The 134,290-nt window shown below is 38.5% G+C and overlaps 17 protein-coding genes and 1 long non-coding RNA gene across 22 annotated transcripts; 9 read left to right on the forward strand and 9 right to left on the reverse strand.

Annotated features, from left to right (window-relative positions):
* Positions 1-5,661: 5,661 nt before the first annotated feature.
* On the reverse strand, positions 5,662-26,491 carry LOC108978900 (protein drumstick). Of its 2 annotated transcripts, none has more exons than XM_018949414.1 (3): positions 25,956-26,491; positions 11,125-12,457; positions 5,662-7,911 (listed from the first exon to the last, which is right to left on the reverse strand). In XM_018949414.1, the coding sequence occupies exons 2-3, from the start codon at positions 11,343-11,345 to the stop codon at positions 7,887-7,889; spliced, it is 246 nt and encodes an 81-aa protein (XP_018804959.1). In that variant the 5' UTR covers positions 11,346-12,457; positions 25,956-26,491; the 3' UTR covers positions 5,662-7,886. The 2 variants fall into 2 exon arrangements, with proteins under 2 accessions (XP_018804959.1, XP_018804960.1); XM_018949415.1 differs by lacking the exon at positions 25,956-26,491 and adding an exon at positions 23,326-23,630.
* A 19,849-nt stretch (positions 26,492-46,340) lies between these two features.
* On the reverse strand, positions 46,341-47,909 carry LOC108978881 (intraflagellar transport protein 57 homolog). Its single transcript, XM_018949387.1, has 5 exons — positions 47,583-47,909; positions 47,410-47,514; positions 46,964-47,341; positions 46,628-46,907; positions 46,341-46,549 (listed from the first exon to the last, which is right to left on the reverse strand). The coding sequence occupies exons 1-5, from the start codon at positions 47,886-47,888 to the stop codon at positions 46,377-46,379; spliced, it is 1,242 nt and encodes a 413-aa protein (XP_018804932.1). The 5' UTR covers positions 47,889-47,909; the 3' UTR covers positions 46,341-46,376.
* Positions 47,910-48,549: 640 nt separating this feature from the next.
* On the reverse strand, positions 48,550-50,846 carry LOC108978876. The gene has a single exon (XM_018949383.1). It carries the CDS (start codon positions 50,655-50,657, stop codon positions 48,684-48,686), a length of 1,974 nt encoding a protein of 657 aa, XP_018804928.1. The 5' UTR covers positions 50,658-50,846; the 3' UTR covers positions 48,550-48,683.
* Positions 50,847-53,378: 2,532 nt separating this feature from the next.
* Positions 53,379-55,664, reverse strand: LOC108978877 (golgin subfamily A member 5). The gene is made up of 2 exons (XM_018949384.1): positions 55,581-55,664; positions 53,379-55,492 (listed from the first exon to the last, which is right to left on the reverse strand). The coding sequence occupies exon 2, from the start codon at positions 55,461-55,463 to the stop codon at positions 53,712-53,714; it is 1,752 nt and encodes a 583-aa protein (XP_018804929.1). The 5' UTR covers positions 55,464-55,492; positions 55,581-55,664; the 3' UTR covers positions 53,379-53,711.
* A 730-nt stretch (positions 55,665-56,394) lies between these two features.
* On the forward strand, positions 56,395-58,506 carry LOC108978895. The gene is made up of 2 exons (XM_018949409.1): positions 56,395-57,497; positions 57,565-58,506. The coding sequence occupies exons 1-2, from the start codon at positions 56,395-56,397 to the stop codon at positions 58,439-58,441; spliced, it is 1,980 nt and encodes a 659-aa protein (XP_018804954.1). The 3' UTR covers positions 58,442-58,506.
* On the reverse strand, positions 58,484-60,518 carry LOC108978896 (coiled-coil domain-containing protein 47). The gene is made up of 5 exons (XM_018949411.1): positions 59,980-60,518; positions 59,753-59,910; positions 59,402-59,685; positions 58,961-59,308; positions 58,484-58,891 (listed from the first exon to the last, which is right to left on the reverse strand). Exons 1-5 carry the CDS (start codon positions 60,396-60,398, stop codon positions 58,652-58,654), a joined length of 1,449 nt encoding a protein of 482 aa, XP_018804956.1. The 5' UTR covers positions 60,399-60,518; the 3' UTR covers positions 58,484-58,651.
* A 457-nt stretch (positions 60,519-60,975) lies between these two features.
* Positions 60,976-61,818, forward strand: LOC108978878 (rRNA-processing protein FCF1 homolog). Its single transcript, XM_018949385.1, has 2 exons — positions 60,976-61,054; positions 61,114-61,818. Exons 1-2 carry the CDS (start codon positions 61,052-61,054, stop codon positions 61,711-61,713), a joined length of 603 nt encoding a protein of 200 aa, XP_018804930.1. The 5' UTR covers positions 60,976-61,051; the 3' UTR covers positions 61,714-61,818.
* A 6,648-nt stretch (positions 61,819-68,466) lies between these two features.
* On the forward strand, positions 68,467-73,731 carry LOC108978898. Its single transcript, XR_001994144.1, has 3 exons — positions 68,467-70,143; positions 73,372-73,502; positions 73,600-73,731. It is a non-coding gene; the product is annotated as an uncharacterized LOC108978898 (long non-coding RNA).
* LOC108978897 (histone acetyltransferase KAT7) lies at positions 72,593-86,026 on the reverse strand. The gene is made up of 7 exons (XM_018949412.1): positions 86,006-86,026; positions 84,269-85,953; positions 83,831-84,203; positions 79,633-79,720; positions 73,575-73,732; positions 73,338-73,433; positions 72,593-73,166 (listed from the first exon to the last, which is right to left on the reverse strand). Exons 1-7 carry the CDS (start codon positions 86,024-86,026, stop codon positions 73,050-73,052), a joined length of 2,538 nt encoding a protein of 845 aa, XP_018804957.1. The 3' UTR covers positions 72,593-73,049.
* A 451-nt stretch (positions 86,027-86,477) lies between these two features.
* On the forward strand, positions 86,478-89,215 carry LOC108978892 (probable ATP-dependent RNA helicase DDX23). Of its 2 annotated transcripts, XM_018949403.1 has the most exons (3): positions 86,478-86,503; positions 86,560-88,358; positions 88,431-89,215. In XM_018949403.1, exons 2-3 carry the CDS (start codon positions 86,584-86,586, stop codon positions 89,092-89,094), a joined length of 2,439 nt encoding a protein of 812 aa, XP_018804948.1. In that variant the 5' UTR covers positions 86,478-86,503; positions 86,560-86,583; the 3' UTR covers positions 89,095-89,215. The 2 variants fall into 2 exon arrangements, with proteins under 2 accessions (XP_018804948.1, XP_018804947.1); XM_018949402.1 differs by having other exon boundaries at positions 86,488-88,358.
* LOC108978893 (cysteine-rich protein 2-binding protein) lies at positions 89,205-92,394 on the reverse strand. Its single transcript, XM_018949404.1, has 10 exons — positions 91,900-92,394; positions 91,688-91,839; positions 91,469-91,625; positions 91,003-91,401; positions 90,508-90,942; positions 90,202-90,448; positions 89,971-90,123; positions 89,770-89,905; positions 89,518-89,699; positions 89,205-89,451 (listed from the first exon to the last, which is right to left on the reverse strand). The coding sequence occupies exons 1-10, from the start codon at positions 92,280-92,282 to the stop codon at positions 89,275-89,277; spliced, it is 2,421 nt and encodes an 806-aa protein (XP_018804949.1). The 5' UTR covers positions 92,283-92,394; the 3' UTR covers positions 89,205-89,274.
* Positions 92,395-92,606: 212 nt separating this feature from the next.
* Positions 92,607-93,360, forward strand: LOC108978879 (cytidine deaminase-like). Its single transcript, XM_018949386.1, has 2 exons — positions 92,607-92,755; positions 92,818-93,360. Exons 1-2 carry the CDS (start codon positions 92,692-92,694, stop codon positions 93,228-93,230), a joined length of 477 nt encoding a protein of 158 aa, XP_018804931.1. The 5' UTR covers positions 92,607-92,691; the 3' UTR covers positions 93,231-93,360.
* A 566-nt stretch (positions 93,361-93,926) lies between these two features.
* LOC108978887 (cytidine deaminase-like) lies at positions 93,927-95,670 on the forward strand. The gene is made up of 2 exons (XM_018949395.1): positions 93,927-94,145; positions 94,275-95,670. Exons 1-2 carry the CDS (start codon positions 94,073-94,075, stop codon positions 94,697-94,699), a joined length of 498 nt encoding a protein of 165 aa, XP_018804940.1. The 5' UTR covers positions 93,927-94,072; the 3' UTR covers positions 94,700-95,670.
* A 101-nt stretch (positions 95,671-95,771) lies between these two features.
* On the reverse strand, positions 95,772-97,018 carry LOC108978886. The gene is made up of 2 exons (XM_018949394.1): positions 96,568-97,018; positions 95,772-96,506 (listed from the first exon to the last, which is right to left on the reverse strand). The coding sequence occupies exons 1-2, from the start codon at positions 96,778-96,780 to the stop codon at positions 95,853-95,855; spliced, it is 867 nt and encodes a 288-aa protein (XP_018804939.1). The 5' UTR covers positions 96,781-97,018; the 3' UTR covers positions 95,772-95,852.
* Positions 97,019-97,351: 333 nt separating this feature from the next.
* On the reverse strand, positions 97,352-100,758 carry LOC108978885 (sorting nexin-6). 3 transcript variants are annotated; one of them, XM_018949390.1, is made up of 8 exons: positions 100,596-100,742; positions 99,247-99,657; positions 99,070-99,191; positions 98,569-99,013; positions 98,301-98,483; positions 97,995-98,012; positions 97,610-97,719; positions 97,352-97,548 (listed from the first exon to the last, which is right to left on the reverse strand). In XM_018949390.1, exons 1-8 carry the CDS (start codon positions 100,740-100,742, stop codon positions 97,455-97,457), a joined length of 1,530 nt encoding a protein of 509 aa, XP_018804935.1. In that variant the 3' UTR covers positions 97,352-97,454. The 3 variants fall into 3 exon arrangements, with proteins under 3 accessions (XP_018804935.1, XP_018804938.1, XP_018804936.1); XM_018949393.1 differs by lacking the exon at positions 100,596-100,742 and adding an exon at positions 99,915-100,096 and having other exon boundaries at positions 97,455-97,548; XM_018949391.1 differs by lacking the exon at positions 97,995-98,012 and having other exon boundaries at positions 97,455-97,548; positions 100,596-100,758.
* A 641-nt stretch (positions 100,759-101,399) lies between these two features.
* On the forward strand, positions 101,400-104,721 carry LOC108978884 (V-type proton ATPase catalytic subunit A). The gene is made up of 5 exons (XM_018949389.1): positions 101,400-101,489; positions 102,117-102,204; positions 102,388-103,085; positions 103,146-104,123; positions 104,198-104,721. Exons 2-5 carry the CDS (start codon positions 102,129-102,131, stop codon positions 104,288-104,290), a joined length of 1,845 nt encoding a protein of 614 aa, XP_018804934.1. The 5' UTR covers positions 101,400-101,489; positions 102,117-102,128; the 3' UTR covers positions 104,291-104,721.
* Positions 104,722-105,594: 873 nt separating this feature from the next.
* Positions 105,595-112,915, forward strand: LOC108978875 (protein YIPF5). Its single transcript, XM_018949382.1, has 7 exons — positions 105,595-105,744; positions 105,884-105,987; positions 106,048-106,241; positions 106,299-106,333; positions 109,548-109,658; positions 110,165-110,349; positions 112,526-112,915. Exons 2-7 carry the CDS (start codon positions 105,890-105,892, stop codon positions 112,686-112,688), a joined length of 786 nt encoding a protein of 261 aa, XP_018804927.1. The 5' UTR covers positions 105,595-105,744; positions 105,884-105,889; the 3' UTR covers positions 112,689-112,915.
* Positions 112,916-116,682: 3,767 nt separating this feature from the next.
* Positions 116,683-119,127, forward strand: LOC108978873 (probable peroxisomal acyl-coenzyme A oxidase 1). Its single transcript, XM_018949379.1, has 2 exons — positions 116,683-117,847; positions 117,917-119,127. Exons 1-2 carry the CDS (start codon positions 116,880-116,882, stop codon positions 118,974-118,976), a joined length of 2,028 nt encoding a protein of 675 aa, XP_018804924.1. The 5' UTR covers positions 116,683-116,879; the 3' UTR covers positions 118,977-119,127.
* The last annotated feature ends 15,163 nt before the right edge of the window (positions 119,128-134,290 follow it).

The following is a 134,290-nucleotide window of genomic DNA, read 5'->3' on the forward strand; positions in this document are numbered from 1 at the left end:
TACGCTAATATCATCGTGGTTCCCTCCAAATATTGGGTAGTCGTCGTATTTCTAATCAAACTACATTGAGGAAATACGAAAAGACTTTTTCGACTACCCAATAATATAACCAAATAGATATGTTGCATGAGTACTTCTGAATTGTGTTCAAAATATGCTTTCTAATTCGAGGTTCAGCTTATAGCAGGTCAATTGAAAAGACAGGAACAATTTTTTTTGCCAAAATTCGTCTTTTTTACAAACATAGTTTCGACCCTACATCTCTTCGGTACCACTTTCGTAGTACGATTTGACCTTTGCTTCCAAATAAGCCTCAGTTTAGGCGATCGCCTCTTCAATGGACGAACATCCTTTCCCAGCTAGCATTCTTTTGAGATCTGAGAACAGGAAATAGTCGCTGGTGGCCAGGTGTGTAGAAAACAGAATATGCGGAACCACTTTGAAGCACTATTCATAAATTCTTGCCATCGTTTTCACCGACTTGTGTCAAGGTATCTTGTCTTGGTGAAACATTACTTTCTTTTTCTTGAAATGCAGTCGTTTTTCAACGATTTCGTTCTCCAAATGGTTCAATAATGTAATAGTCGCTATTTATGGTCCTTCCTTTTTCAAGGTAAAATAAAAATTATTCCATAGACATTGCCGGCCGACTATTGCGTATTTCCACACTTTGGGGCGGGTTCACGTATGCAGTCCAATCGGATGACTGTCAATTAGAATTTGGAGTACAATGATGGAGCCATGTTGCAACCATTGCGACATATCGAAGCAAAAAGTCAATTTACTACGCTTGAACATCTCCAAACCCTGCTTCGAATCATCAACTCACCCTTGCTTTTGGTCAAGAGTGAGCTCGCACGTCACTCAACTCATAAAGAGCTTTCTCATACCCAAAAACTCGTGAATGATATGACAGGGGCGGATCCACAAGGGGGACGGGTGTCATAACTCTCCGCAAAAGCTAAAACATATAGATTATTTCCACCATAATTGACAATCCGCAAAGAAAAGGACTTAAGGTTGCAATTACAAACTTATATAGGACCCAAACCATAAGTTGCTTATTCAAAAATGCTATATCTCAACAACTAATGGTACACGTATCTTTTATAGACAGGGAGTGACTAAAAACTAAAGAAACATTATGTTTTAATATCAAAACATTCCTAAAATTCTACGTCACCGTCACGACATACGCTCAGGACCTGTGTCGGATTGCACTTCCAAACAGCATCAAAAAAAGCTTATATCTGTCGCCTCTCAAAACGATTTGTTAAACTTCTCGCACAATTTTTGTTATGAAAATGCCTTTCAGAATATCAACAGCTGTCCATCAATGCGAGAAGAATCTCTGCTAAACATCAGATCACCCATAAGCTTGATTTTTTTTAGGTTAAAGTTTCCAAGCAGCGCCTCCTTAGACTTTATTTCCGAAAATCGTTTTCAGGTTTTCTGCTTCTGACACCACTGTGCAGTTTCAGTTATTGAAAACAATATCATTTCTTGGTTTGTTGTAATATTTTTGCTTACGGTTTACGGCAGCATTGTGGTGATGGTGTAAAATTATTGCAGTTATTCGAAGCTTATCGCAACTGCCATCTGCCAATCCACTTAGGCAGCGCCGATGCTGATATTTTAAGCCCCGGCCATGATGAGGTTGATGATGATGTTATTAATGATGATTGCCGCTTTGATGGCGTTGAGGTGAGTGTTTTACCTGCCAATATACATATGTACAACAGTTTGTTGCTGTTGGTGGTGTCACACTTAAATGACAAGGTACTGGGCGCGTCTGGCTGCCGTAAAAAAGTAGCCACCGTCACCGAGCGGTCAGCTGATTCACACCGCTTTCCATGCAGATTGCACAAAATTATGCAAAGCCGCAGCCACTTAACACTTTGCGCATGTATGTATATATGTATATATATATGTGTCTGTGTGTGTGTGGTTGAGTGCGCCAGCGTGTAAGCAAACATACGGACAAGTGTGTGAAGTACTTAATTGCAACTCGTTAAAATCACTTGCTTACCAACAAGTTGACGTTTATATCGCCGACCAAATGAAGTTACAACGCTGCGCTTAATACCGTTAATCGTAAATTCAACTCGTTGGCTAATGGTCGTTCGGCGTTGATGAGTGCGTAAATTAACCCAATTGGTTTTGAAATTCAAATGAATTGGCTGTGACAAATCGCCTCACAGCAACGCGAGTGATAACCGCAAGATCCGATGCGCGGCATTGCAACTGTGGTTTGTCACTGCTTTCGGCTACCGCGCGTTGAATCACACGCCCGCGTTAGTAGGGCACATTAATTTCAGTAAGTGCGCACTGGCAATGAAGTTGAAGCAGAAGCAGCAGCAGGTTTGGATCGTATATATATGTATGAGCCACAAGACGGCCAATAGTTTGGCTGCGAAGTCAATTGCACGACAACAGCATCCGCAACGGCATTGGCGCTGATGGCTTAGTCGCTGCTGTTACTGAGTCACAACACCACAGCGGGCGCAGCGGGAAGGCGAATTTGAATGAGAGCGACTGATTTGCAGCGCCTAATGTGCACGCACAGCCGGCAAGGGCAGGCCAGGAGTCCGGCTTACTTACTCAACGTGCGTCGTAGTGGGCGCCACTGGATGCCGCTGAATCAGCGGATATGCGGCTGCCCACTGCTGGCCACGCTTGCGCATATATTTTGAACTGTCGACTGTGTGTTTGCAAACAATTGCTCAAAATGTGTGTGTGTGTACACCTACAGGACTCACACTGTGCACCCACAGCCACCATATCCTTTTGGCCACAACAGTGGTGAGGCAGCGGCGACGGCAACGGCGACGGCGTCGACCAACACCAACTGCGCGCGAAAAGAGCATTTAATTTAATTCCTTCGGATGGTTGCGTACCGCGCTGTGTTGCCACTGACTCGCCACATGCCACAGTGGCAGTGTGCAGCACAAAAGCAACTGACACAAATCTCTGCCAGCCCCTTGCCAATACTCGGTAGAGAAATGTGTGCGACGCAATTCGTCTGCTCAGGAGGCGGCCCTACTGCCAGCATTACGTCTATGCTGAGGTTTGTTTCTGCTTCAGCTCGGTCTGTACGCCTTCACTTCACTGGAAAACCACACGTGCCAATTTAGCCCACATGCGGCAAGCGACCGATAATAGCAACAACAAATATTACAACAACACACGCATTTGTTTGTATGTAGTTAGGCACTGAGTTACACGCTAACAGTGATTTTCGCCTGCCTACCTGACTCTGCGCATCTTGAAATTCTTTGGCATATTAACCGCAGGAGGGAGGAAATCTGCTGCCGAGGCGTTGGCATGTGGAGCATGCGCGCACGTCGACAAAATACTGCGAACGCACGGGTGGCGCAGCAAGCACTTTCAACCAAGTATACACGCCGTCTTATACAGATAAATTGTCCAAGTGTGCGCTGGGTATTTGTGCGCATGCGCATCGCTTGTAGCGCAGCAGTACGCAAACGGTAGCCAAATTCATTCGTTTCGCATTTGGAAACTGCTTCATTACGTAGCCGCTGGCCTGGCCCACGATCACGTTCATTTACACACATACGAGTACATACTTACATATAGACATATTTTATATTTACCTGTGTAAAAAAGTAAACATATCCGTTTAGAAGGGTGTTTTCAAGCGCAAGTGACCATTGGCGTGATAGTCAATCCCTCACAATTCGCTCAGAAAAATGAGTGATATATTTAGAAATAATATAAACTTTGTCATTATCGGCTCAGCTCATATGCGAGCAATTAAAATGTTAAATGTATCAGAATGAAGACTTCGAAAATGGAAATGGAATAAGTCATGAATAGATTTTCCCTGAAAGCTTTCAATTTTCTAAATGCTCTAGGATGTCAATTGTGGAAAAGATCGATAAAATGAAGTTGTGTGCCTTATCGATAATATGGGGGTTCATACCATAGCCTAAAATGTGAGTGACTCAATAGTCAACGCACAGAAATCTCATAGACTGTATTTCCATCTGGGAATCAGTGGTATGTAGGTTAATTTAGGTTATTATATTAGATATACAGGCTGATTACTCGTGAGGTCATGATAATCCCACTTGAACAACTAGTGACGCTTATACAATGTCATGCCCAGAACTCCAAGGTATGGATCCAAAAGGCGGTCACCAATCGACAAATCATTTTCAGCCTGACACAAATTTATTACACAATGAAATGGTTGCTGAGCTCGTGCGAAGATCTTAGATCCAGCGCCCCAATGCATTAAGAAAGGGAAATCCTTGCTATCCCCAACCTGGTGAAAATTGGGTATAGATGCGTTTTGTTGCAAACTTATCAGCTTTACAATTTACGACGATTTCGCTTCGCCAAGCACGCAGACGAGTTTACTTTCTGTCGAAGTTGTTTGATGCAACTCCTAGTGAGGTCTGTATAACAGCGCCCCTGTGTTATCGAGCTCAAAACCTGTAGAACAGCTCTTGCTAAAAGAAGCCGCTTTTCAGTGAAGGACATCTAATGCTACGTTGATGGCGGCCACTACTGCTAGAAAGACACTACAGTGGTCTGGTCTTTGCCCAAGTCACTTATCTCATCTGTATATCAAGCAGTCAATTAGATTTTCTATTTCTTTGTTTTTTCAAGCACATACTTTTTCTGAAATCAGCAAACTCAGTTAAAATTCATCCTATACTTTTCTAGAAATCTTCAAACCTTCGTCGATTTTTTCCAACAGAGGAATGTACACTGAGTAGCTACACATAGTATTCTTCGCAAGTTCCGAAACCGAAATTTTCGCATTTTGTCTGTCGGCCGCAGCGTCTTGGTTTTTCTTCGTCATCTTTCAGTTCTGAAACAATTTCTTTCGTGTCTGAATCAATGGATCGAAATGTTCCCAGCTTTTTGTCTTCGTATAACCCTGCGACAATATATAATATCTTGTTTATGGGAACAAATCTTCTTTATCAGCAATGGAGCCATATGTGGAAGTTCATGCAAGTGAGTAAAGTTCTCAGAGCCCCATTCACTAGGGAGTGACCAGAAACGATTCTTTTACATATGGCTCAAGCAACTCACGACTTCCAGTCTTAGACCAAGTATCCTCTGGGTAGCCAAAGAACATCCGTTTGAAGGCGAGCTAAAGTAAGAACGCGAAACCTCCCATCCACAGGGTTGTGCGCTGGATTTGGGTTCTGACACGTAAAAAAGACCCTAAATGAAAAGATACATATATGTATGTATATCATTGAACACTAAATTGCCCACCTGAAAGACCTTTAAACAACTTCAATAAAATACACAGATTATTTTTTTAAATTTTATTTATTATTTATTATATGTAATTTATTAATTAATTATATTTAATTAAGGAATTCATTCAACTGATAGTTTGCAATTAATTATCAATTAATTAAAAAATATATATATAATTAATTTTTTTTATCATATGGAATTGGTAAGCCATCGTATTACGTAATACATTGTATAATAATATAGTATAAATAATGAAAATCAAATAAACATTTTAAAATTAAATGTACGCAAGACATGTACATACAATCTTATTGCAACATACCGAAAGCATTTGCGTTCACAATTCGTTCGTCTACAATTCTCACTGCGTTTAACAATTTCCCTTTCGCTTTTTCGCTTTTTCAAATAACTTAATTCTTGTATGTATGTGTTTATTGTGTGTGTGTATTAGTAAATAATTATTTCATGTCTATAATACTCGTAATTGCCACGAGATAAGTCTTAAATGTGGAGACAATTCAAGAGAATCGCGGGGCACAGGCGGCGCAGAGCGAGCGGCAAGTAGGAGACTGCATGCAAACGCTACAAAATGCTGACATATTTAATAGGCATCGCATCATTACCACTACATACATAATCGTTACTTGAATAGTGCACATTTCCTTCTCATTTATATCAAAAAGCTTAAGGCGATCGAAGCCGACAAAACTCAATATTTTTTTAAATTAGTTTGATTAAACTTTTTTTTTTTGTTTTTTTTTTTGTTTTTTGAAAATTAGAAAAATAATAAACAAGCGCTTAAATAATTAGAGGAAAGCTTATGGGCGTACGCAGAGAAGAGGGAGGTGAATTTGTTTAACAAGAAAATTAGAATTTTTATAACAAACAGAGGATAAAAAATATAATATAATATAATAATACAGCACAGGCACAGTGCACGCTTAGCAGGAGGAGCGCGCCAGTGGATGTTGTTGCAACACGATGCGTTGCTGCGGACGCGTGAGCATGCGCGCCAAGGCGAAAGCACTGGTTGGGTATTTGCGAGCGCGCGCTGCCGCTTGAAAACACAGCAGGCACTCCTGTTGAGGCGCTGGACAACGCTGATTTGCTGACATTGCACGTACGAAAGTATTTGCTGGGTATATGTGTGTGTGTGTGTGCTTGTATGTGAAGATGTGAAGTTGAAAAGTTTACTGCAAAGTTTGTTGCGCGCTTATGACTCATGCTTGGTGGCTTGTGACAAGCGAAGATTTCTACGCGTTGCGGCTGCTTCTTCGTTCGGCGCTGGATGTTGGGCGCGCTGCGTGGCGCTGAAGTTAAAAAACGCAAAAAGTCGTCGCTTAATTGCGCTTTCGCAACAGCGCCGCAGTTGAAGTCGATGTGGATGTTGTTGTTGGTTTTGTTGTTGTTATTAAGCGGAGTTAATTGTATCGAAGGCTGTTGTGGCACTGTTGGTATACGTCCGAGGCTCTTGGGTGGATCTATGTGGCATGCTGTTGTTGTACATATGTACTTACTTATCTACTGTTATTCCAGTTGGGTAATTAGCTGAAGCATTGGCTGCGCTTTGTTACGTACATGTACATACGTATAGGAGTTGTTTTTGGAGTTTTTGCGGGCTTTGCTGGCTTGCTTAGTACATGCGTCCGCAAGTATCCATGTGCATACTTCTGTAGCAAAACAAAAACAGCTTTACACATGTGTATGTATGTATATATTTATTCCTGTAATGCGGTGCATTTCATATTTTGTTGGAATATTGCGTAAGTGTTGTGAATGCTTGTATGTATGTGCGTACATGTTGGTGGAAACATCCGAAGCGTCCTTGCGTCTTGTGTGCCACACAGCGTGTACGCAATGAAGGAGCTCGAATGCTAATGAACTTAGTGCTTTTCATATACATTACAATGTATATATGTTTATATATACAGTTGTGGAAGTGCTTATATGCTGATGTATGTATGTGTATGTGTGCAATATTTTCCGTTTTTCCAAGTGCAGAATGCAATGAGTGCTATGAGTTTGTGCTTATGATAGAATGTGTGTGAAAAGAGTTGTTCCACCACTCACCAAACTGCCAGAGACTGTGGGCAATTAAGTTGATGCGCAAGCAACCGCTTATTTGTATGTATGTATGTATTTGAAGGCTTACTTTCTTTGAAAGTCCGTTTAGGGAAGCTTCACTTAAACTGCCGCCGTCAATAAAACCAATCACCAAAAGTTCAATTCAAACATTTCCAAGTCACCAAAGAGCCCATACACCACCGCGGAGGCCGAGGCTACGCGCCGCCACATGGAGGTCGGTTGCAGCGCCGCGCCATGAGCGTTTACAAGATTCACAGTCTGCTTTACTTTATTATTACATATTTAAATATTTTGCCAAATTATTGTTGCTGTTGTTTTTGTTTGTTTGCGTGCAAAGTGCAAGTGGTGGTGAGAGCGTACGTTTACATACGTGCATGGGTGCATACGTGCGTGTGTGCAACATTTGTGCTTGCTTTTTATAGCTGGGTTTTAGGTGATTTATATATGTAGGTATGTCATATTTATATTTTGTTTCATGTTTTTGCTTTTTCGCTTTAGCGTTTTTAATTTAAGTGCATGAGAGAAGAAGTGCTTAAGTTTGAGCTGGCGTTTGCTGTTTATCGCCATACACATTGACTACATCTACAAATAGAGTAAATAGAAAACAGAAACAAATATTGAAAATCTGTTACTTAGCAAATATTATTTTAGAATAATGTTACATAGCATTTCGCACTGTAAATAAGTAGTGGCGAGTAAGAGACAATCGAAACCAGATAACCGTTAACCGTAGAAAATTTATATGTTCATATATATAGAATATGTATGTATGTATGTGTGTGTGTGTACGTGTAAGCAAATTAATTTATATTCATAAGCAAAGAATCTTTATCTGCTCAAACCATAGATATAAGTTATATGGTCTCGATTGTGAAAAATACAAATAAACTTATATACAGACTAATTTTAATAACTATACATATGTACGTGTACCTCATTAAATAAGTAAATAAAAATATATGTATATATACAGCATATAGTGCCCGTAAGAAATAAGAAGCACTAATTAGAAAATGGAACTAAGTAACTAGACAAGAAAAAATGCAATAAGCAAAGTACTTCCATTTTTATACCATGAGCAGGATACATTAAGTTTGCAAGTTTGAAGAAATCTCGAAAACCAAAGTATATATGTATAACTGACCAGAGCGATGAATCGTGCCGGTTTAGACAAGCTCTACTCTCTGTTCATCTGTAACCAGCTCTCAATTTTTCAGATATTGAACTGAAATTTTGCACAAGCTCTTTTTCCTCAAGTAGCTGGTCATTCGTTGGAACAGTTGATATCATCCCAACATAGAATGTAGCTGCCATACAAACTGAACGTTCGAAATAAAGTGCTTGTATGGAAAACTTTTTCATTTGACGAGAGGTCTTCACGAAATTTGACATGAATTGTTAAGGGATCGTCTCAGTGTGAAATTTAAAAGAAAGAGAATTTTTCCTCATCCTCTCAAATTTTGAAATGGAAACACAAATTATGATGGTCGCTACAGAGTTTCTTGTCGAAAGGGAACAGAGTGAGGAACGTAACGAATACAATCTTTAAACGCATTTTTCTCATAATGGTGTTTTTCAAAACGGTTTCCAGTCTCAAAGGAAAAGTTTTGCAGATACCCAGTTCCAATTTGGAGAGAACATTTTGAACGTCATTCGCTATTGCACTTTCGAAGGCTTTTTTTTATAAATCTCCCCATTTTTTTCTAAGAAAAAGTGTCGAAAAAAGGGCAAAATTGGATACTATTTTTCAATTTTCAAAAAAAAAAAAAAAAAAACCCAGTTTCTCGTTGAGAAAACAAATATTCATTGAGATACACTACTAGTTCGAAATTTTAATATTATTCCAATTAAAAACTAAGAAAATTCATGTTTGAACATATTAACAACATAAAGTAAAAATTTTTCGGTCAAAAAACACTTTTTTCCATTTTTAAAAAATTTTAGTGTTTGACACTATTTTTGGAATTTTCTTAGTTTAACAAGAAGATAAGTTATTAATAAATATGAATCTCTGAGAATTCTTTCCCACATGCGAAATGCATCGGGCAATGGCTTCCTAAAGGCAGAATATCAAAAGATTTCGTATCCAAAAATTTTACGGATGATGTTTAAATATATTGGTTGTCAAAAAAGTCTTGCGGTATTTTCGCTAGTTGGCGCTGAGAGCGCGTAGTTCTAGTTTTATTCGTCGCATCGGGTCATGCTATACCTTTTTATAAAGCTCATTTTACGCGCTAACAAGTGTTTGATTGATTGTCGTTTCTTTTAAGTCGTTCGTGAGTTATAGCGTCGCTAACACGGAGCAAAATAAAGAAAAAATACGGCATATTTTACAGTACTACTGCGATAAAGGCAAAAATGCATCTCAAGCCGCCAATAAAATTTGTGCAGTTTGTGGACCCGATACAGTTTCCGTTTCCATCGCACAACGATGGTTGCAACGTTTTCGTTCTGGTGTAGAGGTGGTCGAAGATGCGCCACGCTCCGGAAGGCCTGTCGTCGAAAATTGCGATAAAATCACTGAATCGGTCGAAAGAGACCGGCATAGTAACAGCCGTAGTCAAGAGCTGGGCATGAGTCATCAAAATAAATTTTATGAACAATTGAAAATTCAATAAAAAATACCGCAAGAAATACCGCAAGAATTTTTGGACAACCTATTATAACGATAAACCCTAGAAATTTGGCTTTAATCAATTATTTCTCTCCCTCTCTCCCTAAAAAAAAATCTTAAGAAATAGAAAAATCGATTTTTTTGCCTCTAAAGCAGGCTCCTCCATTAAATACGCCGACAACATCTTCTAGTAGAGGACTATTTTTCTTATTGCCGTCGGAGATCGCGTAGAACACGATAATAGTTTTGTTCTTCAAAAATTTTAGTGCGTATTCTTTAAACACGCATAAATTACACCTTTTTAAACAATTTATGCCGTATTTTTATTAATCTTCAAAAGTCTATTTTTTCGAATGACACACTAGGTGTGCACTTGAAGATAATTTCCTTAACTCGTGAAATTATTGATAACATTTTAAGAAAAATGCATTTTTAAGTTACATACATTTATCATAGACTAACGATTCTTGAATTATTTTGGACGAAAAATCAGATGAAGTTAGAAAGAATAAAAAGTAATTACATCTTACATCAGTAATGTTGTACATGTTTGCCAAAATTACCACAAGTAGATCCATTTGCATAACCATTATATCGCAACCTGTATTTTCAAATATTTTCTGCCAAAATTTTTCTGAAATTTTTTTTGAAAATGATTCTTTGTCGCACTATGTACCCACACTATTTCATTTAATTTTGTGCCTATTTGTGAATTCATGAAACTCGCGCTTTCGCAAACTTCTAAAACAATTTCAAAATAAAGACCCGATTTTTTCACTACACTCTATGCGTCACTTCTTGCATTTAATAAGTTCCATGATCAGCAGAAAAGTTGACACTGCACATTTTGACGCGTAAATTTCACACTTTTTGCGACAATTATTTGGAAATGCCCTGTGCATATATTTTACATATACGCAGGTTAAAAGAAACTGCTATTGCCAGGTAGACCTTACTGAACTACCGCAAATTGCTGCTAAGCGTCGGCAAACTGAATTATTTACACACACTTTTTTAGTTGAGCTCCTCAAGACGTGAGTTCTAGCAACAGTTTTTTTTTTTTTTTAATTTATTTCCCAATTATTGTGATTTTTCTACATAGAACTTGTGCTTATTGACTTTTTTCTCTACAGTTGTGGTATTTTCAACTATTTTTGAATTGAATATGTTGTGTCACTCACCTGTGTTGACGCAGGTTGTCGCGTTGCTTGAAGTATTTGCCGCAGACCTCGCAGGAGTACGTTATCTCGGGTGATTTGTGGGTGCGCTCATGAATCATCAGATTGTAGGGTTTGGTGAAACGCCGCTGGCAATACTTGCAAATGAATTCACACTTTGGACGCATCTTGCGGCGGAAATCCGACCGGCAGTCATCGTTGTCGATTCTCATTACAGCGAACATTTTGTCGTTGCTTTTGGCTTTGCTGTTGCTATTGCTATTGCTGCTGCTGCTGCACTTGTGTGTGTGTGCCTATGTCTCGTTTTATTTCAGCTAAGCGCTTGTGCCTGTGTATGTGTGCACTCGACTTTCTGATTACGCTCGCGCTCCCCAATGGAACGATTATGGCTACTTGTATGCTTAGACAAAGCGCAAGCTCACTCAGCGCTGGCAATAATTAAAACAAGTAGTGAATAACACCGTTATTAGCCGCAAGGCGGGGGAGTCAATGTTGCACTCGCTATTTGCTGGAGAGACTACAAGACGAGTAGTCGACGTTGCGCGACGTGCGACGTATGACGCGCGGTGCTTAAACGAACAAATCAACTGATATCGCGACGTGCGGCGCGCTGACTGCTGGCTGAGTGCGCGTTAATTACCAGCGTATTAGTTATCTAGGCGTTCAGCGGTGCAGTGTGTGTTGGTGTCGCTCGCTGTAAATGTGTCGGCTGTTTTTGGTGCACTGGTATTGGTGCTGCGCAGTGTCGCTGTGTGCGTGCAATTGCGGCCGATAACAGCAATGACGCTGGGCGTTTTCCTTGCGCGGAGGGCGGAGGACTGTATGCGAAACGCTTTTCAACGAAGGCGACGTCGCGCTGTTCGTTTGTGTGCTCGTTGTGGATATGTTGTTTGTGTGTGTCGGTGCGTTGGTGGCGGCGAAGTGATTTAAATCGCTTCGCTTTGACACTTTATTTCTCGGCGGCCAGACGATTGTGTGTGTTGTAAGCGCACTTAATTCTAGTTGTTTGCAGTTGTTTCGTTGGCTGTTTAAGTAGTTGCTTACACACTTTTTGTTGCTACTTTTTATGATGAACGTCGTTGTCGTTAATATTTGTTGGCGCGCAGTTATTAGTGTTTTTCAGCTGTTGGTCTACCACCTTCCCTTACGTTGTGTAATAATGTTTAAACTTTGTTATTGTTGCTTTTCACGCACACTACTAAGCGTACGAGCCACTACACGTGCATGCGACTGTTGCTGCTGCTGTTGCTGTTGGTGTGGTGTGGTGTGTGTGTGTGTGTGGTTGTATGTAGGCGTTTTCGTTGGCTCGGTGGGCTGATGCTTTTATGACGGAAATCTACAAAGAAAACATACAACAACACAATAAAGTAAATATGAAAAAATAGTACATAATAAAATGGTAGATATTAAACGGTGCTATCAATAAAAATGGAACACAAAAGACATTAGCAACGCCTTTTCGTTGGCGGTGAAAGAGCAATAACAAAAACAACGCACGTGATAACCGTGTGGAAATCAAAATTAACAGCGAAATGGAGCTACAGCCGTGTTAGACAGCACATCTATGCATACATGTATGTATGTATAGATGTGTATACTGTAAATTACTTATACAAGCACAAGGCAAGCGGGAGTTTGAAGTAAAGGAATGGACTTTACTGTTATAGTTGTATATAAATACATAAATATGTATTTAAATATGTGTATCAGATAATATTTCAGTGGAAATATTCCAAATTATTTACTAATTGGTATTTAATATGAAATTTTCATCACCTGAAATGCAAAATAACATATCATCAAAAAATCCATATTGATTTTTTTATTGCTTACGATTCACTACAACATATTACATACATACATATATACATATTTGCATATGTACTCGTATGTATAAAACTTTCAGCTTCCGTTGAAAGATATAACCAATATATAACTATTTTATAACCAAAACTCAAATTTTCTTTCAATATGAGTGGTTTTCTAGTACATGTATGCATACATACATATATGTAACATGTACGTGCGTAACTTCATTAAAAGTCGAAATAAATCCCCAAAAATACTGACAATCGAATTTTAAATTATGACACTTTCAAGTCAATAAAACCGCAATATTAGATTTGTGTCCCTGATATGAAAATTAGCATTGAGCAACTTCTGTTGCGCATTTCTCACTATACATATACATACGTACATCAGTGGATTTTAGTTACATACATACCAATTTAGAAACATTTGTAAATCATAAAAACCTCAAATGGTCAGCTATTGGTGAGCTATAAGTAACTGCTGGGCTGGTTGCAATGAGTCAGCGTTGTATTTGCGTAAATATATATCTACATATGTATATAGACACATGTGTATGTATGTATGTGCATGTATGAAGATACGCATATAAAATTTTATTTTAGTGCGAATGCTATTTCGGCAGTTTATTCGCCTAGTCACCGTGTCAAGTCTGCAGACCTTTGAAAAACCAACCACATGATGCGTCATTTCTGCAGACTAATTATCTTACTCAAAGTTTTTACTTTCAAATATACTGAATTGGATTTATGGCGTTTTAGATTGCACTACCATTATGGATATATGTATGTAAATATGTATATAAATATGTATATAATTTCCATGCGAAAAATAAAACCGTTGGCTATAATAACCTTCGCAGTTGCATTCCTTATAATATATGTATAAAAGTATACAAAGTGGTTAATCTTCATTTTCATTGATTAGTTTTATAGCAGTTATCGTCATCGTTATATCGCCAATTAAAAAGGTTTTTCATACAAGGACATAACATTGACCACTCAGTTTGTATGGCAGTTATAAGCTATAATAGTCCGATCTGAACAATTTGCTCGAAGATTGTTGTGTTGGTATACAGAAATTTCTGTGCCAAATTTCGTGGAGATATCGCGTCAATTAAAAAAGGTTCCCATACAAGGACTTAACTTTGATCGCTAAGTTTGTATGACAGTTATTTGCTAAAGTAGTCCGATCTGAACAATTTCTTCAGAGATTAGACGTTTGTTTTGGACAATAACACATACCAAATTTCGTTAAGATATTTCGTCAATTGAAAAAGTTTTCCATACCAGCTCTTGATTCGAAGCTTTCAGTTTGTATGGCAGATATATGCTATAGTGGTTCGATTTTAGCGATTCTGACAAATAATGGCATCTTAGAAAGACAGGGATGTGTGCAAAACTTTAAATCGATATCTTAAAAAATAATGCACTAGTTAGCATATATAGAAACAGAGAGGAGAATAGACGCATATGGCTCAATCTACCATACATAGCTCGTCACTCTAATCCCTTAAGATATTAAACCTTCAAGTCAAACTTAATATAGTCTAGTAAAAGTACAAAAAAGTCACAAGAAATTATGAAAATGTCGATACTGCACTCATGCATATGCTTAACTGTAACAATAACTTTGCTCATAAATAATTTACTTCACAGCAGTAAATGGTCGCGTTATTTTAGACAAAAGATAAATCAAAACACCCGCAAAAGTCGCAACATTGTCAAGCAGCCGAGCGCGAATTTGCATAAATATTTCATGTTAATGTTAAGTTGTAAAGCTCCCATGCTGACCTCCCTCCTCAGAGTTAAGTTAAGTTCGCTGAGTTCGCACCTGCTGCGCATGAAAAAAAAACGCTCAAAAGCGCAGATTCGCCAAGTTAATAACATTTGCTCAACGGTTTAATGGAACTGTAATTATTAATTGCTAGCATTGTGCATAAAAAGTTGCCAAGCATAAAAACCCTGTGTAATTGTGCGCATGTGTGTGGGTATGGAAACGTGAGGGCGTTAAATTTCAATTTAAATGTCCTTTAGCATATTACAAGTGTTGCTGTTGTTGCCGCCGCTTGGCCGCGCCAACCAACAGTTCAGCACATGCATGATTGCATTTGTGAAATTGCGGCCCCGCGACGCCCCGCGCTCCGCAAAACCTTGCACATGTGCGCAGCGGCAGCATTAATGTAAATATTAACGGTAAGCAATGCCAACAGCAGCCATCAGCGGTCACCGCTATCGCCACCGCAACTACCACAAACACCACCGGCACCGCAACACCGTTTCGCTCGTAAATTGCAATCGAGCCAGCAGTAGTCAGACATTCTTTGTCTTTACTTGATTTTATTTAGTCGCCACGCTGCTGGAGATCGCCAAAACGCCGAATGCGGCGTTCAATGCCATTGTTTTAAATGATATGATATGAAATGTAATACTCATATAGAAATATCCACTTATAAAGGTATAAGGCATGTCACATAATAAAATGATGCAAATAAAAGCGGCGCATGCGCATATACCATAACGAAATGTGTGCGGATTAAGCTGATTTTGGCGCTTGAGCGCCACTCAGAAGCCTTCGAAGCAAATATAAAATGATAAAGTGTAGAAGCAAAAACAACAAAGATGCGATGTATGTATGTATGCATGTGTGTGTGCGTGATTTGCAGGCGCAYGTAAGACAATTCACACAGCAAAGCTGCAAAGGTGCAACCACACAGTGACACTTGGTGCTGAAGGAGCGCGTCCAATGTGACTTCAACGAATTTATAAGCTGCGCACAGCTGGGTGTAAAGCGCGTTGACTGCCTCTAGCTGTTGGAGCCGCTAACTTTGCGCTAAATTGCCGCTGCTGTTTTGTTGGCTTCAATTTAACTTTTGTATTTTTGTATTTGTTGTTGTTTTTGCTTTTGTCGCATTGAATGGTAAAAGTGACGTTGTTTTTAGACCACAGCGGGGAGTGCTTCCCGAAAATCAGCAGCAACAAAGCAAGCAGTAAATGAAAAATGGCGCATGCAGACCCTTACGCAAGCAAACAACAACAAAAGGTAATAATAAAATGTGGAAAAAAGCACTAAGAACAAAATTATGAATAAATAAAAGTATCTGAAGCACGAACATCACAGCGCTCCCACAATGTACACAAAAGCACGTCACTAACGCCACTGCCGTCACCGCCGCTGCCACCGCCACAGTCGCGCATAGCGCCAGTACAGACGCCAGTGTCACCACAATAGCCATAGCAAAGCGTTGGCACTGGAGTTGGGCAACATGCGGCACATGCATGTGTTTGCTGCGACAGCTTAAGCAGTTAATCCCCCTTTCGCTACGCTCCACCGAGAAATCGCCGCGCGCATAATGGCCAACCTTTTCTCAAACGAAATTGACCTCTGGCGCTGTGTCGCTTATTGTTATTACAATATTAATGTCCACAAAATAAAAGCGACACTGACTTGGCTGCTGACCAAGGTCTCAACTGGAGCGTGTGCACACACACATACATCCCTTGGGAGACACGCACCCGCGCTGCCGTAGAAAAGCTGCGCTATTTGAGGAATGCACATGTGTGTGTTCGCATGTGTGGGAAATAAGTGTGTGTTGGTGCAGTGGCCCCAAGTGGTAAGTGGTCCCAACTATGCCATTCATAATTTTGTGTACACAATGTGGCGTCACATTGGCATTTTGTCGCCGTTAATCATGCAACTTATTACCAAGCGGGCGCCCCACTATTAAAGGCCACTTCACATTCATAGTTATAACCATACTTAAATGCTAACGTACACACATCCATACATACATACATATATACATATTTATGAAGTATGTTGTATGAGTGTGAGTATGAGTGCTCGCATAACTTTATGTTGCTTTCATTTCATATTTCCATTTTATTTGTTTGAGACCTTTATTGTTTATGGCTACTCCCTCTACTTAGGTTATTTGACTACTCTTTTATTATTATATATGTATATATACTTTTTTTTATTTTATGGCAGCAATGCCGCACTTTAGTCCCAAGTTCTCCTATCCAACTTGAGCAGCGCAGTGTTTTTTTTTTTTTTTTTTTTTTTTTTTTTTTTTTTTTTTTTTTTTTTTTTTTTTTTTTTTTTTTTTTTTTTTTTTTTTTTTTGTTTCCAATTAATGTGTAGGCTGCAAGTGAAACGCTCATATTACAGGTGTAGGTAGGCTCGTATGTAAATCTTAAAATTGGTCCGCACGAACCGCATTAAAGAACGAAATGAAGAAACGGGAGTGAACTCGTAAAGTAGTTATGAAAAACTATTAAAAAATTAGTTTAGATTATGTAAATTTGAATATTCTCTTAATAGGGGTGGAGCCACGATCATTTAACGAACTGCCACCGCGAGTAAATACCTTCGATTAGTGAGCTACCTGGAGATTGCTGGTGTTTTCCATACCTACCACTTCATTAGTAAGCACTCAATCCTTTTAGTTTGGTTTATGCACTGCATATTTTAACCGTTTAAGTGCTACTAGAACCTTTTTTCTCTTTTCATAAAAATTGAGGTTATGTTTAATACTTTTATCATCTAAGCTAGCGCCACTAGCCAAAAACCAATATCATTAACTTCGGCCACAGCGGAGCTATAATACCCTTAGAGGTGCATTTCTTATAACATAACGGGTAGTCGAAAAAGTTTTTGGTATTTCTAATCAAATTTAAACTTATTTTTTTATATTTGTAATGAGCAATTCTGAGTAAATAAATCACCACTTTGGTCGACCACTTTTTGCCATTTTTCCGCAGAGACATTATTCCATCAGTATCAAAATACGAAAAGACTTTTTCGACTACCCAATATAATAAAATATAAGCTTAGTTTTTATGGGAGCCACAGGTTGTGGTAGTTCGATTTGAGCAATTTCTTAGAAAATTGTAGTGTTGCTATAGAAAAAATATGTATGCCTAATTTTGTGAAGATATCTGGTCAAATAAAAAAGTTTTCCATACAAGAACTCGATTTTAATCGATCAGTTTATATGGCAGCTATATTCCACAGTTGTCCGATTTCAACGGTTTCAAGAAATAAGCAACTTCTTGTTCAGTAAAGCATGTGTGTAAAATTTCAGATTGATATCCCAAAAACTGAGGAACTAGCTCGTGGCCAAAGGACGGTCACGGACTCAGCTCCTCATTCGAATCATTTATATATGAACATTTTGGATCTCCGACGTTTCCTTCTAGGTTCAAGCTTGTCGCTTGTAGGTAAAACAAAAAAAATGCGAAATTTGCGGAAAATACGAGTTGACTTCAGGGTTCAGTATTTTCAAGCGGTCTTAACTATTTTTGCCATAATCTACTTCTTACTAAGCCAGAGCTAAGGCATTTAATCCTATCAGGTATCCTTCCTGAAGTCCTTTGAACTCTCATCATGACCATCTAGATCACAGTTTAGCCCATAAATATTTACAAAACATAAAATGGATTTGCATTTTTGCGAAAACGGATTTTCCAAAGACCAAATTTAAATCCGCAAATAATGCGATGTGAGCAATTCCAATCAAAAGACCAAAGTGTCTTAAGTCCACACTTGATTTTTAAAGTCTTCAACTGCAACGGCTTTTGTGGCAAAGAGTCAACAGCAAGACCGTGTGAATGTTGAAAACTGCACATTGCTTGTCTCCCAGTGACGCAGTGCCAATGCAAATGGGTTCAGTCTTTATGCACACTTTGCCCAAAATCCGATTAGTGATTGCGGTGAAGGCTGCTGCCGCCACTGCTGTCACTGCTGCATTTTATAATTACAGCACACCGCACGTTGCATGCCACACACGCTGCCTACACAGCGTTTGAACACATGTTGGTAGCCCACTACTTGACATAAGGAGTACGACTGTCGGCCCAACAACACAACACACCGCAGTCAGTGTCCTTAAGCATGCAAAACACACATATGCTAATATGGTGCGTTTGTGTGTATGTGTTGTATAATAATGCAACGCTCAATGCTGTGTTAATCTCATTAATCCCAGTGCAAATAATTAGTGTTTTGTACACATTGCGCTGTCGGTGATTGCCAGCCCCGGAGAAATGGCCCTTTCGCCGCGCAGGCGAACGTGAGTGATGGACAGGCGTGTGTGTCTTCTTATGTTAGACAGCGCTTCGTAGCGAAATGCATTATCTGCTGATATTTGTGCGCAAGCAATATTTTCATGTTTACTTGTCATTGATTTTATTGCCTTTGGCCCTGCGTCCTACCTGGCTTACTGTGTGATAGCCGTACTACACCTTCTTGCCTTGTCTTCGGCCGCCGTTGGAAAATCCATTAAATATTGCACACACGCTGTGTCACACTTTACAGGATGAGCGAGTTAGTGATCGAGCAGCGTAACGTGGACCAAAAAATGCTGAATGCAAACATGCAAACATGCAACGGGCGAAATGCATAAAAAGTGATCTGCAACAAAAAGATGCAAGATCGGGCAGCGTTAATGCCGCGTGAAATTAGATTTACACTGAATTCACCGCAGTTCGCCCGGAATCTTGCTCATCCTTTCAGTGAACTTTGCGGCCGCTACAACGCCGGCATTCTTATCGTCATCCTGAGGTGTTGCAACAAGCGATAAAATGCGGTCAACGTCGCCGCGCCCCGCATAACCACGCTGCACTACCAACGGGTCCACTGTTCCGCCGGCTGACTCTTCAACACCTTCAGGATTTGTATTTGTCTTTTTCAGGATTTCCTTTTTCACTCGCTTCTACATTAACTCTACTAATACGTTGAGGTTATGTTTACGTTTTCCAGGAATCAAAAAAAGTTACACTTTAACACCCTTCAGCCGATAAAAATTGAGGCGGTGCGAAGAGGATTGTTGAGTACAAAATGCTGACGGCTTGTTGTAGCTTGTTTGTGTCACTTGCGCTTGCAACACCAAGCATAACCGCATAAACCTGGCTTAAGACGGCCTGACGGTGGACGAACAATTGTGGCATTGAATGAAATGAGGGCGGACAGCGGTGGCAAGGTGGCATTAATTGTAAAAAATGCCAATGAGCGAGGCGAGAAAAAACAACGAGCCGACACACGCACCACGTCCAGCCTCGGCTGCATCGCTACGATTTCCAACTGAATCGAATCTAATTGTACTAATGGCCCGAAATTCCAAGTAAAACACCCATATATGTATGTGTGTAAATGTGTGTTTAGGTATTTATGCGACCAACAATTAGAATTGCGGGATTAAACAGAGAACAATGGTGTAGAAGAAATGATGTGTTACAAACAGAAATCTTCAGCGCACAAAGCGGCGTTTATAATTGGAAGAAAGTGCCCAACAAAGAAACTGAACCGAAGTCGAGCAGATAATACATTATTAAGGATGCACACATACGTGTTTGTATGTATGTAAGTATCAATGTGTACATTCCGAGTCATTACTAGATCATTATCAACGGTGATTTTCGTGTGCCGCTTAAGTCTTGTGTGTATGCCATCAATGCCATCAGTGTGATGTGACACATGTAAGCAGTCGAAAACACTGCAAATATCCGATTTTTGCTGAGAAAACGGAGGGACAGCGCTTGCCGCAACGGTGAAGCGGAATTATTAAAGTGATGGATTAATATTTTTTGAATAAAGAAACCGGCACATACGACATAACGGAATATGAATCAATCATTTGTTTAATCGCCATACCAACAATATGAAATCGCAAAAAAATCGTAATTTAGAATCTAAGTTTTAGATAAACCTTCCAGACGGTGAAATAACAAAATAAATTGGAAACATCTTTTAGGATTTTGTTACGATTTAAAGCGATATCCACTGAATATTGTGAAAGGTATTGATATATGATTTTTCTTTTTTTTTTTTATTCATCAAATTAATTACTAGACTTAACATTAATGTTAACGAAATCTGTTTGTTTTTGTAATTTCAGCGGATTCAGTTCAGAGATATAACGGTCACCGCAAAACGTCTTTTTTGAGAGGAGCTCCTGGTGTTCGGCTGTAGTTCCTCTCCAAATAAATATTTTTACCAATACTAAGTCTTACAATAAAGTTAAAAGATATCACAGTATGTGTACAAATTTTTGGATCAATAAGCTCGAAAGTGTTCTTAGAAAAATTTTGGAAAGTTCGTTTTTTCGGCCTTTTAACTGTGTATAATACCTTAAGTTTGCCACGGTGTTTGTAACGTCCAAAAGGAAGCATCAGAAACCCTAAGAAGTCTATTTAAACATGACCGTGTATATACATATGTACATATGCTTGCAATAATCCCTCAGGTTTTTAGAAATAGCTACACATGTACTTTTATCTGCAAGCAGCTGCGAACTGGCGGATCGAAATCAATGCCTTGTACATATGGAAGACATTTTTATTTTACGAGAGCTTTTACATCGCTTCGGCATTGTTTGGACTAAAGTAGCACCTTGGGCGGGCCCTATTTTGTTCTACTCTCCCTGCCTTATTTCCCATAAACAATCTTTGTTGCGATGTTTTTGGGCTGACCAATTCAATCTTAATATTTCGAGCAGTGCTTTTTGGAAAATCCAAGCCAACGGTAAATTGTCCACATAGTCACCGTCTAAATTGTACTCCAATATGTCCTTATTAATTTCTCCGGTACAGTTTCTCGTCAATCGTTCGTCGTTAAACAATCGGACCAACCCTGAAGACGTGAAGCAACCCACACCATCAGCACTGACCCACCATGTTTCACATGGTATTTAGTGTACTTAGGTTTAAGTTCTTGCAAAGGGGGCGGCTTACATTTTTTTTCCATCATTGCCGAATGCGATGAATTTGGACTCACCGCTACGTCACTTTCGTTTTGCAGGATTTTTTTTCAAACATTAGGTTTTCATCTTGCTAAGGGATCATTCAATGAATTTTCTAACAGTCGTCTTCGTACAGTTTGCGAAGATATTTGTACGTCATAGTGCTCCTCTATTTCCCTTATTACTGTGGAATTTAAAAATGGATCCATTTACTCAGCCTAACCAGGGTTGGTGTCGTCAGAACGGGTGGTATTTTTTAGCTTTCTACCAGGCAAATTTTCAAACGTCTACAACTTTGGTAATATTTTGATATTTTAGAAAGTGTTCCCAAATGACCTTTCTTTCGCTTGGAGTTGTGCTTTTATTCTTGCCCATGGCGACGATAATTTATAGTAATTTAACTAAAAATAACTCTATTTAATAAAAAACAAGCAATATTGATCTAAATCTTGGCGAAAAATAATAAATTTACCCTTTTCTAATAAAATTACTTAATAATGTGAGCACAAGTGTACACATGTTTGTACATACATACGTATAGATTATTTGTACAACAAACAGAAAAGTTTCTAGCATTTTCTCTTAAGACTTTCTGAACTAAAATAATTATTCTAAAAAAGCGAAGTATTGCATTACCTTTGAAAACTAATTAATCTACTTTACGTACTTTCAAATTTCTACTATGTATATGTTTTTCTAATTGATAACTTTTAAATTGAGACTATTAATTTTCTAAAAATATTTCCCGTCTGTTTTCATCACCTCAGTGATTGGTAAAAATATAGGTAAAAACTATATACACACTTTTATGTCTAAGTAATTTACAGACTCCATAGCATTTGTCATTACAAAACGCAGAATATGTACATTGTACAACTTTCATCAACCAATTGTAGATTTTCCAAACAAATAAACAACCACATAACCCTTTCCTCAGCATTTGTAAACTCATACATATGTATAAACATACAATATGTATATAAAGAACCCCACAAAATATACACGTAAGAACGAGCCAGCGCTAGAGAACACTTTAGCCCCACAATGACCAAGAACTATACACACACACAGACTCACAAACAGTGCAAACAACACAAACGTAAGGGGATTCACCAATAAGAGTGCGTAAAACTGGTAGCGGCAACATAAGCGGCGAACGGCAAAACACATTCTGCAGCTGTATGTGCAAGTGTATATGCAACGGTTGTCGGAAGAGCGCTTGTGACGCACACTTAGAACAACACGGACGACAACAACATGGCCACATGGCCTGCCAGCTACTGTTTACACAGAACGGAGCAGCACGAACAGAACGAAATCTAACCGCAACCAGCATAAATGGAGAATATGGAGAATGTTGAGGCAACAACAAAAAAGCGCTACAACAAAAAACGCACGTACGTATGTAAGCATCTGTCGAATGTTAGCGATGGTGGCGTAACACAGAAGTCGTGCCATCGCGGTTGGGCGTACATACATTTGCCGAACCACCCGTTTAAGCCGAATGTTGCGCTGAGTCGGTGACGTTTTATTGCCGCGCATGTGCAAAGAGAGGCGCTGTAATGGCTGCGGTCGCGCTTTGGTACAATACTAGATAGCCGCGTGTGCCACTACTGCTGCTGACTTGGTTGAAACTTATTTCGCGTAACACTTACCCAGTGAAAACTGTTGCCCAGTCAAGCGTCCAGTTCTCCAAAATCACAAGCACAATAACGATAAACGCGTTCAAATGTACAAAATTATACTTTGTAAAATAAGTACAAGGCGATTCAACTTAAAGTTGCAAACTAGTTAACACTTTGGTGGCGTATGCACAGATAAATTGATGAAATTATGTTGTATATGTATCTACGCGTATGCGTTTGTTGTATTGTACGCGTGCGACGATGCAATTTGACTAACTGCGAGACGAAAATAAACGGTTGCTTACTGCTCTGCTACAGATTACGGTCTGTAGAGCCAGCACGTCGGTAAGGCACGAAGATGACTTCTTCAATGAGATACGCTACTACCTACTTACAATTTGGTGCGAAAGTGCCGACGTTGCAGGCCAACTGCTTCATTTGCTGCTGCTGCCGCTGCGGCTGCTCGCTCGCTGTCAAGCGCTGCACTGCGCTGCGCTGCCATGCAATGCGGTACAAAGCCAAATTCAATGGGATGCGCAGCGCTGCGCCGTGCCAGTGCCAGTGCCAGTGCGTCGACAACTACCGAATTGAGTGAGAGTTCTTTGTGAGTGTATATGTATGTATGTATGTATGTATATATAGGCACATGTATGTGCATGACGGTGCGTTGTGAGCGTAACAAATTGAGCGATCTATTTGAGCGTAACGGCGAGTGCAGTCTAACATACCGAACAAGCCAATCAGCTCACCTTCCCATCCACAGAAGCTGCCCAACGCAGATTCCTCTGAAGAAATGTTTTACATATACTAGACATTCCTTTCTTTTCTTTTTTTTCTACCGAAAGTATATATATAATTTAGAGCCAAGTCGACTACTACATAGCAACGCCGATGACTAACACTGTGCGCCAGAAATCCGAACAACCAACAGCCAACAGCCAATCAAGTAGCTAGTACATCGAGTCTTCGATGACTAACTAAGCCCGAACTGCCAAGTCCAGTTGAAGTGCGTTTAAGGGGGCCACTTCGTGCGTGTACGATCGCTTGGGAAGGAGGTGCTTAAGACCGGTAGCCGAAGATACCGGTAGCTACTGGTTTACATGTGGCAGCAGCAATAGCGGCAACTACAACTACATTAGTGTGCGCATAAGAACAGTGTTTAGGTGACGATAAAAGTCGATTGAAAAGTCAAAAGCTGAGAACACTTAAGGAGTGGGAGACATTTTGTGATTTTGTGAATGAGGATATAATTTGCAGTTGGGAATGCATTGTTATTGCTCTCAACGCTAAACCGAGGAGTTCAAATATGTAATATTAAAGGCATATGTAAAAGGCAATTTGTAAAACACAAAATTAAAATAATTTTATTTTATGCCTTGAACACATTTTGCGACAATTTTGTATGTAGAATACTATAAAAGAATTCAATATAATTACTTTAAAGAAATATTCCATCAAAAATCAATGAAATTAAGTATATTTTTCTATAAAAGGAAAAGGTTTTTGAAGATCTTGTATCACCAATTTTTATATGTTGAGATAACATCTTATATCACCCATTATTATAATAAATTTAGAAAACACAACTGAACAAATCAGCATGAAAAATTTGCGATTTCTGTGGGGTGTTTGAGGTGACCTGATTACAAATTTGAGTTGAAAATTTTTCCATCACGTACAGCCAGTTTTGTCATTTTAGTAAATAATGGCGATTTGACCACTACAACCCTTGAACTCAGCGCAAAACTTCTTAGGTTTTTTGCAATTTTTATTAGAAATTTCCATTCTAGCAACACAAAGTTAGTGATAATTGCCTTTAACATCACAATAATATCCAAAATGACTGTAAACTAGTGTAATTATGAAAGCTATTATTGGATAATGAACCCAAATTTACCCAAATTCAATTGAAAATTAAATTTTTGCCAGATATTGTATTGCTTTAATCACTACACCAATATACTATAGCAACTAATATCCTTTAAAAGTATTTCTCATATCATAAAAGACAAAAAAAAAAATTAAGTGAAATTTCGACTAAAATCAAAGTACGATTACAGAAAATACATACATACATATACGGAATAAAACACTGTCTTAAATATTTTTAAAAAGAATTTCAACCTATAAAAAATTTTTCCAACAAAATTGTCACACCGTGCGTCGGTATAATTTGATTTTCAGCAGTGCAGCTTTGACGTCGATTTGGCCGTCGCTAACACACTGTTGTAAGCACAGGTATTGATTTTATTACGTCGCTAAACGTAACTGAATGTGGTCACTAGCTAGGATGATTTGTTTTATGCGGTTTACGTGACGTATGCATAATTGTGGGCATGAGCAGTCGCATTCGGCTGCCACACGATCGCATACAATATCAACGGCATGAAACAGCTGCGCAACGAACGCAAACAGTAGCTGTGATCTGTATTGGTAGCGGCTACCATTGGCCAGCCATTACGCACATCGATGGGTGTGCCAATGGGAAGTGGGCGCACGTAAGCACAGTAACTAATGCCGACAGCCAATAATAGCTACTGTAGATGAGAAAGGCGAGCGCAGCAATGAACAGTTAATAATAATTACAATAAAAATAATATCTTATATTTTTTTATAATTATATTTATATTAGGAAAGAGTTTCAAATTATTAAAACTTACCGCAATTAGGTAGCTAAAAGAAAAGTAAAGTTGCAGATGCGATTTTTCCGTCGGTTTAAAGTCCTTTTCACGTCGCTTTGAACAACTTTTCGATATTTCAAAATTTTCTAAAAAGTCGCTTAAACCCACACACTATTCGATTTTTCGTTACGGCCAATTTTGAAATTTATAATCATAAAAATACTTGTTGTGCTATTCACGCAATTTAAAAACTGGCTCGATTTTATAACCGCAATCGGACAGAAGATGTACGGTCGCCTTGAGTAAAAACTCCGTTATGCTTTTGTTAGGTTATATTATTTTATGATGATGATATTGCGTGCGTGCTAAGCGGCGCGATCTCGGCTAGGCGTATTCTGGTATACAACTGCTTTAATATTATTTAATAAAATATATTTCACTTCCGAACGCTTCCGTGCGCGACAGTGAACTGCAAAGTTACGATCGAAACTTCAGCTTGATAGTTAACAGCTGCCTGTGTTGAACGCGGAGCGGCTTCTGCTTCTGCTTTCTGCTTCTGCCGTGATATCACCTTGCTTTTCTTATTACTCATTCCTCTTGCTTCTCCTCGCCTTGTGCCTCTTGCAGCCGCGCACCCATGAGTCGGGCGATCGTGTTGCCCAGCCGTTCAAGCCGCTGATCGTGCTGCTGGTGCTGTTGCTGTTGCTATTGCTGTTGCTGGTAGTGGTGCTGATGGTGGCAGTTGCTATTGCGGTTGTGGAGCTGCTGGCGATGTCTACTGGCTGTTGCTCCGACTGGTACGCCCGCCTTCCACTTCTTCGTCGCCGCAAGCGCATTACCATTATTGTTTGTTGTTATTGTAATTGGTTCATTGGTTCATTACTGGACTACAACAGTTCCAATAATTGTTGTTGCTTTTGCCTTCGCACCACGCTTTCAGTTTGTGACTCCTCTTTCGATGGAATTCTCGAAAAATGAAGACAGCACAGCCATGCACATGTGTGTGTATACAAGATAAAAGCACAAATCAAACACATGAGGTAAAATGTAGTAGATACCTCCACACATACACACAGCCATACATATGTTGGGTAAGTACACTTGTATAACTACAGTAGGGGCATAGAAAACATCATCACTTGCGCTCAAAAACGGAGCTCCAACAAGAAAAGACCAGCAGCAGAATCTTGCTCAGGCGGGCAAAAATAATTACCAAAAAAAAGTACTCTTGGCATTTGGCCAACTTGCTCTGTGCATGTGCGAATGAGATGCAGATGTTGTTGCTGCTTTCAAGAAGAGTGATATTCGGTTAGTGTACGGTAAACAAACACCAACACCAACACCAGCAAGACAGGCATCAAGCATCCACCACCAACCAACTTGTCGGCACTTCAGTGCAAATACATTAAATTTCAGGCTCGCTTACTCAACCGCTCGGCATACTCAAACTGCGCTCACTCAAAGCGTACAACGAGCAGTGGAGTGCTTTGGACTGTGCGCACGCGCGGCAGTTTATAAAGGTTTACACTCCATTGAATTCAGTTAAATACGTGTATTTCGGTTGGAGTGAGTTGGAGGCAGAGTAGAAAAGGCACTGCAACTTTAATTCGAATTGAGTGCCTTCAACGCACACAACTCAATACCAATGCATGGCAACTTCTTTAAGTGCGTCTGTGTATGTGTTGCGGGATTTTTGGTGCTTTGTCGATATGTGCGAGGGGCGTATCCCTTTTGCCTTATAGCCGTATTACGGTGGCTAAGCGCCGTCCGAGTTGTGGTAATTACGACCAAATAACGTGCTACCGTGGTCGCAACGCCAAGCAGCGCTCAAAGCCAGTCAAAAGTCAAGCCATCGCTGCGGTCAGCTACAGCGAAGCCAGCAGCAAACGAATGGCTTGAGTTTGTGGTTTATGGACTTATGTCCATATTAAAATGCAAAGCTTCAGTTACATATGTATGTATGTATATGCTTATGCCTATGCACATGCATACATGTATGTGCATATGTACATATATGTATGTAAGTAAATAAGGATGGACATTTTAATTATGCAGCAGTAAGTGGTAACAGCAGTGAAAGTTCAGCAAATTGTATTGCCGTTGCCGCAGATTTGGCAGCAGCAATGGATGAATAAGCTGACGCTGATGAATGGTTTGAGGGCAAATAGAATTGCAGTTGCTGTAGTATTGGTGAAGTAGTTAAATAGTTGGAGGAAACGGTTGTGCCGGAGTGCTTGACTGTTCCGACGCTGGTGGTGACCAGTAGCATTACTTTGCCGCAGCACTTTCGCCATCTCTTTCGTTTGTTGCTTGCTCAAACTGTGTTATCTGCACTCATGAGGTTGGCAGTGCGTCGCTACTGCTTTTACACACTCGAAACATTTTTCTTTCTTTGAAGGCAACGTTTTTATACATACATTCATATATACATACATACATATGTATGCATGGTATAAGCTTTTTCTCGCACTCATATACATATTTACATACAGACGCTTTTAAACCGCCACCCTCTTTGTAGCAACTCACCATACTAGCGCTTCCACACTTACACATTCAAAGCTATTTGTGCCGTCACCACTGCTGCGCTCCATTTTCGAGGGGGCGGTACTGTTCGCATCAACCAATCAGCGGCCACCATTGCTGTGCTTGTCCTAAATTTGGAGCGTACAGTAAATTTACTCGAAATAAATAGAAGCAAATAAAAAGTTCGACTTGAAGCACATAGCACACACGGCTGTGTTCACCATACACAAAAATAAGAACAATAAAAAAAATCTGCTCCATTTATATACAGTCATGCAGCGTTCGAGGAGTGTGAACGAATACGAGGGAGTTATGGGTTTCTGGTTGCTTCGGTTAGAGCGAGTTGACAAGTCAACTGGGCAAGTTTTGACATCACCAACAGCGGCATCGTGTCCGGAAGGCATTATGGTAAGCATTTTGTGCTTCTGCTGTACATTACGCCGTGGTCGCAATCACATAGCAATGTATAGATGTGTGTATATAGAGTGTAGTGCGTTGGTCCAATACTTCTCTACCACGTTGAATAAAATTGCGTGTACTATTCACTCACACTTGAACATACAAATCTATCGAGGTATGTATGCAAGTTTTTGGGCCTTCTACGTCAATATGCATATATAAATATTGACTGCGTTAAAAATAACTATGGACGATTACATTTATAACGAAACGTATATAATATATGTACATACCTGTCTCTTATACACATCTAGATGTGTATAAGAGACAGATAGAGTGTAGTGCGTTGGTCCAATACTTCTCTACCACGTTGAATAAAATTGCGTGTACTATTCACTCACACTTGAACATACAAATCTATCGAGGTATGTATGCAAGTTTTTGGGCCTTCTACGTCAATATGCATATATAAATATTGACTGCGTTAAAAATAACTATGGACGATTACATTTATGTATAACGAAACGTATATAATATATGTACATAYRTATATTCACAAATAATAATAATGTTTATGGAAGTATATAAGTTGGTGGAGCAGTGAATATGAGTATATTTTACTATTGTTCTTTTTATAGCATTTCGTCTGCGTAAATTTTCCACCCACACCAGGTTATATCTATACATACATACGAAGGTACTTACATATGTATGTATGTATAGATATGTAAAAACTACTACATTTGAACCTATAGACCTACTTAGAAGCATGCTTACATAGGCTCGTACATACATGTATGTACATACGTACATACATATGTGCATATTTATATGTATATGAATATAAAATCATAGTTAGCTCTGTTGTCGGCAAACTTCAAGAACCAAAACTTTATTTTTGTTAGTAAACATATCTGTTACTTTGACAATTGCCGCGGAAAACAGCATATTCTTTATTGATATCCCTGCATACTACCATAGTCACCTCCGTCTGTTTTGTTAAGATTTTACTGAAAACTTTTGTACACCATTGAATTTAAAGAATTAGGCTACATTTTTCATTTTCCTAGAAACTTATAAATATAATGTATTACATTTAAGGGATTAGGTGGGTTTTTTTTTTAATACAAGCAATCATATATTTGAAAAATATAATATGCTTTATCAAAGGTATATATTCGAAGAATATCTTCTGAAATTTCGATACAAAAATTTTGAAAATTCCGCCGTTGAGACCGCATTTCCCTGAGTGTCTCTCAAAAAAGTGCTCTCGCCGTGGACAGCATAACTTATTATTGGTTCATATAAAGTTAAAAAACTAAGCATATTCTGTTAGTACATATCTAAATCTCTAAAAATCTAAAATTATTTGTAATGAAAAAGGAAAAAATCCTTCGTAATAACTAGATAATATTTTTCAAAAACGTGCACACAATACGAACTAAATCGGTCGATAAATTTTCGAGAAATAGTGTCCCCCGACTTCAAAAACACAGTTTCGGGAAAACCGCGTTTAAAGACACGGCACTTAGCGCAGCTAGCTTGAGTGCACAAGTTCTCAAGGCTGCATCTCCGAAATTATTACTCAGACCAACTTTAAAATTTAGGGCTATATTCTAGAGGTATTGTAGAATTTAATAAAGCAAACAAAAAAAAATCGATTTTAGGAAATTTTAAAACCCACCTAACCCCTTAATAATCATGAATTCAATATGATAAATTTCGATATTCGAAGTTGAGCACTTCGGGTTTCGAGATTAACTTCAAAAACGAAGGGATAAGTTTTGACTTGCGAATCAATTTCTCAAAAAATTGGTTGGGTCCATTATCCAGCCTAGTGTCGTACGGTGTTATTAAAAATTATTTTCAATCATTTTAAACCAATGTAGCCTGCATTTTTTTCTATATAAATAGTCCATAAAACATGGACTGTCCTTAAATACCATTAATTTGAAAGCAAAAGAAAAATAGGAAAGATTCTTTACAAGAGCTTTATTTTGATCGGTCAGTTCCAAGTCAAATTGACAAAGACATCTCGTCAAATGAAAAATTTTCCATACAACTGACTCCGATCATTCAGTTTGTATCTCAGCTATAAGCAATAGTGGTTGTTGTTGTTGTAGCGGCAGAATTCTTCCGTGTTGACAGTCCTTGGCCGGATAAAAATCCGGTTCCATTCCGGTTACGTAGACCCGACTGACGCGGGAATGGCTAAGCCATTATTATTATGTATACTTTGAATAAGTGGTAGATCGGTGATTCCGACATGTGAGCAGCTTCTTGGAGAGAAAAGAATGAGCGCAAAGTTTCAGATCGATATCTCAAAAACTGTAAGTCTAGACAGACGCATGGCTAAATCGACTCAGCTCGTCGCGCTGATCATTTATATTTATGTATGTATATATTTTTTATAGGATTCCCAACATTTTCTTTTCGATTTCACAAACTTCCGACAAACTTTTTGAATTTATAAAAAATGGAAGAAATGTTGGATTATTTGACTTATAGCAATGTCTTTTTGACCCTGCTTACATGGCAGCATCAATGTGCACATCTGCTCTTTCAGAACATAACTAGTTTTGTGATTGGATTTGCAAAATAATCAAAAATACCTCAGGCTTCGTGGAGAAATTGATGGAACGAGTTAACTCGTTGCTATAATTCACAATATTCATAGACAAGTGAATTCTCCTCCATGCAACGTCTGTTGTCCAAACAATTTAGAACTACTGATTAAATGAAGGAAGCCACGAAAACCAGCTTTATATACGAACAGCAATTTGAGTAAATATCTTTCCAATCAATTCGATTTTTCTTGAATGAACTTCATGGTGTTCCATTCAGCAACATTCGTTTCATTAATGAAAATGTGTCATCGGCCAATTAAATACAACGAATTAATTTAGAGCTTCATTTAATGGCCTCACACCTCACCCCCTCACTCCATCCAGCTGTACAATAAGAACAGCAACCGACAAAATGAATAAATATACACGATAACCACAAAGTACACCTTTCGCACCACCAGCAAACCACACACGAACATTCGAGGCGTCGGAACGTCGGCAGAGCGACTAGCCGACCACAAAGTGCCGCCGCGGCCGCACACCGTTCCACAATACAGTTGGCGACGTAATTGACCGCCACTTTCAATGGCTTAAATGGCAGCAGCAGCAGCAGCTAAAGCAACAACAACAAACAACTAAATTATTCGTGACAAAGGCAATGGCAGAAGCTGCGAAGTCAACGGCGAGTGCGGCGGCAGCGACAGCGACAGCGACAGCGACGACTCTGAAAAAGCGCTCAAAATCAAGAGATTATTTTCTCTGTTTTTGCGTCGTGTCATAAATTACGTCCATTCATGGCAACGCAATGCAGACATTTATTTTCCACCAAATTGGATGAATCGGCGACAATTTATGAGCGGTGCGTCGATCGCAACTTTATTATTTTTATGTTTTGTTGTTAACGCTTTAGTTGTTTGGCATTTTATGGACACTAATAAATATTTAAATAAACATCGTCTCGGAATGATATATTATATATATATGTATTTATATATATATATATGCGTTTGTGTGTGTGTGTGCTTGTACATGTGTCAAGCTAACTGGTCGGTTATATTTTATTGAAATTTTTTTAAGTATCAACAAAAAAAGACCATAAATAAATAGATGTATTCGTGAGATGACAACAATGAACTACTGAATACTAATTCCCCAACAGATCTTCAATAACAACGGTAACAACAGCAGCCATATCGGCAGCAGTCGCAACACTAAAAGCATTAGCAGTAACAGCAACCGCAAATAGCAGTAAAATCAAGCATTTATTTACTATTTGAATACAATAAAACTGACGCTTTGAGGAAGCCAAGTGGAGTGCGAGCTCGGGGGAGGTGCTGCTCAACTGGGTTGGGTCGACGCGGTGATTTGCATACGCCGATCGATTCAAGCAGTTCAATTTAAAGGTTTCATTAATATTTATGAATGTTGGCAAGAAAAATTATACATACATACATATGTATGTATGTAAAAGCTCAATCAAAACTTTCGTCTAAATGTATGCTGTTAGAAAACGAGATTCACCACACCAACAACAAGGTTTTCACACCTTAGTCAAACTTTTTTCAGTCCGTTTTGAAGTCATTTGTTAATCTAATAAAAAAACTAACAACAAAAGCTTAAAGTTCATTAAGTCAAAGTAGTATTTCATCACAAATTTTATCTTTACACCTTTTCTTTTAGTAATAAAGTATATTAATGAAAAAACTACAGGAAAAAATAAAAGTGATTCTTGCGCTTTCATTTTTCAGTATTAACACTTGTTTGTTGTTTCGTCAAATAAAATAATACATACATTTGGTAATATTTAAGTCGTATGAATATTATTTGAAAGGGATCCTCCACCGCGTGAACCAAAAGGTCAGACCTCATGGGTGTACGCTAAGTATTCTAATCTCGCTGATATATGAGGGGTTATGTTTTTGGAACAAAGTTACTTTTATACGTATCTTACCAAAAATTCGAGCAACGACAGTTCTCTGTTTGGCGACAATTGGGTTTTTCAAGTGTAGCTATGTATGCCCTTCTCCACCTGATGGAGGTCTTCCCCTTCCTCTGCTTCTGTCAGTTAATTCGCTGAACTATGTCAATGTCGTCGCATATCCCGTTCTGCGGCATTCGCCGTTGCCAATGCTCAAAAGACCATAAATCTTCCACCAAACCTTTCTCTCGAAAACTCGTAACATCAGATGTTGTCATCGTCCATGACTCTGCACCATACAGCAGTACGGAGATGATCGCTTTCTTCACAGTTGACAAGAGTTGAATTTCGAGCCATATTTGCTTCACTTCTTTATCCAATCTGGAAAAGTAGCCTTGTCTGAAACCTCGCTTGGTATAGAACGGATCGGAGGGGTCCTTCCCTATCCGGATGGAGCTTTTGATATTGCTCAATGTCAGTTTACACAGCCGTATTAGTTTGCAGGGATACCAAATTCAGACATCGTGCATTAAAGGCAGCTCCTTTCCGTGCTGTCAAAAGCAATTTAGTTTAAAATCGACGAAGAGGTGGTCAGATCTTTTCCAAGATTTGGCGCATGATGAATATCTGGTCGGTTATTGATTTTCCAGGCCTAACGCACCACGCTGACCAGGTTCAATAAGTTTTTTCATGTTGAACTTTAATCTTTCACACACAGGCTTATTTGGCGCAGATTATGGGGTCTCCCTTTTTGTGGATTAGGCACAGCACACTTAAATTCCAATCGTCGGGTATGTTTTCGTCCGACCACATTCTACACAAAAGCTGATGCATGCTCCTTGTCAGTTTTTCGCCGCTGTATTGGAATAACTTGGCCGGCAATTCATCGGATCCTGCCGCTTTGTTGCTCTTCAGACGGGTAATGGCTATTCGAACTTCTTCATGGTCGGACAATGGAACGTCTGCTCCAACGTAATCGATTGGGGAATCGGAATCTCCTGATTTTACGCTTTACTGCCATTCAGCAGTGTGGAGTAGTGTTCCTTATATAACATCAGTATGTTCTGGTCATCAGTCGCTAGATCCCAGTAAACTTACCATAATGGATATCGTTGCTCATTGGCCAGGATTCTTACCTGACGCAATCTTATTTCTCATCTTTAATGTTCCCATTCAAAGTAGGGCAAGAACTAAAAAAAATAAAAGAAAATTCTCAACGCATTTTTACTTAGATTTTAGTTGATCCTTAAGTATCTGCATTTCAAGTGCATGTTTCTCAATTATACATTTTTGTTATAGTTCATGTGCTTATTTCTTTTGCTTTGCATGCAACGCGTGTTCGATTTCCGCCAATTGAACTTCTTCTTCAATTTCCTTTCCAGTCATTTTGACTTTATATCTGCTGGCTTAGCCCCGCTTGTCTGGTTTTTATTTCCACTTTCCATGCTTAACATGCAGTTTCCATTTGGATATTAAATACAATTTATTTGTTTACATAAGTCAGCTGTTATTCTTATCTCTACTTTTTCATCTTTGTGATGCCACATATGAATAATCCTGAAGCGAGGCAAATTTTAGTCCAAAGTTAAATAAAAATTAAACGCAACTTAATTTTCAATAAAAAATTTTCGTAAAACCGGCTATTACATAGAAAAAGCAAACAACATCAATACGCTGCACCAGAAAAATTAAAACAAAATATTCGCAACGCTCCCTGCCTGCCGCCACCGGCGCTGTCACGCAGTTACATACATAGATGTTTATAATTTAATCAGCCGTTAAGATGCTGGAAATCGATGAATGAATGAAACGAGTTGATCAAGTCGAAACGCGCAACGTTCGCGATTCGGGCGCTATGAAATATTGGCTTTTGATTGACATCAGCGCAGAGCATACATACATACATACATACATATGTATATGCAAATGCCTTCAGCGACTGCTTCAGTTCGCAGCCAAGTACGATCTCACACGTTTCAACAAGATATAAGTATGTAAGTGGGAAAATCGCTTTGATTTCAGCTTCCAATTCATGTTTCGACACCGCGCGGTGAACGCTTAAATGGCTGATGATGTTTGTGTTTGCTGTTATTTTAATTTTTTTTTTATTTTTATTTTTTTTAGCGTTTTTATAGCTTGTATATATTTCATATGATGCTGATGCGGTGTGCGTTGTGCGTTGTTGTTGTGCGCGTTTTTGGTCGGACATTAAAACACAACCCACACATGTGCATTTTTAGTTTTATATGGCAATTAATGAAATTTAATACTTTATATATGTATGTAAACAAGGTGAATATATGGGCACAACGCTGACGGGTAGCGCGTTTAACGAGCGCTTGCACTGTTGTTGTCATTGTTAGTTTCAATTTTTTATTACGAATATTTGCATTTGGCAGCTCGATGTGGCTGCTGTGCCTGTGTGTGTGTATGTGTGTTGATCTTGTCTAAAACAAATGTGGTTTATTGCTGCTACATTTATTTGCATTTAAATGGCTTTGATCCGTTGAGTTGCCTATACAGTTTGCTACCCTGCTGGTGGCACTATATTAACATATACATATCTACATATATATATACATATGTATATGCGAACAATTGTGGGTGTATATGACGTTCGCATTGTTATTGTTTCGTCGAAAGCGATGGCGATGGCGATGGCGGTGGCGCTGGCGCTGTTTCCCGCACATTGGGGGTCCCAAAAATCTTGTCTCTTTTACAGCTTCTGCTGCCGTTTTCAAATAACCACATGCATAAATACATATGCATGCACCAGTATGTATACAGCAGGTATGAGGTATGTCAATGCATGTGTCGGAGATCCTTAAAATCTACATTCCACCCACCAAACGGCACGCATGCGCACAACAGCCAACCGAAATTCAACCAAAAACTTAAGTCAGCGTCCAAATTAAACCATAAATTATATGAAGCCATTAGTTTTCGAGAATTTTATATGACAAAACAAATAATTTCTTTCACAATAACTTTTTTTCTGGTGTGTTTTTTGTTTCTTTTGTAATGCGCAACTGTTTTTAAAAATCGTTTCTCACTTTTTGTTTCGAACGTTGCATGAATAGCGTGAATAGCAGCAGAACAGATGTATTGCAACTTATTTCGGTTTTTAAATTGTGGTCATTCAATATATTTATTTGAACGGGTAACCAAGCAGGGGCTCAAACAACAAACAACCAACTAGTGGGTATAACGTATCAAACTATGTGCTGAGTGAAACCGAGCCGCATGGACGGAACTGAGAAGCTCGCGCGCTGCTTAGCAAAAGTCATCAGCGAGGCAGTAAACCACTAACACTGCGTCTTTACCACACGGAATTGACGCCCGGACGCCCGGACGCCCGAACGCCGGAATGCCTGAGCACCCGCTGTGCACGCTACGCTAACCATTGTGAATCATTTAAATTTTGTATAAATTCAACTTCATTTATTATGATTTTTATGATTACTGACCACATAAAAACATACCAACAAGCTTACATATACACACATGCGTGCGTGTGTGTGTGTGGAAAGGGTATAGTGGTAGATATGGACCTACCTATGAGCACATTACTTTGTAGCTGTCATAAGGATATTGAATTATGACTATGCACGAGATGGGACGATCGTATGATACGCCACATGCGAGCCGAGAATGATCCAGTAATTATCGCTGATACGTTGAAATGTGCTTTGCAATCATTTTGCTACTGTTGTCCTACATAAATTCGCTATTAATTATGTGAGGGCTTACGTTTGTGCCCAATAAGCTTGTGTGTGCCCAGATATTTGCATATTATTAGAAAAAAAGGTTGGGGTGTTCATTAACATATTGATAGATGTTGTGACATATTTTCATTAAATTGGTGGGAGGTCTTTTAGAACCTTAGCATCAAGTTTTAGTGAATACCTCCGTTTACTCAGAGATTATTTCTATTTTAGGTGCAATTCTCAAACTTGCTCACATGATTTTTTTTTTATTAGAAAATGCTGGCTTTGACCGATTCGAGGCAGAATTTTGGAACTGTCTATTTGATTTTTCTGATCTCAACTAAAAAAATTAGGCCTGAGATTTAATATTGTAAAACAATATTTTTATGGGGAGAAGGAAGTTGTGGACAAAGTTCTATCGAAAATACTGATTTTCGCTCTGGTCGACCTATCGTTGAAAGAGTCGATGAAATTATGGAAAAGATTGATCAGATCCGTCACATAAGCATCCATCACATCACTAAGGAACTTAACATTCATCATCAATCGGTTTTGAACTATTAAAACTAAAAACTCGCTACAAAAAGAAGCTCGATGCTTGGACCACACACATACCAAATAAATTGTCTGTGGAAATTTTAATGGACCGAATTAAAACCCGCGATTCAGAATCGAATGGTAACAGAAGATGAAAGGTGGATCAAATACGACAATAATGTGCGAAAAAGATCAAGGTCTAAGCGTAGTAAAACCCAACAAATGGTTGCAAAGCCAGGATTGACGCCTCGAAAGGTTATGCTGAGTGTTTGGTGGGATTGGAAAGGAATCATCCACTATAAGCTGATCCAGCCTGGGCGAACGATTGATTCTATATTTTACTGTCAAACTGATGAGATTTAAGCAAGCAATTGAAAAAACGGCCAGAACTTATCAACAGAAAGCGATTCGTCTTCCATCAGGATAACGCTAGACCACACACATCTTTGGTGACTCATCAAAAACTGGGAGAGCTTGACTGGGAAGGGTTGATGCATCCACCATATGGCCTGACCCTGCACCATCGGACTACCATTTGCTTCGGTCGGTGCAAAATTCACTTAATGGAGTAAAGTTGGCTTCAAGAGAAGCCTGTGAAAATTACTTGTCGCCGAGAAACCTGAAAAGTTTAACACAGATGGAATAGTGTCTCTAGCGGAAAAATAGCAAAGAACAGGTCGACCAAAATGGTACATATTTGGTTCATTAAAGTTCATTATGTAATAAACCTTAAAAAAATTAAGTTGAAGTTTGATTAGTAATACGAAAAGGCTTATTCGACTAACCTATATATGTATTTTGAAAGGCGAAATGAGCTTACAGATTTCAAAATTATCATCTGCGAGGCTTTTTGGCAACACATGACAAAATAATATAGAAAAAACTGGAACTGAGTTCGCATCACTTTTTATCAACATAAATATTGCGGAATACTCCAACCTTAAATTACTAATACAGATAAATGTATTTCTAGCCACATAATAAAATAATAGTTCTATAAATAAATACAGCAATACACAAGTGTACGCATATAGTAAAACGGCATGGCATGTCTGCATGTGAGCACTGTATTTACAAGCAGACCAATTAAAGGTGCGCACTACGCTGTTAGCTCAGCGCTACCAAGAGGAGCATTTGATAGAGTAGTGATGAGATGCGTTTAAATGTTGCAGCCTTGTATTACAGACTCCCATAGTGATAATGCAATTTGGCCAGCGGCGCAATATGGAGCATTCCAGCACCATTCACTTGTTCAACGTGTTCTCTTGCCGAGTGACACACACACACACACGCAGGCGAGCTTCGATAGTAGGTTTGCAAATACACTTACATATATACTTACATTCTTACATACAAACATACATACACTCCAAGCACACAAATGATTGGCGAATGCAGTGCATAGGCATGCGAGGCAGTTCACGCATGCGCGCAATATCAGCCGCCTATTGCAAATGCACACGTGTGTGTGGGTATGTGTGTATATTTTACAGAACGATCATGAAAAGCTTTCAAGGGCCTGCAGGAAAAATATCGTTAATTATCATTTCTAAAAGAGTGACGCACATATTGCGAAATCGAATTTTCATTTCGAAATTAACTCCAAACTCCACAGATAATTTCATGCGGATATATTTAGGTCTCTCGCGACCTAAAGCTAAATTTCATCAACAACTAAATTTGAACATTCGGCTTGTTCTGCAGGGCTAACGCCTGTTGAACAATACATTCACTACATCAACAACAAAAAGTTGCAAGTTGAGGCCTCACAACACGGAGAATTGAACGCGCCGCATTCGTGTTGCGCATGAGCACTCCGCGATTCTTTTGCTCCTGTCCGCACAGACTGTGTACGCGAGGCGCACAAAACGTTTACAACAACAACATCAACAATCAACAATAACAACTAAGGCATCAGCAGTACCATCAGAGCATTCCGGCACCGTGGGAAATGCACAGTAGTGGCAAATGAGTGGAGCAACGCATACACCGCTCCCAAACCTATGTATCTAAATGTGTACGCGCGTGTGTGTGTGTATGTAAACACATTGATGTATCCAAAAATGCAACACATAGAGATATAACTATACAATTATACTTAAGCCTATATATATATATGTGTAAGTGCGTATGTATGTACCCAAACAATAGCTGACTGGCTGGCCAAGTTGCTGAGTGCTTGAATAGCTGAGTGGCTGCCTTACCCACAGCTGTATGGTTGGATGGATGGATGAATGGGCGCTATGGTTAGCCTGTCGCATGGCGACTTCGAGATTACTCTTTGACAATGCCTTCACTGCTTTATCATTTCCGAAACTATTGAAAGGCGCTTTTAGTTATTATTTTATTTAGGCTTGCCACTCAGGACAAGTACGAGTATTTGTATATACGGACGGGGGGGACTCCTCTCAACCGACCTCATCAGTTTTATGCAGTTTGTGTCGCATTTTGCACTTGGTGAATGCAATCAGGTGTATTTCTAAAAAATATTAATATTTTTACGGCTTACAAATATAAACATAAACATATTTTTACTTGATATTTGAATAATTTTTTTTTTTTTTTGATATTTACTTTTTATCCTTCTACCTGCATACATTCACTGGTACATTTATTGTAATACAAAAAAAGGTTTATACGATTTAATTTGGATTTATAGTATGAAAACAATATTACATCTTTGCATGTAATTATGCAATAAAATACAAATAAAGACAAAGGAATTACTTATAGGGGTACATCGCTGTGCTCTTGCGCTTGCGTGAACCTGGCAGACGCTGGTCAGCAACAACAACGTAAGACATTCGCTATAGTAGACATCGGGGAATACTCTTTGACACATTTTCGGGTTAAAACAATTTCGTCGATCGAAAAATATGGGTCTAGTGATTCATATCTCACAGCGGTTCAAGTGGTATCTTGCGTTACTTTTGCTTCAGGGATCAACTCTATGACCTAGGCTAACCTAACTCAAATGCTTGTTATAATATTTCCAATTGAAAATTGTAATTTAATATTTATGACTTTTAAATATTGTTCTGGCGCAAGTCTTGACATGATATGGCCAACATACATAAACTTCAAGCATCCCTCTAATAAATTATGAGCCTCTATAAACTGTAATATATACATACATATAACATGAGTCGAATATGTAATAACTCACAGTTGTCACACATGTGGCCAAACAATTTCGGAAAAGTGAGCTTTCCTCCGCTCTCTAATTGGTTTAATGTAAATATTGCCTAAACCACTTAAGGTACAAAAGCCAAATTCTTCTAGCGCAAATATTATAAGAACTCCTGCCGGCAGTGTGAAAATGGATGAAATTGAATGGTAACCCCATCCACTCCCCCTATAACGGTACTGCTAAAAACTACTAAAAGCGCGACAAATCAATATACATATGAATACGCCGGAGACATTAAATTTTACCCCCTATCAAAATTGGACGATGAGTGTGGCACCAATCACCTTTTGGTAGAATCACATATGTATGTATCTCGTCACCGATCTCAACCAAATTTGGTACGTAAGATTCTTCTCACATTTCTATATAACAGTGCCATGCCTACATTTCATATAATATAGAATTATTATATAGAATTTTAACTTTGTGCGCAAAGTGCCTTTGAGATCAAATCGAATCAAAACTGTTCTATCCTTTGGTTACCAAATATGTGGGCCCCAGTATCTATAGTTGACTTTCTACCGAAAATATCGGTCAATGTTTAAGATATCCAATGGGAATTCAGACATAATTATTATTTATATTATTGGTGGTGGTATGTGAGGTACCTTAATGAGACCCATAGACCATTTTATTAGTATTGGCACATTAATAGTATGGATTATTTTTTAAAATAAATACTACATATAATGATTTTCGTTTTTCTTAGAGTATATGGAGTATATACATACATATAGTACATATATAAAATCGATTGGAAACTTCAAAAACGGTTTAAAATGAGAAACGACTGATGAAACTCTCAATATTGAATAAAACAATAGAATTCGAAGATCCTTTCGTTACAATTTTTGGCTTTTGGGTCTATAAAGGAGCATCTTAGAAATTGGAAAAATAATCTTCAACTCTATATTAACTACATCCATAAATCATGTGGATAATTGAACCGCTATAAATACATATGTTTTTCCAGTAAATACTAAATTTAACATAACCTACAATGTATATAACTCGCTATGTATTGTGTACATACTATATCATACATGCATTCCAGTGTAATGAAGGCTCAGTAGAATCACGAGCATGACTGCCAATTACTGATAATAACACAATTGTATACAAACTTACTTGGCGATTTTTTTGGTTTGCCGCACTTTGGACCAATCACAAATCAATTTCGCAACTGCAAGCTCGGGTCAGAGACAATGTAACGGATTTAAAATAAAGAAAATGGTGATTGCCGAAGTATGGATGACATGTATGAACATGCATATGAGAGTACAACGTGTGAGTAATTTTCGAATTTATAGATAGATATGTATACTACATATGTATGTACCATATAAAATAAGAATGAGAGTAGAAATTTTGTAAAAATAAACATATGTACATATACATATGTATGTAGGTAATAAAGTTATTATAAAAATACATATGTATTTATTAAAATGAAGATTGTAATAATAGCAATAATGACAAGAAATATGAATAATTTGGGATTTCTGAACTTAACCGTTTCCTATTGTTATCTGAAATTTATTGAAAAATACCATTGTAATGTACTATATACATATTCAAAAGTATCCTTTAAACCGTCAGAAAGTAGTGATTTCAAGAAATATAAAGCCTATAGACTTTAAATAAAATCCGATATTTTGTACTAAGGTTTTAAATAAATAAATTTAAGTAAAATAAAGTTTCATCCCATTTGAATAATATTATTAATATCCTTATTATTATTTTAAATAAAGAAAACAATTTTTTGGGACATAGGAGGGTTACTTTACACCAAATCTCATGAAAGAAGCTTGAGTTTTGTTCGAAATGAAATAAAAACCCTAAAACTTGGTTATTAAAATTTTGACATAAATTTTGAGGTTATGTAAAAAAATTTAACGAACAGAAATTGTATATCCTTTCATTATCTGCAACTTTGTCATAAACTTTTTTCTGAAGCACACGTAATTTTGCCAGAAATCGAGTAAACCGACCTCAGATCGCGCGTAAATTATTTTTCGATTAATTTCTGAAATTTTATCTATCGTTTACTATAGGTTTCAACGTATTATGACTTTTTTCACTTTTTACCATTTTCAAAGGGTTCTGCACTGTTGTATACTTTTAGTTGGTTCCAATATTCGACCAGGACTATTTTCCAATCTTCGATGTTATGAAATAAAAGGGTGGATCCCCGTTTAACTAACTAACTAGGGGTCTACTAAATTAAAAAATTTTTTTTTGGAAATACATAGCACATTGTAGTATTCGAAATAAACAGTGGTTATCGTAATTACAGCGGTTGATCCACCCTATACCAAGTTTTATCGAACCAATTTTGGAAATTCCAAATATAACCTTTCAAAAATGCTGTTAATATGAGATGCCTTTCGATGATTTTCCAATATCCTGTTGTACTTGCAGCATACGTCGCACAATGTTGTTTAATTTCAAATAATACTTTTATGTGTTTGCTCGTTAATTCCGGTGTATTCTTGTACCTGTTGCCCGAGAGCAGTCCTTTTAGCACATTTCACTTGTATTTGGTTTTTAACAAAATGCTTAAAGGATACTACAGAAAGAACAACATCACTGGTTTACCAAAACAAACAAACGCGCCGAAACGTGCTTACCTACCACCGCCGTAAGGCAAATAAACTAAATAAATTTACTTGATATTTGCTTGCAAAATTCATTGGCTCGCGTGTCACGTAGCGGCGCGTGGCGGCAATGAAAGTTAAACACGAAAGGACGTCGGAGATCCTTTCGGTCGGGCTCCTAATTACACATGAACATGTGAAACCAGTCACCGCTGCTCCCCATCATCATTTAGCCAAATATGCATTAGGTGCGGTGTGCTTATGTGTGTGTGTGTGTGTGTGTGTATGAACAATTGCCGTGAACAATTCGTGGTGATAAGCATCAACGCCTCTGCGCTTATCGCACATCGAATCGCTGCGTAGGCACACAGGCGCAAACGCCGTTTTCGACGACGAAGGCAGTTGCGATGGCCACGTTGCGTTGCGGTTACCGACAGTGGATTGCGTTAATTTGTTTACCCAGAGCAATGGCAAATAACAGCAACAAACAATCAACAAGCTAACATTAACATGATCACCAACAATCAACTACAAGAACAACAACAACAGCAGCAGGAATAACAATATGTAATGTGTATGACAACGCCAACACACAGGCGGCCGACCGCATTGGCGACCACAGAAATCGGCGAGCGCTGCGAATAAGCAAACAAACAGTGCATACAGGCGGACGGACGGTGAAACAAATAAACACCTTGTATCTGACGTCGGCATGCCCGATGAGCACGAAGCGCAAGCGGAGGACGTTGAGGACAACGTTTGTGTGGAGGCCGAGGGGCGACCGCCGATGTGTGGGAGATAGATAACAAAGAGGTGATAATTGCACTTAAATGCAACATATTAATGTACATATAAGTGCATGTTCACATGCACACACATACATATGTATGTATGTATGTGCATATATTGGCACTGCGGCCAATGAATGTGGTTGTGTCTGTTTGTATATAGACGACCAGGCAGTTGCGTATTTGTGCAGGCGGACCAATTGCGACTTAATAGCCTCTGTCTTATCGCAATTACGCTGGTGGTCGCCAACGGTATCGCTATTTACTTAATTTGCTCGCCAGGGGTCATTGTGTGAAACATGGGAAAATCAAACCTCAATAATGCAAAATGCATACATGAGCTCACACAAACATACACACACACATGCACATACATACAAATGTGTGAATATGAGTGCAATGGCATACAGTTTTATTGGCATCTTGCTCTGCAGGACATCATCATTGCTTATCAATGAATGCCACTAACAACAGTAAACAAGCAAGTATCTGTTGGCCGTGTCTGCCATGGCTTAAAACACCAGCGTTGGCAATCTATGGTAAGCGGTTAGAAGTAATTAAGGCGCAATGAGGCATAAAAGGAAAGCAGCAAAGACATATCTAACAACTCAAGATTTCCGTTCCTACACATTTCCATTGAAAAACATATTTAGTTGGGGATCAATGCAGAGATAAATAATTTCCACTTTTCCCAGAAGCGAGAAATTTTCTTTTATCAATTAACTGTTTCTCAGTGTACGCCGACCTAACCGTGCTTTTATGAGTCTAATTTTGTCTTGACTCACTCATTTTAGCACTAAGTCTAAGTCTGGATCTCATTTTCTGATCAAATCAGATATGGGTTTGAACGAATATTCTATGTGAGTGAAAAGTATATAACGTTATGGCAACTACCTTCCTATCCTCCCACCCACAAAACGTACACAATGCATAATCACACACTTTAAGTAGCCAAGAGAGCACATCAACGGTTCTCAAGAGCTCTACCAGATTCCTATATAGTAAACCGCAAGCGACCACCAAATGCCGGAAGGTACTATTATCATATATATACATATGTATGTATAAGGAATCACCGCTGCAGAAACAGCATATAACAGAACCGCTTGCCAGAAGCATTTAGAAATGCCGGGGCAACCCTCGTAAAATCACGCTTTGAACATGCACTCTTGATTAGGCACGTTTCTTGGATATTATGTTATATGATATCGAAGAAAACTTCTGATTTCCAACCAATACAGGGTTTGTCCGGACAGTAATAGGACTGATTTTCTTCCGCCGCGACTGTACTTCGGACCGACTGCACTACGGACCGAAGGCGTTCTTAGCTAACGAACGAGCGGCTGATCAGTTGTCTCCGAGCACCTGGAGAGTCAGGACAAACAGAAAATCCAAAGTGAAAACGATGCTCAGCACATCAAATGCATCGGCCACCTGGACAAACCGTCAACGCCAAGTTTTACGTTTAAGCCCTCAAGAGACTCAAACGAAGGTTCAATCGGATCCGACAAGACATCACAGCTGATTGGAAGTTACACCACGACAACGCTCCGGCTCACACCACCTTTCTTGTGAACAGCTATCTGGCCAAGACCAACGTCCCAACGCTTCCGCAGCCGCCCTACAGCCCAGATGTGGCCTCCGGACTTTTTTGTTTGCTTGCCTGAAAAGGTCAATGAAAAGCAAGCATTTTGAGACCACAGAGGGGATCTAAGCAGCATGCAACTCGGCTATCAAGTTTATTCCGGAGGATGCCTTCCGTGACGCCTTCATTGCTTGGTAATCGCACTGGCAGCGCTGCTTCGAAAGTTTTGAAAGTCTTTAAAGAATTGTTACGATTTTGTTGTTGTTATAATAGCGGCAGAAAACATTCCTGAACTAATTCCGAGTCAAGGTGCCAAGTTAACAGTCCTTGGCTGATTAAAAACTCGGGTCCGTTCCGGTTACTTAGACCCGACCATCGTGAAAACGAGTGTACGTACATACATACATACAACAACAACAACATGCAAGTGTATTCTAATGCCAATTTTACTTGCAATGTAGCCCTAAGCAGACTTCTCATAATATTTAAAATAGCTTCAAATATACATATATTACAATAGAAAATAAAATTCGTATCTAAACAGTACTTACATATGAATATACTATGTATGTATGTATGTATACACAAATGTTTTCCAATATATCTAAAATCCAGAATAGTAAATAAATAATAATAAATTCTCGCACTAAAAGGTCTTCAGTGTTGCCGTCTCATAACCGGAATCAGTCTCAGTGAGACTCCCTGCCTGACGCATAATGTCCTGATCGATGCCATGCACCAACAGTGCCACCTCCAAATGTAAGTGCGCCGTATCCTCTTTAAGCTTATTTATCGCCTTCTTGATGTTTACTACGGAACCTGTAAGAAAAATTATTAAAAACAGACTTTCTTCTTTCAATAAAACATAATAAACGAGAATAATGGGCATGCACTCACTGCCATCGGACATGGATTGACCGCGTCGCTCCATTTCACTCTTCTTGATGTCATTCTCTTGTATAACGGAATTCAATTGCGTCATAAGCGCCTCGGTGTCAGTCTGCACTTGCATTTGGGCAAGTTGAACATTGGATAGCTCGATGGAGATTTCCTTGAACTGCCGTATGAATGACTGCAGCTCATTATTCAAATGCTTCTCCCGACTTTCGATCTTCTCCAGACTGAAGGTGAATTCACTGTGCAGCTTTTTCAATTGCGATTGTGTGTCCTCCGAGCACTTGAAGGAAAAGCTGACTTTAGCACACTCACACATAAAGTGAATAAACATGTTACCTCATCTATGCTGGACTTCAGTGACTCAATTTGGCTAAAGTGTGTGCGCCAATCGCGTGCATCGGCTTTCACGTAAACTTTCAGTTGCGGCATCACACGCTCGAACTCCTGCCGCCATTGCTGCTGATCAGTAAAGCGCTCCGTGGCCGCGTTATCATCAGGCAAATCGATGTTGTGATTGCGATCCGCGCGCCGTGTGCGATTTACCCAGTTGAGATTTTTGAAAGCGCCACCACCATTCACCTCCATATCGCTATCATCGCTCAAGGCGGCATTTTGTTCATCTTCCAGCTTTTCCAATATGATTTCCGCGTTATCTTCCAAGTAATCTGTCGCAACCTCATCCTCCTGCGCTATGTGCGGCCGATTGTAGGCTATCTGTTTGTATTAATTAGCAATTGATTTTAACACCTGCACATGCACATACGTATACACTTAAAACTAACCTGCGCTACTTTGGTGGCTTGAGTGGCGAGTATATCCAAAACGTTCAAACAAATAGGGCCTGCGCCGCGTATAAGCTTGTTGGGTGGGAAATCCACTGGCACATCCTAAACGAGTTCAATGAGAGTTGGGAAGAAGTCAGAGACGAACACTTTTATTGCAGGCCCGTCCTTACCATTTCGCCCAGTATTTGCACTATTTTGGCAACCACTGTATTGGGATCATCGAATTCCTGCGGCCGATCCATCTCTTTGCCCAGCTTACGGCATAGCCACCAGCAAATCAGCGTAAACATGAAGAACTGTTCGCCTGGATTAAAAGATTTGACAAAGTAGAAACGCGAGAGCGGCTTCATTTTGTACTCATTCAATAGTTGCTTCTCGTAATTCAGCATTTTTAGCTTTTCCAGCAGATCATCCGACTGAAATGTGGTCACTGGCAAATTATTTGACTCCTGTGAATTTACTTTATCGCCCTGCATTTTTTAATTTGTCTTTATTTAATCTTGCTTTCTTTGGCAAAGTGCCATATTTTCTATAACCAAAAGGAAACTGAGTTAATGGTAAAAGAAGAGGAAGAATGACGTGCGTTGTCAAGGTAACGGTTATGCCATAACAGAGGCTTTGAAAAGGCAACTCATGAAAGATCTGATTCTGCTACATTGTTGTTGTTTTTAATTAAAATAGCATACAAATTCAAAATATAAATTTAGTTGCAATCAGCTTAATAAATATCTGGCCAAAAACCCTATTACAAATACATTGTTTGCGTAAAAAGCAAAATCCAACACTAGATGGCGCACGGCATAGTTGTTTTTGTTTCTTCCATAGCAACGTGTTTTGGTTATAGATAGTATGACTAGTATGAATCATAGATGTCGCTGCTAACATTCAATGAAGGTGTTTATTTATTTAGTGATTTATTTTGCTTATGCGATATAATATATGTATGTTTGTACATATGTACTTCCATAATTTATTTTATTGCCATTATTTATTTACACTTTTATTACATAATTTTAGTTAAAAACTTATTTGAATAACAACTAGGTGTTAAAAAATTAAATATTATATCGACCATTAAAAACTATTATATACGGGTGTTAAATATAAATATACATATATTAAATATTATATCGACCATTAAAAACTATTATATACGGGTGTTAAATATAAATATACATATACATACATGTGTAAGTGCAAATATTAGCTTCATACATACAGAAGTGTATCTTTTTATGAAAATCAAACAAGTTTGTATATCAGCTGTTGTTTCATGTGGAATCCGTGACATCGCTCTTGGCCGGTTGCGTATACGAAAGGTGATCGTAAAAAGGTTGCGCATACGTCTCGGTGTCTGTGCCGTCATCGCCAATTATCTCCTCGTAGATTTTATACGGCTGCTCCGTTGGTAATTCTTCATAGGTGATGTGATGCGGTTTGCTGCATTTCTCATTGGCGTACGTGGCCGCGCCAATATTGTTGCAGTTGCACACGGAGCCGATGCCATTCAAAGGCGTCTCGTAGTCTTCGTTATTGTTTGTGTTGTCATTGAAGGCATTCGCGGTGGGCGGCAGCTGGCGCACGACATCGAAACGCTCCGCGCTCGTAAAACGCCTGCCGATATTACGTTGCGACCAACCAAAGGAACGATAGTACGACAAGTGGAACACCCTCTGACAATTGATCCACATATAGAGTAAAAGAAATAGTAGCGCCACGCCCACCGGTAGCATAAACACAATTATCAGCGCCTCGGCGCGTTGACTGCGCTTAGTATCCCACGGACCGCCGTAGATTAATTTGTAAGTGGAGGCGTTCACCACACCCGTATTTCGTCCATGAATTTGAATACCCCGCACCATCGTCGGGCCTTGTGCGGTTGTTATTTCATACACAGTTGGCACACTTTCCGTGACATTGTCCGCTGTAGCAGGCACTTCCACTGGTACGCATTGCAAGCCGTTCACATTAATTTGCGAAATGTATTTGGCGTACTGGAAGACGCGAAACTTTTCGGGGTGTGTGTGCGCAAAGTCGAGCAACCACAGGCAATGCCATGGATTTCGGTCGATCTGTATGCGCACTTGCTCCCAACTCAAGGCGGCCACGGCGGCTGCATCGTGCAGTGACGTCAGCTCATTGTCGCGCAAATCCAATGACGTCAGCGCCGGTATGGCGGACATCAGCGGCGGCAATGAGAGCATTTTCAGCCGATTTCCGCGTAACAGTAAATGGCGCAGCTTTCTCAGTTCACTCAGCCATAACAACGGCAATTGCGTCAACTGATTTTCGCTCAAATCCAGCGTTTCCACGGCCACAATCGACGCGTTGCTGCCATCGCTGAGAAAATCCACACGAAATGCGTTCAACGCGTTGCCACTCAAGTTGATGTAACGCACGCTGGTTGTTTGTGCGGACTCGAGCAGCGTGAACGATTTCAAGGTGCAGTCGTTGATTGATATATTGCGCAGCAGCTGAGGGTTACTCACCACCACGGTGTCGTCATCGAAGGCGGTGCGTGTGACGACTATTTGACGCAGCGTCTCGGGCAGATGGCCAAATAGGTCGGACGTGATGTATTTCAAATGCATCAGCTGTAAATCAGCGACGCCGGTGCGTTCGAACAGATCGCCGTCCTTGAGCGCCAACAAGGGTTCGTGCGCGATGTAAATGCGTTCCACGACGCGTAGCGTATCAAACGCCGAACGCGCTATGTGGCGCAGCGTGTTGCGTGCGAAGTATAGTTCCCGCAAACGCGGTAGATTCACGAACGCGCCTGTGCCTATGGTGGCCAATTCATTATTATGAAAGCGCAGAATCTCCACCTCCAACACGCTGTTGTTCGCAGCTGGGCAGCTAAAAGGCTGTAGCGTGTCTGCGTGGAAGCGCTCCATGTAGACTTGGGGCACAGTGCCGCAGTAGGGCAGGTATTCCATGCCGTAAGTGTCGACGTCCAGTGGCGTGTGGCAGCCATCGAGCAGCAAGCTTTCCAGTGGCCGCAACAGATAAGCGGGCGCGCGACTGCTTTCACCGGCTGTTCTTGTTTGGCAATCGATTTGCACCGCCAAACCCGTGGATTGGGGTGGCTCGTCCACCCGGTGTAGCGTGGCTTGTATGAGACATGCGTCACTGTCATTCCAACAGCTCTCAGCATCCACTATGGCGTCGGCAGGTGAAATTCGCACCACACACACAAGCAGCAGTGCCACACTCCATCGGCTCACAGGTGCAACGACACGGCGCATTCGAAGTTTTCGACTTTATACTGAATTCCGCAAACCCGTTCATCCGCTCCACGGCACGTCGAATGCAAATTCCAATACCGCACTGACTGAGCAACATGCCGAGCAAACACGCAAAAAACGCTCGCACTAAATTGTGCTCCTTCAGCCGCCCGCTGCTGTGGCTAGCCGCTTGTGACGGTGGCTGCTGATTTTAATTTGAATTTTGAAACAAAACATTCAGCCAAAAGACCGCACCGCAGCACCCCAACGTCTCCGACGTCGTCAATGCCGTCAATGCCACAACCCACTACACACTTAATGAGCAATCGCTCCGTGCCGCCGCCGCCAGAGACCGCCTGGCAAATACCGTGTGCACTCAATCACACGCGTCCGTATATGCCAACGTCTAAGTGATTTTGTATACATTTATGCGACACACACGCACACGTACACAGCTGCAGTGGCTGCGTGGAGCGCCGCTACATTTGCGGATTGTCTAATTTTAGCCGTTCCTCTGGCATATTCAAACTATTCGTACTATATTCAAGCAAGCGCGCATATGCTCTTCTCTGCGCGTTGACTTTGTGAGTTCGCCCCATTCGGAGCACTGAAATTGCGTCGATGGAAATCGGCAAGTCGAAACGCCAAGCGTCAAAGTCTACATATAAACACTCGGGCAGCATGGACACGTGCCGATTAATGGCCAATATTTAGACGCGTTTGCATTTTCAAATCAGTGCGGACGACTCCACAAGGCATCGCTACATATGTATGTATGTACTATGTAGTGTGTACTTAATCATTATGTAGTAAAATTCCAAATGTAATTCGTGAATACCTTTTGAGTGCTCGATTGTTTCGCTTTTACGTTTTTCGAATATAAATTTCGTGCGGCACTTTTTTAACATTTGCGCTCGTCTATGCGATTCGTAGAAATATTACGAGAAATGCTGATGCGACATATCTACATATGTATATGTGTGTGTACATTAATAAAGACTTGTGTTGACAAACAATTTACGATTTTGTTTTGATTGCGCTCGTCGGTGTTCGCATTCTCGGAAATGAAATGGAATAAGGTATGCTATAGGCGTCCGCGCTGATTTTCGATCGCATTCTGTGTCGATCAGGGCGCAATATTAGTTAGATGGCTTACATGTAATGAGGATGAAATGGGGATACTAAGGATGATACTAACATAAAGTAAGGTTCTAAGCTGTCTTGTTAAGCCAACCGGTATATTTGATGTATTTTCAGACAAGTGGGGTCAGTCTTTCTAACTTCAAACAAGAAAGTATACTTTTGGAATATGTGCCGCCTAGTTGCTGCGAATTGCTCTCAAAGATTGTAAAAAGAAGCCTCTTTTATACCAAAAAGAAGAAACCGAAGTCTCTTCGAAGCTATAAAATGGTTATCGAATCCGAGATTGCTCACTCTGCGCTAAGTTGTCACTCATCACGGAAAGACATACGATTCAACGCATCGAAATTGTTAAAATTTACTATCGAAATTCGGAGTCAGTGGCCTCAACTTTAAGAGCGCGACGTTCAATTTATGGTCGTCATAACCGTCCTGTCAGATCAATCAGAATTGAATTGGAAAAATTTTAATCCACAAGCAGAATCCACAAGTACAAAATATCACCTGCAAGTGCCCGTAGTGTCGAGAATATTGCTGCCGCTAGCGCATCATTTGAGTAAAATCCACAGCAGTCTCTCACAATCATTGGGTACGACTGTGAGGTCGTTGTGGTGAATTTTGTGAAAAGAGCTTGACCAACATCCTTAAAAGTTCAAATTGACGGAAGAATTGAAGCCCCTTGACCAGCAGAAACGTCGTATGTTCGTGAATTGGGCTGAGCCAGATTTTCATCGGAAAATCATCTTCAGCGATGAGGCTTATTTCTGGCTGAATGGCTTCGTCAACAAGCAAAATATGCATTATTGGTCAATCCACACGTACTCCATAAGTCACCAATGCATCCCAAAAAAATTACAGTCTTCTTCCGTGATAATCAAGATCGGCACATTACGGTGAATGGGAATCGCTACCGCGTAATGATAACCGAATATTATTGGCCCGAATCGCATGATATGGACTTGAATAATATTTGGTTTCAACAAGACGGCGCCACAAGCCCCACACACCGAATGTCACAATCGATTCATTGTAATCCAAGTTTGGTGAAACGTGATATCTCACGAAGTGGCCCAGTCAATTAGCCCTCCCCGATCGTGCGATTTGACGCCATTGGACTATTTCCGATGGGGCTACGTCAAGCGCCGAATGTGTATCCAACGTAAAATTGCAGCAGTATCGGCCGATTTATGCTTGGAAACAGTCGAAAATTGAGTTCAGGGTCTGGACTTTTGCAAGCGTGCAAAACAAATCGAGTTCCATACATAATGGCAACCAATGTACTTTCACAGGAATAAAGAATATCATTGATATCCCAAACCGTTACAGTTTCGAAGCATTTAAATTGGTTTGTAGTGGTTCGACGACTACATATTTTTAGGAACGAAAGATAAAGGATGTAAAAAGGAGTAACGGAGTCCGACCATATTAATCCAAACCATATTGAAATTAACACGCTCATAGGAAGGATCGACCATTTTTTGGGTGGTACCTTCATTTACCTGCCATAATATAAATACCTTGCAATTTTTAGGCGAGTATATAAAAATTTTGCAAATTTTGAACATTTATTAATAATTTACATACAAAAATAAGAGAATTTCCTTTGCTTTGTTCTGACTTTACTATAAATTTAAAACAGTATACCTAGGCTAACAAACGAAGCAGTTATTCGCGTTAGGAAAACGGTCTCCGATTCTCCGATTCTCCGACGATCGCCAACAACAGGGTGAAGCACATAGTGGAAGACATCAGCGTAGCGCTGTCGGGCACTATATGTTCCAAAAAGCTTTGAGCGATCGTCATCAAAAGCTGCACTGCGCTTGCACAAGGAACCAGTTGTAAGCCAAAGCAGCAAGGTACATCGTTAAGGGTTTGGTTAACGGATAGACGCGAAGTATTGGAAATGTTGCGCTGTTCACCTAACCACTTGACCACTCACATGTTCTCACTCAACAAATTCGGACAACGCACATTGCCGCCGGACATGGAGTAGATGTGCCGCCGCAACACGCGAATGTGTTTCTGCGAGACTTCGAAGTTGTGCACCAGTGTGTTCAGCTGCGTTTGCAACTCGGCAATTAAACTGTCTCGCTCCTGAATTAAGCTGGTCGTTGAGTTTTGACTACGACTCAGCTTCAATTCAAGCTCGAAGACACGTTTCTGCAAGTCACGTCGTTGCTTCTCCGTTTGCTCACGCTGGCGCGCCATGGTGCGCTTGCTGGCATTCTGCACACTATCCAATTGCTCCTTCAGCTTCTGCATCTCCTCAGCCAGTTTGCGTTTCTCATGTTTCAGGGATGTGTTGTAATTCTTGAAGATTTTCAAGTCGCGCTCGGCTGCTTTGAGTCGATTAATGGTCATCACCTTGCGACGTGCCAGCTCATCCATTTTCAGTTTCAACTGATTCGACTCGCCTTGCAGGTTGCGCACCCGCTCTGTTAGCATGTTGTTCTCTTTGTGCACCTTCTCGTACTTGGACTGCTCCTCGCGCATCATTTGTGGCAAGTGCGATACGTCGCGCAACTTGGAGTCGATCTTCTGGCGCAGCTGATCGATGCCAGTGCTGATTTCGGTCTCGAGTTGGTGGTTGTTTGAGTTGAGCTTCTCGATTTCTATTTGCTGGGTTTGCATTATGTGCTGCGCCTTGATGCAACGTGTATGGTAGTCCTGTAAACAGTTTTGCTGTTGTTGTATAATGTTACGAAATTGCGACTGCTCGCACTGAAGGTTCGATATAATCGACTGTAGCTCTTTTAGGTCTGCGGTTTTACTCAGACCATGCGTCTTCTGATTGTTATCCAAAACGTTCTTAAGCACTTTATAGATGTCTTTCAAACCGGCCGCATGTCCGCGTGTATTGTATTTGTCCACATCGTGTGGCACCTCGTTCTCTTTGTTCTCGGACTTGCGCTTTATGTGGCGTTTCTGTGACATTTGGCCATTTTGTTGTCGCAAGTTTGAGTATTCGGATGTCGATGAGAGTTTACGTTTCCTACGACCGACCGACACATCCTGTTCCGGCATATTATATTCCGCTTCCAAATTCTCATTCGAGGTAGTGCAACCGGGTGGCAGCATGGTCATGAAACTGCTACCGCGATGAAATATTTGTGTGTACTTGCGCTTCAAGGAAAACTCGGAGCCAGTGCTGCTGCTGCTGTCCGAATAAACGTCCGTGCCTTTGGAGCACTTGCGATTGGCCACGAAACGGTCGTGCTTCTGCTGCATTTCATTCAATTCAAAATTTATCTTCATATACTTCTCTTCCAAATCTTTGGTGGTGTTGTTGTACTCCTTGAGTTCTTTCTTATACTTGGATAGTTCAGCTTTCAATTTCGAACCGACCTCACAATGCTTGGATTTTCGCTTGACGGTGGCATGGTATGAGGGTCTCATATCTGTGGAATTGCTCAAATCGCTAGGTGTTGCCTTAATGGCTTGCGCATCGACATTTTGTATGGCATCTTCGAATTGTTCCTCCGACTGATCACTTTTGAAACTTAAATTTTGGTAACTTGAGTTCTTCGAATTGCAATGTAAACCATCGGATGCGGTTACCATGTCGCCGCCGGAGGCGCACGTTTGTCGTGACAATGTGAAATATGGATGGGAACGTCGCTCCAGACATTCTTCTGATTTCGCACTCAACTTTTGTGTAAACTCCAAATTTTGACTTTTTCGGTCCATTTGCGTCCTTTCTGAAAGGTGTGGGCTTTCTACAAAGAGGCGCACAAGATGGTTACTGTTACGCTTGTCTGTGCAAATTTCAATTTTTATTTAAAAAAAAAATGGGACTCTATTTACCAACAGAAAATTTTTCAAAACTCTTTTCATTCAAAATCCAAAAAATAATTTGATACGACAACAAAGTTTGAAGGATGTGATCAAAATAAAGCGATTGCTTATATTTTGCGTTCAAGTATTTTTATGCCAGGAGCAAATCTACAAGCCTATGTAGCGTTCATTGCAGAGTCTCTTGAAGTACCAGTACCCACCCTAATGTACATACCAATTCAAATAGTCAAATATCACGTTAGCTATTCCCACGTTTTAAAAGTATCCCTCTAAGTGCAAAATAAAGCAGACTATTGAATGGTATTCAGAGAGGTAGAACCTTTAAGGACCTGGAACTGTCTAAAATCGGTGCAGATCAGATCATCTTAAGATTTTAAAAAATATTATCTAAGGACAGTTGTAATTCGATCCCACCACCACCACCACCATTATTTCCTGTATTTATCAGATAGCTTATTCACTGGTCCTTACTGAGTTAACAGTTTTTGGTTCCAGGTCTACTATTGTTGTTGTAGCGGCAGAGTTCTGCCGAGTTGACCGACCTTGGCCGGATAAAAATCCGGGTCTATTTCGGTTACGTAGACCCGAGTGTCATGGGAACGTGTGAACAGCCCTGCTAGGCACCTGCCGCATCACTTGGACGAGCAGTATTTTCGAAAAATGATATTTAGGTAAGCAAAGAGTGAAACTTCATTATTCGACATAAAGAAAAAAATTAGGAAAAATTAACTCAAAGAAAACACATATAATACAAATTAACATAATTCTTTCTAAATTCTAAGTATTTTCTATTGAAAAGCAGTTGTCAAATTCTAAATAAAAAATGACCAGTGAACAAGATGCCGAGAAAAATTTTGCTTCGGAAAATTTAGATGAAGGAGAGTACGAGTTTATTTATGGCACCGAAGATGGTGTCTACTCGCAGAGCGAAACCACGCATATGGGCGAAGAGGCCGAGGAGGCGACCGAAGATATATTCTCACATCTCGGTGAGTCATCGGATGATCCAGAGCAAAAACGTTGTTACATTGAATACTTAAGCCTAATCAAGGAAATCGAGTGCCAAAATCAAATGGTCAATGATATTAAAGCGCAAATTGTGGAACTTTGCGCCAAGTCTTGTAAAACCAAATGCGAACTGAAGGATATCAAAAGACTACGCGTATGCATGGAGCAAGAGATAATAAATTTGCGTTACTTGATTAAGAAGGCTATGAAATTGCAAAACTTCGGCTCGAAACGACGTTACCATGAGATACAACTTGCCACAACCATCGATGAAGATAACATGACGCCATATGCGGGGTGTACACAACAGCCGCAAACCACTTGGAAGGGTGGCGAGAGCAGTGAAACGGATAAATGTGCCTCAGCCGAACCAAAGGAGTGTAAAGATGAGAAAGCCTTGCGTTGTTTATGCAAAGCGCTGGGTAAGATGAAGATCTGCTGTCCAGAAGACAAAAAACTCATACAAGAAATCGCCGGTGTGCTGATGGGACACAAGAAGAAGAAAAGCGCACCACCCTGTCCACAACCATGCCCACCTTCGCTACCACCTTGTCGAGGACCATGTCCACCGTTCGCGCAGCCTTCGAGGAGAAGCAAAAAATCAACGCAACCCTGTTCGTCTGATTCTATGCCCGGAGCGGATTCTTTGGAGAGACTCAAGCAGAAAATCACATGTATGCAATCATCGGTTTGCCAATTGAAGCAGGAAATATATCGACGGGAGCGCGAGAAGCAGCAGGTGTGTGAGCCGCAGGAAGAGAAGGAAGACGTCTGTTCGGAAGAGCCCGATCCCATTCAGTTTTGCTTAAGCAAACGAACCACAAAAGCCGATGAAATGGCCAAATTGAGAGAAAACTATTTGCACTTGTTGGCAGAGTTTTCGAAAAAGGATTGCCAACTTAAAGAAATGGAGAAGCGGTAAGTTTTCTAATAAAATATTTGCTTAATAAATAATAGTGTCGTTATTTGACAACATGCATTGTAGCCTGAAAGGATTTTGCGGCAGCTGCAACCACAATAACGGTCAAGGCGAAGGTCAAAACACCGACCAGTCCGAATTAATAGTGCTCAGGCAACGTGTTGCTGACTTGAAGGAAGAGCAAACGGAATTCAAGTGTCTAATGAAGGAACAATCACAGCAACTGGAGGATTATCGCAATAAATACTTGGTGGCGCAACAGAAAGTTGAAGAACAAAGTGTGACTCTAGACAAATTAAATATGAACAATAAAAGAATAGAGAAGCAAATCAACACGGAAGTAAAAGAAATACGTGCCAAATTCCAGGAGAAACTCAACGAGTTGCTCCACTTCCCCAAACTGTTGGAAAACGAGCAATTGAAGTTGGCGCAAGCCTGCAAGGAAAAGGAAGATCTCCAGGGAAAGTTGATGCTTATTTGCAAAGAACTAAAGGCACTAAAAGCGCAGACAGAGTCTCCGAAGGACGAAACAGATTGTCGACCACAATTGATGAAATGTCAACTAGAACTGGAGCAATGCAAGGCGCGTCTAGAGGAAATGGAAAGACAACGCGACCTCTTCTGTGAAAAACTCAAGGCCACACAAGATGACCTCGACACAATACGTTCGGAATCGGCCAAAATCATCGCCCGCACTAAGGAACGCGCCGAGGCAATGAAGTGTCAAATGCAGGAGCAAATAGACCGTCTGGAAAAGGAACTGGCACAGTGTCGTGCCACCGCCTGTCTATCTGTCAGTGACCGTGAAGCCGTTATACGCGAGATGCAAGGCCAACTCAATACACTTTCGTACAGCTTCGACGCCGCACAGAAGCAAATCAAGACGCTACGCAATCACATCGCTTATGTCTCCAATGAAAATTGTTTTCCTGTTAAATGCTGATCATTTAATTTAACATAATTATGCGTAAATGAAATCACGTAGTTGGTATAGCTATGGCATTATAGACATGCTCAATTACATGTTTATTGCTATATCTTATAGATTTTGGGAGAACATCTCCAGGATACAACGAAAGCCGTAATCAAATTAACAACAAATACTGTTAGATGAAGCGGCCAACATCATTGGACTATTAGTAGCATATTAATCTTATAAAGATTTTACTGCCAAACGCTTCATTTTGGGAGCCTTTTTCTTTGCTTGACGCTTCTGCTCCTTGAGTTCCCAGCGGCGCTGCTTCTCGGGGTCGTCCTCGGCAAGCACGCGTTCTTTCTCTTGTTTGCGCTTGTCTTCACGACGCTGAGCAGCAGCTTCTGCGCGTGCTGCGTGTGTACTCTTCAAGAATTCTTCCTCCACACGCAAGCGATTCTTTTCCGCTTTGTTTTTGCCCTGCAAAAGCATGAAGATATGCATTTCTCAATAGAATATCTTATGATCAATGGTTGTAGTTCATGTTACCTCTTTCGACATGCGGTACACTTTTAAACGTTCCATTAAATAGAAAATAAGTATGAGCAACGGTTTGATGGACTCCATATCCACACCTTTGGGCATGTTAAAACCTGCCATAAGCATACACTTCGTTTCTGGTTGTTTCAAATTATTGGCATCTTCTTGTTGAATGGGACCACTAAATTGATCAGAAATATGGATATAGTCGATGTAGCGCTGATATTTGTTGAGTGCAGTGATGACGCGGGCCTCCAATATTGCTGACGTGGCTTCAGGTATTTCGGAGAGCACACTAAATCCTGCAGGTACTTTGTAGCGATCCTCTGGCTTACTGACTAGACTGCAATATTTGTTCTACATAGAAACGTGGAAAGTGCAATTATTACATAAACTTTGTAAAATATATAAATATGCTTGTATATATTTATATTTAATAAAAATACTCACCAAATCAGCGTACTCTTTGAAAACTTTGGTTATAGTTTTCCTTAGACCCACGCAAAATACAAATGAATCCATTACGCCTCGCGTCATTTCTACTTTTATGTGTACTTGGTCCTGTTGAGGGCGTATCAATCCCGATATTAATGCTACCAAATCTTGGCGCTTAATCATCTTGAGCTCAACAAGCATGCCTTCACAGCAAGTGCGACCTGAGCACCACAATGTGTATAAACTTTCACTTTCCTTCATCAAACCAGGGTTTTCGTTTTCTTGCTTTCCATCATCGCCTTAAATCAGAAAATATCGCAGTGTTAAATTAAATATAAAAATAGGTTTCTGGACTTTTAAACCTACCGACTAGCACAAAATTGTCATCCAATAGGCCCTTATGGGTACTATACCATAAATGTGCTAATCTAGCATTCTTCGTTTTACCGGCAAAGAAATTAGCGAAATAGGCTAACAAGCCAGCCAACATTAGCATTTCCATCCAATACGAGTCCCAGTGAGTGCTACAAAGCATTAGGAACACACATTTAGTTATATTTCTAAGTAAAGATATTCAATTAAAAAACTCTTACCGGAAGTGCATTGGAATCTTAGCTACCGTCAATTTTGGTTCAGCGGTTTTTGGATCTACAGGTATGTCTTTGCTTTCACCTGCATCAAAACCTTCAAACTCTTCTTCGTCTTGGAAATGTTCAAATTCGTTGTCATCATCTTCAACAATTCCGTCGTCGTCGTCTGTTTTAAAGTCATCTGACTTTCCCGATACTGTCTCTACAACTTTCGGTTTCTCGGGTATTTGTGCTTGCTGTGCAGATTTCTCATCTCCAGTTGCTGGTGCCGATGTAGACACAGTCTCAACAAACTCATCGTCCGTGTCGAAGTCATCGAAATCAGCAAAGTCACTATCATCGGCATGAGCAAATACCGAGGTCATACCAGTTAGCACCAGGCATCCTAGTGCCAAAAGTGTCACCACCTGTCTTACCTGCATATCTCTTCTTTCACTACACTAATAAATAAATTTTACTAATTATTAAGCAACATAACCATTGGTATTAATAAAAATATTGAGGTTAAATGCAAGTTAAATGGGTTATAGAAGTAAAGAATACGAAAATACACTCACTCAAATAAATACTCATTTCAGTGAAAAGGGATAGGGTTAAACTACCATTTACAATAGTGCGTGCAGTGATGATATTTTTATTGAGCTTTTTTTTATTTTTTATTTTAATTTGTTAGTCTATTTCTGTAATTTCAGAACAGTAGATTTACATTAAGAGACAAATTTACTTTTTAAATGTCGAATTTCTATGTTACTTCATCGTAATACACAGAACACAATTCATAATAATTCACCTAAAAACATACTAACATATAACTTTAGATTTATCTACAGAAGTGAAAGCTTTTGAAACTGCAAAAGCAAGAAAAATATATTCAAAACTGCTTAAGATTTACTTAAGGAATTAAATATTAATAGAAGTTTTGTTTTATAACTGCTATAACTATGATAAATTAAAATAATCTCCAAAAATACGGCAACTATAAAAATGTAAACAATAACAGTTTTTGATGTCAACCAAATGTCAAGTACACATGTGGGTTCCTTTTGCTTCTAGTTATATTAATTGTTGAAATAAAATGGTAAATAAATATCATAAATTAATGAAATGTACAATTACAATAGCTTATATTACTTTCAGGGCAAACAAAAGAAAACACGTAAAATACAGAAACAGCGTACATCAAAACTGAAGCGTTTATTAAAGCCTACTGATCAACGAATCAAAGAAGGGATACGCAAGACACGTAAAAAGCCAATAGATCCACACGCTTTGAAAGTACACAATGTTCAACAGCAAAGTTCCGCATTGTTCTTCCAATATAATACCCAACTGGGTCCACCATATCACATAATACTCGATACAAATTTTATCAACTTCAGCATTAAAAACAAACTGGATATCATTCAAGGCATGATGGATTGCTTATACGCCAAATGTATTCCCTATATCTCCGATTGTGTACGTGCCGAATTAGAAAAGCTTGGAAGTCGTTATAAATTAGCGCTGCGCATAATTTCTGATCCACGCTTTGAACGTTTACCCTGCCTACATAAGGGCACATATGCGGATGACTGTTTAGTAGAGCGAGTTCGCCAACATAAATGCTATATAGTAGCAACCAACGATAAGGATTTGAAAAATCGTATCCGCAAAATTCCAGGCGTGCCTATTATGTATGTAGCTGCGCACAAATATGCCATAGAGCGTATGCCGGAAGCGTATGGTGTAAAAGCGTAATATTTATTAGTTTTTGAGTAGTACTAAGTTAGGTTGAATTGCAGTTTTATAAATAAAATATATGCTGTATGTAATTATAAAAATTTTAGCATAACTGAATAAGAAATAAACACACAAAAACACAGTTAAATGCGTTTATGTTTTCTGCGTAATGTTATGTTTGTATATATGCAATTAGAATTCATAATTGAACAAATTTTTAAACTATTTATATTCAAAGAGGTTGATATTATTTTCAAAAACATATGTATGTATTAGTAAAAAAAAAGAACAAAACCGTCCTTTTCAGGACGACAAACTATTTATATTCAAAGATTAACAGACAATTTTTCCTTTTGTTTACATTAAACTGTATAAAAGATTTCGATTCACTAAATATATTTTTGCGAAATCGGCTGGCTAAAAGCCAATATGCATTACATCCCAAAATACAAATTCCTGTAGATTTCACTACTTTATGCGCTCAACGAAAATCTCATGTTATGTTTATGAGTGAACTGGCATCTAGGAAACCCTTCGATGCAATTTATTAAATAAATAAACAAGATACTTTGTTTCAGTCTTTATAAAAAATCTGAAAGAAATTTATTTCCATACTTTTCGTCGCATTCAGTTTCCGTAAGAAAGCACATTAAACACATGAAAAGAAAACTCTTGCGTTCACTTTAATTTTTAATTATTCACAATCAATCAAATCAAAATGAAATACAATCAATTGTTTAATATGCATTTATTACAATATATACAAAACATTCGTATACAAACTTATATAATAATAAAAATATAAAAAAAATCCATATGGATTGCATATACAATAAGCTTATACATAGATGTACACATAAGATTTTGAGCCCAAATAATATTTTTCAAATGCCACACTTCCGGAATATTAAGATTTGATGTTGATCTGCTTTGCTGACTTTTTACTTTCATCTGTCAATTAGGTAAGATTTTTTCCCGATGCTCACTTGTATCTGTAGATCAGGACTTCTCTCTCCTACGATCTACCAAGCGCGAACGGAACGCTGGTGTACCACTTGGTTTCACTACTTCCTTATTCAAATTAATATCGACAAGTATTGCATATGCAAATACAAATATAAATATAGAATGACAATTAGAAAACTTTTTTTATTGAAATCTCAGATTTACAGATAAATGAAATTGTTTAGTCAAACACTATAAAGAGGTGTTAATACCTTATATTTTGAGGTGAAAGCTTCATATATTGATGTAATACGTTGTTTTTGTTTTTTTATTAATTTTCAAAAGTGATTAATTACCCATGTGATTTATGCTTTTCTAATGAAGTCATTGCCATTTATACAAAGATTAAAAGAAATACGCCTATATATGTACATGTGTATATAAGTTGTCCATATTTAACGCGTCCACGCTGCGCTTTTACATTTTCAGCTACCGAAGTTTCAATTAATTACACCGTCGAACTTAGTCTCATATTGAATGTACTTCAACATGTGCCGGGTAACCCGAACACCAGAGCACCTGATGAAGTACAATAGACATGGGACATTCGTTGAATTATTACGAATTAAATCACTTACTCACTTAAGATATCAGGTGTGAATATGTGCAAATGTTTGATATTTGACGAGACTCTGTTGACTTTGACAGGCACTTCGCGCGCTACTTCAGGTACCTGACTGCCTTAGATTGCAACCCAGCCCCGGTCACTGATTAGCGCGCAAAGTACTTGACTTCACAGTTGAAAGCGTTGATTGCCAAATTTTAATTATCAAAAAAAAAAAATAAATAAATAAATAAATAAATGGAATATGCATCAAAAATGCACGGATGTCTGCATAGCATTAAACATGCGATCTCACTCACTTGAACTGCAGCTGCAAATGCACTTGGCAACAGCAGTTGTACTTGGCTGCACGATTACTCAGCGTGACTCCGAATGACTGCATGCACATTCATACATATTGGTCATATGTACGTGCTTCAGCTCGTTCATTTGTACCTACCCACTCATCTGGCCAACGCGTAACCGTGGCACAACCTGGTGTCGACCGCAGTAGATCATACAAAGGAAACGACCTTGTGGTCTCTCCATGAGAAGCTTTAAGGTTAACGATCTGCGGTTCAACTTCGTTAGCGCCCCATGAATGGTCTCCGGATAACTTCATACACATATACACACCAATATGCCCAATTGTATGCATATATTCTCTTTTCACAGCACATTTCTTTCACCAAGGCTTGCTCTCTTTGCTGTCTCACACCAGTTCGCGATTTGTGTGTGAAAATTCAGCAAACAACTACTCACCAGTCGACCGACCTGTGCTCATCACATCCGGCAAAACTACCAGCTGACAGACTGGCGAGCTAATTGGGTATCATTAACTCACGTCCACTAGTCGCTCTTTATTTATTACCTTGCCAGCTCTCACATTCAAAGAGTTTACCACAAAGTATTTAGCTTTTTCGTTTGTGTGCGGGTCTCTTTGACCACCAGTTGTCGTCATATTCTCTCGCTTTGCCATTCTTATAAATGGGTGTGAGAGTTTCTGCAAATTTCGTTCACTAATTTCTGCATGTAATCAACGAAGCTTGGAGTTGGAATTTGCTTCGTTATCAAGATGACTTGCTTCGTATTCAACCTGATCGACGGATTGAAAAGAATAATAAGAAAAAAAAATGTAGATATCGAACTTCGTGTGGAATTTTAAATTAGTCATGTCATTATTTTCACCTATGCGCGCTCTGCACTCACACCTAAACAAATGCTTGCAGTATCGGTGTACGAAAGTACACAGCCACATTAACACCTCCCCGGCAGCTGTTAGCTGTGGTAAGTTATACTGCTCGCCTCTCTTCAGCTATTCGTATTTGTAAAAATTCATGTATGTATATGTATATGTTTTGCTTCCCTCAACACCTGACTGCTAAGTATTGGCTTGAGTTTGCTGCCCACTATTCCTCTGGCTCCGAGTGCAGAGCACGAAATTATGCAAATGGTCTTTCTTGACTAATTGGCACCATAAATTACTTGTTGAACGGTCTAGGACACACACACACACGTATTTTACCACATATATATATATATATATATGTATATAAATATATGCATATATATATATATAGTATATAGTATATCATAACCGATGATGTATGCACGTAGACTTCCCATTTTCAAACATACGCACAGCATATGTACATACATACCAAAGTACGAAGTTGTTGGCAAACCGTTCACACGGGCACTGTCTCATGACATCATCTGGTCGGCATTTCCGTGAACCCGCTACTCGTTCGCTCATTTAACACTGAATTCAACTTCCGCCAATTAAGTCACGAAGTTTATCCTGCAGATTTACCGTGTGTATTTCCCATGCAGTCCGCTCGTCTCTAATACACTTGCAATGCCAGAAGACGTAGCGGCCCTGATATTCTAAATTTGTATTGCTCTMCTCTGTCGCAGATGCCGATCTCATAGTTGCGGGCCACATAGTTTCCCATTTTTTCACCGACCAGCTGTTCGACCGTACGACTAATCGAAGGAGGAGGTATTGGCCGTCCGGGCTCAAAGCTGTTACTAAGCAAACGATGTCGTTGGTCGTGCTAGCAAACAAATTCGTACGTTGCCGCTACGAATCGGTGTGTGTGAMAAAAAAAAAAAAAGCTGAAAAAGAACAAAATTAAAACAGTTTTGAATTTTACTCACAAACACATCGGCATAAAGGCGATCGCTGTGCGCTACGACGTTGCTTGCCGACTGCCGTTGGTGCTGTCTGTTCCGATGAGAGTAGCTTTTTGATTTCAAGCACAGTGTGCTGCAATTATTCATTTATAACCGAGTGCACACACATATGTATGTATATACACGAGATTGTGCTCTTTCTCCAGAGAGCACAAAAACAGGCATAAATAAAAAATAAAATAACACGATTTAATGAGTATCTACGAACGACACGTGCCCCACTACACACGCACCTTCGGGATTCATACATATGTATGTGTATGTTTGTTGGTTAAATTTTTTCGTTGGGTATGATTCGGATATAGATACATACATACATACATAGGTAACAGCGGACGCACACATTAAAGTAGCGCTTGAGCTTCAACTTCAGCTTTCCGCTCACGTATCTATTTATGTTTGTATTATTTTGTTTAGTTTTTGACTTCTCCTTCTTCGTTCGGCAAAACTTCTTCGTCTTTGTCTTTGTTTCGTCGTCGTATTCTTTTTCCTTAGGTAAATCGTCTACGTATATGTGTTCGTGTTCAGCTGTTTCCGCCGCTACGAAGACGGCACACACCTCATCAACTGCTGGCAGACTTTTGTACTGTGCCGACTTCTGCGGCTGCCATATTGCTTTTACTTGAAAATTTCGCAAAGTTTCAGATCACGCTTCGCGAGTTGTGTACTCACTGCGATCCGCGTGCTTTGCGAATTACGATTTGCAAATTTTCATTACCCCCCCGCTCGCTACTTACGACTACAAGCATATATGTATACTTGTACACTGGCATGCAAATATGTCTGTATGTATGTATATTAAGTTTTTGTGTATTGTAAAAATTTCGCATTTTTCATTTTGCCAAAAATTTGTTTTACGCTTGAAAGCGCTCGGCAGATCAGCGACAGCTGTTGGTTGGCTACACACTACCACCGATCAGCAGTGCCACGATCCTCTTGTTGGAGCCCGAACGACACCAGTCGAAGCCTGGCCACCTCTCCACTTGGTAATCGTCTGTTGAGCAGCTGAAAGCAAGACGGAGGCGAGTGCTGCGAGCGACCACTAACATGTGAACACGTTCGATGCTTCAAGACATAGGGGCAAATATGTAAAAAGTAAATGTGTATGGATGTGTTTGCTGTTTGAAGCCTTGAATTTCGGCAAATTCTTAGCGGAAGGTGTGCGCGTTTCAAAGTTTCAATGGCATTGTAAAGAAGTCGTGGTTCTAATTGAATTGTTGCTTGCTTGTGGTGGCAGCGACACTTCGTGTTACCACCAAGACCAACCGTGAATACGTAAGCAATATTTAGTTAGACATAAAGCCAGGCGCGCAGTGCCGAAAATTGTTGGCTGGTAGGCATCGAGATATTGCCACACACATTGAATGGTGCTCGTATTTCATTTTCGATTTGATTTGAACTTTTTTTCACAAAGTAGTTATTTTGCTGAATTTCGGCTTACGTATTTACATATGCTTGTATGTGTGTGTGTGCATATGTATTGGCGCAGTCGGTGACCTAAGTGAAAACCGAGCCACTTGGTTCGCACATCGGATGTATGGTTGGAATGACGACAGTTCGCGATTGCGCTGAGTACTATAATGAGTAATTGCCAATATTTTGAATGTCGCGCAAACGTATACCCACAAATAGATATATACAGGCATGCGTATATGCAGTGTACCCCACAATGCTGACTTCAATACATCCAAGGTTCTTTGACTTAAGCCGAACGTGCTTTGGCGAATTGCTTCGAGTTTCGGAAATGTTTGGCAGACAACAGACGAGAAGAGGTTACCTATATGTATGTAAATAATCTCTGAAATATACGTACATAATTAAATTTATATTCGTACTATCGAAAGGATGAATATGTATGWATGTATGTGCGTTTCGTTTACTTGGGTGGGGCCCAAGCGCAATAATCTTTTTAGCTGGAGTTTGCACGACTACCGGCAGGGCGTAGCAAGCACACATACACTTCTATATATTAGTATATATATACATATGTACGTCTTCAGCTGTGGGTATGTACAATTATAAAAAGTCGTTGCATGCCGGCAACAATAACGAAGTCATTTATAATGGCGATGATGATGATGTTGCAGACGATGATGCATCGGGATGTTCACGGTCTGCCTGCAATGGACCCACCATATTTTACAACAAAAACTTTACAAATTGCACACATACACACACTCTCTCTCTCTCTCTCATGCCAACGATTTGTCGCTCACATGAGCTTTTTAAACACGCTGGCTCTTTTTCATGTCCACTGCATATTGCAAACGAAATGTATTTTAATATACAAATAAATCTAAATATGTAAATCATACCAGTTCATATACACATTACAGCAAATGAATGGAGTTAGTGTACAAAAAACGATTATAAGTCATATTAAACGAACTTAGCGGTAAAGTGACGAATCAGCAGTGAATGCCACGCATAAGCGCACAAGCACAAACACATACATACATAAACATATACATATATGCAAATATATCCAAATATATACATTTATATGGTATATAAGTGAATATTTTAGTATGCATGTGTGCATATGCTCCATGCGCACTCCGACACAGCTACAGCTGTTTGCACTCAACTTCGCAAAACTTTCAGACCGGTCACTGTGCCGTTGTCTGCCTCCATTGTCTTCCATCTGGTTCGGTATTCGGTCTTTGGGCTTGTATTTGCGTTTGCGTTCATATAATATTATGTGCGTACAAGTATGGGTGGCACTTTGTGCCGCATGGTGAAAAATCAGAGGTAGCAGCAAAAGAACAAAAGACTGTTTCTAACGTCAAATTTAAGTACACGGACAGACATGCGGATATATGAATAAGCATACAAATACACAATATACATATAGTTAAACATTTCAACCTATACTTAAACTGTGTAATCTTTCTATGCGCTCGAATTTCTCTTCAATAAGTTAAATGACGAGATTTCTCTGTCCCATTCGCGTTTATAAAACGAAAGCAGACATTCACTCCATTACCACTTACTCAGATACATAGTAAACGTTTATGTGGCACTAACCATTCTAACATTAAGCAAAAAAGATGAAATTAAAGTTATACTCCTTCGGCAGTATTTTGCACTTTAACTCACATATTCGCATGCTCCCTTACTCAAGAATTTCGCATTTCGTTCTGTGTTGTCGTCACTTATGCCATTTTCTATGGTTCGGTTTCTGCCTTTTTTTCTCTTTTTTTTTTTTTGATTTTGGTGCTGTCTTTCCCTCGAACGACCGCATTCCTATTTCGCATATGCCACCACTTTTCGTATGAAATCACGATCTATACACGACTTTTCAATCTTTTTACTGTCTCTTTTAGCAATCTACAATCTAAAATTAATTTTTCAGATACATGTCGTTCAAACATGTGAGTTGCGCTGTCCTCCTCCTGGCCATTTTCTACATAATACTCGCATGATGTCGTTCAGCCGGCACCTCGTCCATCCCTCTGCAATATTCTTCTGCTGGCAAAAGATGAGCAATAATACGTCGCTGCACATATGTTCTACATTCCTCTGCATATCTCTATGTGGTCGCACACACGCACATACTTATGCATATAAATACATGATTTATTGCTCGTATCACACATAGATGTACTATATGTTTATTTACCGACTATTTAGCTGCTAAATCGGATTCGTGTTTATCACCAAAACTTTGCTATTTTGCTTTAAATATGCTGCTGCTGCGGCGCTTGTCATTGTGGCACCAGTTTCGACTTTTGTGTCAGCTGGGCGGGTGTGTGGATTCTTTAACGCCGGCAACTTATACACTTGCGTCAGCGTCTATGTAGTCACCAGTGGGAAAAATACGTAGTACCAGAGAAAGGCTGATATCAAGTAATAATAATCAGCCATCAGGATTTCCTAGACCAATACGTTGTATGACTGCTTGCTTACTGATCGGGAAATTTCCATCGTCACAAGCAATATAATTCGAAGTTTTCCACCGCTTTTGTTGCACAGCGTGCACTGTAAAGTGCCTTACCACGGCCGAAGCTGGGGGCCATCCTCGTCGAATTTCACAATTCCTTTGCTTTTTCCGGTCGAAGTGCACTTCCGATTGAATTGTCTTCACTTTTCTATCTTGTTGGCCGTTCCTTCATTGGCTCACGTATACGCGCACCAACACAAGTCTATTTGGCGAGAACACGAACACATTCAGACTGACGTCGCCGCCTATATACACATTAGTCCATACAAAATACATACTTTGCACTACAAACGTACATACATGCAGCCAAATATATAATACATGTGCACAAGCACTGAACCGCAGTGCACAATGCCCATTTGTCGTTTGCCGCAATACCGCCCGTCATATGACGATGACGATAATAACAGTGCAAACAAGTACACACGGCAACAATGGAAATACTTTCAATATTTAAACAATGCCAAAAAATATCCGATAAGTCTGCGTTTTTTTCTGTTCTTTTTTTTAAACTCATTTTCGAAACGTGTAAACAACGCCCACAGCACTTCCAACTGATCCTTAGCAAATTGTGTGTAGTTTTTGTTATAGCGTCACTCCCCTCTATGTCTACCATTTGGAAAATCAGCTGTCTGTCATCGGCGTTTGCACTCGGCGACGACCTTAAATAACTGCTTGGCCATCTGGTGTACTGTTGTGACTAACAACTAACTGAGTAACTGACTAACTCTTGATGTCTGCTTCCAGTTTGAATGCTTTGGTAAGTAAATTTCTTTCTATGTTTGTGAATACCACTGTGTGCTAATTGACGTCGAGCGACTATTTTTAAGACGAACCGTTCAGACCGGCTGTGTCTGATCAAATGAGTGTTACTCGGTGCCGCTGTTCAATCAAAAGCAACCAGAGCCAGCAATTTGCCATAAAATTTCTTTCGGTTCGCGTTTACAAGTAAGCTTCGTGGTGTCTCTACTTGCATACTGAATGTTAATATGTATAGGAAATATGTGTTCATATGTATGTTTCTGTCGTTGCTTCGTCTGTGTTTGCGTCCAGAGAGCTAGCTGCTACCCAATTCTAAATCAAGTGTGTAGATACTGTCAGTGCCAGAGTGTCGGAGACCGAGCGAGTATTTCTCCCACTGTCGTTTGTCAATGCCGGTAATCGCTGTTTTTTTTTCATATTATTTGCTATATACCTTTTGTATGTACCATTCACATACATACACACAGTGGCACACACACATTTTTTTACTCATTTGGTTGCCGCTTGTAACGAAACCCGTCGCACGTCTCCTGTCTGGCAGATACTTCTTGTTGGACAACAAATGCCATCGGCATTGCCACTGCCACTGTTAACGCCGCTGCTTCTGTCTACTTCTGCCACAGCGACTCCATTGCAGCCACTAAGTCATCGTCATCGTCGTCGTCGTCGTCATCGTCATCATTTCCACCATAACCATAACCACCACGACCGTTGTTATGACCATATTCTTGGTGTATTTAAGTTTGCTCTTTCTGATTCTGTTGCTCTTCTCCTGCTCCTGCTGCCGCTTTGTTTGTAAAGGGTAGTGAGCAAGCGCCGAAACCCGATTATGCACGAATGTTTACATGCGTATGGCGAATGCGAGGTTTTCTCACTTGCAACGGTTGCACATGCATGTCTTTGCTTTAAATGCAATTCTAGTGAGGGGGAGCCACAAAGTTTCGTTAACACAAGGAAGTTGACGTTGAAGCCGGCTCTATGGCATGAGAGAGTCCCAACCAAAATCGTCAGCTGATTTCAAGAAGCAGTGCTTAAAAACCATACCAAAAAGGTTTTTAAGAAAAAAGATTTTGCAATTCATAATAATTATTCAATAATTAATTGTTAATTACGTATGCATAGAAGTATAGTATGTACCGAAACATCTTTTCCCCAACCTTGCATTAGAACGTGAAAAGTACGTAAAATATTGGTGTAGACATAACGTAAAATTGTTATTTATTCGAAATACGAACTTGCGATCTTTTATCATTCCCCAACCGACTAATCACTGATCTGCTGTGAATCATTGCTTACACCATTCTTAATATTTCAAAAATCAGTATCAAAATTTTTTACCTTACCTGCAAAACTACAAGTATATGTACGTATATACATATTTCGAATAAGTTTGGGTTATAAAATATTTAGAAATTATTGCAACTGTTTCTATAGAGTACTTTTTGATCTACGATATACATTTGGTCAGTTTAGATCATTAAGTTAACCTTAAGACATCATGACCATTCACCGACCGTCTTCCTGTGAATGGCTCACTCGGAGTCAAACCACCACCCATCGCAGACGAAGAGCTCGAGTGGCCGCGAGAAACGAGAATGACCATTGCGCAGCTTCGTTCTTTATACTGTAGCAGCACTGCCCACCTCTTTACATGCCTATCAACCCCAATCATCGACCCCGTCGAAACAGCATGTTTCTTGTACCTTCCGTTAGATGACGTCGACGATAATTTAGCTAATTCTTACCATTCTAACGGGAACTAGGTACCCGCTAGAACAACAAAATATTGAGTTACAAAGGCATGATATTATATAGACGTTGATCAATTCGAATATAACTTGATGACCTTCACGTGAATGTTTGGAGTTCACAGTTCTGCTAACGAGATCACAGATAGAAATTTTTATCTTCAAATATGTTGCACCTCAAATAAGCCAAATTAAGTATTTTAGTGAATATAAACTGAAAATAAAATAAATAAAAATTTTTTGGAAGATCAACATCTGTTCGGGAACCCTTTTATCAGATGTTGCAAGAAGTATATTGTTATGTATAGAATAAAACTAAATGGTACTGGATTGTGAAACACCATTTTGGGTAGCGTTATATCTACATAATATCGGGAAACAGTTTAATTTTAATGTTTACTAGCAGACAGCTGTAAATGGTTCGGAGCAATGTTCCAATATATTCAATTCTGTAGCTAAAGATCAAAAAGTATGGTATCCGCACAACAAATTTTCGATCAAAAATATATCGTCTCAAGAAATTTATGAGGTTGAATGATACATTCATACGAATACTAATAGATACAAATTTTTTTATAAAGAAATCGCAATTTGGATAAAATTAAAAATGCAATCAGTTTAATGAATTTGTAAAAAGATTTATCATCATACTTTAAATTAACTATCAATTATATATACAGATTTCAATATTTACACATTACATATTTTACAATTAATATTTTAAATTTAACAATATCAATTTTGCTTGTTAAAAATCGTGAATGATTTGTTGAGTGGACAATCTCCCACTAATAATTATCTAAATATTTGGTTTACTAATATACTATATACAATGTTTGTGCAATTGTTTTGAACGCCATTCATATTCGATATAAGGATTTTTTTTAATTTAAAGAGAGTTCAGAGCTTATAAAGAACGCAAAGAACGGTGATAGTGGAGATCATCACTTCCACTCGAGTGGCTTGCACTATGACTCTCTATGAGAGTGAGTTGACACGATAAATATTGGTACGGTATTCAATAAGTTAAGTCGCAGCTTAATATATACACTGTTGCCAAACCACGGTCTGATCATAAAATTATATTTATTAACTATATTAATCAGTGCACGTAGATGATGACTATCGCCTCCGTACGAGAAGTTAGGACCTACTATTATGGGGAGTTATTAGTTTGGGTTGGAACAAACGGGCTCCAGCGCAGACAACTGTCGTCGATTTTTGGAAAATTGCCCCTTTGCTTAACACGTTTTTCGTACTCGTCGAGTACATCCTTAAATTACAAGAAAAATAATATGAGAAAATTAGTTTTAATTAATTTAAAGGCTCAATAAACTAAATTAAAAAATTATTGTCAATTATTTTAAGGCCTCAATAAACTAAATTAGAAAATTTTGAACATTAATTAATTATATTTTTTTCATTTATGTCGGTATATACTCACTTGCTTCTTAAGTACGATATGCTTTCCTTTCCAGTACTTCATCATGCCTAAGGCTTGCAAAGTGCTCACGATATCATATGAATATATTGCCGTTTCCTGCACATTAGAAATAAAGAACGAAGAATAATCAGTAAGCAGTAGAAAATTCTTATGGACTGATTTTTTGTAAGTTTGCACAATTTATAACAATATATATTAAATAAAAAAATATTTTATTTTTCATGCTGCGCATATTACCTGCGATACATCTTTAATGCTCAAGGTATTTCCGGTTCGCGTGCACAGATAATCCAGCAACACATCTTTCCAATAAGACCGATAAGATATCAAACCCAAGTCCGACAGTGGCTTTTCCGGCGATCCAATTTTGCCCTCCACTCTAGTCAGAAGGTAACCTATGTAAGTGTGAATAAACAAGAAATGATAAAAATTGTTAAAATACAATTCCATACAACACTCTTGTCATTTGTATTATAACTAGTGAGAGTACAGGGTCATCGTGTGAACGCCTTCAAGTTCTTTGGCATCACGTGTCTACCCTCAAACTCAATGAATAATGTTTTTTGCCTGTCTGCTGCACTCCTCAACCCCGCATTTTGACCAACTTTGTCATTCCCCGTTAATAAAACGCCATCCACATGCGTCTAGACAGACCAAACTTAAGGATGAGTACTTAAAATGTCGATATACAAATACTTTTATTTATATACTACAACGCTTTAACGTGCAAAACCCTGGACGAGCGGACGAATGTTGCAGGAACAGCACAATTCTATTCCGTCATTCAACTTTTGCAAAAAGCTTTGCGACAGCGCCAGCAAGCGTCCATTCAACCCACGCACCTAATATGTCCGTGCGTGTGTTTGCCGATATGTTTGCGGCACAGCTTATAATATTCCTTACTTTGTGGCATACACATACAAACACACCTACATACATACACACAAAGAGTTGTACATTGTCAGCGAATTACATTTGCCACCGCAGCGTATGGGGTAGTGCTTTGTAGGGTTTGTGTTGTAGCAATTCATGCTTTTGGCGGTTGGCGTCTGAAGTTCTGCGGAACCCCAACTCACCTTAACACTAAACTTGCTGTGCAAGTCTCAAACGGTAAACGGGGTTGAATTCTTTCTGTGCGTTGCACCGCACAACAACACGAGCGAGCCATGTCTACTGCAGCACCACTGCTGCAGCGCTTGCTCTGCTCTGCCACACCCTGTCCTGCATTTCGCGGCAGACGAACGCTCACCCACATACCCACCCAAAGCCGGTTGCACGCCCGCATGGTGGTACACCCCGAGTGCGCGTAATACTACTACGTAAGGCAACGAAAGCAAGGCTGCTTTGATTTTTCTTTCCAGCACACAAGCACTGAAGTCTGCACACATACACACGCACATACGCCCATGCATACATGCAAACAAAACAGCACTTGCACGCGTATAAGCGCGGCATGGGCATGTGGACGAACGACGAGACGACTTTATCGATCCATGTGCAGGCATAGCCAAAAGTGTTATTAAGCCGAAGTGCAGAACCGACTACTCAGTTTAAGCGACTGAGCGGTGACTGCAGAAAAAGCAGCTATCAGGACTACATGGTATTAAACGCCTAGAAGTATGCTTTAAAAACTCCTATTGGCTAATTGACGCCAAGAAATATGCTTAAAATGCTTTTGAAGGTACAAAAGTTCGTATAAACGTATTCGCTGCCGATTGTGCCGTCACAGTTCCTGTGCTAATTTGCCAAATTGTATCAAATTTTGCCAATTCCATGTTTGGTAAAGGTTTGTTATGCATTATATGTGCATGAAATGCCCTTACGCAGCTAAACAGCTGAATTCACAAGTAACCGGTATTCGGCGAAGCATTTGCTGTCTGTACCATAACAAGGACGACGCCCTTTCATTGTGACCTGTCCTGACCTTTGTTGTCTGCTCAACACTATGTACTTCGCCGTCATCAGGCAGCAACGTCGCCGCCACCGCCGTCGCCACCACTGTCAACACAAACAAAATGACAATTCCGCAAATCAATAAAATAAGAACGCAATAACGCATTGTAGATTTATTAATAAACGCGAGTTTTGCCAAATTTGCATTGCTCCGGCACAACAAAGAACTAACTTTTCGTCAATGAGGATAAACACTTCAACACCAACAATTTTGTACGCACTTAGTCACAAAGACAAGCCGGTTGGCACGCATGAATGTAAAATAAAACTCATTTTAAAACGTAAGAAAAGCATTCATACGGAGGGTAGAGTGTTCAAACCCTCGGCATGACAATGTTTGCTTTCATTAGCAATCAAGCTTTTTTAGAGGCTTTCGTCTTTCATGGAAGGATATCAAACCCAAAAGAGTATTTCCGATAGGCAAAATAAGCAGCGCCCACTGATAGTCTAACAATAAGAATAGCAGAGGTGTAGACTCCAGTACGAGTACTCATAATATACACATTATATATACGCCCATCGAACCTTTGTTCTTCAAATGTAGACCTCGGCTAATACTGGAATTGCTTCTTCTTAAATTTTCAGGAAGAGGTCGTCGATGAATGAGCAAATCCAAAATGAAAACGATGCTTATTGTCTTTTTTGTCATCAAAGGCATCGTCCTTTATGAGTTGTTCTTCCTGGACTAACCATCAACGTAAAGTTTTACGTCCTCAAGCTACTCAAACGAAGGGTCAATCAACCTACCTAACCAAAGCTGGCATCCCAACATTTTAGGTGAAATTGCAGGAACTACCAGACCGATTTCAACCAAAATTTGGTGTGTGAGGTTACCCAAACTTTCCTACTAGACACTGTTAAAATGGGCGGACGACAAGTCCACCTACACCTTTGCAGTATACAAATCAAACATTAATGAAGTTATGAGAATAAAACTTTGCACAAATAGACAAGGTATTTAAGCTTACGTCCAAAAAAGTCGAAATCGAATTTTAGCTTGTGCCAAAAATGGGTACAATAGGTTGAAGGCTTTCCATAGCACCCATATACCTAGCATAAATACTTAAGAAACTTTAATGAAATTCAAAAATAATCTATTTCTAATAAAGAGTATATCTTCTTGACTCAAATGGATGAAATCAAGCCAACACTTGAAGATGTTTCCAAGGCTTTGAACCTTGCCAGTTAGAAGAGTATAAAATGCTCGGTTACACCCAATCTTAGCCTCTTTTCACCTGTTTTTTTATTGAGTTAATCACCGCTTTAGCCTAGTGCACCGGAAATTAGTTTTCCGAACGTGAAAAACCAATTCTTCGGACCAACTCCAAAGTTCGATGAAATGGCTGTTGACAATTTTAAATAATCGTAAAGCATGTGTTGAAAAAAAGTACCGAAAAAGGTTAAGTAAAAGCATTTCCACACTTTCTCCCTTGAAATATTTTCAATGTCATAGTTTAAGTTAAGACTGAATTGACTGGAATCGAAATTATCTTCATCAAAACATCAGAGTCCCTCGATCCATACCTAGGAGTTGTTGACACGAAAATTACCGGAGTTCGATTGTCCAAGTGGTATTCACATGACCTTGGAAGCAGTTCCGAAGCCTAATACACTAGCTGAACTTAAGTATATGGGTATACAAATACATATATATGTATGTATCTACGTGTAGCTAACTGCATTGGCTTTTTTCGATTTATTTAGTGAATTTAAGATCAAATTTTCATGAAACACGAGCATGCAAATAATAAAGTTATACAAATAAAAATTTTAATAAAAAACTGCACAAAATTTGGCAGACTTGACATAGCAATCGGTGTATATATGTATATATGTATGTGTGAATATGTGTTTGTATGTATCAAATACTTTTGTGCAATTTATGAAGACTTTTTTTAAGGATTCTCCTTCCGCATTTGAGCAATGAAAAAGACCCTGCCTGGGCCCGGGAAACGATTGAATTTGTATGTATCGGCTGTCTGAGCTGGCGCATAACAACAACAAAGGCCGGTAAGTGCAGACCGCACGCCAGAGTGGATCTGAACGCCACACGAACGGCCAGATATGGCGCTACGACTGATATATGACTTTTTCTGCATACCTATCTACACATTGTATGTGCATGTGTGTGTGTGTGTGTGTGTGAGGGTAAATATGTATATATTACCTTTGCATGCATATGTAGTATATTCGTGCAGAGCATATATTAAATTAGTATCTCGCAATGGCATATAAGCCCAAACATGAGTTTGGGTATAAACACGAGAATATCAGCAATGTGAAGTGGTGTAAGGTCAATGTCGCCTGAAACGAAACGAAACACTGTACGTCTCTGCCGCAGACGTATGCCCAGTCTGTGTGTGGCGAAGCAACAACAAGCGCCAACAAACGACCGCCACCATACACGTATATACATGCATACATATGTACACGCAAGGCAAGCACGTTACACCCAGTCGACGGCTCACGGTAACAAGGAAAAGCGACGAGGCGACAAGTCCGCAAATTGGCAAGCCGGCAAGGTATGCCGATGTTTTCGCCTTTGTTCTTGTTGTTAGGGCTGGTGATTGTCAGGCGTTGCACCGTCGCTGCACTGTGATTCACATGCATTCAATGAGCAGGGATGGGCATCGGTTAAAGAACGACGGCGATGCGGCGATGCGGCGATACAGCAATATGTAAGATTATACACGTACGCGGGCATTGCTAAGCCCTGCTGGAAAAACAAGCACTCAGGCGTGGAGAAAAGTATTATATTGTACCAAAACTGCCAAGTAGTCGTAAAAATATTGGATATGTGGTTGCTGTAAAAAGCAGCATTCCCGTATAGGTTTAAGAAATATTCGTGGCAACTGATCAGAATAGAGCTCCTAAACAATTTCGGCTGCGTAGAGTCGATTGCGAAACTATTAGTCGAACTGTAGTTTTCTAACATACAAATCCAATAATATTATATTTCAAAACAAAAAACTATTTTTTGCTTTGCTTTTTATATTGCAGAGATTTGTCCAGAAGCCCTCCAAAATTTCCTTTTGGGTCGGACGGGTATATATTTGCCACAGAATTTTACTCATAATATAATACATAATCATGTATGCATGGGTGTTTCGCATTATACTGCATTTCTGTCTTTGATGGTGTTCTTGCAGACACTTTGTATGAATAGTCGAACAACACATCTCCATCAAAGAGCCGAAAACCAAAGCAGTTGCAATGACAGCAGTAGGTGTGGCTTAGCAATGAATTTTCCAAGTAGAAAACAAAAATTTTATTAATAATTTTTATTAATGAATGTGTATAAATAAATACGTGCCTTTGGAAAAATATATATGTACTTATGTTGGCGGCAATAATTTGCGAAAATGTCTGGAAATGAATAACTGAGCAGCTGACTCTTTACTGAATTGCATTTCTGACTCATCAGCTTATTTACTGTTTTTTCATATTTTTATGAATAAAGTGACTAATCACAGTACATAATACAATAATAAAATTTAGCGGAGTTTAGGAGAATGCGATTTTTGGACTTCGTAATGTTGTATTCCTGCAATGCATTGTAAGAGTATAGGATGCTTCCACCCACAGCGGGCAACTGGTTCTAGATACAATGCATGGGTTCCTACAAAAGTCGAGTTTACCAAACGGGACGGAGTCGATTTTATATACGATAAAGCATTGTCAACAAGCCGATATTACTCAATATCAATTACAACAAACAGAGGAATATACATAGTATGGGTCTCAAGAGAAGAAATTGTGGATTTTGATTGAACTTGTGAGTTATTTATCTCTTAGTCAGGCATTAAGAAAACATTTGAAAAATAATACAAAAACAAAAATTAGACTTGAAAGAAGTTTGGAAGTAAAATCTCTTTGCGAGCTTTCACAGTAATTCACCAATAGTTATAATCCAAGTAAAGGTAGTTTTTCAATAGCTTATGACCTACTGAGCGAACTATTCGCAACTCCATCACCCATCTTGGGACCCAACATTCGCTAATGGATAATAACTCTTCCTCCTACACGAAGACCGTTGGAGACTATAACGAAATATAATGGAACTGACGAAAATGCAAAACTAAAATAGTTTACGGGAGAAAAATAATAAATAATGAAATACTTGTATATAACAAAATTTGGTGGTTTATATTATATCTCTAGAAACGTACGTGTGTAACCTAAGTATTGTCTACAGCAAAATCATAGCAAATACTATACTTTATGCCACACATGCACTTACGACTCTTCCTTTAAAATATTTAAACTAAAAATTATACTCATAATTCGTAATCAACATTTATGTATGTAAATGTCTGTATGTACATATATTAATTATACTTACTGAAGTCAATCAGTAGGCGCCCGTAGCCCTTCCGCTGATATGGTGGGAGAGTTAAAATGCACGAAACGTTGTAAAACGAGTTCTTTTCCTGAAAAAACAAGCAATTTTTAAATAAATAAATGTGGAGCCATGAATTGCAATTTCAGTTTAGTTAAAAAGACATTAATTTTCCAAAGTTTTTAGCGGCTTCTCAGCTAACTGATAAAGAAATAGATTCTAGTGTGGAAATTTGATTAAAAAAAATACATTTTTGTCTTCATAATTCGATAGTTTAAATATTCAAAAATTCAAATCTCCCTTAAAGGATTTTTCAAAATTAAAATTCTTTCCTAAATTTGAGATGTTCTTTATGTCGTGGGAACTGAAACGCGTTTTTCTCAAAACGAATTTTTTGCTGTGATTGACATGATATCTCCAGTTTTACTGAATCGATTCTTTTGAATTTAATATTTTTGAATATATTATGAATTTTTTTATAGCGGCTGCCTCGGGTTTCGGAGAATTTTAATTTTTCAAAATTTGGAAATTTTTAATAAAAAAAGGAAAATTTTTGATTTAAAAAAACTGGAAAATTTCAACTAAAAAAAACTGGAGAATTTCAATTAAAAAAATGGAATTTTTTAATTAAAAAAAATGGAAAATTTTAATTTTCAAAAAATTGCAAATTTTTAATTTAAAAAAATTAGAAAATGTTAAGTTTCAAAAAATTTCAAATTTTTAATTAAAAAAAATTGGAAGTTTTTAATTTTTCAAAAATTTAAATTTAAAACAATTTTAAAAGGTCCAATAAAAGCAAGTAATATTTTTCTTCAAGTCGATGTCATTTTATGAATTTTTTCCTATGGCAAGGTCAATCCGATAGGGACATCTTTCCAATTAAAAAATGTTTCAATTTGTTTGATTTAGATCACTACAAGGGAATCATATCAACCACGAATAACCTTGTTTTCTCAGCCACTATGCCACCAGCCTGTCATTCGAAGATTTTTGTTTTGTGTATTCTTTAAATGTAAAAAAAATCATATAAAAACATTTTTAAGAAAACGTTTTTTATTTTTTTTTTAATGGAAAATGCCTTTAAAAGACCATACCTCCTTAAACGAACAAATACATATTTACAGAAAGGAATTAAAACAAAAACCCTATTTAAAAACTAAACATTTTTTTTTAGAATATTTTCGTTTTGGATATGGAGTAAGAGCTCGAGTTGCCTATACTTCCGCTTGGTGTATAATTTCTTTTATTTAATAACATTTGATTCATTTCGCCTTTACTGTCTATAAGGTTTATTATTTAATAAAATTCAATACACATACATATGTACATTCATAAATATGTGAAACAAGCCAAAAATAGAAGATTTTTTTAGAACAAATTTAAACAAGGAACAGAATTTTGAACAGTCACACAAAAGTTTGCATTTTCGGGGTTCATTGACCACAACATATCGATAGTAGACACTTAAGTGGTGTGTAAAGTGAAGGGCGCCGCCGTTGCGACTAGAGCCCACTATCTATGCATGTGAGTATGTGCCATGAACGTACTGTGTACATAAATTTAGGTTGTGTCTGGGCGTATACGTACCCTGGCCCATACCAGCACTCGATCGCGGTTGCGAAAAAAAAGCAACCACCACGTTGTTCAGACTGCCGGCGGAGACAATGTCAGCATCCTTTAAGTGGGGCGAATGTAGTCTCACACCAATGGCATGCCGGTATCCATGCCATTGCACTCGAAAACTCGAAAGCCAGACAGAAATATCCATACAACAACAATGCAAACAAAAAATAGAAAAATACAAACGCTCCAAAAACAACCGAAAATTTGACGCCTGTGTAGTAACAACAGCACCAAAATGGAGTAAATTGCAGCTGCTATATGCTGCTGCATCCTTTGTGATGCTGCCCAAACGTCCAGGGCAGCGCAACCGTTTTCCCCGGCCTCTAAACTCCAGTTTGCCAATAGATATGGCGATTTTCCATTGTTAGGTACGTACATACATACATTTGTACATAGGTGCTCCCTGAAATGCACGAAAAGGTTCACGACCTCATTACGTTGCACCCAGTCGCAGAGAGCAACTGTGCGCGCACAACCCCTGCTCCCCACTCAGGTTGCCTGCCGCTCGTCGTTTATTGGCTGCAATCCGAAGCTTCCAATTTCGCGTCTGCGCTGGCGACGACGACGTAAATTACTTACTTACAAACATACACACCTACATATGTACATACATATATATGTGCATAGACAYAGACTTGCATGCCGAACGGGCCATGGGAGAGGCAGTGGTTGAGACCGAATCCGAGACTATTATTGTCGATACTGACTACGGCGCACGTTCACTTGTCTGCTCTCTTCCCAATCGTCTGCGATTTGTCTGTCGTTTGTTGTTATTTCGATTGTTATTATTGTTGTCGTTGTCGTTGCTGTTGGCATAGCAAACGAGTGCCGTCTGCCTTTAATGTCTGCCAGCCATGGCTTGATGGCGTGGAGCGGGTGCTTCTGGTTTGAGTGGGTCACTGGCTGAATGAGAATTTTGTTGTTTGTGACAGTGGAGTCTCATTCCTAGGGGAATACCCATTGAAAAACGTCCATATGTATGTGTGGGAATGTTGTTACTTAAATATACATATATATATATATTTATATATATGCTTACAACTCCCACTTATATACGCGCAGGTGGACGCTTCTCAACCTCTGGTTTCTAGCGAATTTCATCAACGATTCGGCAACCAATAGAATGCAAAGCTTTGAACCTACCACAAAAGCATAGGCGAAGCAGTAACACTCCGAAATCCTCATTTTCATGGTGCACACGCATCCATACAACAACTCCAAATCGCACATTCATCACGGCTCACATGCCGACCTGCTCTACTCGTCAACCTGCTCTTAGATCGTAAGCCAATACAAAAAAAAAAGAAAAAATTGAATGGATGTGAGAATCCATAAACGTTTGACAATATTGCATAGTAGAAAGCTACGCGTTTTTCTTTTATTCGAAAGGCGGTAATCAGACATGCGTGTAGACCTGAACGTACTTTGAGGCCCGAAACACCCATATATCAAAAACAGGGTTTAGGTTTGTAATTGGTAACTCGAAATGAGGTGTATAGCCAATGAATTGGACAGACTATACCAAACATCGGCCACCTGGTACCATATTCCCCTATGACAGTTCGATCCCTATAAACGACACGGACCCGGTTATTTAATCTTTCGAGTACTCTCAACTCCACAGTATTCCTCAAAATTATTTGGGAAATATTTTCACTACAACAACAACAGCGAGGTGCCTCACCAGTCGCTGGCAACCACAGTAAGCGGTCTTACCACGGCATGCGCAATTTGTAACACAAACCCAGTCTGCTGTTGTTCTCTCGAGTCGTTATATGCATTCCCGGCTACTACTGCACCACTGCAATACAAAAAAATCAATGATATTTTGTCGTGCCGGTCATCACCTCCTCCTGCCACATGCCAGTCGCTGTTCATGCAATTGGTTCTCACACCAACGGCATGATCCAGACATGCGCGTACATCAGAAGCTCCGGCAAACAGCCACGAATTGTAGTCGGGGCAGGTCGAGGAACTGAGGCGCAAATTGTGTGCATATTTTACGATTACAGTTACAACATTTTTGGGTATGGTCAAGAACAAAGTGCATACTACTATGGTTGTATAGTATTATGGGTGTGAAAAATCCCTAACATACAGATACAGTTACTATTTTTGAAACCAAAATGAAAATTGTTTATACATATGTGCATATGTATGTATGTACTATGAATGTATGCAGGCACATTCAAATCTAATAATGATTTGAAATTTAAAAACCACTTTTTGAAGAACAAAATTTGCTGTACTCAAAGTAAATTTCGTCCAATTGGACTTCTTATTGGAGTTTTAAGTAACGGAAATATGTATGAAAAAATCTGTATTGGACAGCATAGTTACAAAAACTACAGTATTCCTTCACTTAAAATGAATTTATATCACCTACAATTATAAGAATAATAAATTATTTCTAATAAAAATATGTTTTTCCCATGAGAAAATCAATCTATAAGTAGGAAAAGATGCAGATCTGATCAGCATTTTGATTCGGTTTTAACAGAATAAAAATTCGGTAGATCTTACAAATGTATGTATACCTAATTTCATGAAAATTCTATTTAGCTTGAACTTAACTTACCTTACTGAAGTATCCAACCGTGTGACAACCGTCGACATCAGCCAAAGTCATTATGTAAAAAAGGAATGGTTCCACATCATAGTACAGGGTTTTGTGATCCAAAAAGAATTTCGCCAAGAGACACAAATGTTGACAGTATTGTTTGTGCCGTTTACCATCTACTTGCCACACTTGCAGCTTGCCTTTTCGATATATTTCATCACCTGGCGGGTGACGCCATACACACTTCTCGGCATGCCGCTTAATACCAGTTTCAGATTTTTGATACCTTAAACAGAACTCACATATATACATTTGAGGTAGACGCGCAGCGTCGTCGGGATAGGGTGATTGATACCAAACTTTCATCTTGTATTTGCCCATTGTTATATATCTGAAAAGTAATTTGCATAAATTTACTTTTTATACTATTTTTTATTATTTTTTTTATTGACTCACTTAATGCCTTTTCCCACAGGCAGGTCTTTCAATTCATCCTCAACTCTTTCGGATGCGATTGCTTGGGCATCGCGAAACAGTTGTAGATCATAATCGGGTACTAACCCTATTAGACTAGGTTCTCGATCTTCATCAGTGCAGTCCTTTTCAAGTTTGACCTTCTCTGTATTTATCGCTGCAGCTATTGGACGAAATCTCGTTCGTGACTCGCGAATCTTCGTCAAAAATTCGGTTTGTTCAGTAGTGCGCTGTTTTTGATTACTTCCATCAGCATTAGTTGAATTGCAATCGTTAGTAAGTATGCGCCGTTCATTTCGTAATTGTCTCTCATTAGCACGTTCCTTACACTCGGATGCCGACATATTATGGTAAATTGGACAGGCTTCTGGTAAAAAATGTCTGTCTAAATTACCGCTCAAATGTCCCGAAGAATCACAACCTTCTATTGGACACTTTTTTTCTAAATGTTGAGGCGGTGACAGTGAGCGTGGTTTGGCCGGTGTTGTACCAAACACTCCAATCTCTTTCTTTACCTTGCATTTACTACCGCCACTGGAGGAAACGCAACGTTTAGCGGGGCTCTTGGATAAAGAATGCTTCTCCATATCTAAGTCGGCATCAGATTCACTCTCTGTCCCGCCACCGACGCCAGCAGATGATTTCTGTTGTTGCCTGGAACGCCGAGTGCTAAGAGAACGGGTAAGTTTACGAGGAGCCTCATCATCCGAATCAGAATTCGTAATTTTTGCCGCAGTAGGTGCTCGTTTCCCTTTAACTGATTTTACGGGTTGAGTATCGTAGGAGTTACTGCTCTCAGTTGCTTCTGACTCACTTGAAGTAGTGGATTTTCCACTTTCTGACTCGGAATCTTCTTCATCTTCGTCTTCATCTGAACTTTTATTCTTACTTTTCGCAACCACATTACGCTTAGGCTGCACTTTAGATTTCGATTGCTTTGATCGATTATCTGAGTTATTACCAACTGCTGTAGTACCAGCCTGCGCTGAGAGTTTTACTTGGCCTTTACGTTCAGACTTATTTCGACTAGATGGAAATAAATCTCGATCTGAGTCATCCGATCTCTGTGGTGATTTAGCAGCCGAATTTTTCTTCACATCTAAGCCCGTATCAGCATTGGAAGTAACGTTTTGTGACTTCGGATTAGTACCGGAGTTTTTGTTTGCTTGCGGATTTGATCTCCCAGAATTGTTTTGTGGTGCTTTACCACCAGTCGCTCGTTGATTACTTTGACTTTGAGTTGCAGATGCACTTGATGCTGAAAGTTTACGCTTTTGTGTGGTGTTGTTTGTTGCTGATGGTCTTGTCGACTTTTTACTGAGTGGAAGTTCTTCATCACTCGATGGGTTGCTTACACGAGTTTGTCGCAAAGATGTTGTATTACTGTTATTTGGTCGTGTTTTAGAAGAAACTGTTTGATTAGAAGAAGCTTTATCGGCTTTATCGGCATTATCTGCTTTTACAGTAGTTTTGATATCCGAACTCTTACGACGAGTATTTGCTTGGCTTTTAGTTGTTGAAGGGACTTCTTCAACCCCACTTTTCTCATCAGGTGAACTACTTGATTCAGTATCGGAAGAACTACTGCCAGAATTAGAGCAGCTAGTACTGCCACTAGAAGAACTGCCGGATGAGGAACTCGAACTACTTTCTGTTGTGCTGGTGCTCTAAAGAAATTCATTACTAATTATGTTGTATTAAAGGAAATAATTTGTATACCTTTTTCCGGAATGACGACATTTTCTTATGTTCTTTACGGTGCACAAAGCTTTACGATGATAAAAGAACAAGTTAAATATGTCCCACTTTTAGTAAAAACGAATTTTGTTTATATGAACCATTGAATTGTGAAAATTGTAAACTAATGCTACTTCTTAAATAAATAGCATTCACAATACAATCTGTACAGATGAATCTAAGTAAAAACTGGTATACAGACCATGCATAAATACGTATTTCAAAAAAGTTATAGTCTCTGTATGAATGCCTTCCTTTATAGAAAGATATTGTATTTAATAAATTGAAAAGCGGAAGAGTTTTGTAATAATGTTAACGCAAAGTAGGAAAATTTTGGACCTGTCAATGATTTGTTGAAATACATGTATGGAAACCACCACTCTGCAGCGGGTCAAAATATTTCGTGTTTGTGCTATTGTGATTTGCAGTGTGCAAAGAAGGTGAATTGAAATGTCATAGACTTGTTAGCGGAACATCAATGTAGTTTATAAACGTTTTTCATTCATTTTCTTATTATCAATTCCGTGTTTTTTCAGAAAGTAAAATTTGGGCAAGATAGTATGGTCAACGATAAAAGACGCCGCTCACATTCAAGGGAACGTCGGGATAGAGACCGAGATAGAGAACGCGATCGTGACCGTGATAGGGATTATGAAAGGGAGCGTGACCGAGATCGTGGCCGCGACCGTGAAAGGGAACGGGAAAAAGAACGCAATAGACCCCGTTCTAGGTCTCGAGGAAGAGATCGAGATAAGGCCGCGGACAAACGTCGTTTAGAAGAAAAAGTGAAAGATGAAAAAGAGGAGAAAAAACCGAACATCAAAGAAGATTTGGAACTGGAAGATGTCAAATTGCATGACGACAAGAACAAATCCACTAAAAAAGAACCGCTTTCACTCGAAGAACTACTGGAAAAGAAGAAAAAGGAAGAGGAAACAAGGAGCAAGCCTGTGTTTCTGACCAAAGAACAAAGAGCTGCCGAGGCCTTGAAACGACGTCAGGAGGAAGTGGCTGCTATGCGAAGTGCTCAAAGTGCTGCAACTGCTGCTGCAATTGCTGGAACCGATAGTGTCAATAATGGGATGTCACACACACAACTTAAAAATGAAAGAATGGATCGGAAAGACCGTGAACGAGATTATGATCGTCGTGACCGAGAAAAAGGAAGAGACCGGGACAGGGATCGAGATAGGGAACGAGAGAGAGACAGAGACAAGGATAGGGATAGAGATAGTAAACGCGCTGAAGACCTTTCACACAAGGATAAAGAAAAGGAGTTGGAAGCGATACGTGAACGCTATTTAGGTATTATAAAGAAAAAGCGACGTGTACGAAGACTTAATGATCGCAAATTTGTGTTTGATTGGGATGCTGGAGAGGACACCTCTATTGATTATAACAACTTATATAAGGAAAGACATCACGTACAATTTTTCGGTCGTGGTAATGTTGCTGGAATCGATATCAAAGAACAAAAACGTACACAGAGTAAGTTTTATGGAGATCTATTAGAGAAACGACGTACAGAAGCCGAGAAGGAGCAAGAGAAGGTGCGTCTAAAGAAGGTAAAACGTAAAGAAGACAAGCAAAAATGGGATGATCGGCATTGGTCTGAAAAAGCTCATGAAGAGATGACCGAACGCGATTGGCGTATTTTCAGAGAAGATTACAATATTACTATTAAAGGTGGTAAGATTCCGAATCCAATACGCAGTTGGGCGGAATCAGGTTTTCCAAAAGAAATAATAGAAATTATTGATAAAGTGGGATATAAAGAACCTACACCTATTCAACGCCAAGCAATACCAATTGGTTTGCAAAATCGCGACATCATTGGTGTTGCCGAAACTGGTTCTGGTAAAACTCTAGCATTTCTTATACCTCTGCTATCATGGATTCAATCACTACCAAAAATTGAACGACTTGAAGACGCGGATCAAGGACCCTACGCTATCATAATGGCACCAACACGCGAATTGGCACAACAAATAGAAGAAGAAACGATCAAATTTGGTCAACCACTGGGCATCCGAACGGTGGTTGTGGTCGGTGGTTTATCACGTGAAGAGCAGGGTTTCCGCCTCCGTTTGGGTTGTGAAATAGTTATTGCAACACCTGGTCGATTAATCGATGTATTGGAGAACCGATACCTAGTTTTGAGCCAATGTACATATATAGTATTGGATGAAGCAGATCGTATGATTGATATGGGTTTCGAACCCGATGTACAAAAGATTCTTGAATACATGCCGGTAACAAACTTAAAACCCGATAGTGAGGAAGCTGAAGATGCGAGTAAATTGATGGAAAACTTCTACTCCAAAAAGAAATATAGGTTCGTGTTTACCATTATTTATTGTTATTCTTAATTATTTAAATCACTTTTTTGTTAAATTTTTATTTTTAGACAAACTGTAATGTTTACAGCTACCATGCCTCCAGCTGTGGAACGATTAGCAAGATCGTACTTGCGGCGACCAGCGACTGTGTACATTGGTTCAGTAGGCAAGCCAACTGAACGTACCGAGCAAATCGTGTTCATGATGGGCGAACACGACAAGCGTAAGAAATTGATGGAAATACTTTCCAAGGGAATCGAGCCGCCAGTCATCATTTTCGTGAATCAAAAGAAGGGCGCCGATGTTTTGGCCAAAGGTTTGGAAAAATTGGGCTACAATTCCTGTACGCTTCATGGTGGCAAAGGACAAGAGCAACGTGAATATGCACTTGCAGCACTTAAGTCCGGTGCCAAAGATATGCTCGTCGCAACAGATGTCGCTGGTCGCGGTATTGACATTAAAGATGTGTCTCTAGTCATCAATTATGATATGGCGAAAACAATTGAAGATTACACACATCGTATTGGTCGTACGGGACGTGCCGGCAAGAATGGTGTAGCAATATCATTTGTTACAAAAGATGACAGCGCTCTATTCTATGACCTTAAACAATGTGTAATGGCTAGCCCGGTGTCGATTTGTCCACCAGAGCTCATGAATCATCCAGATGCACAGCATAAGCCGGGCACAGTGGTCACTAAGAAGAGACGAGAGGAGAAAATATTTGCTTAAGTTAATACAACACCTGTAAGCTGTAGTAAATTCTAAACATTTTGTCATCCGGTTTTAAATAAATTAGGGTTCATTTAGCAATGTCTCATACAAGATATTTAACTCACCGATTACAAAAATATAATATTTTTTTATTTTATTAAATTTGTATAAGTTATAACTTTAATACAGTACGCAATGCTATGACCTCAAAAGCCTTAAAAAGAAAGCAGTTCGACTCTGCTTAGAATTGATGGGTAAATATTTCTCATAAAAATCGAGTATTACTTCCTCCATTTTAAAGCCGAATTTTTGGTATAGCACAACGGCGGGATTAGAGGCGGATACATGCAGCGTTATGTCCTTTGACATACAAGTCTAAAAATAAAAATAGAATGTGTGCTAGCTATAATGACCCTAATGAAATTTCAAGAAATAAGTTACCTGTATAAGATGATAAAGCATAAATGTACCTATGCCGCAACGTTGCCAATTGGGTCGAACGGCCATGAAGGAAATGTATGCCTCATTGAAACCGACATCAGGTACAAGAAAACCACAACCGACCACCAACTTTTTGTAGAGCGCTACCACACTATAATCCGGATAGCGAAGGCATTCAGACACTATACAATCATAAAATAAATACGTGTTGGGTGTGTGAACATAAGAGAATTGAAGTCACTTTTGTCTTACTGTCGATCCCAGGCCAAAAGGTTGTTTGTAGTAAAGCGTTGACTGCAGCAATGTGATTAGGGCGCACATAACAAAAATCAATTGTTGAGCGACACGGATACTGTTTATTAACAGTAAATTGAAGCTCGCACATGAGCTGAAAAGCAGAAGTAGAAATTCTAAATCTAAGTATCTTCAAAGCTAAATATGGTAAAAGTATACCTTCAACCAAGGTGGAGCTATTTCCTTATCTCTGTAGATGAACGGATGTAAAATTCGGTGGGAATATGGCGATTCAAACATTTCATAGTCAAAAGATCCTGCGATTCGTGCGTAGAACGATTTGCGTATGTTGTCCGAAGAAAGCGATATAAGCTGCAAGAGTTTGTAGAAAGCGGGGCATATTCCTTTATTATATCGCTTATACTCATTACTTATCAATATTCAACATACCTGATATCTATCAATGATTTGTGCTTTGGCTTCGTTTGCCAGTAAATCGCTGTTCTTGCCATTTATTTGATCGTCTAAGTTGAAAAGTGGCTTGCCATGTTCACGTTTCCATTCTCGGATACAAAGCTTTCTGTAGAAACGCCGTACATAGGCGGGAATATCAATTTTGCATTTTTCTTCCATATTGAATATTTTACGTAGCTTCAATAAAAGTTCAGTTTCTTCGTATTCACTCATCATTATTAAACTGTAATGATCATTACTTTAAAACAAATTTAAATTTTTATTTTTTATTATACTATGTACCTTTCATTTTCCTGAAATGGCTTTTTTTCAACGGTTTGGTTGGCTAAATGATCTTCGGCTGCCTCTTCTTCTTCTATCAACCATGGCCAGTTTCGTCGTGGTATTTTTGTGAAAAGGCTAGGTTTGCAAGCACTCATAACGGTCGTATTTCCCTCAGCCTCATTATCCGACTCAGGATTCTGAACTGTTTCCTTAGCTTTGCATGTGGCATCATCGCTTTCTGTTTGTTCTGCCTCAGATTTTATCTCTTTTTTGACTGTGTGATTCAATTGAGATAACACAGGTTGTTCGCCTACTGAGCCGATAAGCTCTTTTCTTGGAGACGAGTTGAGCTGTTGAAAATTGGTTACTTTTACTATGCGCGGTTGATATTCATCGTCGTCATCTGGATCATTACTGTACTCTGATGGCGTTTGCATAGAATCTTCTTGAGACCTGCGAAGCATTTAATATACTATAGGTAATGAGGTTTTATAATAATTAAATTAAAATTACAATTGTTCAGAGACTTCTAAAGAAGACAATTTTTGTTCATGGTGATCATCTGAATTGTAGAAGCTTTTGAATTTATCAGCTATAGGCCCCTTCGTATTTGCATTAGTGACATCAGAATCAATCTTGCTTTTCGCTTTTAATTGACTGAAATTATTTATATTATCATTGTGAGTTTCAAGTAGCGGCAGAAAATCTGTTTTTTCATCTCCACCACCGAGAGTGTCTGTGGAAATATTCGGCAAGGAATTGAATAAATCATAGTTAGCTAAATTTTCTGCCAAAAAGTCCATTAAACTTGACTGAACAGTGTTAAGTGGTTGCTGTTGTTGTATGTTTTTAATGTCATCATCAACTATATTAAGCTGCTTAGCTATTTTAGGTGTGCGACCCATATATGGACTGCAAATGAAAAATAATAATTATTAAAAAAAAAAACGTTTAGAATATTCAAATTTTATAATAATACAGTGTACGGCTGCATCCATTAGCTATGGGTATCAAATCATCATCGGAATCATTACGACGTTTACGCTTGCTATCCTGTTGTTCATCAGCGCTATCAATATCCTCATGAATTTTCTTGTCATTGCGCATCTGTGAACGCTTCTGACTAAATTCTTCATCTGAAATATTGTATGAACATGATTAATTCAGTAGGTAAACTTATTTTCTTCTGGGTACTTACATTTTTTGTGAATAGCTTTTGGAGTTAAATTAGACTGAGCTAGACGCCACCAACCTGATTTTTGGATAGTTTCTTGGCCGGATAAAAAAAACTCGGGGCTGTAATGTGATAAGTTACCGGAGATGGAACCGAACCAATTTTTGCGTCGTCGTCTAAAGCCATTTAATCATATTTTTACATTTATCATAATAGAGGGTGAAATGATTACTTACGTTCCTGGTTCCATTAAAAAGTCCCAATTCTTATTAATAAAACTCACGATATGCGAACGCCAATGGAAAAAGCCATGATGACTAAGTCCTTTCGATTTCACGGATAAATTGTATAGTGTTAAAACCACAATCATGAACCAGGACAAATGCTGACGCACGAAATTTTCACGAGGAGCTGCGGTTTTAGCCGACATTGAGGTAGAAGGCGCATCATTTTGCAAATTCATGCAAGCCGCACAGGTGAAATCAAAGAAAACATCACCTAATAAATCGCCAGGCCGACACGTGCGTAGGCACTTTGCGTGTACCACAGAATCACATTCTACGCACTCCAGACAATCTTCGTCCTCAGCAAGAGTCCGATTACAATAAGCACAATGCATTAACGATAGCAAAAATTTCAAAAGGAATTTGTAACTTTATTTAAGCGAATATTCACTATTTTGTTTAGAAGATCAGAAAGGGAATAAACGAATAAAACATCGCGGAGCACGTTGAAAGCAAAGAAAACAAAAACATTTGCAGGGTTGCCGAACGTTTAATGTTTATGAAAAAAATTCAATTATTAACAATATTTAGTACTTTGCATATTAAGTAAACTTATCAAATATTTTTGTAAACAACCGTTGAAAAACAAATCAATATTTTTTGAACACTCTATCAAAGTTCGACACTATTGTTTCAATATATTTTTTATGAATGCGTTGTAACAATCTAAAATATACATACGTGCATTCAAAAAATTTGGTTTCGTATATATTATTTACATGTATATGTATTATTGCTTAAATAATGCCACGCATCATAGTATATAATACCAATGCAGATAAGCAAGTACGCGATTTCAAGGAATTAGGTACATACATACGCTCAACTACAAATTCCAAGTGACTAATTTGTTTGTACTTGCTTTTTCAGCTCCGGACGCTCAAGAATTAATCAGAGCAGCTATAGAGGCGCGCCGAATGGCTTATTGTCCATACAGCAAATTTCAAGTAGGCGCAGCTATACAAACGGGAGATGGTTCAATTTATACAGGTTGCAACATAGAAAACGGTGCATATCCGGCGGGAATTTGCGCCGAGCGCACTGCTGCTTGCAAGGCGGTTAGCGATGGGAAGCGCGATTTCGTTGCCTGCGCAGTGGTGGCACAGCAAGAGAGCGGATTTACCACTCCATGTGGAGTATGTCGGCAATTTCTAGCTGAATTTGCTATGCAAAGAGATTTCCCTCTATATTGTGCCAAACCAGCTTGTCCCCCGCTGCATGTTCTAGTTACAAGTATTCGGGATCTGTTGCCTCGCAGCTTTTCTTTTCTAGGAAATAAATAAATTGATATAGTAATAGTTGTAAATAACGAATATTGTTAAACAGCTACCTTTAGACGAAGTACTATATTTTTTAATATATCAATGAATTTATTAAATTTAAAAAACGTTGATTATACACACTTGAATGGCATCAGCTTTCGTTTTTTTATTTAATCATTTATTTGCTCTTCCAATTGAATCCAAGTTGTGATACTATGGAACGGAAACGTAGTAGATCTGCCTGTAAACCGGATATACGAACTGCGAATTCAATTTCCATGCATAGATTTTATTGTAAACAAAGTTAAATTATAGACAGGACATACTTACAGACATATATGTACGAATAGTGCGGTTTTATGAATACAAATGGTAAAATAAAAGCGTATTTAGAAATTTAGAAGCTAAACTAAACTTTACAATAAAATTACTCATCGTTCTTGCCACATAACATGTGTTTAATTTTTGTATAAGAACACACACCTACACATTTACCAATGCAATTTGGTTGGCTGTTATCTTGACTTTCCACCGCTTTTGGTGGTGGCTCAATTGCACTCTCCCAACTTTCTCAGCAAATACACGGCACTATTGTATTTAATGTCTATCGTTTATCTGTATTTATAGAGAAAGCATTGATAAGGAGAGCAGAAGAAAGAAACTACAAATAGCTTTTTATACTAATTAGTTTCTTGGCCAGAAAGGAAAGAAGAAACAAAATAAAAATCATTCAGTTGGCGATCATACTTTGAGGAGAATATATGCAACGCGCACCAGCCTCGTTGAGTTTTCAAAGTTCGTGCGAAATTGTGCTCTTGAAATTTTAAAATAGATATTGAATAATATATCAACTTTTCCATAAAATGGACATATACCAGGTGACGGGTTTGAAGAAACCAGAACTTGTTGAACACATCGAAAAATACGGTGATTTGGGTGAGTGAATGCCATCCAGCTATCTAACTGTTGTTAATTGAATGCTTGAAGTTAAACATTAGGCTTTAAAACAGTTTGTTATTTATGTATGTGTACATGTAAATCAAATCCATATGTGTTAATTTACAGATGAACCTACCAAAGAGCTGATACAGGCAGCGGTTGCAGTCCAGAAGCACGCCTACGTACAATACAGTAACTTCTATGTTGGTGCTGCTTTCCGCACGAAAGACAATCGCATCTTTGCAGGTTGTAATATTGAAAACGCCAGTTTTACGCCCACATCGTGTGCTGAACGCACCGCCATCAGCAAAGCCGTTTCGGAGGGATACCTTGAGTTTGTTGCCGGTGCAGTGGTCGCTTATCAAGAGGACGCTTTCACAACGCCGTGTGGCGTGTGTCGACAATTTATTATGGAATTTGCGCCTAACGATATACCACTATTCATTACAAAATCGCAAGTCAATATTGCGAAGTCTGACGAAGATTTGGTGCTGTCGACATCCATCTATAATCTGCTGCCTCATGGTTTTCGCACGTATAAAAAGAATTGATTAATTACATAATCGGAAGACAAATATTTTAATCAATAGTTACTCTTTAATCATATCAAACTATGGACCTCACTTATACCGTTATTGCTGGCAATAATAATGGTTTAATGTATACATATGTATGTATGTATGTATATTTAATTAGAAATTGGCAATAGCAAATAGTTTAGATGAAGTGTAATTCTGTACTAATTAGAAATACACATAAGTATTTAATTTTATTTACAGTTGTGTGCATATTATATGCACATATATATATGTATATCAATTTTGACTTTTTTGTATATTTTATAGATTTAGTAGCAATATTGGGAGCTATCAAGAAGGAGGGTTAAAGAGCAAAATAATTTCATTCTGAAAAATTATGTCTTTCATCCGCTTGAATGCAATTCGTTTTATCTCTGATAAAAGGCGATAAGCCTTGCAAATTTAATAACTTGAAAACCTTGAACCCCAACCGGTTTTAGTGGTTTTCAGTTTCGTAATCTTTATCAAAACTTCGAAAATTAGATTGGTGCCAATTTAAACACCTTTTTGCACAGTGATGCATTATGCTCTCCTTCAGGTGTATTATATTGAGTATACTCCCAATATTTCGCTTAATAAATACCAGCATAAAAGTGTGGTAAAAACTATTAAACGAAAATACTTTTTCCACTACCCAATAACATAACAAAAAAAATATCAGATATCATTATTTTTCTCACATTACTATGAAAAATGGTACTGAAATTCTATTAGCCAGTTGAGCTACTAATTTCATTCTTCTTTCATTCATAGGTTCATGTTATCGCGGATTACCTGTAAATTATAAACAATGTTATCATTCAGTCATTAATTAATATACTTCAATGTGAAATAACTTGTATATCACAGCTATTGTGTTTTTTATGATTAACATACAAACGTGCCGCACGGATCTTAATAACATATTTTTACTAGCTTAAATTTGTAAAAATAAAATATCAATTTTGCATATTCAGATAAGTATATAATGCATGGACGTATGGCAAACATGCGAGTGTAAAAGCTCTTTTATAAGCAGCAATAAAATACAAATAAACAATAAATGTGTATATAACTATAAAACCATATGATTTATTCTGAAAATAACGGTACTTTAATACAAGTCTTTGAAAAAGCGTTAGCTTTTTTAGACATATTTCAGTGTACGCTCGCCGGAACCGTACACTTTGTATTCAGTTTCCTTCGATAACGGTGTTACTGGCTCGTATACCAAACGATTGTGTATGTGCGCCGTTTCAAAGTCGATGGTACGTTTAATCGGCTCAATGTAATTGGCACGCACCTCCGTTGTCATGCCAGAGTTGGGCACATGTTGCACCAAGCTGGGGAACTCACAATGGCGTTTTGGGCATTCCCTTGCAGCTTTGTCATCACATTGAGTGTCATCGCGTCCGGGGAAAACACGCTTAATTTGTGTATTATATTTAGGCCAATTCCAAAATGTTATATTGTCGTGGCGAGCCACGCTTCCCATCAACTCAGCGGGCGTGTAATGGACAAAGGACAGGCGTGACGTTGTCGCTGCGGGATCGAGTAATTTTGAGAAACTCGGTTTAGCACGATTAACGATGACTTTAGAAGCAGCCACAGGGGAGGGTAAAGTTATAGGCGTAGGTGGTGCAGGTGCCGCTTGAGGATTCCAAAGGAAATCTTGGTGCATAGTGCTGCTGGCTGGTCGCATTGGACGACTGATGAAACGTAGACGTCGATCTTCGTAATTTTTCATTAGTTGCACTTTTGGACCAAGCGAGGGGTTAATCACTTTATTTGGATCATCATACTGTAATGCAAAACATAGTAAAATAAACACGATTTGCTAAAGAAATACAATTTTTACTCACTTTCCATGTATAATTGGCTTTGTAGTCGCTTGTGCGCAGTTTCTCTAAGGTTGGATCTATGCTATACGGTTTGGGTTCTTTGAATTTAGCATGCATATGGTTGCCCATCATCGTGTCAGTCATATAAACATGACTCCGATATGTGGAAGTACGCATATCGTCCTTACACTCATCACTTGGCTTTTTGTAATCGATGAATCCGAAGTCATTCATTTTCAAAAGTTAACAATGCTTACAATAAAAATGCAATACAAAATATTTACACGAGCAAATTAGAAAATAAACGAATTTTGCTTGTTTCTGACGTATAACGGGAATCAAATAAGTCGATATGAAATGTTGCTGTTATGGTTGCTAGGGTTCATTGTGCCTAATATTTAAGTGTGCATTGCCAATTAAATTGTGTGTATGAAAAGAGCGTCAATTGACCTTTTTTTTTGAAATTTAATTTGTCCATGTGGATTAGATATCTACGACTTGATTTAATATTTTTACTACTAATAACCACCTGGCGACTTTTTTGCTTTTAGTGGACTAATTTAAAAGCGTTTTAATTCACATTATTACGGCAAATACTTTTATTTGAAATCAAAAAAATCAAGCACTTTGGAATGATATTCGAATGCAGAACAGTATCAAATAATTTTAGAAAATCGTAATTTAACGTTATTTCGTCATACAAAATTCAATACGTAAATTTGGTTTAGAACAATAATACAATTTCAGAAATACTTCAGCTGTATACATAATATATTACATATTGTATATAAGCTAATATTCGTAATTATTATGTGGCTTTAATATATTTTGCTTGGCGTATATTTGTAAATATGATGTATAAATGTATAAGGATGTGGAGAAGAATATAACAAGTAGAAGTCAACAGTTCAGGCAATTTCTTTCAGCACCAAAAGCGATTGGCGTAAATATTCATATTGAGTGCGTGCGTGCTTGATCTCCAGTTCGGCTAGTTCAACCAACCTGTAATTAAAAATAATTGCAATAAATGCATTTATTTATTTTACAAAACGAAATATTGTACCCCTTCTTGAAGGCAGCTACGCGGCGATTGCGAAATCCAACTAATTCTTCCTTTCCACAAGCGGACATCGATTCGAATTTCTCACAGGCCTCTGCTTGGGCTGCTTCAGCCTATTTTCACAAGCAATGAAAGAAACATATATATTTGTATAATTTTATGAAGCAAATAAAATCGTTTGTTTTGAACTCTTTCAAGCATGCGTAGTGTTAATTAGTTGTATCTGAGTACTGGATAATTTTGTGTGGTCTTTGGTGCGTTTTAGTTTTTCAATAATGGGTGTTATAATTAATAGGGATTGGCAATGCAAAACAAAAGTACATTAGAATATAGTATAATGTGTATACAATTACATATAATATGAGTAAAAAAATAATACACCAAGTACCTCTTGAACATCCAAAGGCTGCATATGAATTCGTTGAAAGCAGTTTGTTTGGTTTTTGTATAGTTTGCATTTAAAAAGTGTGAATAGAAAGTTTTAATTTAAATATTGAACTAGTACAAAAAGTTATAAATAATTAAAAACGTGAATAAATTAAATTAATTGCGCGAATAGTACAATGACAAAATACACAATAGTAAACAGTGGAGACTATAAAAAATGCAGACTATGTATAATCAATTAACGTTATAGTAGCAAATAGGCGAGTGAAAAGAAATTTATGGAATTAAAATTGGCGAGATTTCTTACAGCATGGACGTCCTTATTTTTGGCACGCGCTTTCTCTAAATTACGATTGGCCGCCTCATATGCGGCTAAACAACGTAAGCGACGAATTAAGAGTGCTTTTGCAGCATCGCTGTCCCGCTGGTAGTAACGCAAAGTATCTCCGAGCTTCAAGTCCTGATCGCTGGAGACGCGTGCTTCCAAGTTCTTCAAAATGAGTATGAAATAATATTTTTAAATATATTATTTTTAAATATATTATTTCATTAAATTCAAATATTATAATTCCTACCTTAATTTTTTCAAAGATTTCGGCTGATTTAGCACAAAAGGTTTCCATGCTTCCTTTTTCTGCGGTTGATAGTTGCATCAACGCATTTGAGATTTTTTGGTGGCATTCACTGACTTCTTTATGACGTTGCGTCATTTTCTCAGTTCGTACGGCAGCATCACGCAGATGTCCATGATATTCAATGAGAAATTGTAGCTCATTTTCAAAGAAATCATTTACGTCTCGAACTGTTGCACTCATTAAGATTTCGTCTGTCGTCTTTCCTAATGATTTAACAAAACCACCGAAAATTGCCATTTTCTTACGTGGCTTTGCACAGAGGTCCTGGTCATATTCTAGGAACACTTTTAAATGCTGATCAACACGAAATACCGGATGATTTGCGAGTCGCCGCAAGAAAACTTCATGCATGGCTACTGTTTTCTTGAAGGTGGCCAAGTATTCGCTGAAGTAAAAATGTAATCATTAAATAATAATATTATTATTGACCTCAGCACTTACGCTTCGAGTTCGGATTTCATTTTCTTAAATTCCTCCTTTGTCATATTGCCTTCGCCCTCTCCAAGCCGCTGTAATTTTTCTCGTGAGGCATCGAAGTCGGGGCGTGGCGGGCATGGTGGTATCTATTTAATTGAAATTAGTTACTTCGTTTTTCTTCGATAACTATTAAAACCTTACAATATAACCGGCATATTCTTCATTTTCTTCGAAACGGTCGTGCAACCAAACAAATTCCTCGTGCTGACGTACCACATTATTGTCTTGTTTCACAAAACCGGGCAAGGTTGTTCGCGTGTGCACGGTAAACTTAACTTTGTCTTTTTCACTCAAAGCATCGGAAATTTCTACATGCAAAGTATTTTCCGCGAGCGCAGCAGGTGTGATTGCTGACGAAGACGACTCGGAGGTGACAGTACCACTGCCGTTATTTGTATTAGTTGTTAAAGGATTACCGCCTTCGGTTTCCCGTTGTGTATTAGGAGAAGAAACTTCCATTATTGTTGGATTGTTGGTTGAAATGTTGTTTTCCACGCCTAGTGGCGTACTTTTGGCCAGATTTTCAGCCGCTGTTAAGTCATCCGTTCCGTCCTGAAAAATCAGATTTTAAGGAAAATCATGAAAAAAATTACTTATACGAATTGTAATTTCAGTCTTATCTGGTCTTGTGCTTAACAAAAAAATTAACAAAAGATATTGATAAACGGCTGTATAGGCGTATGAAATTAAAAAAGGGAGGATGTCTTTGACTCATGCAAGTGGTCACTGATATCAGAAAATGTTGTTGTTTTTATGAAAATGCTTGAGTAAGATTTACGGCATATAAAATAAATGCACTATTAGCTTACCATCATTATTCTGAATTTATTTCAATGTTTTTTCTATGCTAAATTTCCCTAAAACACAACAAGTAAATATATTTTATCGGAAAACTTTGAACGTTGCAACTATCTGTATTCCACTTTCTTCTACCTTCTCCTATAATTATTTGATTACTTCTTCATTTTTTTTAATAATAATAGTAAAAAGGAATGAGTGAATATTTATTTCTTTGTCAGTTTTTCCATCAGCTGTGTGACGGCTCAGAGATGTCAAATATTTTCAACCTTAAAACCGGATATTTGAAAAGAATGTACCCGCCGAGACATAACCGAAATTTTAGTGCACTGCAAGAATTAACAGATAAACTAACCGATACACACCGTACAACGCGTACACCCTGTGGATGAACGATCGCACATGCACAAAAGTTTCTTCCATCAATTCGGCCTGAAGAAACCCATAGAAACTTTAAAGGAGATCTTTGGTAGCTCCTTAAAGCAATTAACGTGTGAATTCACTGAAAATTGATATACAGTGAGCTTTTAAGAAAAATGTCAACTCTTGGTTAATGCATTTTCACATATCAATGGTTATTTTTATTTATTTAATAAATTATAATTTTTTTGCCAATTTCTTACTAAATAAATAAATAGAAAGATTTTAATTATTAGTCCCAAGCATTTTAAAAATAATATGCACAAGCCTACCTGCATATGCACTAACACACTTTTTATGTTTACACTTTCAATAGAGCCACAGTTTCTATACACCGAATATCTCTTGAATCGCGTATTTGATAATTTTGATTTGGGTTCTTGGGACTTAAGGAGGATATTGCTATAAAAATTCAACATAATTTCGTTGTATTAGCAAAAAAAAAAAAAAAACGAATATTTAACAATAGTTACAAAACAATTTTGCAAAACAACGTGTTGCGTCTGAAACCAGCAAGAAATGCATTAACGCCAAAATCGTTGAAGCATTTCCAACACATAACTGTAAATTGAGTAAGCAGGATAAGTTAACTAACTTTGTATAAGTATATATATAAAAAAAAACAATAAAAATAAATATGTAGGGTATTCACAAAGAATTGCTATTAGGTATACCAATTTGTGTAATCAAATATAATTCAATTTCTATCACAAAAAATTTTGATAAATGCATTATTATTAATTTTGAAGATCGATTCTATCATCTTCTGTTTAAAAATAAGTTATATGATTCCTTACGCAATAATATTTCTAATATCAATAAGATTGGCATATCTTCAGTTCAACATTTGATTTTAATTTTAATAATATTTGCTGTTTTTAAAAATAACACAATCTACTTAATTAAGTAATTTATTCATAAGGTTTTGAAAATGTACATAAAGTTTATTAAATATTCGTATAAGAATAATTAAGATTTAATTTCGACCCCGATTATTTGTACTAAAAATGCTGTTTTGGCACACTTCGGCATCGATTTTTCATCCTTCTTTTAGCTAAATTTTCACTATACTCGAAAATATCGCTGCCATTCATATTCAGTTTAGTTCAGTCCAGTCCATCGTGTATTTTAGTCAGCGGAAAACTTTACGTACACACCACACGAAAGTAAGTGGTTTTGTGATCCACATTTACCTAATTTCCCATTACTTTTGTAACGCATAAAAGCCAAAAGAAGTTAATTTAATACTTCTGCAACAGTTTTGTAATATTTTTGAACTAAATAGTGTACTTTTTGCTGGTGAAAAGTAGAATTTAAGTTTGGTATTTTCCAACAAGTGCAATGGGTGAAAAATTGCAAGTGCCAAATGGTGAAAAATCGAATTTTCTTTTGCCCAATTGCGAAATTTAAGAGAGTAAAAGAGCGTGCTATAGCAAAGAGATAATTGAGGAAGAGAGTGCGTGAACGGCGTAGAATACGCTGCGTATGTTTTCGCTGAATACATTTGTATACATGTGAGGGGAGAGGAGATAATTAAAATGATTTGGCCTAATAATAATGACATTAGAAAAATGTGAATATACAATTAAGTACAAGTACCTTTGCTGATTTATGAATATGAATCTTCATTAGTACTTCAAGTGCTCTCCTAATAAAGAACAATTTTTTCGGTATAAAACAAAAAGAGCGAGTGGTGTAGTCGTGCAAGCGGAAAATCGATAATCAAATATTACTCAATCCCTTAATGTTAACTAAAGTAGTTCATGCTAATATTTTGGAATAATGTTTTCCAGGAAATATAAAAAATGTCGACTTTGAAGTGTTATCAAGACGAGGAGCGAGAGTCTCAATATGGTCGCGTCTTCGCCGTTTCCGGTCCCGGTGAGTAATAGATTATACAATTATAACAGTATATGTGTGAATGCCAGTAACATTGAAGTTGACTGGCTTTCCTAGAGTTTCCTAAAATTTACCGTAACATTAAAACATAAACGAGAAATAATTGAAAACTTGAGCACCTGAACAAAAATCTTCATTCAAAATAATTTATTTTATTTCGTTTAGTTGTTACTGCGGAGCGTATGTCAGGATCGGCTATGTACGAATTGGTGCGTGTGGGTTATTATGAACTCGTCGGTGAAATTATTCGACTGGAGGGCGATATGGCCACGATACAAGTGTACGAAGAAACATCCGGCGTAACTGTTGGTGACCCGGTTTTGAGGACCGGCAAACCGCTATCGGTTGAATTGGGTCCTGGCATTTTGGGCAGTATTTTTGATGGTATACAACGTCCACTTAAGGATATTGGCGAGAGCAGCGGTTCCATTTATATACCAAAAGGTGTGAATATTCCTTCGCTTTCGCGTACCGAAGCTTGGGATTTCAATCCGACAAATGTGCGTGTCGGTTCTCACATTACTGGCGGTGATCTTTACGGTATTGTTCATGAGAATACGCTTGTAAAGCATCGTTTGATTGTTGGACCTCGTTGCAAGGGTACTGTGCGATATATTGCGCCAGCCGGCAATTACACAGTGGAAGACGTGATTCTGGAGACGGAATTCGATGGTGAAATCACCAAACATACCATGTTACAAGTATGGCCAGTACGTCAGCCACGTCCTGTCACCGAAAAGCTACCTGCAAACCACCCACTATTTACAGGACAACGTGTTTTGGATTCATTATTTCCTTGCGTGCAAGGTGGTACCACGGCCATACCTGGAGCTTTTGGTTGCGGTAAAACTGTCATTTCTCAGGTAAGATTTTGGATTGAGGATTTGTATAATCGTATTATTTACACACTCGTTTATCTGCAGGCACTCTCTAAATATTCGAATTCTGATGTCATTATTTACGTTGGTTGCGGTGAGCGTGGCAATGAAATGTCTGAAGTACTTCGTGATTTTCCCGAACTCACTTGTGAAATTGATGGAGTCGTTGAATCGATTATGAAGCGCACTGCTTTGGTTGCGAACACCTCCAACATGCCTGTCGCTGCACGTGAGGCCTCCATTTATACCGGTATCACACTTTCCGAATATTTCCGAGATATGGGCTACAATGTTGCTATGATGGCTGACTCTACTTCACGTTGGGCCGAAGCGCTTCGTGAAATTTCCGGTCGTTTGGCTGAAATGCCTGCCGATTCTGGTTACCCAGCCTACTTAGGTGCTCGTCTCGCTTCCTTCTACGAGCGTGCTGGACGCGTCAAATGTTTAGGTAATCCAGAACGCGAAGGCTCCGTCTCCATTGTCGGCGCTGTATCACCACCTGGTGGTGATTTCTCAGATCCTGTCACATCCGCCACTTTGGGTATCGTACAAGTGTTCTGGGGTCTAGATAAGAAATTGGCTCAACGCAAACATTTCCCTTCGATCAATTGGTTGATTTCCTACTCGAAATACATGCGCGCTTTGGATGAATATTACGATAAGAATTTCCCCGAATTTGTACCACTTCGCACAAAAGTTAAAGAAATTTTACAAGAAGAAGAGGATCTCTCTGAGATTGTACAATTGGTGGGCAAAGCATCTCTAGCTGAAACGGATAAAATTACATTGGAAGTCGCAAAATTAGTTAAAGATGACTTTCTACAACAAAACTCATACTCGCCATATGATCGTGTGTGTCCATTTTACAAGACAGTGGGTATGTTAAGAAATATGTTGGCTTTCTATGAGCTCGCTCGCCATGCTGTAGAATCCACTGCCCAGTCAGACAACAAAATCACATGGAATGTAATACGTGATGCGATGGGAAATATCCTCTACCAGCTGTCTTCAATGAAATTTAAGGTAATTTTAGTTAGATATTTCAATTTTGGTCAGTTACATGGGTCATTGATTTTCTTACAATGAATTGAACACAGGATCCAGTCAAGGATGGCGAGGCGAAAATCAAAGCGGACTATGAACAACTTCACGAAGACTTACAGCAAGCTTTTAGAAATCTAGAAGACTAAGTCTCTGAAAGGGAGGAGGGAAAGCTAAACACAAAAACTACATCCAAAGCCAAGTAATATAAAGTAAATAATTTCGGTTTAAGCAAACCATCGAAATATTTCAGTTAATCCATTTAGCGTATAACTGACATATTTACATATTTACAGCTAGTCATTTCAACTAGTCATTACGTGTTATCGTAATATTTATGGAAATAAACTTAGGATCAGTTTAAACATAAATATACAAAATAGTATTCACCCTTAATTTACCTCTTAATGTCCTTTAAGCAAGTGTTAATATATCTTAAACAGTATAATGGGAAGTATGGTGAGCACGGAAACGAATCACCTGTGAAAGACGAACAATAACTAGTGGCTAATAAATAACAAATATATAAGCAAACGAACCAAAGAAACTTCAACTACAAAAAAAAAAAAAAAACTATTTACATATATATGTATATGAAAATTATGAGAAACTGTTACCGCAAATAATAACTAAATTAAACAAAATAATATTTAAAAGTAATTGTTACATTTCAAAGAATTCGGCAAGAATTTAATTTTCATATACCTCTTATACATTGTATGCGTCATTTTAAAATTGTTAAGACCAGTTAAATACTATTGAAAATTTAAATTTTTTGCTTTGTTTGTTATATGTAAATATTAAGACCTAAAGGGCTTGCAAATCGTCTTAAGCGTTTCTAAACGCAAACAATTTTATTTGCTTTCCGTTTGACTGTTCTAGGTTATTTATTTATTGTAAAATAAAACAGTTTACGTAGAGATTAAAGCGAATGTTTATGCGTATGTATTATCCATGTTAATAAATAAAAAACAATAACGCTTACTAGTTTTTTTAATTATTTTTAAAGGTAGGGTAACATTTATCACAGATTTTATTCTTTCATGCTACAAAAAAAAAATATTTACAAATTTCTTGTAATTAGACGAAAAATTTCAGATAGCAGTGGCACGCGTGCTTCATATATACGTATGTATATATAGTATATATGTATGTATAGCTGACATAAGCAAACAATTCAACAAGAAATAGGATTTCTAGGTTTTTTTTTTACCCTTTTTTGAATGTAATACATAATTAGAAAATTTATAATTTTAAAAAGTTTTGTTAAACCAAACTTACATTTTTAATCAGCATATATTTTTTTGTGCTTAGTTAAATATTTCATCAATTTCTAAAGTTAGTTTTGTCAGAATTAAAATACATTAATGTGCTTATTGTATTACTTCGACTGTCACTTATTTCTAATAATACACGACACCCTGTGGCTCAGCTGTTCGCTGGTCTATTGACGTGTCTAAACTGACAACTACCATTTGAAGTCTGGTTTTATATTTTAAAAATAATATTAATTGAATTATAAATATAGTTATTTGAATATAATCAAAAATATTGTGTAAACACCTTTAACTAACTTTAATTTTATCCACTATCAATTCTTAAGGTAAGTAAGTGAATATTACAATATATTTCGAATGACTGCTAAAGACTTACGCACGCACTTAATGACTTAAAGACGCACAGATTGTGGCTTTTAGTCATTTATGCGATAAATTAATATTTACAAGTTTCTCCAAATTTAGCGAAAAATGTCATATAGCAGTGGCCAGGGTGCTCCAAATGATTACTATGCTAGCGGCGGAGATCAGTCATATAACTTCGAAGTTCCAGAATTTGGCCAAGAATTGTATGCATATAATATATGGAATATAATTTTTGAGTAACAATGGTTTTCAATTGGTTCTAGAAATTTTCAAACTTTTGACAATACCGAAGCCTCCGTACCACCCAATTACGATGCTAGTTATGGAGGCGCTAGTCAAGGTCTTGGCGGTTTCTATGATCCTAATGCCTATGTAAATCAAACTTATGACCAAGATTCTGGTTTCAAGCCTGGTGGCACGGGAAATGATTTTGATGATGAGCCGCCTTTGTTGGAAGGTAGTATGCGAAATACTTTAAATAATAACATTTTTTGATTAAAAGTTGTATTTACAGAATTAGGAATAAATCCGCATCATATATTTCTCAAGGTAAGTAATTTCATCATCAATTCTGTTTGCGAATTTCTTCTTATCGAAGCTTAACATTACAATTCAAAGCCCGAGGTAGTAACAGTGTTTAATCTTGCATGAGCGAATACTTAATTCGTTTTTATTAAAATATTCTTATTTACGATAAATAGCAATTTAAAAAGTTGCTTTCAGTAAAAAAAAAGAAAAAACTTGAAATTCAATCAAAATAAGTAAAATGGACCATTTAATAGCATAAGATTAATCGCATTTTGAACCGAATCGTTTATGTTAGGTATTGCGGTGCAAAGTCTCGATTATTGTAAAATTATTATTAAAAAGTCAAATCTTGGCCGCTATTAATTTAACTATTATTCATTCTCACGTTGCGAAAACTGTCAACTCTGTACCATTCCAGAAAATTGTTTGGATAAAGTTTTCTGGTAATAATACAGCAAAGAAATATGTATGTTTTGAGCTTTTGTAGTAACTAATCGAATATTATTAATAGTATATTTATGAATTTCAACCTTAAAATTTTTTATCTTGTATTATGCGAAGAAATATTTTTTTCATTTGAAATCAAACATGTTAAAATTGAAGATAAAGTTATTTTATATGGTAAATGAAATATGCGGACATTTGGTTATACCTTACCGAAGATTAAAAAACAATTTGAAAATTTATCCAAAATAATTAGCAATAAGAGTGCAGTTTGGTAGTATGTAATTAGACCTTTTGCCGGTAAGCAAGTAATTACAGTCCTTTAATAGTTTTAATATAATATTCCATTTATTTCTTATTCATTTTGTTCTTGGAATAACATTCAGATTATATTTTATGTAGGTAAATCGAAATATTAATCATGGTGATGAACAAAAATAATAAAATAAATAAATTAATAAATAATAAATACATTTTTCAAATGAACACAAATTTTTAAATTTCCTTTCGCTACATTCAACTACAATGGGCGTTAAACTAACAGTACTCTCATTTTTTTACAACTTTATAAATCATATTATTTTAAAGCTCAAAAAGAATAACCAAAATATTAGTTGTTCACAATTTTTAAACGCAGTTTTAATATTATAGAATAAATATGTACGTATGTGTGGCTGGTGAAATTTTTTGCGAAAAATAGTCTAAAGTCTCGATACATTCATATGTTGAGCGCATGGTGTAAAATATTAAATTCGAATAAAAATTATATTGCATCTAAACATGCAAAGCAAACTGCCCTGAGGCTTAAAATCTACTCCGAGCATAGATTAAATGCATAAAAATCGCAGTTTTTCAAACCAAATATTAATAACTTATGTAAATAAAAAGCGCTAGTACGTACAAATGTGTGTGTGTATGTAAATGTGCTGCATAATTGAAAATTTACTTCGTTAGTTGTACATTCATATTTGCTTTTGTCTGATCACTCTGATAAACTACCAACTGAAGTTGCAATAGCAAAAAGCTGACAAAACAAACCGGCATGAATAAAAAATAAGTAATTTTATTGCTGTTGTGCCTTTAAGTCATTTTTTCAAGTCGCAACATAAATATGCATGTATGTACATATATAAATTCCTATGTATTTGTATATATACATATATGCTACTGTTGCGGTGGCTGTTCACACTTGCCGCTCAACAAACTACAATTTCCAATACACGTTGTTGACAGCTGTTACCCGCACATAGCCGCCCGGCCAACATAGCCAGTGTCACAACTAATAATCCCAGTGTCATGTGTGAGCTGATTTCGGTGCACACTCATACATACACATACACATACAGCGTTGGCTTGTGGCCGTCAGCAACACCATTTATCATCAATTTCCATTTTTCAAAGTTTGACTAAAAATTTTACAAATGAATTCTCGCCACACATAGCACTGTAACAATGGCAACTGCAAAAAGAAGAGTGGACCACCAACTCCATCAGCTTGGAGACGCGCTCTTTGTACTGCACGTTGTGTTGTGCTGGCCAGCCCTTTTGTGGCTACGCTTGTACTGTGCGTAATACTTTTCCGGCAGCAAGCATCGCGTTCTGTTGCTAAAGTTTTCGTGCTGTTGCACATTGCTACCATTTTATTTCGTTTACAACTTTTGTAACTCTCATTTTTGGTCCACGAATTGTAAAGTGTGGGAGACGCTGCACAGTATTGTAGCATAACGCCAGTGGGGCAGCGAGGTGGGCACCAATAGATGGACGTATGCAGCGACGCGTGTGAATTCTTTTCTAAAGCATGTAAGTGGAAAAATTCAAGCTATGGTAAATCGAATTGTCATGGTATTCCTATTAAAATTTTTTACAAATTGAGGATCTTTGGCGTGCAAAATACATGTTAGAATTGTTTCACATTGAACTGTAAAATTTACGTTGTTGTTCTTGTTGTAGCGCTAGTGTACTGCCGATTTGATAGTCCTTGACCGGTTAAAAAACTCCGGATTCGCTCTGTGGACGTAGACCCGACTGTCGTTTGAACGGGCTTACAAATGTATAATTTGTAAAACTTACACCGAATTCGGTACTGAAATGAAAACTTGTAGTTGTCATGCTGGCTTAAGGTGCTAACATCAAGAGGTCATTCCTCAAACCAGACTTCGGACGCAACAAACTTCCGACAAACACTGGTCGCCATTCACAGTGGAGCCATCAACACCTTCACCAACTCCCTTCCAGTGAATGATGTACACCATCCATTGCAGGCGAAGAGCTCAAGTTGCCGCCAGAAACGAGAGTGACCTTGCTCAGCTTCATTCTGGATACTGAGGCAGGTTAAATACCTACCTATCCAAAATACACACCGACATATCCAATATATGTCCTGCGTTTAAAGAGTCTCCGCATGACACTGGCCACCTCTTTGCATGCCCCACCAACCTCACTCATCTGACACCCCTCTCCCTGGGAGGTGGGATCCTTTCACATCTGACAAGATATATTCACGAAATTTGGTATGAGTTATCGTTTATATAAATAATGTAATATCGGAAGAAATTGTTCAGATCGGCTCACTATAGCATATAGCTTCCATACAAACTGAACACGTAGTTACTATAAGAAATACACCTGTGAAGGGTACATTACCTTCGGTGCAGCCGAAGTTAATGTTTTTTCTTGTTTTTTTTACTAAGTTTACGACTCCATACATGAAAAGTTTAAATAAAAATTTTTGAAGTTTTACTGGCAGAAAATTGTTTCAAACTAACCGAAAATTGTTGTTTACTGCTTTTAGACACTGGCAGTGCTGAATCCTTTGCGTGCCACCGATCAAACTATTTTGCAGGATACAGATATGGCCGGCCCACTGGTATTCTGTTTGGCTTTGGGCGGTTTTCTGCTCTTGGTAAGTACTTTTTTTTTCATATTTTCATAAATTACATAATTACAAAAATATGCTACTTATTTATAGAATTTAAAATCAGTTAAATAAAAAATAATTATACATACATACACACATGTATACGTGTACTCGAAAGTAGTACAAATTTAACAAAATTCTGTTGTAAACATTTAAACATTTGCCTGAAATTTTTAATTGAAAAACTTTTCAATGTTCTTATTTCCGGTGATAACGTGGTGCTGCGCTCTTCAACTATGCATGGAACAACACAACAAAACCTCAACAATAATGGTGATGCTATATCCACCACACCTGCAACAATCAACCGCATAACGAACTGTGCTCCATCACCACGCTACCGCACCTCTGACCACTCACCAATCGGTTACCATAACGCGAAATCGACCAACAACACCAATCGCCCTACTTCAAATCGAATGACCGCTGTCCATCATGGCATTGTGTGCGCGGTTCTGGCGCTGCTTATATTGGTGATGCGGCGCTTCCAGAGCGGCAAAGTAACATTCTCATACATTTATGGCATCGGTGTGATGGGCTGCATCGCCTTTTATTGTCTACTGTCGCTTATGGCTACACAGGCGCAAGTAACCTTCGGCGCTGTGGTCTCTGTGCTCGGCTATTGTTTGCTACCCATGGTGGTGTTGTCCGGCATTAACGTTTTAATCACCATACAGTGAGTATACACACATCCACGCATATACTATGTAAACAAACACACACATACATACGAGTACATGCATAAAAAGTGCAACTGCGTCTGTAGGAGTCATACTCGTGTTTCTTCTGCATGCTTCTTTGCTTTAATACAATGCAATAGTTTTTATAGCTTTCATCGGCCATCCGCCATCCCATTGTGCTGTAATTGTTATTATTGGCAGTTTTTGTATACATTTTCATTTGTTTTCCATTGATTGCTGATGGTCAGCGAAACAATGCAAAAAATTATATATTTTTTGTATATAAAACAAATATTGTATAAAATGCGCGCGCAACGGAGCAAACAGAAAACGAAATACTTCTTCATCAACTTCCGTGGTTAATTGAAAAATTTCAGCGCATAAAATGCATACAAATGTATATATGTAGATATGTTCCATATATACACACACATGCATGTTGGTGGACACCCCTGGCCACTGCTCAAAGGGCATCTGCCTATTTGTGCTGTTAATGTAATGTAAACAGTTAAAGCGCTGGCGCGCGACTCATTTTTTGACTTTTAGTGTTTCTGAGGGTTTACGCAAAATTCGTGGAAAGTCTAAATCAGTCTAAACTAGGAAAATTTTCAGCATACGCTTGCATATACGCCTATAAAAAGCGCTAGAAATTTTCTACTGTGAGCGCCGCCAACAGTGAGTAAATAAAAACAGTTAGCTGCATATCTCTGTGTATGCGTAAGCATGAATGTACTAACTTATTGACTGCACTCAGTTCAAAATGCATTTTTGCATTTTTCCTTTAGCAATTTCTCCAATCAATTTCCATGTACATATGTAAATGTACGTTTGGGCGCCAGCTGGTCTCAGTGCTTTTAAATTTCAACAGACGCGTTTAATTGATACAACACATGCGGCCAACTATGAGCAGTTCGCTCAATCCCCCTTTTCTATTTTTTTTTAAATTTTTTTCTATTTGCAAATTTTTTGTGCGCTTTTTGCCGCTTTTGGCTTCAAACGTACTATGTCTAAATGTACGGCCAACTGCATATATGTATACTCACTTTGCTAGTTGTTGTTGTTGTTGTCCTTTTTGCCGGCCAGAATGTGCCTCTGGTGTAAAGTCAATAAAATATTGTACACCCAGGAGATTGGCGCGCTATGCGCTGCGTAATTTAGCTGTACCAGCGCCGGCTCACCCGCCGATCAGCACCCGCTCGTATAAACATTCAGTTCGTGTCTATAGCCCTGCATACTAGCGCTCTTTGAGATTTTTGCACACTAGCTTCATAGTTTTTATTGGCGCAGTTTTTTGTTGTTGTTGCAATTTTTGCGCTTTTGCAATTTTTATTAACTTCAGAAGCTGTTCAACGCAAAGCCAATCTCCAACACTGATTCGTGCAACCAATGGCAACATCAACACCATATCCACCGGTCCCACTGGCTTTGGCAATGTGCTTTTCAACGATTTTGACTGCTGCACTGGTGTGTGCTCTATCCTAGCTAGGGTCAATACATTGCCTTTTTGTAGTTATTGTTGTTGCTAATCGTCCTTTTTCGCTGTAGCCACTGTATTCAACACTGAACGCTCATAATTTTGTTGTTCATGCGAATTAAAAAGTCTGTACACTTTTTTGCACACACACAATTTCACGGAGCGTCACTTGTTTCCTTTTCAATTACAGTTTACTCCGACTTTGTGCGTTAATTTAGTGTGAAACGCTTTCATTATTCACGAGCATTCGACGTTTAGTCAGAGCATTGTTGAAAATATTAAAGTTGTTGGCGAAAATCCAAATTCAATGTTATTAAACGCGTGCAAATTGGTTTCTCGCCGGCCGATTAAAGCAAATAAATGCTCGTAAAATCAGGAATAACCTCTTATTATTAAATATTTCTGCTTTATAGTTCTCATATCCTTTTTCGAAGTCGTGCCATATTATTGAAATTTAAGATAATATTGCTAGTGAAAAAGGTATTTTCGTATTTCTAATGAAACTTCTCCTTATTTTTTTACATTTATAATAATAAATAAATAAACAAATAATATTTCAGCTTAAATGAAGTTTAAAATCTCACCTTTCCAACCATATATGGTATGACATAACGTGATTGATAAAATACGAAAAGACTTTTTCGACTTTCCTTTTCATAGATATTTTTTATATAAAAACGGTTTTTAATTTTTCTTAGGGGCACATTGGGACTGATCATCGCTGGTGTGGCGATACTCTGGTGCGCTATGTCCGCTTCGAAACTATTTGTGACGGCCTACTCCATGGACCATCAACAAGTGCTGATTGCGTATCCGTGTGCGCTCCTGTATGGCGTCTTTGCTTTGATTACGATTTTTTAAAATATACAAAACTATGAAATCTAACATAATATAATAGTGGCCTAATAACCTCAATATAAGAACCTATATTAATAACACAATATTAGTGGCTTTAGCAAAAATTGGCGAGATAATAAGTAGGATATGCCGAACGAAAAAAGAATTTGGAAATTTAAGCGCGAAATACTACATACATATATTATTACTAAATTCATATTTTCTAATAAAAGGAAACTGAAAAAATTCAATTGCAGCTCATAAAATAATATATATAAACGTATATCCAACATGGCAGTTGTCTAAAGAATCACAGGTATGTTTAATATTTATTTTTATATTATTTAAATTTATTTCATTTTTTTGTAATTTTATGGAGGGGGCGGGTATTCTAGTCTAGAAATAAAATCGATTATATTTTCAAAGCTCAACTAATCAAAAATAATATATGTATGTCTACAAGAGAATTTTTCAAGTTATTTTCAGAGATATATACATTATGTAGGTAGTTTGCTGTCTCGGCATCCAAACTGGCTCGCCCGGAACTGAATTTTTTCCATATCCACAATTTCTCAGGTAGAAGTTCAGTAGAACCAATTTACATGGAATTTTTAAAGACTATTCTTTATTGTTTATGTCTGGATTCTCAATTTTATTAAAAAAAACTCGACAAAAAGTGGTAAAAAATAGTTGTTGTATTTGAAAATTTACTTACTTTTAAAAAAATCGATACAGTCAAAAAATTGTTACAAAAATTGTGATTTCATTTGTTTTCAGACTGTTGCCATTTCGTGAGAAATTTTTTTTAACTCATTCCGAGTTCCAGACATTGCGATATTATTTTTGATATATATTTTTTTTATTTTAGTTGCTAGAAGTTGAAAAAGTGGGTATGGTCAGGCATTATTTTTGATTAACATTTATTGCCAGAAGGACTGAAATCGTGGGCCACTAGCCAATTTTTTGAGATCCGCACTTGACCAACTGCTACTTTTTTAAACTTTTAAACATTTTTTTGATAAACATTTTTTTTATATTTATTTTATTTTTTTATATTTTTTTATTTTTATTTTATTTTAATTTAATTTTTTTTTTTTTTAATATTATCTTTTTTTTATTTATTTAACCTTTTTGTTTCTTTTTTCTTAAATTCTTGTAATGTTGAAAATAACCAACACAAAAAAGTTAGTAAAAAACTGATTCCATTATTAAGATACTTCAAAAATTACCAGAAATGTATGCCTCTAGACTGGAATACCTCATCGAATGTTGTTATTAAAAACTCTCAGTTGGTTTACTGATCAATCCTGAACTCAACTGTAATTCTAGTACTCATTAGGCAATTGCTTTTGCTAATATGCTCAGAATTAAAAGCTAGCCGAACGATAAATGCTGTTTCTAAAAATGAAATGTATTCATATTCTGTCATAATTCTCAGTACGCTCAATTATTTAGGAAATTGTTTGCAACTCAAAAATATAAATTTCCCCCGATATCCTTTAAATTTGATGTTTTGTCGTTAATTGAGGCGCAAAAAGTGTAACCAGTGAGCTCGAAATTATTAAAAAGAAAAAAAAAAAATAGAGAGAGAAGATCGCCCAACCAAACACAATAATTAATGGCATTCATATTATAATTTTTTATTTATTATTTTATTTATAATGACATTTTTTGTATGTTGAGAGTTATTTCGATAATTTCTGATATCTCATGCTGCCTTCGATTTTATGCCTAAAATGAGATTTTATGTCTGTAAATGTTCAGATTTTGGTATCTTAACGGAAACGGTAATAATTTGTTGGCATTACTTCGTTCGGGTATTGGCTCGATATTAGGTCAATCCTACGAGTACCTTCTAGGCAGTGAGTACATTTTTTGTGTGGTGTATTTGTATGCGATCGCCTATGTATGTATGCCATATATGCCGTTATGCTAACTTGGTTTGCTCACTTCAATTATTCGAAACGTTTATTTTTGTTTTCGTCCGTTGCTTTCGCTTTTTGCGATTCGTTCAATTGGAAATGTTGGTTAATTGAGTTTTTTGCCATCGAGCTTTTTGCTTTTGTTTTACTTTTGCATTATACATTTTTTTTTGATAGAGCATAAAGGTAGCTAACTTTTTCTTTGTTTGTTTTTGACTGTCATTTGTTTGAATTTTTTACTTTTGTTGATTTTTATCACTGCTTCTGCCGTTTTTGCTTTCTATATGGCCGTTAAGGTTTTTAAATTGTATTTGGTTTTTTAATTTTTTTAGTGAAAATTCAGGACATTTTAGTGCCGAATCAATGAACGTTTACGCACACACACATCCATGCGCAGTCATACATTCGCAGTTGAAATTGAATTTATTAAATTTGATGGGCATATCGAAAATATTACAGCTTTAAGAGCGTTGCTCTGAATTTATGCAGACAATTTTTATTATGTTGATGTGGTCATTAAATAAGGCATGTAATTGGTGCTTGAAGTCTGTTGGATGTTTTTGGTGACATTTCTTCTACAGTCCACACTAAGGGGTTAGTTGGGTTTTGTCGAGCAAAAAACGACATATTTTCCGTAATTTTTTTTCATATAAAAAATGAAGTATGTTTTCAAACTTTTTGTTATTATAAAGATACATATTTTAGATAGATTTTGTGAATAATAAATAAAAATATTTCAATTTCGGCCATTATAACCTTATTTCCGGCAGTCCCTCGGCAAAAAAGTGCCTCCGCGTTGACAACAAAACTTCGTACAGAATCATCAAAAGTGAAAAGAAAAATAGATGCTTTAGTTAAGAGCATAAACTGTGCTCGTTCACTCCTTATACGACCGCGATTATCGCCAAAGTACAGAGCCGCAGCAATATCCTCAATGGACATGGACAAAGAAAGGTTGCTAGCAACTTACAAGGCAATCGGCCGGCCAGTCCTAAACTACGCCGCACCAATATGGTCGCCTGGATGCAGGTGTGGAGCCTGTCAGAAAATTGCACTTTTTGTCCCAGTTAAGGAGCATAATGAACTCATGCTTGCAGTCACCTACTTGAAGTGAAAGCGCCTCCTAAGAACATCAAGAGGTGATTCCCCAACTACTTCGATGACATTAGCCATTTCGCCGACCAGACTTCGGACGTAACTCCCTTCCGAACTTATCGACTCCCCTGCAATGAGTCTCCGCATGACACTGGCCAACTCTTTGCATGCCCCACCAACCCCACTCATCTGACTCCCCTCTCCCTTTGGTCCGACCCCGTCGAAACAGCACGTGTTTAGAGCCTTCCGTTGGATGGCGTCGACGACAACTTAATTAATCCTTGCTATCCTAACGGAGATTGGGCATCCACTTTTTTAACTGGTTACAATTTAATAAAATACTTCTCTTTAAGTGACGATGTAGTATAGTTGGCTCCGAACGTGCAACTTTTCAAGGCTCCAAAATTATTACTCGGCCCAACCTGAGAATTCAGGACAATATTCTAAAGATGTTATAAGATAAAATAAGAAAAAAAAAATTGTTTTTTTTTTGAAGTCGTTGAACCCATTTACCCCTTTTAAGTAATTCGACAATAGGTTCAGGAGGCTAAAAATTTTAATCTACCTCCGAACCACTGCTATTCAGTATGTAAAGCTTTTTTATGGCGCACCACACTCGTAGGTCTTTAGAGTGAAATCGCTATCAGAAAATAATGGTTTAATGATTTTTTTTTGTAAACTCAGAACTCCAAGTGCTGCTCTTATCATTACTTCGTCCGCCACATACATAAATTAACACCTTGTTTTCAGTAATACTTAAGCTTTCTTGCGGTACAACTTTAATGCAGCCTTATTCGCTTGCATTTCTGCTCCGCGAATATTCACTCAAATGAAAGGTGAATGAACGCAATTTTCCAAGCGACGCTTTCCAACGCGCTCTCAGTCTTATGTTGTTCTTGAGAGGCCAGAAAGCCCTCGCTGGGCAGAAAATAAAAGTGATAAGGCTTCATGGATGTTTAAGATAATGTGTTATTTATACTCGTGACACAAGTAAACAACACTTGGAGAAAGCACATTTTAGTTGTAAAGTGCAAGACTAAGAACTCATATCAACTCGTTTGAGCTAGTGGCTAGTTTGCCCGCAACTGTAAGTGTAAACACATCGGTTTTGTAAAATATTGTACAAAAGTGCTAGAAACACATTAAAACGCAGAACAAAACAGTTTTTAGCACAGAAAGTGAAACTTGTGTTGCAAATATGACGAATGCTGATCTACAACGCGAACGAGCGGGTGCAACTATTTCGAGTGAAGACTTTGCGGAGTGGTGGGCAGGCGGCGGTGTTGCACTGCGCGAACGCAGAGCTTTAGATAAGCTTTTCATGGAAGATGCAGACTTGACGGACCCCCAGCACACGTCGCTGATGTCGCATAAAGAGCTTTATGAGTACACAATTGCGAAAGCTTGCAAATTTCTTAGCAAACTGCGCCACTGGCACGCAGCCAATGCGGACAGCAAAGTCGATGCACAGCAGAGCGCGATTGTAACGCTATACGATTTTCGAATGCTGCTGGCCGGCCCACTGGGTACGGCGTTGTTTCAGCAAAACTTTCCGTTGCGCTTGCATTTTTCGATGTTCTTGCCGACATTGTTGGGCCAGAGTACGGAGGAGCAGCAGCGCGAATGGTTCGAACGCGCTTGGCGCATGGATGGCATTATCGGCACATATGCGCAAACGGAGCTGGGCCATGGCACTTTTATACGCGGCCTAGAGACACGCGCCGATTACGATGCACAAAGCGAAGAATTCATTTTGAATACACCAACGCTAACGGCGTACAAATGGTGGCCCGGTGGTATGGGTCACAGCGCCAACATGGTGATTGTCATGGCGCAATTGTATATAAAAGGGAAACACCATGGGTTGCATCCATTTTTGGTGCGCATACGTAATGCGGAGACGCATCTGCCGGAGCCGGGTGTAGATGTGGGCGAGATCGGACCGAAGTTGGGCGTGAATGGTGTGAATAATGGTTTTCTGGGGTTGAAGCACGTTCGCATACCGCGTACGCAAATGTTAATGAAAAATGCACAAGTGCGCCCTAATGGGAGCTTTGTGAAAGGGCCCGAACCATTGCTTACCTATGGTACCATGGTGTTTGTGCGTGTAATGATCATACGCGATGTTTCCTTCTGTTTGCTGCAAGCGGCCACGATAGCAACCAGGTGAACATTGTGAAGATAAGGCAAATCGCATATATTATTAAGTCGTTCTACCATTTATTTAATGTGCAGGTATTCGGCAGTACGACGTCAGAGTCCAATTGCAGCCGACCAACCCGAACCACAAATATTGGATCACACCACGCAACAGGCGAAGTTGTTTCCACAAATCGCAAAGGGTATATACTTCCGTATTGCGGCCGACGCTGTCTGGGTTATGTATCAGAATGTTGTGAAGGAATTGGATGCTGGTCAGCGTCGCAACTTGCCCGAGCTACATGCCTTGTCCTGCTGCCTCAAGGCATACTGCTCATCGGAGTCCGAGGAAGGCGTTGAAGTATTACGTAAAGCCTGCGGCGGTCACGGTTATTTGAGTTCGTCAAATTTCCAACAAATCTATGGAACCGTCACGGCCGCATGCACTTACGAAGGCGAAAATACGGTTTTATTGCTGCAAACTGCGCGCTTCCTCCTCAAACAATATGCGGAGGGCCTGAAACGGAAAGTACTGCCACACAGCGTCAGATATCTGCGTAATGCAACGCGTCCCAAATGGCGTAAAAATATTGAGCTGACAATGCTGACGGCGCTCTTGGAGTTTGCGGCTACAGAAAACATTCGTACGCTTTACGAGTATCAAAGAGAGCAGCGTAAACTTTTGAAGTTGGAACACTTGGTGGCCAATAAAACTGGCGTACGTTTGACACAAGTGGCCACGTTACATGCACGCGCATTCCTAGCACGCACCGCCTTGGAAGAGACCGAAAAGTTTTGTAAACAGCTGAAACCCGTTTTGGCGGGCGTTCTCAAACAGTTAGCGGAGTTGTTCGTTTTGGAATTGTGTTTGAGTAGTCTGGGTCACATTCTAGTGTCTTATTCGTTAAACCAGCGACAAGTCGATCAGCTGCGGGCTCGCTACGAACATTTGCTGGCGGACTTTCGTGTCAATGCCGTCACTGTGGTCGATGGTTTCGATTTCAACGATCGTGTGTTGGGCTCCACTTTAGGTTGCTTTGATGGACGTGTCTACGAGCGGCTCATGGCGGAGGCGCGCAAAAGTTCCTTGAATCAGGAGTCGGTTAACAGCACATTTTACACACACCTTAAACCGTTAATGCAGGGAAAGTTGTGAATACTTTTGGGGTTGTAATATTATAATAAATAATATTATAATAAAGTTTGGAATCTGAGGACATGTTATCCGGCTTTGTTGGTTCAAAGATTGCACAAGCCTTCACTTCAGGTGTCAATATCCAAATATTTTCCTCATTTGCCACAAAGAATATGGTTTTGGATTCGACTTCCTTTGCTTATACATATTGAAAAATTTTAATTTTTTTTGTTGTTGGTGTGCTTGTATGTGTGTATGTATACGCATTGCTTTGTGAATGCATAACTTTGTGTAAAAATATTAAATTTGTGAAATTTTTCACTTCCTCCGACAGCGCTTTTTTCGTGACTGTATTCGTGTGTGCGGGAAGTTTTTTGCTCCGTTATGCAAATAACCGTAATAATGAAATATAAATTTTCGCCTGCTAATTGCAGCTTGTAAAAAGTAACTTCAGTCAGCGCACATTGCCTCCCTCACTCCTCGCCATGAAGCCCCGCTCCCGCTCCCKCTCCCATTCCGCACGCTACCTTAACGTCCATTCCGCACGCTGCGACTACGTACATAGTGTTCCTGCGTCGCCTTGTCGTCACTAAACGAAACAGTCGGACGGTCGGTCAAACGCCTTGTTTGCGTATTTGTGTAATTAATAAAGGACCCGTTAGTGCGTTGCCATATTTTGTATTTTTTCGGTTGTTCACACAGTTTAACTTTTGTTTTGTTTCCCCTTTCGTAATTTTTATGCAAAAACTGGCTATTGCTGCTGAGTAAATAATGAAAATTAACGCATGTTCGCTCGCCACTCGCCACTCACCAAGCCGTCACTTCCGCTTAGCAAGGCGCACAAACACTCACCCACACACACACGTACATACCAACCTGTGCATATACACAGCTACATTCCGTTATGTGCAAAATAATAAATGTAACGAAAGCAATTTAAGCCGCAATCCTTTAATTGCCATCAGCGTTGTTGCTTTGTTGTTGGCCAAAGGACTCTTTCGTTAAAGCGAAATGAATTTTATGGCTTTTCCTCTTTTCCTCTTGCTAATTAGCTGATTTTCGCATTTTTAATATGAAAACGCACTAATTATGTGGGTTGAGCTGCTGTTTAGGTGAGTTTCGCTGTGTGGGTTGTTGTTGCATGTTGCAATTTGTTCTCTGTTGGCGTTGGTTGTTGCAACACTTTGGATTCTACATGGCGCGGATTAAAATACTCGCGGTTCGAAAAATGCTCAGCTGAATGGTTATTCGTTCATTTCTTTTCTCGCTTTTTGCAATTTCCGCCACAAAACTCTTCATTAGTGGAAGAAAAGCTTACAAGCCACATCTTATATGTAACCTTTCCTTTCAGTTGGACTAAATTAAAAATAGAACTTTGCTTCTTTGTTGTTGGCTTGCAATTTACATTTGGTTTTTTCCTCATTATTTAAATGTGAACTTATATACACTTATATGTTTTAATTAATAAAAGGTAATAAGAAAAGCTTAAGCTCGTTAAATGGAGCAACAATGCTCATTTCCAATAAAAAAATCCTAACCTTAATTTTAAAAATGTTCAAATGCTGGTTTTGGTTAATGGCATAAACCATTTCAATTCTTATAAAAAAAAACGAGGCGGATGGGTCTAATGATGAACCGCTGTTCAAGTATAAGAACACATCAACGAACTTCTTGAAACACAATCAACAAGGGTACACCACAAAAGAGACGTTAGTAACATTGTAGAGGTCCTCGTAGTTCAGCCGCACTTAATATCCCAACTTCAGAAAGTGGAGTCAGCGGATTACAGAGCATATACGTAGGATAGTAAGACGCTGGAACATTATCTATACGAATGTGCAGCATTCAACTGGAGAAGATGGCTTCCAATGCTCCAACTTAAGAGATATTGGGCAGTTGATGTACAAAATAATCCGTTTTTTTTACCAAATCCACCGAGTTGCCGGATAAGGCTTAACTGAATTACCGCCTAGGAGCACAATGGAACTAATGTTAGCCTAAGTGCAGTCGCCTATGGTCTGGTGCTCGCCCGTCTTCATTTTCGACCAGCGGACCGAGTAACCTCTAATCCAAAGTCGAAGCTCGTTTCGGAAGACGTAGATAAAAAAGAAAAAATGAAGAGCTTGACAAGCCGACAGGGGTATTGGTTGAAAAAGAGCATACTAAAATTATGGAGGCAACACTTCTCCAGTCTGATGAATGGCAGTGAAAGCATAACGCCGGGAGAAGGCCAACCCTGGGGAAACGTGTGATAGAACAAACGTTCCATTGCACGACCAGGAAGAAGTTCGAATAGCAATTAACCGTCTGAAGAACAACAAAGCGGCGGGGGGCTGATAGATTGCCAGCCAGACTATTCAAACACGGTGACAAAGAACTGATAAGGAGCATGCATCAGCTTCTTTGTAGAATATGGTCGGACGAAAGCATGCGCGACGATTGCATTTTAAGTGTGCTCAGCCCAATCCACAAAAAGGGACACCCCGCCGTCAACAAACTGATGGGACCCTATCAGTGAAAAGATACTACATAGGTGTACATCACCTCTTCGTCGATTTTAAAGCTGTTTTTAATAGCACGAAAAGGAGCTGCCTTTATGCCTCTAGGTCTGAATTTGGTATTCCCGTAAAACTAATCCGGCTGTACAGGATCGGAAAGGATCGGATCGCCAATTGAGAAGTAAAGTCTTCTCTGCACGTTGCCACTCATTATGTCCTGTCCTGCTATATGGTTCAGAGGCATGGACGATGACAACATTTTATGACTCGACGTTCTGAGTTTTATGGTCCTTTCCGCGGTGGCCAGGGCGAATATCGCATTTTGCGAAGATATACGATGACATTGACAAATTAAAAGACAGAGGTCTAGACTAGGTCTTGTAATCATGAACGAAAACACTCCAGCTCAGAAAGTATTCACTCCGATCGAAAGAGCAAGTGAAGACGGACCTGGTTTCGCTAGCAATTTCCAACTGGCGCCACATGCAAAAAGAAGAAACGACTAGCGTAAGCAGTGTCTACGCCAGTAAAGAAGAAGAAAGCATTTTTTGAGTTATAACTCTCTTCTAGAAAAATGGTGTTATTTACTTATTTATATACGCATTGTAAATGTATCCACTTAGTGCGAATTGTTAGTGGTTAAGCCAAAGAAGACTTGAGAGAATTGCAAAAATAGCTGCAATTACCAATTTGAAGTGCGGTTGATGAAAGTCGGCGACAGCCAAATTGAGAGGCTAATAAAAAAGGAATCAAATCTTTAACAAAACGATAAACTCACGTCGTTGAGACGCTCCGATTGCTGTTGTCTAATTGTTTAAGATTGTTACAGTTGTAATTGAATTGATAGCGACCCACAAGGCGAGCGAAACAAGGATTCAAGCAATAACAACTACGAATACCAGCGAAAATAGTCCAAATATACTACACACCCACACACATGATAGCGTCGGAGAGCGTGTGTGTGCACGCTTGAGTGCATTCCGTGAAAGGCGAAGAGCAGAGCAGTGGCCACATGAAGCAAAAGTGGTTAACAGAGATTTCGTCGAGTTCACTCATCCAATAAAGCAATGAAAGCAATGAAAGCACTGAATTATAAGGGAGGGAGGGAGTGTGCAGGAGAAGCAACAGAATTAAGAATTGTGCGTAAAAAAGAAACAAGTGATAATGATGTCCATAGCAGGGCGTACGAAACTTTTAAGTGAATTACGGAAACTCTGCCAGCGCGTGAGTGGAGGAGCGGTACAAGCGGGGCGGGTAAATGGCAGTTTATGGACAAGAGTGATTTTGCCAATCGCCAATAACTGCATGACCGAGCATCTGCGGATGTGTGTGTGAGTACACTAATTGGAAAACAAAAGCAACAACAATAAGAACGCGACATAAAGCATTGAAGGACGACGGCGTTGGGCGCGTCGGAAAAGTGGGTGGCAACGCCTGTAAGTATGCCAAGCCTTGCGATCAAATGAATTTTGTATGTAACGTGGCAATTGTTGTATTTGTTGACTACTTGATCCTTTAATTCCGCAACTAATTGCCAATCGCATTCGACACTTAACATGACTTCTTCGCCTTTGATGGTCAACAGTTCAACGTGGCCATCTAGATACACATACATAGATACGGCTATAAGTGGCTTTGTGTGCGGGCTGTGCGCTTGCACAATAGCCAGCGCGCTGCAAGAGCGCGGCGACGTCGGCGGGCTGGCCGTTGAGTTCACGACGGCAGAAAATCTTCAAATTTCGTTTAAATAAGTTGCTGATGTTTAGGGCGTGTGAGTGGGCGGCCATCTGTTAAACCCGGTCGTATGGCAAATCTGCCGGTTGTGTGCAGTAAGTTGCCTAAGAGCTTTGCTGCAGCAGCCCGGCCCTGCTACCCATCCATTGGCCTGTCAGCATTTGTTTTATTTATTTTAATTCTTTTTTCCTTTTCTTCATCCGCAGAAATTCAATTAAAAACCACCATAACTTTTCTGCCCCTGTGTACGTGTGTGTATGTGCGCACATTCTTGCGTTCGCATGTATGTGTGCTGGTGTTGGTGTTGGTGTTGGCGTGTTCGCTTGGATTTAATCAGCATCAGGAGTAAGGATTGTGCTAAACTACATTTAATACCCAGTAAAGTGCAAATATATGAATGTTTTCAACTGCACACGCACACACACACCCACCCAATACTTGCATACATACGTGCTTTGGTGTTGTTGCTGCCTGCAAGTGTGAGTGAGCTTGAATTAAATGGCTGTAAGTTCTTTGTCGACTACGATTGGGCGATAAGACAGCAGCTCTGCTATGCCGGAGGTCATTTTGCAATCATGTAACGGTAGCGGTAAGCCAACAAGGGCAACGGCAGCGGCCGAAGTAAAGTTGCAACATGTGGCGCCGCGGGGGCCTGGAGTGTAAGTTGAATGCAGTAATTTGGTTGGCAGTACTTTACGGATTAAATTAAATTGAAAATAAAAATTGATTTCCAAAAGAATCTGTTGCCAACTTATCGGCGTCAAGTGGTTTTATAGCGACGCTATCGACAAATGTGTTCATGTGTGTATGTGTATGTAAGTGTATGTATGGAAATTTAAAAGCGTTTGCTCCATGGCTAAATCAGTAAGCTTATTATGTTATATAATCAAAACTGTATGTAAGAAAATCCTTTTTGGCACTTTAATACTTTGCTATTCAACCAATAAAATGGCGGCAACTCACGATCCCGTTCGAAGATTACGAATATTCCGCGATTGTCGGACTGTTGTTGTTATTTTTCGTAATCATATGTAGCCATAGGGAGACAGATAATACCACGGCGCAGTCAAAGTATGAATACAGACAAAACGGTTCACGGTTCGCGGTTCTGTCGTTCTCTGAGTGGTTAAAAATATTGAAGAAAATGCTTCCTTTTGAGACGCTTGAACCAAGTGAATGTACAAAACAATTTAAAGTGAATTTTGAAATTTTTTCTAATAATTTCATTTATTTTACCATTAAATTACTCATTCTATTCAACTCGTTGAATTTTTGCTAAGTTTAGTAAGTATTAGAATTGTATGAATTGGATAATCGAAAGGTCTTTCGTACTTTTAGTCAAACTTTAACTAATTTTTTTATATTTATAATGAACTCAGACTATTTTCGTCCACGTTTTGCAATTCTTCCGCTAGAGACATTATTGCATCAATGTAAAACTGTTCTGATTTCTCGGCGAAAAACTGGAACAAGTAATGTTCACAGGCTTCCCTTTAAGGCAACTTTAGTTCATTAAGGGAGATTTGCATTGACCGAAACACATGGTAAACCGATGGTGCCAAATCAGGTCTTTATTGTGGATGCATCAAAACTTCCCAGCCAAGCTCTCCCAGTTTCTGCCGAGTCATCAAAGATGTGTATGATCTAGCGTCGTCCTGATGGAAGATGAAACCCTTTCTGTGTACCAGTTCTGGCCGTGTTTTTTTTCATTGCTTGCTTCAATCTCATCAATTGTAGACAGTAAAATGTAGAATCAATCGTTCGACAGGCTGGAGCAGCTCATAGTGGATGATTCCTTTCCAATCGCACCAAACACCACTTAGCATAACCTTTCGAGGCGTCAATACTGCCTTTGCGACCATTTGTTGAGYTTCACCACGCTTGGAGCATGAACTTTTTCGCACATTATTATCGTATTTGATCCACTTTTCATCCCCTGTTACCAATCGATTCAGAAATGGTTCGATTTCATTTCGTTTCAACAAAGAATCGCAGATGTTAATTCGGTGCATTAAATTTTTCAAAGACACTCCGTGTGGTACCTAAACATCGAGCTTCTTTTTGTATCCAGCCTTTTTTAAATGGTTACAAACCGTCTGGTGATGAATTTTAAGTTCCTTAGCGATGGCATGGCTGCTTATGTAACGGTCCTGATCAATCTTTCTCATTATTTTATTGAGCGGGGTGCATCTTTCACATCAAAATCCAGAACGGAAGCGAGCGAATCATTGTTGTGCTACACGAACTGATATAGCATCGTCTCGGTAAACTTCACGGATTTCATTGGGGCTTGCATGGCATTCTTTACTTTTTTATACAAAAATCTCAAAATATAACGAATTTCTTCATTATTTCACTCGTTTTTGAAGAGCTGTAACTTTTTTCAACTCCCTGAATTTAAGGTTTTTGTGTTTAAAAGAAGCTTAAAATCTCACCTTTCCAACACTATATGGCATGACACAATGAGATTGCTAGCACTGGAGATATACGACTGCAACGACATTTATTGACAAAATGCGAAAAGACTTTTTAGACTATCCATATTTTAACGTTATATTCCCCATTCAATGCAACTCGTTGAATTCATTCTAAGTTAGTTGATATTAGAACTCTATATATTTTCCCATTTTTATTTTGGAAATGTTCAAAGCGTTCGCATGCTATTTTTGGGTTAATTAAATATTCGCATCACATTAATATGCGCATACAATTTTCATTCCGTATAATGCATTCAAAAAGTATGCTTGCCGGTGACTACATATGTACGCATATGTATGTTTGTAAATGCGTAACTGCTCCAATGTAAAAGCAGTGGCTTCCGTATGTGTTTTCATGTGAAAAATAGGAAAGCACCAAAAAATGCGGAGAAACTTTAATGTATTTTAACGCCAAACTTTGGCACTTGAGACAAATATTAACAATGACGCTGCAAGTTGGAGCGCAAAAAAAGTGTGTGTTGCCTCGTGCGAGGCGAGCTGAGAAACAGCAGAGTACAGCAGCCATAATGACTCTGGGGCTGGAATCACACCAGCGCAACGAAGGCGAGCATAATGCGAGCTGTAGCCTCGATCACACACATACAGATGGGGATATGTCAGTACACTATCTGCTAGCCCGGTCTAGTATAGGTATGTAAATTAGTTGGGAAAAAAATCTGCATGCATGGAAAGTATTCGCTCCAAGTTCGGCGTAAAATAACAAGAAAGTGTAAATATAAACTTTAAATATAACTTTCAGTCAGAATTTGAGTAAGCATATCAAAATAACACATAAAAATAATGTAAATAAAATCGAATTTATTTAGTTTACACTTCCAACTAATTCGGGCATTTGGGCATCACTCATACGCAGCGTACTACGCACAGCGCACTGTCGCCCTGAGCGCCACACAGCAGATTATCGGTGGCATGCTGCGCACTGTGTTTGATATTCGGCAATTTGTATGCATAATTATGGTTAAAAATCAAATTATTTCAATTGCGCTCATGCGTTCGTTCGGTCCGAAATTCGCTCAGCAATAAATGCATGGCAAGCTGTGCATAATCCCATGTTTGTATTATGGCATGGATTTGCAAATTAATTTATTTATGTTTTTCGTTGGTCACGGCACGGAATTCTTTGGAAAACAAATCGAACGGAAACAAAATAATTTGATATATATATATTGAGTTATGCTGCTGGAAAATTTATTAGCATGCGGCTAACAAAAATACAATACCATCAATGATGGACTGGCACCATTTGCACAAAAAAAAAAAACAACAAATTCTCATTTAAATGGTTTTTCGCGCGCATAAACACGTATTTATTATATGTACATACGTAATTGTAAAGAAAAAAATTATTCTAAAACTGACAATCACGGAAACTAGGAAAATAATGATGATAGAAGCAAGCAAGCAATAATTAAAACCTTCCATATCGTCAATTCTATTTTGTTTTTGTTAAATTGTATAAATTGTGAAATCATTTGTATGAAAGAAATAGTTAATGTTATGGATTTGTGTCAAAAAATAATAGAATTTTTGCTTTTCGAAAGAAACCAAAAACAAATAGCCAATTGAAAACGCTTAAATAATTGTTTGTGTCATTTTATACACTAATTAACTCATCGCTTATTTATTCAATAATCTGTAGATTTTCTATGGCTAAATATGTGGTAAGCAAAAGTGCCATACTTTTTCTCAGTTTTATTATTTTCTGTCACCTGATGGTTCCGAAATTAAGAATGTTCAAATATATTGATTTCTTCTTGAAAACAACTAAATTCAACGAAAACAATTTTCTAAGTAGCTTGCCAGCTAAAATTCCATACAGATTGATGAACGAGCATATATGTATATTGGGTAGTCGAAAAGCACATTCGTCGAAATTATTCCTTTTTTGTTTGGCATCTGTACCAAATATCACATCAAAATAATTATTGGAGTTTAGTATATGCTTGCCTTTCTGAAGCACATGAAGTGCATTCGGCGATTCTTACGAAGAGTGAAATTATTCAACAAAGAAGTTCCATTAAATCCTGTGTGCGGAATCAATTTTCTGGTCCCAAAATCTTCAGAATGTTCGGTTATAATTGTTTGTCGCGAGCAAGTGTCTTTTGCTGGTACAAATTATTCAAAGAGGGCCGAGAATGCGTTGACGGCGAACCACGGACCACGTCTAGGACAGCCATAAACATCAACACGTCAATAAAATAAATAAAAAGCGAATTGGTGCTTAAAAATCGTCGGAAGGATTGGTAAGAACCATTTTGAAAGAACATTTGGGCCTAAGAAAAGTGAAAGCTCGGTTGTTTCTGAATTCACTAAAGTTTTTGAAAAACAGCGTCGCGTTAACGTCTGTGAAACAAAGCTTTCCGACTACCAAAATGTCATTAGACGTATTTTTACTGGCGATGAGTTTTGGATCTATGCTTTCGACCCGGAAACGGACGATCAATCTGCCAAATATCGTGGTAAAGGTGAGCAGAAGCCGAAGAAACCACGACAAAGCACGTCAAAATTCAAGGTTATGTTGACAGTTTTCTCCGATTATCAAGGTGTAGTGCACTCCGAATTCCTTCTCATCGGACAAACTTCCAACAAGGAATACCATTTGAAGGTTATTCGTAATTTGCGCGAAGCTATTCGTAAAAAGAGGCCGGTATTATGGCCCGACAATTGAAGGCATTAAATGTATGTAAATCGCTACACGCATTAAAGGCTTTTCCAGAAATTGACTTTAACAACTGTTTCGAAGATTAAAAAAAAAAACATTGTCACAAGCGTATTGGGGCCAAGCGGGATTAATTTGTGGGGGACGTCATAAATTTTGAAGAATAAATTAAGAACTTTTAAATTATAAACATAAATTCTTACTATTTCTTGCTTCTCGTTTTCCGTTATGTGCGCCAAATTTTCCACGATATCCCCTAAGCAACTTGAAAACTTGAAGAGCTTCAGAAGCTCATTAGTTCGTAACTCGGCGAAAGTTCATCAGTTGTAAGGATTTTAAATCGATTAGATGTTATCACAAACGTTGACATGGCAGTGCTTTCCAACAATAACAAGTACAACAATAAGAAGTCAGTAATACACCTACGCAGTTTTAATGACTTTATAAACATTCACTACATACAAGCATGTACTTGCATAGTATATATATACTTCACTCTGACTTTGCCTTTTTTCAGTGCTGTTGAGAGCTTGTGGTGTTCTTTTTTCGTTGTTATTGCTTTTTTTTAACCCAAAAGTTTTCAACAATTTCATTATCTGCCAACAAGCATGAAATGATACGCCCAAACAATTTTTATAGAAAAACTTTTTCGCATTTCATACTCACATGTTTTGCACTTGATTCATGAGTAACAATTTAAAATGATTGTGGCAGAAGTAGTAGCAGCAACAACAACAACAACAACAACACAAGAGGAAGTGACGAATGTGACACAAGTGAACTCGATTGACTGCGACCTTTATACACAAGAACATACATTCTCAAGTACATATATAGCTGAGCACACATGGACACACACATAGCGGTGCGCTTGGACGCGCCGAGTGACATACTATGTCTCGACGCTGATCGGCTGGATTGTCGAGCAGATATGAATGACTGCGGATGGCTGAGTAGGAAGTCGTGTGTAAGTTGAGGCATTTCAAGAGGCATATGTATGTATGTACATGTATATTGTATATGTGTGTATGTAAATAAATATGCAGGCAGGTGGGTACTTATCGCCTGTTCTAACAAGTTGACAGGTGCTTTGGTGGCGCCTTCTGGAGTGGTCAGCTAAGAGACCTCAAGAGACATATAGGCACACACTCCCATACATGCGTATGAAATTCCTAGTATTCTTTCCACTGTATGTGAGGGACTCTTTGCGCGGCGAGTTTGTTGCTAATCACTTTTAATTGCTGGCCAAGATGGCAAACCTTTTATTGAACTTCTATTAATGTGTAATTATGTACTTTTATGCTTTGCCAAGTTAACTATAATATAATATATGACATAAATGTACATATTTACTATCTGATTAGACAGCTGTGAAGTGGCTTATAAGCTTCGCTCTCTGCAAAAGTTATAGCCGCTTATCCTTCAGTAAGATGATAAGTACTCTTATTTGTATATTAGGGTTCCGTTATTTAAAAGGATAATTTAAAAACCAGAAAAAATGTGAACTTCGGCTGTAGCGATTCTATAATACCTTTTTCAGGTGCACTTTTCTACCATAAAGGGGTAGGTATATCTTTATCTTTATCCCTACTCTATTATACCTCTGAGTTAAAGAAGACAGAAGATCTAGTCTATGTTTTCTATGTTAGACTATTTCCGACACCAAATCTAATGCTGATAAATTTCAAGAATATTTCATCCAATCTAAGCCTCCTGATTACCGCACAGATCAGCACAGTTTGCGATATACTTAAAAACTTAATGCACCAGTTGCCTGTGTCGATAACTCTCAGACGTAGCTATCGGATTTTTCAATTGATTATCGCAAGTAAAATATTTCATGCCCTGCATGCATGATCAAATAAACGCGTGTCGCAGAGGAAAATCTTGCGGTCGATTGGATCCATGCGGTCCAAGAAGGCACGTTGGCATATTGCTTTTCTCAAATATCCACTCGTGTGTTTGTGCTGAAGACATAAAGCAAATAGAGGTTTGAGAAGTGCATAGAATTCGAGGTGTACTGAACGTCTGGACTTACCGTTCTTTTCGTGTGAAGATTTTTTAAACCCAAGTCGAGGCACAAGGTATCTATTGGCTGGTAATATGTGCTTAGGTATCTAAAAAACAGTTTATTGCCGACTAAACTCGGACATAGGACCCATGAATGACGTCCCGGTGGTTGGTGAGATAATGCCATAAAGTCTCAGTCGTCATGACCTGAACTGGCTTCTCTCGATACCCTCTGTACTCAAAGTGTAATTTAATGCTCCCTCACTGTGTAAGCGTTGTTCGACCACCTCGATAGCTATTTGGTGTTTCCGCCTTACACCAATCATTTTCATGGCTCTCGTAAAATATATTGACTGCCGCAAGTAAACACTTCGTAAATTCACTCGGTTGAGTAAACAGAAACCATTTTAGGTTTCGTCATAATCGTCATGCCGTAATCGAAGACGTCGATTTACGACTAAGTATTGCAGCGTAATTCACTAATTAGAATCTTACTTAAGTAGACCGCAGCAAGCAACTTCTACAATTGATTTGATTTTAGAATAATCAGAAAGCAATGTACGTATGTATATCTAAATATATACTACGCCATATACGCATATTTAAAAAATATCTTTTATCGTCCATCAAAATTAAAGAATACACAGACTCATATGAAATTTGAAGGAGGCAAAATCAGCTTGGCAGTGTTTGACAGTAAAAATATTACTTTATGTCCTTTTAGCCATCAATATCTACTAAACTACTAAACTACTTCGTTATTATATATGTATGTATGTATGTGTGTTGTCAAAATGCCTGAACGCTCGGTCGATATGCTCGCAACGCTCGTGCAATAACAGTTTTGCATAAATAGTTTGCTTTTAGTAAGAATAATATTAACAACTCGAACACAAAATATGCTAAATATAAGATTAAACGTTGATTAGGAGTTGAAAGTCAAAGCAAGGAGCAGATTTGTTCATACAGTGCGGGGCTTAATAACAGCAAGTATGTAATGTAAATACATTATGCGTGGAGCTACTTCATACAAGTACACTTGTGCGGATGTGCGAATGTGCGAAATGGGCCCAGCAGCGAACTAGTACGAAATTATCAACCAGTCTTTGGACCCTTTTTTCCAGTTGGTGTTATTACTTAGGCTAATGCACTAGAAGATAGCTGCTGTCAGATTTCGGTCTATAATACATCAGTCTCTGCCTAGATCACAGCTGATAAGGTAGGTTTTTTCTTTCATTTTATATACTCCGAAACATTTTTAAATTCGAGAAGTTTTCGAAATGGCTCCACTGAACTTTTCATGAATTTATATACATTTTTTTGGACTAGTGCGCTACCGACTAAGCAGCGTCGTTATCACTGCAGGGATGGTGTGTGGGACAAAGGTCCGGTTTCGGGCAGGAAATAACGCAAAACTACACACATACATACATTATGAATGTAGCTTTTATTTCTATTTTCTTATTTTCAAAAGAAAATATTTTTACTTGTGTGTTCTGGTGTGTGATTACACACATAACAGCCGACGGTATTTCGGGCGATGGCTGAATTTGAATTTTGTAAACTAAAGCATTTTGTATACACAAGCGCACAAATGGACATGTGTGTGTGTATGGTTATGGACGTATAACTGTAAATGCGATTTAGGTTTTCGTATAAACAAAGAAAAATACATAATACTTTCCGGATCCATGTTAACTTTTTCCCCGAAATCAACAAAACAAAGGCCGTACATTGAAAAGGATTTACCGACCCTTCAGTAGCTTAAGGCTTACAAGCGAGTTTGTAACAAATAGTGCAAATATACTTCTGAAATCACAAAAAACGAAACTCCTGCACATTCTCCGAACTTTGTTGGCCGTTAAATCTTTAAATCTGTAATTTGGGCTTAAATAAACTTCTCAACGGTTAACGGTAAAGTAGTGCGAAATTCAGTAAGCTTTTTTCAGTTAACTACAGGGTGTTGTAAAATTAATTTTCACAGTTGACAAAGTTAAAACTTTCCGGCCAGTTTTGTTTTTAATTTTCGAACTGCGGCTTTAATTTTTTTTGGAATATTGTTCGATAATGAAGACACCTTGATCTAACGTGTAAAGCTCCATTTTAACTGAGCCCAAGCCATCAGCAGTTTATTTTGGGACCAGCAGTAAGACCAACAACAACGTCAGCTTCGAAATCCAGCCCAGAATAACGCTTGCCAACAGATGCTACTTCGGACTGAGTAGGCAATTGAGAAGCAAAGTCCTCTCTCGACGAACAAAAACCAAATTCTACAAGTCACTCATGCGCTACATGGTGGAAAAGCAGGGACGATGACAACATCTAATGAGGCGGCGTTACGAGTTTTTGAGAGAAAGGTTCTGCGGAAGATGTATGTTCCTTTGCCAACGTCGAATATCGCATTCCATGGAATGATGAGCTGTACGAGATATTGACCTAGTTCAGCGAATTAAGAGACAGCGGGTACGAATGTATGAAAACACCTCAGCTCAGGGAGTGTTCGACACTGTACCCGCCCGGGGAAGCAGAATATGAGGAAGACCTGAACTCCGTTGTAAACTCGGCAATAACCGCGTAAGCGCAACCTATGCCAATACCGAAGAAGGATATGAAACTATCGCCAAAAAGTACCTATCTATTTTCATTGAAGGCTTTTCGACCGTCTTTTTTTACATAATTATGCCATTTTAAAATATTATATTAAGTTTAAGTGACTTTTTAGGTTTTGTTGCAAGTTCAACGTCCTGAGAAGTGCCACTATTTTCTCATCGATAACTTGAAGGAGTTCTTACATACTTACTGAAGTGTATTTGTAGTTTAACTAACGAACTTTTCCGCCGGTTACCCGTCAGCCAACTTACTGCTCTGGCAGCAGCAGAACCTGGACGTTTGCGAAGCAATTGCACACTTCGGAGTGGAATTGAGTATTTTGCTTGTAATTGAAATTTGCCACTCAGCAAGATGCAAGTAGTTCAAACTCATTTGAAGAGGTTCACATGGACCAAACAGTGAATACGAATACAAGCTAAAATTAAGTTTTTTTCGACATAAAAAACATTCAAAAAATTTCAAAAACTATGAAAAAGGTACCTTCAAGCCAACTGATTTCTGTGAAAATGATTGGAACTCCCCCAGAAACTTATCAATACCCGAAGTAGGGTACACATTGCTTGCTTTTCTTTTGCAGACAAGAAAGGGTCTTTCTTTTCACTACGAAACTAATTGTTTTCTCGAAGCATTTCTTTAAAGAATGCGTTATTATGACTGCATTCTTACTGCGTGAGGGTGGCGCTAAAACTTTGCAACTTGACGACAACAGAAAGCAGGAAAATGCACAAATAACTCAAATAAAAATGAAAATGCACAGGGCCGAGCTTCTCTGCCGCCAAATGCTATTCACTAGGACACTGTAAGAACTTTCGAGAATTGAAAAGCAGCTTCGGAGATGCGAAAATTTGACTAATTTCTACTCTAATCACACGTTGCGAACTCAATCTCTACCAAGCAGTAGTCGCGCACTCGAGGCAATGGTGGTTCTTTAGGCGCCAAAACTGCGTATTTGAGGATACAAAATTTTGTTTTGGAGCAAAAAGAATTTGAGTCGAAAACGACTGGCAGTCAGCGATAGTGTGTGCAAACAAATGTAACGCACTACGGAAGTCAGGCAGTCAAGCAGGCGAGGCGTTGGGCCAGCTTGCTTAGAAATGAAAAGGGTGCGAATAGTGGAGAATAGGAAGTAAAATCAATTGAACTAACCAATTATCAAATGCTGTTGGCAGAAGTGGCATTAGAAGTGGAATAAGTTCGAAAATGTGTAAACGCGTTTTGTAACAACGTTTTGACGAGGCGCGTGTAGTAAGGCGGAGAAGGGGGTTACCGACCGAAATGGCTGTTCGATGAGTGGCGGCGCTGCATTGGGAAAATATACGTATGGTT

Source organism: Bactrocera latifrons, unplaced genomic scaffold, assembly GCF_001853355.1.
Source record: "Bactrocera latifrons isolate USDA-ARS-PBARC rearing strain unplaced genomic scaffold, ASM185335v1 scaffold_129, whole genome shotgun sequence".
NCBI lineage: Eukaryota > Metazoa > Arthropoda > Insecta > Diptera > Tephritidae > Bactrocera > Bactrocera latifrons.

What these genes read in the sequence shown, in the direction of transcription:
- LOC108978895 (XM_018949409.1), top strand. Translation starts at nt 56,395, where the DNA reads ATGACCAGTGAACAAGATGCCGAGAAAAATTTTGCTTCGGAAAATTTA. An exon ending in CTTAAAGAAATGGAGAAGCG is followed by an intron (nt 57,498 to 57,564) that starts GTAAGTTTTCTA and finishes CATGCATTGTAG; the next exon opens with CCTGAAAGGATTTTGCGGCA.
- LOC108978873 (XM_018949379.1), top strand. Translation starts at nt 116,880, where the DNA reads ATGACGAATGCTGATCTACAACGCGAACGAGCGGGTGCAACTATTTCG. An exon ending in GCGGCCACGATAGCAACCAG is followed by an intron (nt 117,848 to 117,916) that starts GTGAACATTGTG and finishes TTTAATGTGCAG; the next exon opens with GTATTCGGCAGTACGACGTC.
- LOC108978881 (XM_018949387.1), bottom strand. Translation starts at nt 47,888, where the DNA reads ATGCAGGGCGATAAAGTAAATTCACAGGAGTCAAATAATTTGCCAGTG. An exon ending in AAGCCACCAAAGTAGCGCAG is followed by an intron (nt 47,342 to 47,409) that starts GTTAGTTTTAAG and finishes TAATACAAACAG; the next exon opens with ATAGCCTACAATCGGCCGCA. An exon ending in TGAAGTCCAGCATAGATGAG is followed by an intron (nt 46,908 to 46,963) that starts GTAACATGTTTA and finishes TTTTCCTTCAAG; the next exon opens with TGCTCGGAGGACACACAATC.
- LOC108978885 (XM_018949390.1), bottom strand. Translation starts at nt 100,742, where the DNA reads ATGTTGAATTTTTATAGCAATATCCTCCTTAAGTCCCAAGAACCCAAA. An exon ending in AAGAATATGCCGGTTATATT is followed by an intron (nt 99,192 to 99,246) that starts GTAAGGTTTTAA and finishes TCAATTAAATAG; the next exon opens with ATACCACCATGCCCGCCACG. An exon ending in AAATCTTTGAAAAAATTAAG is followed by an intron (nt 98,484 to 98,568) that starts GTAGGAATTATA and finishes CTCATTTTGAAG; the next exon opens with AACTTGGAAGCACGCGTCTC.
- LOC108978887 (XM_018949395.1), top strand. Translation starts at nt 94,073, where the DNA reads ATGGACATATACCAGGTGACGGGTTTGAAGAAACCAGAACTTGTTGAA. An exon ending in CGAAAAATACGGTGATTTGG is followed by an intron (nt 94,146 to 94,274) that starts GTGAGTGAATGC and finishes GTTAATTTACAG; the next exon opens with ATGAACCTACCAAAGAGCTG.
- LOC108978879 (XM_018949386.1), top strand. Translation starts at nt 92,692, where the DNA reads ATGCCACGCATCATAGTATATAATACCAATGCAGATAAGCAAGTACGC. An exon ending in ACGCGATTTCAAGGAATTAG is followed by an intron (nt 92,756 to 92,817) that starts GTACATACATAC and finishes TTGCTTTTTCAG; the next exon opens with CTCCGGACGCTCAAGAATTA.
- LOC108978875 (XM_018949382.1), top strand. Translation starts at nt 105,890, where the DNA reads ATGTCATATAGCAGTGGCCAGGGTGCTCCAAATGATTACTATGCTAGC. An exon ending in CCAGAATTTGGCCAAGAATT is followed by an intron (nt 105,988 to 106,047) that starts GTATGCATATAA and finishes AATTGGTTCTAG; the next exon opens with AAATTTTCAAACTTTTGACA. An exon ending in AACGTTTTAATCACCATACA is followed by an intron (nt 110,350 to 112,525) that starts GTGAGTATACAC and finishes AATTTTTCTTAG; the next exon opens with GGGCACATTGGGACTGATCA.
- LOC108978876 (XM_018949383.1), bottom strand. Translation starts at nt 50,657, where the DNA reads ATGCGCCGTGTCGTTGCACCTGTGAGCCGATGGAGTGTGGCACTGCTG.
- LOC108978886 (XM_018949394.1), bottom strand. Translation starts at nt 96,780, where the DNA reads ATGAATGACTTCGGATTCATCGATTACAAAAAGCCAAGTGATGAGTGT. An exon ending in AAGCCAATTATACATGGAAA is followed by an intron (nt 96,507 to 96,567) that starts GTGAGTAAAAAT and finishes TTTGCATTACAG; the next exon opens with TATGATGATCCAAATAAAGT.
- LOC108978893 (XM_018949404.1), bottom strand. Translation starts at nt 92,282, where the DNA reads ATGCATTGTGCTTATTGTAATCGGACTCTTGCTGAGGACGAAGATTGT. An exon ending in TTTTTAATGGAACCAGGAAC is followed by an intron (nt 91,840 to 91,899) that starts GTAAGTAATCAT and finishes AAATGGCTTTAG; the next exon opens with ACGACGACGCAAAAATTGGT. An exon ending in TTAGAAGTCTCTGAACAATT is followed by an intron (nt 90,943 to 91,002) that starts GTAATTTTAATT and finishes AATGCTTCGCAG; the next exon opens with GTCTCAAGAAGATTCTATGC.
- LOC108978892 (XM_018949403.1), top strand. Translation starts at nt 86,584, where the DNA reads ATGGTCAACGATAAAAGACGCCGCTCACATTCAAGGGAACGTCGGGAT. An exon ending in TACTCCAAAAAGAAATATAG is followed by an intron (nt 88,359 to 88,430) that starts GTTCGTGTTTAC and finishes TTTTATTTTTAG; the next exon opens with ACAAACTGTAATGTTTACAG.
- LOC108978897 (XM_018949412.1), bottom strand. Translation starts at nt 86,026, where the DNA reads ATGTCGTCATTCCGGAAAAAG. An exon ending in CGGTTGGATACTTCAGTAAG is followed by an intron (nt 79,721 to 83,830) that starts GTAAGTTAAGTT and finishes TTGTTTTTTCAG; the next exon opens with GAAAAGAACTCGTTTTACAA. An exon ending in GCGCCTACTGATTGACTTCA is followed by an intron (nt 73,733 to 79,632) that starts GTAAGTATAATT and finishes ACACTTACATAG; the next exon opens with GTTACCTTCTGACTAGAGTG.
- LOC108978877 (XM_018949384.1), bottom strand. Translation starts at nt 55,463, where the DNA reads ATGGACCGAAAAAGTCAAAATTTGGAGTTTACACAAAAGTTGAGTGCG.
- LOC108978900 (XM_018949414.1), bottom strand. Translation starts at nt 11,345, where the DNA reads ATGTTCGCTGTAATGAGAATCGACAACGATGACTGCCGGTCGGATTTC. An exon ending in GACAACCTGCGTCAACACAG is followed by an intron (nt 7,912 to 11,124) that starts GTGAGTGACACA and finishes CTCTATTTGTAG; the next exon opens with ATGTAGTCAATGTGTATGGC.
- LOC108978884 (XM_018949389.1), top strand. Translation starts at nt 102,129, where the DNA reads ATGTCGACTTTGAAGTGTTATCAAGACGAGGAGCGAGAGTCTCAATAT. An exon ending in CTTCGCCGTTTCCGGTCCCG is followed by an intron (nt 102,205 to 102,387) that starts GTGAGTAATAGA and finishes TATTTCGTTTAG; the next exon opens with TTGTTACTGCGGAGCGTATG. An exon ending in GTAAAACTGTCATTTCTCAG is followed by an intron (nt 103,086 to 103,145) that starts GTAAGATTTTGG and finishes GTTTATCTGCAG; the next exon opens with GCACTCTCTAAATATTCGAA.
- LOC108978896 (XM_018949411.1), bottom strand. Translation starts at nt 60,398, where the DNA reads ATGCAGGTAAGACAGGTGGTGACACTTTTGGCACTAGGATGCCTGGTG. An exon ending in TGACAATTTTGTGCTAGTCG is followed by an intron (nt 59,686 to 59,752) that starts GTAGGTTTAAAA and finishes TTCTGATTTAAG; the next exon opens with GCGATGATGGAAAGCAAGAA. An exon ending in TGTACCGCATGTCGAAAGAG is followed by an intron (nt 58,892 to 58,960) that starts GTAACATGAACT and finishes ATGCTTTTGCAG; the next exon opens with GGCAAAAACAAAGCGGAAAA.